Genomic DNA, 144,179 nt, shown 5'->3' on the forward strand with positions numbered 1-144,179 from the left:
AAAGGAAGGAGGAAGAAGAGGAAGGAAAAGAAAGAAGCAAATGAGAGACTGCTAAAAAAGCAGGGCAACATTTAGCCCTGTATAAAATTACCATCTAATATTTCTTACCTTTCTATACACCAGAGTGTAAGCAATTAGGCTTATGTTTTAAAACTGACTGCAAAAAAAAAAAAGCAGAGCCTAATTCCATTTTAAATATATTTTATAAAATCTAATTCTTCATTTAAAGAATAAAAGGATTCATGTCAACATTCAAATGAATTGTATTCCAAAATAAAACCATTAAAACCACAAAAATGTAAATTTCTATAAATTTTGATATTGGATAGATTGATTGATAGATATCCTCCCATAGTTTTATATTTCACCTTTACTGCCTTATTAATATTCCTGCTGATAATACCTCATTTGGGCATAGTAGTTCTGGGATTGGGTAGTCTCACTTGTCAAGTTAAACTGAAAGGGAATGGTTATCATATACCCAGGGAGACTCCTCAGTTCTTTCTTCTTAAACTTCTTCTTAAATTCAGTTCTTTAGCAAGCTGAATTTAAACTTCCTTGCAAACATATATTCAGAAACAATACTTCATTTGTTAGCACATACCATCCTATTAGCTTTGAGAGTTAGTGTTTAGCGTGCTTCCAGGGCCTCAGAGAAATCAAACCCATACTGTGTTAACCTGGTGTAAAAAGAAAAACAGGAAATAATGGGGAAATGAAACAAGATGGCCCAGAAAAATGGAACAAAAATGACAGTAAATTTGTTGTTTTGAAGTTTGACTTTTTAAAAATCTATCTGCAATGTTACTATATGAAAAGAGAGATCAATGGGTAAATGTGCTATATCTGAAAGAATAGTTAGCAAAAAGATGTGTTTTGATTGCCCTGATGAATAAATTACAAAGTCAATATAAATCAGTCATCTCCTAACCTCCCTAATCTCTATGAAATCAAGGAAATCTTGATATACAGACATTCAGAAAAATTATTTGCCACCATTCACAAAATGAGTAAGAAATTGATTATAACAATTACCTAAATAGCTCACTTTCTTATTATTGATTCTATTGTACGTTGTTCTTTAAGATTCTAAGAGCACATAATTTGCAACGTCTTTATTTCCCTACAAGATGTTAAGAGTTTCAGGCTACTTCAGTACCTCTCTGATCTACCAATTCTCAGCCTATTCTTCAAGGTTGAGCAAATCATGGCACTGGGGATGAGCAGTAGTCTTCTCGCCCATTCACAACAAACACCCTTCAAATAACTGCTAAATTTTCAATTATCCCCTGGTGGGTGATTGGGCAATGATCTTAGGCAGTGCTTCTCAGACTATAGTGAGCTCAAGAATCACTAGGGGTGTTCATTAAAAATACAGATTTCTGCCCCTCATTATAATTGTCCTGGGAATGGACATTTTAAGTAAGGACACCAGAGGATTCCTGTTACTAGGCACTTATGGACACAATCTGGGAAATAGTGATGCTGACTTGGGAAGCTCTAGATGTTCTTAACTAGCAGCTTGCTGAGGCTCTTTATAATAAATATAATGCAAAATAATCTGTCTGTAAAAAGAATAATGCATTCAAAGATTTAGTTGGAAGCATTTGACTTAGGAGTCTGAAATAAACTTCACGAATAAAGGAAAAATAACTGAAAAGCAGCAGCAGATGAGAACTGTCATGTGCTCCTTTCCAAGGCCCCTTTCACATCCAGACTTATAGACAGCTAGTACCCCCTTACCTAACACCAGCCACATTAACATACAGTCAGCCTGGACATACACTGAAAATCGTGGTCATATAGATTTAGGGTCAGGGGCATTGGGACCAGATTTAGGTCCATACTGGTAAAGTTGAAAGCATTATAGTCAAGGGATGTGGATAAAAAATGATTTGAAAACAAGAAGAGAAAATGGAATCAAAGAAAAAAAGCCTGAGTCTAGAGTGAGGCCAAGACCTAGACCATGTGAATGGTGGAGGGAGAAATGGGGAACAGGAAGGGAGGCAAAGAAGGCTTTGCTTTGCTGCTGTCAGTTGGACATTCCATTCAACTGCCCCTGGTGGGCATTCCGGCCCACTGAGCATGCCCAGTTTGTGTGACTGACTTTCACCAAGTAGAACAATCAACAAGATCACCATAAAGGCTTTACCAACACCAGGCCAGTAAAGTGACCACTGAAAACCATTCCCAAATTTGTGATCAGTGGACCCAAGTTTAGGGAGAGGAACTCCTTTGGTCTACAAAAATGGTTTGAGTCCCAGTCTCTAATTTCTTCCTTCTCAGATACTCTGGTCTCCACCCAAGGGACAGTGTTCGGTGAGATGCAGTCATTTTGTTGGTCAGCAGGAGCTCAGAAGCAAGAAAATGTCATAGTGGTAGAATACAGCATCATCCTCCTCAATAGCAGCCCATCGCTGGAAGCTTCCAGATCACTGTGCCAATCAAGTAGAGGAGGGAATGTCCTTTAGAGAACCTTATGTGAGCCTTATCTGAGAAACTTGCCAACTTTCTTGTTCAATTTTTTAGCCATACTATTTCTGATACTTAGGTGCTGTCTCTTAGAGAGCCTAAAACAGCCAAGACATGACTCAGGACATGGAAGAATCTGCAGGTGAGCATCACGAAATCCTGAGGAGCTAAGTGTTTTGTGTCTGTACAATCATATCTATATGTGGGGAGGGGGATAGTGTGGGTCATTAAGGAAGATCTTTACACCTTAAAGATGTTATGAAAAGGTACACCAAAGTAAGGTTATTTCTCTTTTACTCTCCTTTTATTCAAAAATAATAAAGCCACATTGATTGTAAAGGGCCATTGATAGACTAGGAGCCTGAGAGATAATCGTGCCCTACCTTTAAAAATATGTAGTCTACCTGAGAAGAAAGTGGCTACAGCACAAAGAAAGTCTTTTGTTTAACCTTAAATACTGGAAGAGTCCTTTGAAATATTTTCCCCTAATTTTCAAGGATGGTTGCCTATCTGCTTTGCCAAAACAGACTGTGGCTTGATTTGGAGGCTCACCTCTAAGAGTTTCTGTCTTGCCAACTTACCATGTGGCCTGAAATTGCTTAATTCCTTGGACTCAATTTTTTTTTCACTTTTCGAATGAGATTTATTCAAATATAAATATGCCTTGAAAGTGCAAGTCAAAATAATTTAGGTCATTATCAGAAAAGAGAAGTTTCAGGCACCTGAGTGGCTCAGGTGGTTAAGCGTCCAACTTCAGCACAGGTCATGACCTCATGGTTCGTGAATTCGAGCGCCATGTTGGGCTTTGTGCTGACAGCTCAGAGCCTGGAGCCTGCTTTGGATTCTGTGTCTCCCAGTCTCTCTCTCTGCCCCCCCCCCCACTCACACACTTGGCCTCTCTCTCTCTGTCTCAAAAATAAATAAACATTAAAAATCTTTTAAAAATAAAAATAAATAAATAAAAGTGAAGTTTCCATGAGCTTGGGACCAGAAAAGGAACCTGGCAGAAGGTTAGACAAAGGGAAAGAGAGGTAGGCGAGAGGTGGCCAAAGTATGGAAAACAACATGGGGGAGGTGCTGAGGGGGAAGTGAAAGTAAACCGTTATACCACACAATTGCCCTCTCACATTTAAGGGTATAAGGGTTTAATCTCATGGCATCTGAGAGCTGAGCCTTAATAGAGAGAATGTATAGGGTGATACCTACATGACAGGTGAGATAATTAGCAATATAGCATCTTTTATCTTCCCCTTCCCCTTTAATTTAGATTTTGAAAAAAATACTAAGTATCCGCTATTAGCAAGAATGTCAAGTATATGAAATATGAATAAGACACAGCTCCTGCCATCAGAGTTGGCAGAGTTGGCAGTCAAGAAGAAGCACCCGGGGGCACCTGGGTGGCTCAGCTGGTTAAGTGGCAACTTCGACTCAGGTCATGATTTTGTGGTTTGTGAGTTCCAGCCCCACTTTGGGCTCTGTGTGGATAACTCAGAGACTGAAGCCTGCTTCAGATTCTGTGTCTCCCTCTCTCTCTACCCTTCCCCCGCGCTCTCTCTCTCTCTCTCTCTCTCTCTGTCTCTCTCTCTTTCTCTCCCTGAAAAATGAATAAACATTAAAAAAAGAAGGGTGATAGGAGGCAAAGGAGAGAGAGAGGGAATGAGAGAGAGAGAGAAGGCAACAGAAAATAATATTTCTATAACTATTGCATTGGAATTAATAGGAGAGCATTTCAGCAGAGACTTAATTCTTTTTCTGTTCATTTTAGATACTTTTGGAGATATTAACCTCACTCTAGGCATGCTGAACATGGAAGATAATACGAGTAAGGTAAGGAAAATAGAGAAAAGTCTCTTTTGCATTTATTTTCTCTAATCTAATTGCAACATTTCATGTACCTCTTTCTTTCCCTTGACTTCCTCTTTTCTCTCTGGCTTCTTATGTGGCATTCAATCATTCAGAAAATACAGTTATAATGGAAATCATTATAATGTTTAAACAATGACATTAGTATTTGAAAAATCAGAGTATTCAATTATGGAAGCTAGCAAAAGAATGCCCCTTTCTATAACCTTATACAGGCAGATGTGGTAAGAGGGGGATGTCAGACTCACAACCATGTGGATGAGTCTCCTCCTGGATAAGCTGAAACTTCCTAGGAAAATCCCAAAAGATCTTCCCTACTCATCTGTGATGCTGTTTCACAATTAGAGATTTATTTCTCTGGGATGTGAAGGCTTTCTTGGCTTCAAAAACCTTTTATAAAATAGTATCTACCTCCAAGGACACTTGTCTGGGAAGCAGCACACTAGATGCCTCCCAAACAATAGTGAATTGTATTATATTCACTCCTCACACCTTTATGAGGTAGGTGTAGCTGTTTCCATTTCACAACTAAGAAGAGTGAGACCCAGAGCAGTTACATGACCAGAACAGCAGGACTGCATCCAAACACAAGCCTGTCTGACTTTAAAAAAAAAAAAAAAAAAAAAAAAGTTGCTCCTAATCATGATTCAATGCAGCCTCCCTGTGAAGGGCAGGGCCTACATATACCTTTATCCGTGGTTCTCAACCCTGAAGTGTATTGGAATCCCTTATTCGAGGGAGTTATTCCACACCTTCAACAGGGGCACAGTACCTCGAAGGCAATAGGCTTGAGGCTGTTGGGCATTTCAGAACACCAGTCTCTCATCTACCAAAGGCCATGTAGCCACCTAAGGGACCTTTCACATAGTGCCTGGCCAAGCCCCATGATTTCTAAAGGTTAAGATCTGTCCAAAAGAATTCACGACTTTCTCTCTACAAGGCAGAACTAAAGCTAAGGGCATAGAAATCTCTCGTAGGATCTAGCTTCATAGCTTATCAGCCTCCTTGGGAATCACAGTGTGCTCCTTATTACCATAGTCACTCCCTAGTGGTAAGAGCAGTAGTTAGGGTAATGGGCATTTCCAGTCCCCTGAGGGCCCTACAACAGTGATTTTCAAGACTTTGATATGTTAGCTAGGGTGCCTCCACCTTCAGTTAGATGTCCTTGAAGTAATGTTGTCAGGTTAAGATAGTTTTCAGAATGAACTTTGCTTTACATATAAGCCTTCACTCCTAAAGTTGCATATTATGTTCAGGAAGCCCCAATTAAGATATGTAAAATCCATTGTAAAGTAGGAATACATTGCTCAGTTTGATGGTGTTATTCACTTGGACTTAATCTGATTCCTTTAGTTGTGTAACTCAAATTTCTGTGTATGTCCACAGGAAGACATTTATAGTCATCTCACTTCCGTCATTCAGAATACCGACATCTTGGATGATGCAATTGTCCAACGGTTGATTTATTATGCTTCTAAGGACATGAGAGACACCAATGTAAGTTTTATTCTTGATGATGAATCAATGTCAGGGCCAGCAACAGGTCTTTAACTGACCCAGCTGCATCCACGTGGACATTTATAAGCTTCTTGTACGTTGCTGTCTGGACCTCAAATCACTTTCATTTGTTCATATATTATTACAATACCTATTATTTATCCCTTCACTGATAAGGAAACTGAGGCAAAGCTAAAAAAGACTTCAGAGATCATATTTACATGTTGATGTACATGTTGATGCTTAGAGACATTTTATTTTTTTTCAAAGTAACACAGCTATTGACAGAACAAGTAACTAGAACCCAGTTTCCTTTTTCTTCCCATATGAATTATGATTTCTTCATGTATCTACTTATCTACATACGCTAGGCATTATATCTGAAAAATTATTTCTAGAAATAACTTGAGTCCTAAGATGTTATTTTCTTCCAGAAAGGATTTTTACTTGTTATCTGTGAAGGGTACTAACAATCCATGATTAATTTCAGGACTTGAGATTTTGGAGCTGGGGTTGGGGGAGGCAGGGCACATCTGTGACTCCAAGTTGGGCTACAGTTCATGGAGGGCCAATTGAACCTTTCATTTAAATGCAGGCTTTTGGGGTCTTAGACCAAAAGATGAGAAGTGGGATGACCAAGGTCTTCCCATTTGTTAGTACTAAATTCTGTTTATTCTTCCCAAAATACTGCAAAGCAATCCCAACTATAGAACTTATCTCTCCGGATTGACAATCTTTTCCAGATCTTAATTTAGTAATTCATTCTACCCTTTGTTGTGATGTTTTTATGAGTATATTTTTTAATATCTTGTCCGGCTCTTTTTATTTTCCTCAGCAGGAGAGTTCATCAAATTTACCTAGTTGAGCATTACCAAAAGCAGAAGTCCCTCCACATAACTCCACTATCAATGATAACTGGATCAGGACAATACTAAAACCTCAAACTCTAGACTCCTGGCCCCATTTCCCTTCCACCATTCCCCTCAGTCTTTCAACCGTAGTGATTCATCACTTAAACACAAAACATAAATCCTAGGTTCATAGTGCCTGGCTAATTAGCAAGAAAACATATATTGACCTCATATTTACAAGAACCTTATTAAAACATGGTTTTAAACATTCATTAAAATTACATCTGGAGGTGCCTGGGTGGCTCAGTTGGTTGAGCTTCTGACTCTTGATTTGGGCTCAGGTCATGATCCCAGGGACATATGGGATCAAGCCCTTCACTGGTCTCCACGCTGAGCATGGAGCCTGCTTAAGATACTCTCTCTCTTTCTTTCTGCCCCTTTTCCGTGCTCGTGCTCCTCTCTTAAAAAAAAAATAAATAACCTCCATTTTGGCAGCTACTGACCCCTACTCTAGAGGCTCCCCCCCCCCACTGCCCCCGCTGGGAGAGTAACAGCCTGTTCTCTCTATCCCAAAGCCAGGGGAACTCATAATATTAGCTAGAGTGTTACCTCTCTGCAAACTCACTCTGCTCTTTCTCTAGTTGTTATCGTTATTTTCCTTTTCTTGCTCAGATCCTCAGAGAAACCAGAATGCTGGCAGGTGAGGTTTTGGTGTCTCTTGCTGCACATGATTTCAACTCTGTGATGTATGAAGTCCAAAGTAACTTCAGGATACTGGAGCTACCAAATGAATTCATTGTGCTTGCTTTGGCTGAACTGGCAACAAGCTATGGTATGGAGGAAATAACCGCCACATTTTCCTGGGAAACAACTACCCTGACTAATTGTCTAAAACCAAATGGGTGCAAACAACAGAAAGGAGAACATACCTCCCTTCTGCTGTGCTAAAGAATATCAATAGCAGGATTTAGGCAGCTGTTTCTGAGCATAGATGAGTCTGCTGACTCACCATGAGTCCATGCTGCCCTGGATTTGGCTGGACTCCCTCCCACCCTCACCATCCCTTTCATCTGGCTCTGTTTTTGCAAAAGCCCTTTTTCTGCGAGGCACGTTCCACAAACCACTGGACATTTACATGAACTAAGGGTTTGTTATGATTTTTTTTCTACACCATTTTACTTGACAGATATTTATTTGTTTGCTTGTTTACTTATTTATTGAGAGCCTATTACCTGTGCTAGGCCCTGGGGATGCAGGAAATTTCTGGTGGGAGAGATGGACATTAATAAAATAATTATCCAAATAAGCAACTGCTACCAAAAAACAGGTACAGGTGACTTTATAGCTAGCACCTTATTTTAAACCGACCACTCCTTGATTCTCTAACTACAGACAGGCATCATGGCAAGAGAGGGATAGAGGCGGATATCTTCCCGCTGCACCTCATCTGTGCCCCCCATGCAGCCTTGAAATGCTGACATGAAGAGTCACAGAACATCCCAGTGTGAGGGGTTAATGCTTTTCTCCTCTTGTGCCCCTCTTGGCAGTGTCCCAGAGTATTCCCTTCATGATGATGACCCTGCTCACCATGCAAACCATGCTCAGGCTGGCCGAAGAGGAAAGGATGAAGGGAGTTTTCTGTATTGGTGGGTATCCCTATGGTTCCCTCTTTGTGAAGACCACACTATAAATTGAGCAAATGCTTTATTTTTCCTTTCACTCTTGTTCTGTTCTTTCTAACAATAATAGCTACCATTTATTGAGTGCCTACCCCATGGAAATTTCTCTCTCAATCCTCACTGCAATTATAATTCTATCTCTCTCCATCCTCAAAGCAAGGTAAGTACTATTACCCCATTTTACAGATGAGGAACTGAGGGTCATAGAAATTAAGGAATCTCCTTAAAGTGGTGACCGTCAATGAGATGGAGAGGTAGCATTCATGTCTATGTGACCGCCCAGTCTATACTCTTTCCACTGCCCTAAAAGGCCTCCATTTCTAGCCTCCTTCTTTAGTTCCATCACACTTTCCCCACAATGGTTCTAGGAGCTCACCAGCTCTTAGCAGCAGGCTAAATTTTGGCATTTCCTTATAACACAATATTGTAGTAATGATAAGTAAGCAAACTAATCAAAAATACAAACAATCATAAAATTAAGGAAAATAGGTAAACAAACTGTGGGTCACAAACCCCCTCTCCCCCCAAAACTAAAATACATCTACAGTAATCAAGAGTCTACAAAGAAGAACACGCCCTGGAATTCCTAGGAAAAAACATTTCCAGCACAGTGAGGGGCTTCTTGGAAGAGTCTGGAGACCTGGACTCTTCTCTCTGATCATCCACTGAACCATCAGGTGACTCTGCCCTCTTTCAATCTCATTTTCACCCGAAACATGTCAAGTAGAGTGATTACTAAGATTCCTCTCACCTCTGACGCCCCCAACACTACTGTTTTGTAATATTTAAAAGCCCATGCTGTCAGGAATGTCATCTTTACCTATCAACCAAGTCTTTTCAGTTGTTTTGTCAATTTCTTCTTGTTTTGTCCTCAATGAAGGCAACATTTGTATCTGATACATACTGAGAATTTACTATGTGCCTGAGTACTGCCTTGGGTATTTTAAGATTATTGTTTCCTTTAACCTTACAACAACTATTAGGTAAGTAACATTTTTCCTCCATTTCACAGATGAGAAAATTGAGACGTAGAAAGGTTAACTGTTTGCCTGCGGTCACAGCTAGTATGCGGCAGAGCCAGGATTTGAATTGTGACAGTCTGGCTCAATGACTTGAGCAATTACACTAGATTAGCCCACTTTTCAATTCCTTTAATTTCCTTACTTACTATCACAGCTAACATTGTGTTCTTGCAAATAAACTTTGGTGTCTGTAATAGCATTTCTACCTACAACATCAACAACCAACAGGGAAAAGGAAATAAAATTAGAAATCATCATGGCATTGAATAAGGGATTCTCTGTCTCTGTGTTATAAAGTTATCTAGAACCCTTTGGTCCTAAAGCAAATTTTGCCTGCCACTACAGAACAGGTATAAAGTTTTGTAGTAATCCATCCACTCATCTAGCTCTTCATTCAACCAGCCAATAAGCAGACATCGTGCTTGTTGTTTCAGATACCATCAATAGATAAGACATCCTTTCTCTCATGTTGTTTATAGGCCAGTGCAACACAAACATACATACACACACACACACACACACACACACACACAAGATTATGACAAAGCATAGCAGGAGATTATCAGTTTGAAGAGAAAGTGAATTAGCCAGTTAATGGCCAGCTCTAAGATACTCAGGATGTTTCCAGAGTATTCTTTGCATGTGAGGTATCGTTAAGGAGTAAACTATGAATTTTCTTTTTCATCTAGTGAAACATGAGGGCTGAAGGAACAAAAACTATTATTTAATGCAGTTGATGTAAGTATGTATAGGTTGGTGGTGCAAATATTTTTGCAGGCCCGACATTTTTTTAATTTTATTGAAGGGAAACAGACACATGGAAAAATACAGAAATCAGAAGTGTACAGGTTGATGAGTTGTCACAAAATGAACTTACTCATTTGACCGCCACTCAGGTTAAGAAGCAGGACATTACTAGTACCCCAGAAACTGCCTCACCTTTTCTCCCAATCATCACCATCTTCATCCTCTCCAAGGGTAACCACAACCCTGACAACCATAGATTAGTTTTGTCTATTTTTGAGATCCTACACGTTGTTGTGTGAAACTATAGTCCGTGTTCATTTCTCTATACTATTACGTGCCTGTACTACAATTTTTCCATCCTACCTGTTGGCAGATATTTAAACTGTTTCCTGTTTGAGGCTATTACTAAAAAAAGTGAATATGAACATTCTTGTATAAGTTTTTTAGTTCCTATATACTTGTGTAGCTAATGACTATATAATTAGGAGTGGAATTTCTGGGTCATGAAGAACACATATTCAACTTTGGTAGATCGCGTAAAACAGCTTTCTAAAATGTTTGTATCAATTCGTGCTCCACGCCCCCCACCCCAGGCAGTATGTGAAAATACCAACTGCACCTTAGTCTTACCAACATTTGAAATTGTCTGAAATTTTAGCAATTCTGGATGGTCTGTTGCAATATCTCATTATGGTTTTAATTTGCATTTTACTAATGTGGCTGAACACTTTTTATGTTCAGTCACTTTTTATGGTACAGTCATAACATTTTACAGAAATTATTACACATTTGCTAATCATCAGTGCACTCTTCTCAAATTATTTTACAGTCCCTCCCATCTTTAAATTTTTCTCAGTCTGTGGTTGTTTTTAAAATGCAGCCCTTGAGAAGTTCAGCAAGGCCATTTACAAGTATGTCAACCACTGGAGAGACTTCCCCTATCCCAGATTGGACGCCAACCGACTATCTGACAAGATCTTCATGCTGTTCCGGTATATAATGGAGAAGTGGGCCCCCGTTACCTCACCCGTGCAAGTGAGTGGTGGCCTCAACGTGTCTCAAGCTAGCTCTCCGTCCCTGCTGGTTGAACTTGCTCCATTCTTTCTGACGTGATAATGAGTCTCAGTTGTTTTGGAATGCTATGAGTTGTGATTTATCAGGTTTATCAAATATTTTGTTTTTCCTGTTTCAAATCACTGTTTATTCATTCCTGAACTAATATTTATTGAGTCCCCATGATATGCCAGACACTGTTCCAAATTCTGGGGATACAGCAGGGATTAAACAGACCAAAATCACCACTCTCATGGAACCAACATTCCAATGTATGGAAAGAACAATAAATAACTGAAAATGAGTAAAATATACATAAAGTTAGTTATTTCATGCCTTATATAACCCATAACCCATATTTGGGATGAGCCATTGACTGAGAAAAACAACAGGCCATAGAAATTTCCTATGTCTATGAAGATGACCATGAAATAAAATAACATCTAAAGAATGTTCATAACTGCTTCAAAATATTGTAATGTCTTGCACAGAATAGGTAACAAAGTGCATTCACATATAATCCCTTGCTTATCTTGCTTAACTGGTATAATTTTTAAATGTAGTATAAATTAAATCCTTTTTAGGTCCTTTATTGCTATATTATAAAAGATGCAACACATAGCCTTCTCTAGTTCAGTTTCTTTTCTATACTTTAAGCTACCAAAGCATTTATTTTTTTAACATGCTGGGGTAGTTAAATCATTAGCAAACATGGAACTTTTAAAATATCCTGTAGAAGTCTTCTCTTTAGGGCACCTGAAAATCAAAATTCAATACAAATTTGCCAAGCACTTTCCTAGCTTCCCACAGAAAGAGTTAGACAAGTGACTAGAAGGTACACAAAAGTAATAAGGGAACACAGAGAGAGAAGCACTTAACTCCTGTGGTGAGTACTGGAAAGGCCATGACATTGAAACTGAGCTTGCAGCCTATAAAGACATTCACTGCAGGCAAGATGCATTCCCTAAAGAGGCAATAAAACCCACTGAAGCATAGGCTGAGATGAGATAACATGCACACTTGAGTGAGCCCAGTGGGAGAAAGAGAAGGGGAGAAGAGAAAAGGGGAATATAAAGGGGCAGAAATAAATGAAACTAGATAGGTGGTCTTGGCCATACAATGAAGGGCCTTGAATGCTACACAGGAGCTTGGACTTTTTTTTAATAGGAAATGAGAGACCTTTGAAAGGGTTCTAAGCAAGGAATAATTTTCAAGAAGCAAAGGGAGATCTATGGAGTATTGTTCCAGTGCTCAAGCAAGAATAATCTTGAAAAGTGTCCATTGCTTGGAAATGTCCAATTCCTTAAAAGAATCGTCCAGCTGACACACAGTTGGGTGAAATAAATGGTTGTTATTATGAGCCACTAAGTTTTGAGATGCTTTGCTGTATGACAAAACTTAGCAGGCAGAAAAAAATTCATCATATAATATTAGGTAGAAAAAGCAGAATGTAGAACTATAAAGAATAACACTAATTTTTTAAAAAATTAAAATGTATGCAGAAAGTATAGAAAAAATTTCAAATAAATAAAAATCATATTAAAATACACCAAACTGTATGGTCATGGGTACTATAGATACTATTAGCAATGTGAATACTGTGTTTTCTTCTTCATCATAACTTTTGTGATTTCTAAACTTTTATAATCAACCTATTACACTTATATTTTATACATGTTCATTTTTGTGTCAATAGAAGCCAGATTATAATGGATTGAGGAATAAATGAGAAGTGAGAAGTGGAGATAGCAAATGTAGACCTCTCTTTCAGAGAGCTTTGCTTTTTTTGTTTGTTTGTTTCAAGTTTTTATTTAAATTCTAGTTAATTAACATATAGTGTACTATTGGTTTCAGGAGTAGAATTTACTGATTCAGCATTTCCACTTTTTTAAGGAAAGAAACAGAATCGGGGTCTAAGTAATACGGAGTCAAAGAATTTTTTTTTTAATTTTTTTTTCCAACGTTTATTTTATTTTTAAGACAGAGAGAGACAGAGCATGAACAGGGGAGGGGCAGAGAGAGAGGGAGACACAGAATCGGAAACAGGCTCCAGGCTCTGAGCCATCAGCCCAGAACCTGACGCGGGGCTCGAACTCCCGGACCGCGAGATCGTGACCTGGCTGAAGTCGGACGCTTAACAAAGAATTTTTTTTAAACATGAGGGAAATTCGGGGCGCCTGGGTGGCTCAGTCGGTTGGGCACCCAACTTCAGCTCAGGTCATGATTTCATAGTTCGTGACTCTGAGCCTCGTGTAAGGCTCTGTGCTGACAGCTCGGAGCCTGGAGCCTGCTTCAGATTCTGTGTTTCCTTCTCTCTCTGCCTCTCCCCTGTTCATGCTCTGTCTCTGTCTGTCTCAAAAATAAATAAAAACATTTAAAAATTTTTTAAAAACTAAATATGAGGGAAATTTTAAATCTGTTAGCATATTGAAAGAAAGTGACCATTAGAGAAAGGTTTAAGAAATCTTTTCTTTTCTTTTTTTTAATGGTTATATTTATTTTTGAGACAGAGAGAGACAGAGCATGAACAGGGAAGGGGCAGAGAGAAAGGGAGACATAGAATCCAAAGCAGGCTCCAGGCTCTGAGCTATCAGCACAGAGCCCCACGCGGGGCTCCAACTCGTCAACCGCGAGATCATGACCTGAGCCGAAGTCCGACGCTCAACCGACTGAGCCAACCAGGCACCCCAAGAACTCTTTTCTTAAGAAAGACATAGGGAGACAGGAAAAATACTAAAATGAGTAATAGTATAGATATAGGTGTAGATATAGCTATAAATACAAATATAAATATAATTGCCTCGTGCAATGATCTTAACCTAACCATTTTTTGAAGGAATCTTTCTTGGTTGAAAACAGTGAGGAAAGTTTTTGGGGGTTGTCTAAAGCCCCTGATATTCTGAGAAATGTACAGAAAACATAGTGAAATATTAGAAATGGTATTTGTTTGCTGCCTCTGCAGACTTTGGCCATTGTTAAGGCGCATGGCCCCACGGTGAGCCTGCTGCTTCATCGGGAAGACCTCTGCGAATATGCCCTGGACCAGGTACCCTGGCTCCTGAACCAGTATAAAGACAAAGAGATTGATTTCCACGTCACTCAGGTAAGAGCCACGCCCTAAAGGAACAGATTCAGAGTCTACTGGCAACCATCCTGAAAGACAGTAAATCCCAAGAGGTCCAAGGGAACTGAAATACTGGTTTGGGCAGCTGAACTTAAATATTTTTTGAGGAATAGGAGGTAGAGAAGAGGTTGGCATAGCTGGGTGATGGAATCTCCAAAAAGAGATTAAGAATTTTCTTTTCAAGCTGCTGAGGCACGAATCACTAAAGAAAACTGGTAACTGCAGGAAGGTGATGGGTTTGCCTCACAAAACATAATTGTCTTCCACATCCTGTGCTGCTGCTTCACAGGCAGCCTCCAACTAACGTTTGAGAGCTTTCATTCTAGAGTCTAAAACAAATATTGACCGCGGTGGTCCTTTATGATGCTGCCCTTCCAAAGGGCTTGAGAAAAACCATCTTTATCAATTTACTCCACCAGGTAAGAAAACCCTGCTGTCAGATCTGATTGTTTCACTTTCACTGGTTTTCTGTTGTTAACATCTCCCTCCTGGTTCTTCTTTCTCATTCAGGTGTGCAGAGTTTCAGAGCCTCCAGTAAAGGAAAATGAAATTGAAGCTTCAAGCTGTTTCCTCATTCTAGGTAGGACCCAGCATCCAGAGGGTTTTCAATAAAAATGTTTCCCAGTGATGATGACAACAATGATGAAGGGTGTGCAAACTATCACATTAGTTATTTCACACACACACACACACACACACACAAAACATTCCTTCAAACTCACAGTATTCTGTGCCTCTCCCTATCCTACCCATTCCCAAGAGAAGCGCAACAGGTAGGGGAATCAATTACTCTGGTTTCCCCAGAAGTCCTTTACTTCTAGTTCTAAAACCAGAAAATTTCCAGACATACTTTGGGGATTAACCCCTTTCCAGATATATGGTTGGCAAATACTTTTCCCATCCCATGTATTGCTTTTTCATTTTGTTAATTTATTTTTTTCTGCTGAGCAGAAGATTTTTGGCTTGGTATAGTTCTGCTTATTTATTTTTGCCTTTGTTGCTTTTGGTGTCAAATCCAAAAAAGATCATTCTAAGACCATTGTCAAGGAGCTTACCACCTATGTTTTCTTCCAGGAGCTTTATGGTTTCAGGTCTTATATTCATGTCGCTTTTTTTTTTAAATTTTTTTTGACATTTATTTATTTTTGAGACAGAGAGAGAGAGAGAGAGAGCATGAACAGGGGAGGGTCAGAGACAGAGGGAGACACAGAATCTGAAACAGGCTCCAGGCTCTGAGCTGTCAGCACAGAGCCCGACGTGGGGCTCGAACTCATGGACCGCGAGAGCATGACCTGAGCCGAAGTCGGACGCTTAACTGACGCAGCCACCCAGGTGCCCCTCATGTCACTTTTTTAAATTTGATCTTTGTATATGGTATAAGGTAAGGATCCAGTTTCATTCTTTGACATGTGGCTGTCCAGTTTTTCCAACACAATTTATTGAAGAGTCTATCCTTTCCCTGATATATTTTTTGGCTCCTTTGTCAAAAATTAATTGACCACATATGCATGAATTTATTTCCAGGCAAACAAGGGTGAATTGGTAATCCTAGGGATACAAAATGCTTTTTTTTCTTGGTATTTGAGTTTATTTGAAACTGTGTCAAACCCAAAGTCATGCTTTTTTCTCCCTGGTTATCTCTTAGTACCTATTCCTTCTCTCTCTCTCTCTCTCTCTCTCTCTCTCTCTCTCTCTCTCTCTCCCTTTACTCTTTCCCTTTCCTTCTTGCTTTCACATCACAATACCACTTGTTGCTTGGTTAGAATAACAGGAACGAGTGGTAGAGGGAGCACAAAGCTCTCAGAGTCAGTATACAAACTCTGTTCTAACATAGACCCTAAGAAGTAAGGACAAGAGCAATCCCATACCTCCCAGACATCCTCCCTCCCCCAAAAAATGTCATTTCTATTACTTCACTACATACCTTTCTATTATATCCTAGGTCTTTCCTAATTGATCCCTCTGTTTTTATTCTTTCCTCTGTTCTATGCTCGATGTAATTAACTGTTTCACCTTATCTCTGATAAGTGTGAACCTAAACTGCTCTACTCACATCAGGCCTTCTCTCTCTTCCCTGCTTCCTGCCTTACTCATGTAGCTCTCTAGTTCCACAAATGGTGAAGCATCACTCCAACCTTTGCCTCCATGTTCATAAGGCATTCTCCCCCTGTCTCCTCTCCTTTCCTCCTCTCATATTGAATTAGGGCCAACCCTAGTAACCTTATCTTGATTCCATTGTAAAAAACCTCATTTCCAAATAAAGTCATATTCACAGGTATGAACCGATGTGGACCTAAGTATATAAATCTCTCTTAGTGACCAAACTGCCTAATTCTGTGTTGCTAAAGATGCACCAATATCATAAAATCTAATTACCAACCAAAGAGTGACAATCTTCATGGAATCCCCCCTTTCCCATTTGCAAGTATTTTACCTAAGGTGAAAATGAGTTCTGTGACCAGCATTTCTTCAACCTTCAGCCCATTCCAACCCTGCAGACCTGATGGAATTTTTTGATGAACAATTGAGAAATAATAATGAAACCTTTCGAACGGGAATCTTGACTTTGTTAAGATCGGCTATCAATGCTGAGGGTAAGCAAAGGGATGAAGTCACAGTGGTTTATTTTGTGCCAAGAAGAAAACTGAAGCCTATGCATTCTCTAACTCTATTCTATGTCTTTGGGGTGTTTATAGAGGATCACATTCAAGTGAAACTCTGTCTTCTCTGTCATCTACAATCTACTAATTTTAAACAGGCATTTTCAATCACCTCTCTTCTTCATGATATTTAGAGATATACCTAGGGGAGAAGGACAAGTAGAATTAGAATTTAAAAGATCTAGTAAGCTGGTTAAGTGGCCCAATAAATAGAGAGTAGGTGGGAGGAATGCACAATATTCCAGAGATTAGTACATTTAGAAAAGAGCAGAATGTAATGAAATATCCTATTTCATTAATGCCAAGAAGCACATACTTTCATGATATTGGAGTGCGTCTCATAATTGATACCATCTTTAATTATAATCTGCCACTATAAGGGGTTTTTTGGTACAATATAAAATAATGATGTCTCATAAAGTTGATGATATCTTGGATTCAATACAATATGAAATATATTACATTATAATATTTTTAAAAATTAAGTTAACCCTGGGATTTACTGAAGAATCAGCAGACAAGAAACATAGTCTCACAAAATTTACAGCTAATCCATTGGGCATGATATATTGAGTCCACTTTGGAACCTAACATTTTAAACAAGATGAAACCAAATACAATAGGGAGCAAAGAGAGCAACTAACATCTTTCAAAAATTGGAAAAGAAGAGAGTAAGAGAAAACTGAATAACATTAAATGTTATGGACAAAAGACTTTGCAGTTATGTGCCATAAGTCTAATAGGTTTTCATCAGTCCTAGAACATACTGTACTCCTACTGAACCCAGTCTCTTAATTTCTCTCCCTGTCTTTCAGAGCCCAAATTGAGGGATTATATCACTTCAATTGAAAGAACAGTCAAAGTTGTCATGGGCGACCTCAGTATAAAAGTAAGAGAATTAATGGGGACTTTGATTTTTGATGATGTTTTAATGAATTAATGAAATGGTTTTGATTCTTTAAAAATCTACTTATGAGATTGCTTTATAAAGAGCTCAGTGATGAATTCTATTTTTAGTAGAATTCCATCTTTCCCTGAAAGATAAACTATATCAAGGTAAATTCTAAAGTACACTCAGTTCAAGGGCTTATTAGTATAAAAAAAGATTTTTGCCTAGAGCATCACAGAGCTATGCTCTTCAAGTAGTTTTAAAATTGTTAATTATAAAAATAACATATCTTCCTCCAAAAAAATAATAACCCCTAAACCTGTTTTTTTTTTTTTAATTTTAGCTTAGATATCCTATTTTCCAACTAGGAAGCACCTACAGCAAGTTTTGAACATAGTAGATTGTGCAGTATTTCCTGATTATTTGATTAAAGCATTCCATATCAGAAAAGATATATAACTTGTACTGAAACAAATATAAGAACTAGAAATTATTGTATTTTTTAAATTAAAACCATATTTTGTTTGGATCAAAGTCCTATACAGAAACCAATGAAAATAAGAAAATTCCCCTAAGAGGCTTTGGTCTACAATGATTATAACAAAAGGTATGCAGTAAATAACAAAAATTATGTTAAGCGAAATAAGTCAGTCAGAGAAAGACAAATGCCATATTATTTCACTCATATATAGAATTTTAGAAACAAAACAGATGAACATAAGGGAAAGAAGGAAACAGGCTGTTAACTATAGAGAACAAATTGAGGGCTGAAGTGGGGGTGGGTGGGGAAATGGGCTAAATGTGTGATGGGGATTAAGGAGGTCACTTGTTGGGATGAGCACTGGGTGTTACATGTAAGTGATGAATCACTAAATTTTATTCCTGAAACCAATATTACACTACATGTTAACTAACTAGAATTTAAATTAAAAATTGAGGAGCACCTGGGTGGCTCAGTCAATTAAGCATCTGACTTCCGCTCAGGTCATGATCTTGCAGTTCATGGGTTCAAGCCTTGTGCTGGGCTCTCTGCTGACAGCTCAGAGCCTGAAGCCTGCTTCATATTATGTGTCTCCCCCTCTCTCTGCCCCTCCCCTGCTTGCACTCTGTCTCTCTCTCTCAAAAATGAATAAACATTAAAAATAATTTTTAATTGAAACAACAAAAAAATAAATAATAAAAAATAGTTAATAACCAGTGGAGTGATTACATATAAAAAACCTTGTCCAGTAAGTGGCCAAGCCAATTGAAAAAGTACTAAAAGAGTTTAGGGTAGAATAAAAGAGGACAGAAACTTTAAGGAAGTCCAGCTCCCCAGGCAAAAATAGAAAATTTGTAACTTTTTTTTCTCACTTAGGTAGACTACTAGTACCTTTATGCTAATTGCTAATTGCTACCATGTGGCCTAAGTCCTTATTCAAAATTATTCTTTTTTTCCAACTCTCCATTAAAACACCCATTCAGTAAAGAATTAGATCTGAGCTTTCATTCCTCAGGGAAGCAATCCAATAAGCAAAACTAATTATTTAAACATTGTAATACAGGTTCATAATCCCTTGTTCTAATCCCTGAGGCCAGATATATTTCAGAATTCACAACCTTCCTGATTTCAGAAAAACATTTCTGTGACAGGAGTCACAAACTCATTAATATCTCTGCAAGAAAACATATGCATATTCACACTACATTGAATAAGTAAAGACTACAGTTTTAAAACAGTTCAGTTGGGTTTTGCCACCAAATGAGTTAGTGCCAAACTCAAGAAACAGAATTCCAGTTTCCAGCGTTATTTGGGTTTTGAAATTGTAGGTAAAAGATTGTAGATCTGTAGTTCAACTTGCTATCTTTCACTGAGGATTTTAAAAGCAAGGCAGTGCTTTTTTTAGCCCACAGTACCAAAATTTCATCATCTATAGTAATAGAGGATATGTTTTGGGAACTAGGGAGAAAGATTTTGGCTGTAGAGAGCTTTCCCCAAACATTAAAAAAAAAAAAAGCAGAAAACAAAAAAGGGGTGCCTGGGTGGCTCAGCCAGCTAAGCATCCATCCCACTCTTGATCTCAGCTCTGGTCACGATCTCATGTTTCATGACATCAAGCCCCAAGTCAGGCTATGTGCTGACAGCACAGAGCCTGCTTGGGATTCTCTCTCTCCCTCTCTCTTTGCCTCTCCCCCGCTCACGCACTCATGCTCTCTTTCTTTCTCCCTGTCTCTCAAAATAAATAAATAAACACTTAAAAAAAGAAAGAGATGCTTTCCTGTAACCCCTTAAATCATAAACTATAGCTTACTTCCTCCTCCATCTATTTATAGTACCATCATTCAATTTATACTCCTTTTTGGAAAGGTTCCCACTAAATAATCCATGAAAGTTAAAGGACAGGAGAAGCTAAATTTATATTCTGCCCAATGTAGAAGAATGTTGCAAATACATTTTTATGATTCTAGGTAAGGAATTCCACTCTCCTCCTTATCCAAACCATGTGTGAAAAATGCTACATCGAAGCCAGGGAAGGATGGCCACTGATTGATTACATCTTCTCCCAGTTTGCCATGTCCAACAAGAATCTGGTATGATGAAGAGGGTGCGGCTTTGAAAGCTACACTGTAACCAGGACAGTTGACTCAACTGGTTTGTTTTTTTTTTTAATGGCTGAGGTTCAATTCAATGACTGATTTAGAAGTTATATTTCAATCTTATCACTTTCATTGAAAGATTTTTCAGCCTTTAGTGTTCTCCTCAGTTTTCTTTCACTGATACCACTTTCAACTTATGGTAAACCCCAGGTAGGTGAAACTATGGTTTTCCCTAAGGAGGAGACAACCTTTCCTCAAAGGCTTGGGACAGGGGTAGAGAAAATGAATTACTTCCGAGAAAACAAGACACATCCACTCTTGCTGCACTGGGGTTGACTTCCTGAAGACCATGTGGGTAAGAGCTCTGTGATCTTAGTAAGACCATGACAGCTGAAATTACAGTCCACTCCACTAGGAAGAAGTGTCTTTGAAAATTTTGCCCCAGAGAAAATGGCAAAGGCCTGAGGGAGAGAGAGAACATCTGCAGTTCAAGGATCCTCACAATTTTTGCTTTTCTGCTTTATCCAGCAGTGTGTTCTAACCCATTCCTCCAAAGAACACTTTAAAACAGAAATTAGACACTGAAGACCAAGATTGCTGGGTTCCTTGAGCCCCTTAATTTAAGTGACTACATCCTCCACCCCAGAGTCTGAGAACGCATCCAAGTAAGGTCAGAGGGGATCAGCAGGAGCGACTATTAACAAGTCACCTGTTTCATCTTTCTTGAAGGAAAAACCAATGAAACCTAATTCCCATGAGGATGAAAAGGGAGAGAAATCTGTTCGGGAGCTAAGCCTTGAGGTCTTAAAAACCCTAGACCCACTGGTCATTGGCATGCCCCAGGTAAGGGGTCTTTTGTCACCACTGACAGTTACTTTGATCATCTTTCTGAAGCTCTGCCCATTTAGGAGTAAAGACAAGAATTTGTCCTTCATGTGTCATCAGCTTTTTGATGCTCTCATTAGAGGAAGTGCATTACCATGCTCAGTGCCCAAAACATGGTAGTTTCTCAAAAACAGGTGTTGAATTAATTCGTGATCTCTTATATCTGGATAGCCAATGAGAGTTTACAAGCACCTTAATATATTGTTTCTCTTCTTCCCCTAACATGTCTAGACATAACAGTAAGTGATGTGTGGAGATATTGATTCAGTGAATGCTAACCTTTTCCTATTCATCTGAGAAGGTGTTGAAAGGACATATTCTCAGACTTCACCTGAGGGTTAAAAATAATCTGCACCTTAAGGGGAATAAGCCTCAGAAGCTGTATTTTCCCTAAGCAAAAATAACCTGAGAAAGGATTAACTGACTAGAAATGCATAGCACAGACAGGAGAAAATCAACAGACCAATTTAAATGGATCAGAGTTTCATCTAGGATGGCATTTTAAGATGTGGTTCTTGGATTATCTAAAATATTTCTTTAAAATGCAGATCTCCATACCCCAGACCTACTGAATCAACGTTCTGAGCAAGGGGCCCATGAATCTGCATGCAAATAAGTACCAATATTTCTGATGCATACTAAAGTTTGAAACATCTCAATCTAAAGATAAATGATGAAAAGAAGTCTCAGACCATACTCTTGTGGGCCTGAAATGCCAAATCCCTACCTTGTGTTGGATAGCCATTCAAAATTTGAAACAAAAGCTAAACATTTAAAATGATAACTTTAGGGGCACCTGGGTGGCTCAGTTGTTTGAGCATCTGACTTCGGCTCAGGTCATAATCTCGTAGTTCGTGGGTTCAAGCCCCACACTGGGCTCTGTGCTGACAGCTCAGAGCCTGGAGCCTTTTTCAGATTCTGTGTCTTCCTGTCCCTCCACTACTCATGCTCTGTCTCCCTGTCTCTCTCTCTCAAAAGTAAATATACATTAACAATTTAAAAAAATTTTTTTTCTTAATGTGTATTTATTTTTGAGACAGAGACAGAGCATGAGTGGGGGAGGGTCAGAGAGAGAGGGAGACACAGAATCTGAAACAGGCTCCAGGCTCTGAGCTGTCCGCACAGAGCCCAATGCGGGGCTCGAACTCACAGACCGCGAGATCATGACCTGAGCCGAAGTCAGACGCTTAACCGACTGAGCCACCCAGGTGCCCCTATATTAAAAATTTTTTAAATGATAACTTTAAGAGATGAGTGTATTTACATAAGAATACATTAAGAGCAAAAAGAGGGAGCTTGAGATCAGCTCCAACTTAACAGGAATAGGAGCAGGGTCATGAGAGAAGGAAAGAGATATGGAGGGGCATGGAAGATCTTATAATGACAAAAGGACAGGGCTTGGTGATTAAGTCTGGGTGACAAGACAAAAGGAAGAGTCCATGTTGACACCTAGGTTTCCATCAGGGCAAGGGAGTTTTCCAGAGAACATGAAACAGACTGACTACAGAAACAGGTGTTCCAGAATTTCAGAGCAAGAAGGTCAGCACCTGGAGCACAAACAGTAGCAGCAGCCCATTCACTGTCTGTGCCCAATCATCCTGTCTCAGAGCAGTCCATTCCAGTCTTTGAGTTTGGGGACGTATACAACTTATTTTGGGTTGTCACATTGATAAGAGGCTTTGTGGCACTTGGTGAGTGGAGCCCAGGGATGCTAGACTTCCTGCATTTTGTAGAACTCATCTTCACGATGAAGGATTGTCCTGCCCCAAATTCCAGCAGCAAACCCATGCAGAAATGCTGAGTAACACTCACTACAACTAGCACCTGAAAACGAATGTGCTGTGCAGAGATTTTATATAATGACTTCATTTTGATTTGGCCTGAAGAAAAAAAAAAAAAAAAAAAAAAAAAATAGCAAGTGAGAGAACCTACTCTAAATCAGAGGGCAACAGAGAGTGAGGACCAAGGAGAAATCATGGAAAAGAACAAGCAATCCTTGTCTTGTGCCTTGTTTCCACAGGTGCTATGGCCAAGAATCCTGACTTTTGTAGTACCTGCAGAATACACAGGAACTTTGGACTACCTGTTTAATATCATCAGAAGCTTGATTATGGCAGAGGAAAGGAAGAAGAATAATGCACAGGAGTCAACAGCACTTGTCATCTCTACAGGAGCTGGTGCGTACATTCAAAAACAGAGCAAAACACTTCTCTTATGAAATGTTCATTTCCAGAAAGGCTACAGTACCTTGACCATACACCCAACTCCAATCTGAATTTTTCTAGTTGCCACAGCAATAATGAAAATCGCTTTCTCTTTGTAGTGAAACTTCCTTCACCACAACAGCTACTGGCCAGGCTTCTGGTGAGTGAGTTACAAATAACTAATGCTGGTTAAATTTAAGCCAATATAGATCATTGAGTTCTTTTTATTTTAACGTTTATTTATTTTTAAGAGACAGAGAGAGACAGAGTGTGGGGGTGGGGAGGGCAGAGAGAGAGGGAGACACAGAATCCAAAGCAGGCTCCAGGCTCTGAGCTGTCAGCACAGAGCCCGATGTGGGGCTTGAACCCACAAACCGTGAGATCATGACCTGAGCTGAAGTCAGACGCTTAATGGACTGAGTCACCCAGACACCGCATAGATCATTCAGTTCTAAACAAATGTTAATAAAAATTACGCAGCAACTCCAAACCAAAAGAAACACTAGAAAGGCATAATAAATGTTCTGCTAATGACACTCATTAAGATTGCTGGCAAGATTATCTTCTCACTCTGAAATGCTTGTTAAACTTAATTTATTATTTTAAAATAAGCATAGACTGAATTTGATCCCTAAGTACCATTCAAACAAATTCCACATCTATTATTTAGATTTCCTTCTTTCCCCCATAGATTGGGGAACTTAAATCTAAATCTATTATTTAGATTTCCTTTTTTCCCCCATATGTATCATTTGCTCAAATACCATTTCTACAGGCCCTTAATTAATAAATATATCTAAGTGTTGGTACCCTCCATTTATTTTTGGTTGATGGTTTCTATATATTTTTTCACCTTTATCCTCAGATAAAAATTGGAGAGTATTGTCTAAGTATTAGCTTTGCTCTAAAATAAGTAAGAACAGACTGATGATTTGTTAAGATTGTCTACCGTAGGAATCAAGGGAATCCAGGATAGTGATAAATAGAAAAGGCAAGTAGGACTTTTAAATATACCTCAATTTGATTTGCCTTTTATCTTCCATTTTTTCAGGTAATATCTATGCTTGCCAGTTTAGGGAAATTATGTGGCGCTGGTGCAATAGGACTTCTGAAGATATTGCCTGAGATAATTCACCCAAAATTGGTAGACCTATGGAAAACACGCTTACCTGAGCTCCTGCAGCCTCTGGAAGGTACAAGCATTGGGATCAGGTCTTTATCCAACGAGGCAAGAACACGAAGAAAAAGGCACCACTTCTCTGCCTAAAACCATTATTGCTCATTCTAGGGAGTTAAAACAATGAACTTGATATGAAAGGTAGACAGCTACATTTTTTCCTTGACTCCTTATGTTCTATTTCTCTACCAAATACTTGTACTACAGGAGGGTCTGGGGGTAACATTCTTAACAGGAACTCTTACTTTCGCTCTGGTCTTTTCCTTATATTTAGAGAAACTCCTTTTTGGTATTGTTCTAAAAAGTTATTACTATTTATGTTAGAATATTAAAATATGGTCACTTCAGTAGTGACTGTTGAAAGTAGCAAAAAGCCTAAATTCTTATCATGGATTGAAGACTTTCTGCCCACCTGACTAGCACTTAAAGTTGGCAACACAGTAAATTACATCTGAAATAACCATCCTGTGTAAAGCTTGAAATGGGGCTCCAGCATCCACTGGGGACCTGGCAAGGGAGAAACAGAGTCCTGACCTTTGTTTTGCAGTTTATTGCATCAATTTCTATTTCTAGGAAAGAACACTAGCATCGTGCTATGGGAAACCATGCTGCTTCAGGTAAGGGTAGCTTCTAGACTAATAGTTCATGATGGGGTGATGAAATCCTCTAGAGTTACCCATCTTCACTACAAAGATCTGGATACCAAAGGACAGCAAACAACATTTCCTTTCCTTAACAAGAGGACTAGAATGTTAGAAGTGATCACTTCAGAAGTACAGTCTTTGTATCACCATAATTTGAACAATAATCTTAAATCTTTAAGAGTTTCAGATAGTTTTTGAAGATGTCACTTACAAATATTTGTGTCTTTCTTAAATCTACTCTAATTTTCAGTTTTTCCTCTCCTTATAATTGCATTCTTTTACTGTTTATATAAAGAAACACAAATCGACATAATTTCCACTTCTATGCTTCTAAATGTAACTGTTTCTTCCTCTTTCTGTTTCTCACCATATTTTTCCTGATTTCTAAAAATCAGAGGGCCACATTACACCATTTTTCCAGAAAAAATCTCTTAGCTATAAATTTGTTGGACCTTTGGAACTGAACAGTGCCACAGACAGTGCCAAATTCCCCAAATGGTAAACTGCAGGTAGGAGTTGGATATTGGCTCTACAGAGAGGATTCTGATTTCAAGAGCCTACAGGAGGTCAAGGGGTTTGTGAGTAGGAAGCTTTTAATCAAGCAGGGTCTCCGTTCATAACCCACCTACATAGAAATTAACTATGGCTTCTTAAAAATGTCAAGTTTTAGTGACCTTTCCACATCACCTCCATGTGCCATCACTGCCCCTTCCAGAATCAGAATCTCTAAAACTGGTTCTTGAGAACTCCATGGTTTAAAGACTCCCACAAGGGATTCTTATCCGGTATGAGATTTGAAAGCAACTACTCTATTCTCCTGGTCCTTAATTCTAGGATCTACCTCTCCTAAATTCATGCTTCTTTTATCTTCCCCCTTCTCTCTCTCAAAATTCCTGCCTTATTTCCCCCCCACTACCATTTTAAAGTAACTTTTCTTACTAGGAGAGAAGGTTCTTTTTCCAGAAGGAAGCCTCAAGAACATTCTTTTCCCTCTTCCAATCTTGGGTGTGCTTCCATTTAGTCTTCTTCTTCCCAAACTGCTTGCATGTGCCTTCTTCTCTTAGACTTCCAAGGCTGTTTAATTTCTTCTCATCAAAGGACCCACTCACTGAATGAGTTCCCATTAAGAAAATACATAGAAATCTTCATTGGTTTTGAAATTAATTGTTCTTTTCTAAGCTTAAAGTAGGGAAAACACGGGAGAAATAATTGACTTTAGAAATTTCAATGGACTTTGTTCTCCAAAAAGGCAAAAACACAATTTTATGTATTGTTCAATGAAGAAGGGCATGGGTTCAGATGACTGATTGAGGCCCTGGCTCAGAACAATTGGTGAAACCAGGAATATTTAGTTATTAGAGTTGAAGTTAGCAAAATGTACTTGTACATTTAATTGGTCCTTCAAGACATTTTAATTCTTTATTCAAAAAATGTCCCTTTCTCTTAGTATATAATAAAACAAACTAACATTGACAAATGGAGTTTTCCAAATCTGATTAAAACTTTAAAATGTTAACTTTAAGTTTCAGAATGGATTAGTTTCTATTTTAATCCTTTCAGCAATTTTTATTAAGAGGAAAAAGGAAGGCATTTACATGGAGTTGCTTCCACATTCTGTGTAACTTGTTCCTAAAGGGAATTCAGAACATAACAGAATATGGCTATTAAAATAAACTAAGAGGGGTGCCTGGGTGGCGCAGTCGGTTAAGCGTCTGACTTCAGCTCAGGTCATGATCTCCCGATCTGTGAGTTAGAGCCTGGCGTCAGGCTCTGTGCTGACAACTCAAAGCCTGGAGCCTGCTTCAGATTCTGTGTCTCCCTCTCTCTCTGCCCCTCCCCCGCTTGTGCTCTGTCTCTCTCTGTCTCTCAGAATTGAATAAACGTAAAAAAAAATTTTTTAATAAATAAATAAATAAATAAATAAATAAATAAATAAGATAAAATAAGAGGGGGGACCTGGCTGGCTCAGTCTGAGGAATGTGCAACTCTTGATCGTGGGGTTCTGAGTTTGAGCCCCACATTGGGTGCAGACATTCCAAAAAAATAATAATAATAAATAAATAAATAATCTTTAATAAAATAAGAGGAAAACTTCCAAAATGACCAACTTTTTGAATGGGAAAATGAATAATCTCATTCAATATGTATCTATTCTTTGAAAAACTAAGGTAACAAAAAGTACCAAGAAAGTACATTAACCAGTTGTGTTCATATCTAACTTCCACTTCCTGCAACAGTTGCTCAAAGAATCTTTATGGAAGATCAGTGACATAGCCTGGACCATTCAATTGAGTCGAGATTTCAACCAGCAAATGAACAGTTACAGCAACACCTCCCTTGAGAAGGTTGGTTTTTCAACTAAGGGACTTTACTTCCTACTTTATAACCTAAAATGGCTGTTTAACTTCCAATTTGTCTGTACTACCACCAAAAAGAGGGATAAATTACTGGAAAAATGCTATCTTCTCTTCACCACAAATTGGACCAAAAATTATTCATAGGACTGCACCTACTGCAAGGAAAACCGAGTAGTACAGTGCCTTTGAGATAAATATGTACCTAGCTGAAATTCAGGTGTTCTGTTTTAAAGAAGGAAGAAAAATAGGCAATGAAGGAAAATAGTAGTCCCTGTCCCAGTACTGATTTAATGTCAGCTTATGTACTGGTGTCCTTTGGGCCAGTTTTGTGAGGCAGGCCACAAGAAACCATCTACTACAATTTAACAAAAACTTAGAACTAAAAGAATGCTCAGAGACTAGATCTTTCCTTCCTCTATTCCCAGATGGCTTCTACCTAACCCTTTGAGTTGGAGTCATCCGTTTCAAAAGGGATTCATTCTAGCTTCTGCTACTTACTACTGGTGTAACTTTAGGTAAATTACTTAACCTCTCTGGAGCCTCAAGATTTTCATCTAAAATGAAAGTTATACCCTGTTCTGAGGGTTGTAGTGTTATAAGGGTTCAGTGAGATAAAGTATATAAAGTCCCTAGTGAAGTGCCAGGCCCAAGACTTGTGCTCCATAAAAAAGTAGATCAAGGTTATCATTATGGTTATATCATTTCTAATGATATTCCTAAGTTATCAGTTCTAGTATTAAGCATCTATTCCAACAAATTATTTATTATCAACTTCCAACTCTCCTATGCAATATTCAAAGTTCCTCTGATTGATTCCTTAATTTGGGAGAGGACTGATTCTCCAAATTGGTCTATCAAGCCTGCAGACAAACTCATCAGGAATATTTGGTGAGCAATGCCTCATCCTCTCATATACGAACTACACTTGTGCATCTCATGTAATACCATTCGTCTGATAGCTTCCAGACTTACAAGATGAGTCCAAGGTAGTGGTGGTATGGGTAGACAGAGTAATTCAAGCAATGCGCTGCTTAAATGGCTCTCAGCCATTATACTTAACAACAAGAAAGTAAGAGTATACCAATTAGCTTTAGCTGCATAGCAAACTACCCCTAGTGGCTTAAAATAATAGTTTCCTACTTAGCTTACAATTTTGCAGATTGACAGCTTGGGCTGAGCTCACGGGAGGGGGCAGAGGGCAATCATCTGATATCAACTAGTCTCACTGGCATATACTGGGCATTGGCTGGTCTGTCATGATCTCAACTAGGACAAGTTTCTGATCCTTGTGGTCTCCCATCCTCCAGCAGGCCAGCCCAGGCTTGCTCTTATCATTGTGGTAATGAAGTATACAAAGTCTCTTGAACAGGCACATTATTACTTCTGCCCCATTCTATTGGTCAAAGCAAGTCACAAGATAGAGGTGGGATGGAAAGGTTCTGGCTGTTTTTGCAATTGAACACATTTTTCCCCAGTTCTGAGATCCTGATTTCTGGGGTTCTTTGCCAAGTCTCAAAGGAAGAATGCACAATACACTGAATCTGACCAACATCAGCAGAGAAGCAATAAGTCAATATTACTGGGAGGCATCAAGGCCAACCCTTTACACATAAGTCCCCTTCATAATATCATTTTTTTTCTGCAGCATAGGACTTTTGCAGACTCCTTCCTGTCCTTCCTCCAAGGTAGAGTTAAATGCACTCTAGCAGCTTTGGCTCTAATTAATATTTGTTCCCCTGTGGTATACAGTTTTTCTCATTATAGTTCTATTATCATGGGGGACTTCTGCCTGGAAATCCAAGAGTGCAAGGGGTGCTGCATCATCGGATTCTTACTCAGGCAGTTGTTCCACCAGTTCTATCACCTCATGTAGCCCTCTCATCCCTAGTTGGACTGATCTGTACAATTTCTCTTGAATGTCCTAATTTAACTCTATTGGTTACTATCAGTTTTTCCTTCCCTCTAGTGCCATAAGTTCCTTTTGATCCATAATGACGCCTCAATCACTACAATCCTTCAAACCCTACAGAGTCCTTAGAATGAACCTGCAACTCACCAGTTTTCTCTACTGTATGTGACAAGATGGAAATTTTAAATAAGGAGATGGCAATCTGATATTATTGTTTATTTTTTTGAAAGAGAGAGAGAGAGCGAGCGCGCGCGTTAGCGGGGGAGGGGCAGAGAGAGAGGGAGACACAGAATCCGAAGCAGGCTCCAGGCTGTCAGCACAGAGCCCGACGCGAGGCTCCAACTCACGGACCATGAGATCATGACCTGAATCAATGTTGGAACATTTTTTATATATATATATATATGAAATTTATTGACAAATTCGTTTCCATACAACACCCAGTGCTCATCCCAAAAGGTGCCCTCCTCAATACCCATCACCCACCCTCCCCTCCCTCCCACCCCCCATCAACCCTCAGTTTGTTCTCAGTTTTTAACAGTCTCTTATGCTTTGGCTTTCTCCCACTCTAACGTCTTTTTTTTTTTTTCCCTTCCCGTCCCCCATGGGTTCCTGTTGAGTTTCTCAGGATCCACATAAGAGTGAAACCATATGGTATCTGTCTTTCTCTGTATGGCTTATTTCACTTAGCATTACACTCTCCAGTTCCATCCACGTTGCTACAAAAGGCCATACTTCATTTTTTCTCAATGTTGGAACCTTAACCAACTGAGCCACCCAGGCAATCCTATGATATTATATAGCTGTAGATAATTTTAATCTTAGAAAACAAATTAAGACTTCATGACTTCATTTTTCTAGCCATATGGCAAGTATCTCCTCTTGTGAATTTTTTCCTTGTATCTTACCTCCACAATAATATAGATCTATCAATATGTGTACACACACACACACACACACACACACGTATACATACATACACATACACATATTTACATTCAGGCATGTGTTGTGGTGTTCAAACAGAAGGCACTCTTGGGCTACCCTCTTCCCTCTGCCATAGTTCTAAATCTTGTATGGCTAAATGAACGAGAACAGAAAGTCATGTCTGTCTTGTCTTTTCTACATCTAGACATTACAGAAGTATCCATGTTAGGGCTAGCATAATGAATCCAACATTCTCATCAACTCAAGGGACGTGGAAGCCACAGAATTATGTCCCACATGCTCTCTTGCTCTCCCAAACTTGCACTGGGAGTTTTCCCTCTCTAATTCACTCAGAATCCCTTACTAAAAGATATACCATGTACGTAAAAGTTCTGTATGTATTTTCTCCTTCACCCTGGACACGTTCTACGGCACCTCTAGACAACTCACCCTACTCCTGAGAGAGATCATAGTAGAGCTTACAAAGTATTATTTTCAAAACTATATAGATTAAATCTCCTAAACTATAAAGTAAGTTAATATACTTTGAAAGTTGAGAATATCTGATGACATCATCTTTAAATAACTCAGTTTTCACTGAACATGTGTATTTTAAAAGCATTTATTGAGCATTTGTTAGCTACCAGGGACTGCACTGAAAGCAATCAATAAAGCCCTCTGTTACCAAGAACTGAAATTCTGAGCACAAAGACAATCAAGAAAATTGAACATTACAGTAGGGAGTAAAAAGGTATTATAATGGCACATCACAAGGCATAGAGGAGTACAAAAGAGCACAGGTAAGGACAGAGCCTGGTGGGGAAGAAAACACTTTCAGGAAGAAATAATACTTGAAGTGCATGTTTAGTAAGTAGTCATTAAGTAACCCAAATTTCTGTCCTTTGGATAACTGTGTAAACTCTTTCCACTTTTCACTGGAGTTTTGCTTTCCGACCGTTAACATTCTGTTCCTTGTTGTCTTTTGTTTTCCAGAAATTTCTTTGGAAAGCTTTGGGAACCACCTTAGCATCCTGCCAAGATACAGATTTTGTAAGCTCACAGATTAAGGAATTTCTTGTTGCTCCCAACCAACTAGGAGATCAGCGGCAGGTAGGACTCCTTTCTCTCAATTTGCTCGTATAATGACGAAAACTAATTCCATTCAGACAACCACTGACAGGTCTTATGACAATGTCTTACTTGCCCAGAATCCATGGACACATTCAAAATAATCCAACAGAATTTTTTCAGAAAATTCTGCTTTTCTGTTTAAATATCAATGTTCCATTATTTTTTAAATTTTAATTCCAGTATACTTAATATACAATGGTATGTTAGTTTCAAGTGTACAGTGTAGTGCTCATCATAAGTGTATTCCTAAACCCCTTCGCTTATGGAACTAAAAAGACCCCAAATAGCCAAAGCAATGTTGAAAAAGGAAAACAAAATTGGAAGCATCAAAATTCTAGACTTCAAGTTATATTACAAATCTGTAGTGATCAAGACAGTATGGTAACTGGCACAAAAAAGACACCTAGAGCAACAGAACAGACTAGAAAACCCAGAAATGAACCAATAATTATATGATCAATTAATCTTCCACAAAGCAGGAAATAATATCCAATAGGAAAAAAAAAGATACTTTTTCAACACATGGTTTTGGGAAAACTGGACAGCAACATGCAAAAGAATGAAACTGGACCACTTTCTTATACCATACACAAAAATAAATTCAAAATGGATTAAAGGGGGAGGAGCCATGATGGCGGAACAGCATGGAAGTTTTTTGTGGGTCTTGTGTCCATGAAATACAGCCAGACCAACACTAAACCATCCTGCACAACTAGAAAACTGATCTGAGTATTAACACAACAATTGGCACAACCTGAACCACAGAATTCAGTAGGTACGCTGTGTGGAGAGGTGAACTTGGGGATAGAGAAGCCGCAGAGGTCAGGAAGCTGCTTTTATGTGTGGAGGGAGGACAGAGACGGGGGGTGGGGGGGTGGTGGAGAATACTGGAAAAGCATCCCTCCCCAAAAGCAGCTGGAGAGAAAGTGGAAAATTCGAAACAGTGCAGGGACTCAACTAAAAAGGGAGAAAGGAGAAAGGAGAGGGTTTAAATTCCATTAAGACTATAAACAGGGAGAGCGCAGAGTCTGAAACTCCGCAGCTCCATACCTGGTGGTGCTCTGGTGGGAAAGGTGAATCCCCAGGAGCTGAGTGGGGTCCAGGAGGTTCTCAGGCCACACAGGGAGAAGAGGTTCCACTGCTGGAAAGACGTTTGGTAGAAGCTGTGAGGCCACCTGGTCCCAGCAGACCCCAGAAGGCAGCCACATTCGCTGGTGCTGGGGCAAGGTTGTTGAGGGTGAAGCCTGGTGCCAGATGTGTGTTGCGATTTTCCATGGTTCCTGAAATGCTGAGGCTACACTGTCTCGCGATTTTTTGTGGGGGAAGGCTGGCACCTGGCCGCAGTCTTGGGGCACCGGCAACAGCAGCATCCAGCAGGCATTCCTGGGTGCAGCCGATATTCGGCCACTGCTCATTCGGCCATTGCTCAGTGAGACCCTCCCGCAGAGGGGCAGAGCGGCTCAAAGCCGCAGTCCTTCGGAAGTAAGGGGCTGGGGAAAACAGCCGCATCTGAGACAAAGCTCGGGAGAGAGTTACTACCTGGGGCCTGGTCGCGGAGAGTGAAAGAGAGCTGAAGACGGAGGACCAGTGCGGGATTGCTGATCCGGGAGAACAGACTGGGTGGCAGGATGGCGCCATTTTTCACCGCCCGCGCATGCGCACTGACGAGCACCGCAACAATCCACCCCAGTAGGCTAGCAGCGCCATCTAGAGGAGAGCAGAGCTGTTACACGGAGCCCCACCCAACTGGGTCAACTTCGCTCTTCAAGAACACAAACCTCACCGCTGGCTTAATCTATGGACTATAAACAGCTACATGGACTGACCTCTAGGGGAAAACGAAGCAATTTCAGTCCGACTTCAATCTGTTAGCAGGTTCATCTATTCCATTTTTTTCTCTCTCTCTTTTTCCTTTTTCTCTTTTACAATTCTTTTTTTTTCTTGAATACAGAAAGAGAAAAAACTCATTTTTATTTTCAATTTTTATTAAAAATATCTGTCTTTAATTTTTATTACCATATTTTTTACTTCTGTGTAAATTTTTTCAAATTCTACTTTACTTCCATCATTTTATTCTAGTCTACTTCAGTGTACTCACCTTTTCAAATTTTCAAACAATTTCCTTTTTTCTTTCTTGTTCTTTTTTTCTCTTTTTCATTTCTTTTCTTTTTCTTCAATGCAGAAAGAGAAAAACTTCATTTTTACTTTCAATTTCTTTTAAAAATATTTTTATTTATTTTTTATTACTGTATTTTTTGCTTTTATGTAATTTTTTTCAAATTCTATCTTACTCCCATCATTTTATTTCAGTCTACTACACTGTATTCACTTTTTCAAATTTTCAAACGATTTCTTTGTCTTTTCTTTTTTTTATCTTTTTTCTCCTTTTTTGTTTCTTTTCTTTTTTCTTAGATACAGAAACTGAAAAAATTCATATTTCTTTTTAATTTTTATTAAAAATATTTTTCTATAATTTTTTCTACCATATTCTCTACTTTTGTGTATTTTAGTCTACTTTAGTGTATTCATTTTTTCAAATTCTCAAACGATTTCCTTATTTTTTTTCTCTCCTCCCCTTTTTTTTTTGTTTGTTTCTCTAGTCTGTCAAACCACTTTCTACACCCAGACCAAAACACACCTAGGATCTAGCATCATCTATTCGATTTTTGTGTGGGTGTGTTTTTAATTTTTAATTTTAATATTTTTTTAATTTTAATTTTTTAATTTCAATTTTCTACTTCATTAATTCATTTTCTCCCTTCAAAATGACAAAACGAAAGAATTCACCCCAAAAGACAGAGCAGGAAGTAACGGCAGCCAGCGATTTAACCAACACACAGACACAAGCAAGATGTCTGAACCAGAATTTAGAATCACGATAATAAGAATACTAGCTGGAGTCGAAAAAAGATTAGAATCCCTTTCTGCAGAGATAAAAGAAGTAAAAAATAGCGAGAATGAAATTAAAAATGCCACAACTGAGCTGCAATCACAGATGGACGCAGTGGTGGCAAGGATGGAAGAGGCGGAACAGAGAATCAGCGATATAGAGGACAAACTTACAGAGAATAATAAAGCAGAAAAAAAGAGTGAGATTAAGGCAAAAGAGCACGATTTAAGAATTAGAGAAATCAGTGACTCATTAAAAAGGAACAACATCAGAATCATAGGGGTCCCAGAGGAGGAAGAGAAAGAAATAGGGCTAGAAGGGTTATGTGAGCAAATCACAGGGGAAATCTTTCCTAACCTGGGGAAAGAGGCAGACATCAAAATCCAGGAAGCACAGAGGACTCCCATTAGATTCAACAAAAACCGACCATCAACAAGGCATATAGTCAAATTCACAAAATACTCAGGCAAGCAGAGAAACATGAAAGCAGCAAGGGAAAAAAAGTCCCTAACCTACAAGGGAAGACAGATCAGGTTTGCAGCAGACCTATCCACAGAAACTTGGCTGGCCAGAAAGGAGTGGCAGGATGTATTCAGTGTGCTGAATCAGAAAAATATTCAGCCAAGAATTCTTTATCCAGCAAGGCTGCCATTCAAAATAGAAGGAGAGATAAAAAGTTTCCCAGACAAACAAAAATTAAAGGAGTTTGTGACCACTAAACCAGCCCTGCAAGAAATTTTAAGGGGGACTCTCTGAGGGGAGAAAAGAGGAAAAAACACAATATTAGAAAGGACCAGAGAACACCAACAGAAATTCCACCTCTACAAGCATCATAATGGTAATAAATTCATATCTTTCAGTACTCACACTAAACGTCAATGGACTCAATGCTCCAATCAAAAGACATAGGGTAACAGAATGGATAAGAAAACAAGACCCATCTATATGCTGTTTACAAGAGACCCACTTTAAACCTAAAGACACCTACAGATTGAAAATAAGGGGATGGAGAACCATCTATCATGCAAATGGTCAACAAGAGAAAGCCAGAGTAGCCATACTTATATCAGACAATCTAGACTTTAAAATGAAGAATATATCAAGAGATGCAGAAGGGTATTATATCATAATCAAGGGGTCTATAAGACCTAACAATTGTAAACATTTATGCACCAAATGTGGGAAAACCCAAATATAAAAATCAATTAATCACAAACATACAGAAACTCATTGATAGTAATACGATAATAGTAGGAGACTTCAACACCCTACTCACAACAGACCATCTAATCAAAAAATCAACAAGGAAACAATGGCTTTGAATGACACATTGGACCAGATGGCCTTAACAGATATATTCAGAAGATTTCATCCTAAGCAATGGAATATGTATTCTTCTCCAGTGCACATGGAATGTTCTCCAGAATTGATCACATACTGGGAAACAAATCAGCCCTCAACAAGTACAAAAAGATAGAGATCATACCGTGCATATTTTCAGACCACAGCACTATGAAACTCGAAATCAACCACAAGAAAAAATTTGGAAAGGTAACAAATACTTGGAGGCTAAAGAACATCCTACTAAAGAAAGAATGGGCTAACCAAGCAGTTAAAGAAGAAATTAAAAAGTATATGGAAGTCAATGAAAATGATAGCACCACAACCCAAAACCTCTGAGATGCAGCAAAGGCAGTCATAAGAGGAAAGTATATAGCAATCCAGGCCTTCCTGAAGAAGGAAGAAAGATCTCAGATACACAACCTAACCTTACGCCTTAAGGAGCTGGAAAAAGAATAGCAAATAAAACCTCAAACCAGCAGAAGATAGAAAATAATAAAGATTAGAGCAGAAATTAATGCTATTGAAACCAAAAAAAAAACCAGTAGAACAGATCAATGAAACCAGAAGCTGGTTCTTTGAAAGAATTAACAAAATTGATAAACCACTAGCCAGTTTGATCAAAAAGAAAGAGGAAAGGACCCAAAGTAAAATCAAGAATGAAAGAGGAGAAATCACAACCAACACAACAGAAATAAGAACAATAACAAGAGAATATTATGAGCAATTATATGCCAATAAAATGGGCAATCTGGAAGAAATGGACAAATTCCTAGATACGTATACACTACCAAAACTGAAACAGGAAGAAATAGAAAATTTGAACAGACCCATAACCAGTAAGGAAATCAAATTAGTAATCAAAAATGTGCCAAAAAATTAGAGTCCAGGGCTAAATGGCTTACCAGGGAAATTCTACCAAACATTTAAAGAAGAATTAACATCTATTCTCTTGAACCTGGCCCAAAAAATAGAAATGGAAGGAAAACTTCCAAACTCTTTCCATGAGGCCAGCATTACCTTGATTCCAAAACCAGACAGAGACTCCACTAAAAAGGAGAACTATAAACCAATTTCCCTGATGAATATGGATGCAAAAATCCTCAACAAGATATTAGCCAAATGGATCCATCCATACATTAAAAAAACTATTCACCACGACCAAGTGGGATTTATACCTGGGATGCAGGGCTGGCTCAATATCTGCAAAACAATTAACGTGATTCATCACATCAATAAAAGAAAGGACAAGAACCATATGATCCTCTCAATAGATGCAGAGAAAGCATTTGACAAAATACAGCATCCTTTCTTGATAAAAACCCTCAAGAAAGTAGGGATAGAAGGATCATACCTCAAGATCATAAAATCCATATATGAACGACCCAACACTAATATCATCCTCAATGGGGAAAAACTGAGAGCTTTCCCTCTAAGGTCAGGAAAAAGACAGGGATGTCCACTCTCACCACTGTTATTCAACTTAGTATTGGAAGTCTTAGCCTCTGCAATCAGACAACACAAAGAAATAAAAGGCAACCAAATCGGCCAGGAGGAGGTCAAACTTTCACTCTTTGCAGGTGACATGATACACTATATGGAAAACCCGAAAGATTCCACCAAAAAACTGCTAGAATTGATTCATGAATTCAGCAAAGTTGCAGGATATAAAATCAATGCACAGAAATCGGCTGTATTCCTATTCACCAACAATGAAGCAACAGAAAGAGAAATCAAGGAATCGATCCCATTTACAATTGCACCAAAAACCATAAAATACCTAGGAATAAATCTAACCAAAGAGGTGAAAAATTTATACACTGAAAACTATAGAAAGCTTATGAAAGAAATGGAAGAAGACACAAAAAAATTGAAAAACATTCCATGCTCCTGGATAGGAAGAACAAATATTGTTAAAATGTCAGTACTACCCAAAGCAATCTACGTATTCAATGCAATCCCTATCAAAATAACACCAGCATTCTTCACAGAGCTAGAACAAATAACCCTAAAATTTGTATGGAAGCAGAAAAGACCCTGAATAGTCAAAGCAATCTTGAAAAAGAAAACCAAAGCAGGAGGCATCACAATCCCAGACTTCAAGCTATACTACAAAGCTGTAATCATCAAGACAGTATGATACTGACACAAGAACAGACACTCAGATCAGTGGAACAGAATAGAGAACCCAGAAATGGACCCACAAACATATGGCCAACTCATCTTTGACAAAGCAGGAATGCATATCCAGTGGAATAAAGATAGTCTCTTCAACAAGTGGTGCTGGAAAAACTGGACAGCGACATGCAGAAGAATGAACCTGGACCACTTTCTTACACCATACACAAAAATAAACTCAAAATGGATGAAAGACCTCAATGTAAGACAGGAAGCCATCAAAATCCTCAAGGAGAATGAAGGCAAAAGCCTCTTTGATCTTGGCTGCAGCAACTTCTTACTCAACATGTCTCCAGAGGCAAGGGAAACAAAAGCAAAAATGAACTACTGGGACCTCATCAAAATAAAAAGCTTCTGCACAACAAAGGAAACCATCAGCAAAACTAAAAGGCAACTGACAGAATGGGAGAAGATATTTGCAAATGACATATCAGATAAAGGGTTAGTATCCAAAATCTATAAAGAACTTATGAAACTCAACACCAAAAAACAAATAATCCAGTGAAGAAATGGGCAAAAGACATGAATAGACACTTCTCCAAGGAAGATATCCAGATGGCCAACAGACACATGAAAAGATGCTCAACATCATTCATCATCAGGGAAATACAAATCAAAACCACAATGAGATACCATCATATACCAGTCAGAATGGCTAACATTAACAACTTAGGCAACAACAGATGTTGGTGAGGATGCAGAGAAAGAAGATCTTTTGCTTTACTGGTGGGAAGGCAAGCTGGTACAGCCACTCTGGAAAACAGTCTGAAGGTTCCTCAAAAAATTAAAAATAGAACTACCCTACAACCCAGCAATTGCACTACTAGGTATTTATCCAAGAGATACAGGTGTACTGTTTAGAAGGGACATATGCACCCCTATGTTTATAGCAGCAATGTCAACAATAGCCAAGGTATGGAAAGAGCCCAAATGTCCATTGATGGATGAATGGATAAAGAAGATGTGGTATATATCTACAATGGAGTATTACTCAGCAATCAAAAAGAATGAAATCTTGCCATTTGCAAGGAAAATGGAAATGGAAATGGAGGATGGAAATGGAGGGTATTATGCTAAGTGAAATTGGTCAATCAGAGAAAGACAAAAATCATATGACTTCACTCATCTGAGGACTTTAAGAGACAAAACAGATGAACATAAGGGAAGGGAAACAAAAATAATATAAAAACAGGACAAAACAGAAGAGACTCTTAAATATGGATAACAAACTGAGGGTTACTGGAGGGGTTGTGGGAGGGGGGATGGGCTAAATGGGTAAGGGGCATTAAGGAATCTACTCCTGAAGTCATTGTTGTACTATATGCTAATCTGGATATAAATTTAAAAAACTAAAATTTAAAAAAATGGATTAAAGACCTAAATATGAGACAGGAAACCATTAAAATCCTAGAAGAGAACACAGGCAGTAACCTCTTTGACATCAGCTGTAACAACTTCTTACTACATGGGTCTCCTGAGGCAAGGGAAATAAAAGCAAAAATGAAACTATTGGGACTACATCAAAATAAAAAGCTTCCGCTTAGCAAAGGAAACAATCAACAAAAGTAAAATACAACCTACAGAATGGGAGAAGATATTCACTAATGACATATCTGATAAAGTGTTTGTATCCAAAATACATAAAGAACTTATAAACTTATAAAACTCAATACCCCCAAAAAACAAATAATTCAGTTCAAAACTGGGCAGAAGACATGAAAAGACATTTCTCCAAAGGAGACATCCAGCTGGCCAACAAACAAATGAAAAGATGCTCAACATCACTCACCAATCATCAAGGAAATACAAATCAAAACTACAATGAGATATCACCTCATGCCTGTAAGAAAGTCTAAAATTAACAACACAGGAAACCACAGGTGTTGGCGAGGATGTGGAGAAAGGGGAACCTTTCTGCACTATTAGTGGGAATGCAAACTGGTGCGGCCACTGTGGAAAACAGTGTGGAGCTTCCTCAAAACGTTAAAAACAGGACTACTCTATGATCCAGTAATTGCATTGGGTGTTTACCCAAAAAATACAAAAATAATAATTAGAAGTGATCCATGCACCCTGATGCTTATAAGCAGCATTATTAACAATAAGCCAAATTATGGAAATAACCCAAATGTCTATCTGATGAATGGATAAAGAAGATTTGGTATATATACATAATGGAACACTACTCAGTCATAAAAAAAAATGAAATCTTGCCATTTGCAGGAAGGTGGATGGAGCTAGAGAGTATAATCTTAAGCAAAATAAGTCAGTCAGAGAAGACAAATACTACTGGGTTTCACTCATATGTGGAATTTAAGAAGCAACAACAGCAATAAAAAACATGGGGGGTGGGGGGAAGAGAAGCAAACCAAGAAATAGACTTAACTCTAAAGAACAAACTGATGGTTACCAGAGAGGAGGTGGGGGGTGGGGATGGGTTAAATAGGTGATGGGGATTAAGAGGGCACTTATAGTAATGAGCACCAGGTGTTGTATGTAAGTTTGAAGCACCAAATTATACACCTGAAACTAATATTACACTGTATGTTAACCAACTGGAATTTAAATAAAAACTTGGGGGGGAAAGTCATATATATATATATATATATGCCCAATATATATATATAATTATTTCGATGTAGTCCTAATAGCTTATTTGTGCTTTTGTTTCCCTTGCCTCAGGAAATAAACCAAGAAAAATGTTGCTATGACCAAAATCAGAGAAGTTACTGTCTATGCTCTACTCTGAGATTTTTATGGTTCCAGGTCTCACATTTAAGTCCTTAATCCATTTTGACTTATTTTTGTATATGGTGTAAGAAGGTGGTCCAGTTTCATTCTTTTGTAGGTAGCTGTCCAGTTTTCACAGCATCATTCTCGCCTCCTTTATCAAAGATTAATTGACCATATAATCATGGGTTCATTTCTGGGCTCTCCGTTCTGTTGATCTATGTGTCTATATTTTGATACTACAGCTTTGTAGTATATCTTGAAATCTAAGATTGTGATACCTCCAGTATTATAACTTCCTTTTCTTTTTTTTTTTAATGTTTGTGTATGCATTTGACAGAGAGCATGAGCAAGTGAGGGGAGGGGCAGAGAGAGAAGAGAGAGAATCCCAAGCAGTCCCAACGTGGGACTCAATCCCACAAACCATGAGATCATGACCTAAACTGAAACCAAGAGTCAGATGCTCAACTGACTGAGCCACCCAAGGGCCCCAGTTTTATACTTCTTTTTCAGGATTGCTTTCGCTATTCAGGGTCTTTTGTAGCTCCATACAATTTTTTTTTGAAGTTTAGTATCTTTTATAGAGAGGGGACAACTGTGAATTAAGCATAGGTTCTTTTAATTTGTTAATGTTTATTTATTTATTTTGACAGAGGGGCAGAGAACATGATGAGTGGGGGAGGGTCAGAGAGAGAGAATCCCAAACATGCTCCGTGCTGTCAGCACAGAGCCTGATGTGGGGCTTGATCTCACAAACCATGAGATCGAGACCAGAGTTGAAATCAAGAGTTGCAGGCTTAACTGACTGAGCCACCCAGGCACTCCTGTAGTTCCAATACAAATGTTAAGGTTATTTGTTCTAGTTCTGTGAAATATGCTGTTGGTATTTTGATAGGGATTTCATTAAGTGTGTAGATTACTTTGGGTAATGTGGACATTTTAACAATATTTGTTCTTCCAATCTATGAGGATGGAATAGCTTCCCATTTGTGCTGTCTTCAATTTCTTTCATCAGTGTTATAGTTTTCAGAGTGCATGTCTTACATGTCCTTAGTTAAGTTTATTCCTAGGTGTTTTATTATTTTTGGTGCAATTGTAAATGAAATTGTTTTCTTAATTTCTCTTTCTGCTACTTCATTATTAGTGTGTAGAAATGCAACAGATTTCTCTATACTGTTTTTGTGTCCTGTGACCTTACTGAATGCATTTACCATTTCTAGTAGTTTTTTGGTAGTCTTGAGGATTTTCTATGCATACCATCATGTTGTCTGCAAATAGTGAAAATTTTATTTCTTCCTTATCAATTTGGATGCCTTTTATTTCTTTCACTTGCCTGATTGCTGTGGCTAGGACTCTCAGTACTATGTTGAATAAAAGTGGTGAGGGTAGACATCCTTGTCTTGTTCCTGGTCTTAAGGGAAAAGCTCTTAAGTTTTTTACCATTGAGTATGATGTTAGCTCTGGGTTTTTCATGTTTAGGTATGTTTAGGTATGTTCCCTCTAAACCTACTTTATTGAGGGTTTTTATCATGAATGGATGTACTTTGTCAAATGCTTTTTCTGCATCTATTGAAAAGGTTTTCACCCTTTCATTGATGTGGTATATCACATTCATTGATTTGTGAATATTGAACCACACTTGCATCCCAGGATCAATGCTTCATTATTTAACCAGGTTTGTGAAAGTATTGAAAAATGAATTTCAATTATTCTTAATAAAAAGTATTTTTAGTATATTTTGGCCTTGATTTTTTAACTTAAATCATAAATATCAAAATCATTGAATTTACAAGCTGAAAATAACCTTAGATGCTATTGATTTTCAACCTAGAGAAAACATAAGCATAACCTAGAGAGCTTTTTCAAAGCACTTTTACCTATTCCCTACCCTGGCCTAAGCTGCAGAGTATATGTGAATGTGGAGGAAGGAGAGTGTGTTAAAAAAAATTAAAAATAAATTTTAAAAATTCCCAGGCTAATAAAGACCACCTAGTATAAAAAAAATTTTGTAGTGTATTTTGTTATACATTGTCCTCAGAAATTTTAAGATGTTTAGGATTCTCTCTTCCATATTAAATGGTCAGAAACCACTAGACTTACTGAACTTTTGAGACTGCTTTTTTATTATTTATCTTCTCCTTGTCAGATGTGATCATTTATTGCTCTTGGAATTATTTCTAACACCATTTCCCCCATCCTGTTTGGAACTCTCCTTCCCACCCAGTCCAATGGCTTGCTCCCTCATTCATTTCAGAACACTACTCAATGTTACCCTGTTAATGAAGACTTCCACCTATTTAAATTGAAAATGCCCCAACCTACAGTGCTATTCTCTTTTCTTGTTTTCCTTCTGTCCATAGCACTTCTCACCATTGAAATACTATATATTTACATATTTAGCAAATTTATGTGCTTATTTAAAGTTATTCCCCTGTCATTTCCCCCTGGTTGTGTGCACTACAAGGAAAGGGAGTTCAGTGTGTTCTGTTCACTGTTGTCTCCCCAGCACCTAGAAGAGTGCCTGACACATAATAGGCGTTCCATAAATATTTGTTGAATAAGTGAATGGTTAAACTCAAAACTCCTATCTTTTCTGACTTTAGGGAATAACATCTATTTTAGGATACTGCGCTGAGAATCACTTGGATACTGTTTTAAAAGTTCTTAAGACATTCCAAGATCGGGAAAAGTTTTTCATGAATCGATGTAAGGTAAAAAGAACAACTTTCTGTCCCAAAGCTTTTGGTCACTGCAAGGGCAAACGACACTGATCCCATCAGTGAACAGCCTCTTCCTGTCCCCAGGTCTGTAGTCCAGGTGAGAATTGCCTGAGCCCAGGCCCTGTAGCATGACCAGCTATCTGACAGATCTACTCCATTTTCTATCACTATTGCTGACTCGAAAGGTCCTAAGGAATTCCGTGTGTGCCTAGGTTTGTCCCTCTACCAACTGTTCAGACCTCCTGGTCAGTTTCCATTGTGTACACTCTGCTTCCCCTGAAGGAAAGAGATGTAATAAGTAAAAATTAACACACGCTTTCCCATAGGGACCTCTTTTAAAGCCTGATAGATCCACAACATAGTTTTGGGTGTTTAAATTTGACCAAGCAAGCATATCAGTTTTAGACTAATTTTCATCATCGCAGTCTCATTTCTTAATCCCTGTAGTGGTCCATAGAATTAGGAAACAACATGGAAGGAAGGCGACACCTTCAATCATAGTTTTTATGTCTCTCTTTCAGGGTATTTTTTCTGGGAAAAAGAGCCTCACCAAGACTGATGTCATGGTAATCTACGGAGCTGTGGCCCTCCATGCTCCTAAGGGTCAACTCCTCACCAGGCTTGATCAAGACATCGTATCCCAAGTCCTATTTCTTTATGGCCAGTGCTCTCAGGTAATGGCTAGCACAGGGCTGCCTGGATTTCTAGGCTGGGGTTCCCAAACCTTGGAGGGGCTCACCTCTTGGGAATATTCATGCTCAAAAGATACAGGCCAAAGGCAAGACAGGACCTGGTATATTTGGAAGATGAGAATGTAAGACAAAAAAAATTTTTTTTTCATAACAAAACAGGGTCAGGTAATTTGTTTCTTTCCAAAACCTTGGGCAGTTCATGTCCCATGATACCTTCCTAGGTAAGTACCCATAGCAGTCTCCCTCGAATCAAACTTAAAATAATTACTCCAGCACCTCATTAGGGCATTACAGATTCATTACTTCCCTGCAATAGTCTCTGAAGTGTTACTAATGGTAGTTGTTCAACCTTTTACGTGGTATAGATAAACCACCTAAAACAGTGCCTCACAAATAGTAAGCGAAATACATGTATCTTTTTAAATTTTTTTAATGTTTATTTATTCTTGAGAGAGAGGGGGACAGAACATGAGCAGGGAAGAGGCAGAGAGAGAGGGAGACAGAGGACCTGAGGCAGGCTCTGTGCTGTCAGTGCAGAGCCCGATGTGGGGCTCAGACTCACAGAACTGAACCGTGAGATCATGACCTGAGCCAAAGTCAGACACTCAACCGACTCAGCCACCCAGGTGCCCCACAATACATGTATCTTTAAGCGAATAAAAATATATCATTAACCAATCTACGCAGTCTACATCATTAGGTACTATTTCACACGCACCCCAACACACACATTCATACCAATCCCCCCGGCTGTCACTGATGCTCTTCAAACGTGCCAGGAATATTCCTGCCTCAGAGCCACACATCTGAGTTGGAATTCATCTGATCACTTCTGTCCCCCATAGTACTTTTTATATCTTTAATAAAGTACTTTATATATATTGTCAATTTAGCCATTTTGCTAACTAGTACCAGGTCAGCCACCTAAAAATCACCTTGGGATCAAGTTTGAAATACGGCTTCCCAGAACCATTTTTCAGGGAGATTGATTCCGTAGATCTGGGGTGGAGGCTGACAGCTGTAATTTTAAAAGGTTTATAAATGATTCTTATCCATAGCCAAGTTTCAGAAGCTTCTGCCGATTACGTGCACATCTGCTCCCACATCAGACTGTCAGCACCTTGATGTTAGGGATGGTACCTTATGCTGTCTTACCTCCTCTTCTGTGCCCTCCACACACCACCTGCTTGATAAATCTGTACTCTTGATATTTATTCATGTGTGTATGTGATAAAAATGGAAACACAGGAAACTGATGATATCACAGATATAAGTATACACCAGTGAAAGGGATCAGGGCAGTGATCCTCACCCTTCAGTTGCATGACAATTACCTGGAGAGCTTGTTAAAAATAGAGATCTCTAATGAATCACAGCCTTTAGGGATGGATCTATGAATCTGTATTTTTGCCGTGCTCCTGAAAAAATCTGTATTTTTGCCGTGCTTCTGATGCACCAAAATTTGAAAAGCAATGATGAAAACCAAAAATATGATTTAAAAAAAGATGTTTTCTGGGGCACCTGGGTGGCTCAGTTGGTTGGGCATCCGACTTCGGCTCAGGTCATGATCTCATGGTTCATGAGTTCAAGCCCCGCATAGGCTTCTGTGCTGACAGCTCAGAGCCTGAAGCCTGCTTCAGGTTCTGTGTCTCTCTCTCTTCTCTCTCCCCACTCATACTCTGTCTCTCTCTCAAAAATAAATAAACATTAAAAAAATTTTTTGAAGATGTTTTCTGTTACATTAATTTTTAGTCAGTCATTGAGGAAAATTAGGATAAAAATAAAAGAGGAAAAGAGATAAAGATGTTTTAGATAATGATGACTGTACATTTTCAAGGTACAGTCAGTTCTGCTGTAACACAGCATATGCACAACATAGTACAAAAAAAAAACCACAGGATTGTGGGGAAAATGGGGTAAGGGGCACAACATTCAAAAACCCCATCAATGACACAGAAAAAAATAGGAACCTAATTTTTAAAACCATTTAAGAAAAAAAAACATTTAAGAAATATCTAAGTACTATAAAAAAATTATGTCACTTTTCCTTGAAAAACACATGAATTCAATTGTGAAAGTTGTGAGTTATTATGAAATGGTGGTATAAAGAAGGGTCATTTGAAATCAGACAGACAGCTAGAATGCCAGATTTGTATGGGAAGCAGCTCTTACCATGGTAAACTGAGGCAGCTGGCGTGTTTGAGGTGTTGTGTGAGTATTCCTATGCAGTTCAATTCAGCTAGTTCACCTTTTGCCGTCATGGACCAAACTGTGCATAAGCAAACACAAAATTCAGAATATACCAGAAGTATTTACTCACATATCAATTTCACTGGAACAAAATTGCATTTTCAATGCAAGCATCATAGCAGAACTGACTATATCTCCTTCCAATTACTTTCTATTCTATTACTTTCATTCTATAGCTTTTCACTGGTCTTTCTGCCAACAGCCTCTATCCTTTTTCTTACCAAAATCTGGTAGAGTCTCTTTAAATTGTGAGACTTGAAACCCAAACGCCTGGTATCTTTATGCTGCGTTCTGTAGATTACACTCACCTGGGGAAAATGTCTGCAAATGTACAGGACCTCACTTTGGAAATAGGGGAGGGAGTGAACAGCACCCACTCCTTGGCAAGACTCCGTGTCCTGCTTCACTCTTGTTTTCAGGTTGGTGGGTGGGCCTTTTTGCTGGTGTAAGGGAACTCTCTAACTGCGGCTCTATATCTGCTTTTGCCTTTGGTTTTCAGGTTCTGGGCATGTCTGTGATGAATAAGGTATGCAATATATTTGATATATGTATTTGATATATGTATATGATGTATTTGATACAAATACATTTGAATACCAAGTATGTTCCCTGGAAATGCAGGAAGCATATATGTCCTCTTGGTTGGATTCCAGAGGAAAGGATCCCAATATATAACTAATTAATCCAATTCTGAAGCCAGGATCCCTGAGCTTAATCTAGGACAGAACATAGAGCTATATTTGGTTACAGGTGGTTTGAAAGTTAGACTGCAAACTAGAACAGTATTTTTAGAACTATGGGCTGTGACCCACCAGTAGACTATGATTTCAATGTAATAGATTTAATAGACCGCACCAGCAAATTTTTTAATGAAATAAAAGAAATAGAAGAGAACATTGTACATAGCAATAATAAATATCATAAAACTTTTATTTCAGTTATTATACATATTATAGATAGATAGATAGATAGATAGATAGAATGTAAGTACAGAATGGAATTGTAAACTGTTTCCTACTGTGTGGTTTATGGTCCAAAAAGTTTAAAAGCCACTGCCTTATAGAACCTCAATCTATGGGGGGTGGGGGGTAGGGGATGGAAGGAGTAGAAATTGACCTTTGTTTTTTTAATTTCCCTGCAACTTTGATCCTACACTGAGGTAGAGAAGGAAAAAGAAACAGATTCGCACTTCTGTCTGGGCACATAGTTCAACCCTAGGTCAAGAACTGGGTTTATAGAACCAGGTGTGGTACCCAAGACTTTGGCTTGCACTGTGAATCCTTTCGTTTTAGGACATGGATCTGCAAATGAGTTTCACAAGAAGTATCACTGAGATTGGCATTGCTGTCCAAGATGCTGAGGATCAAGGGTTCAAGTTCTCCTACAAGGAGGTGCTACTGGGTTACATGCTGGTGAGTGGGCAGAGAGGACATGGGCAAGGCCATGAAAAGTCTGTTACCAAGAGCACAGAGCTGTCTTTTTTTAAGTGGGTAAAACTTGCCAGTCCCAGGGAACAAACAGATCTCTGCCATATTTTGGACCAAAGGCACCCAGTGGTCCAATGGGATTGCAGCTGCATGTGGAAACTCCCCTTTCTAAAATATTTCACCTCCTTGTTTGTGTTACAGGACTTCATCAGGGATGAGCCCCTGGATTCCTTAGCTAGCCCTGTTCGGTGGAAAGCTTTAATCGCCATTAGATACCTCAGGTAGAGAATTTTAGAGAATTTTTCTTGCTCTCATTGAGAAAAATATTTCCTTCCCAATATCCTCCTTCAGATCAACTGACTTCTCAGTCAGTGGATACACCAGTGCACCCTTCCCAAAGTGAACACAGCTCATCGATGGGCTATTTCAAATTGGGGCTTCTCCCTCTTTTCAGACTTACAGAACTGACTAAGAGCCCGACCATTTGATAACCAAGAGGGAGAAAGAGCAACTTAGAGGAGTGAGACTTATTGACACATAAGGATTGAAGTTTTGGTGCAAAAGGAAATTTCTTTTCCTAGACTTTGGTCTGTAGGCAAATTTTAATATTCCAATTAAAAACTTATGAAGCCCTGGGGCACCTGGGTGTCTCAGTCAGTTAAGTGTCTGACTTCAGCTCAGGTCATGATCTCAAGGTTCATGAGTTTGAGTCCCACGTGGGGCTCAGTGCTGACAGCTCAGAGCCTGGAGCCTGCTATGGATTCTGTGTCTCCCTCTCTCTCTGCCCCTCCCCTACTCATGCTCTGTCTCTCTCTTACACAAAAATAAACATTAAAAAAAAAAACTTACGAAAGCCCTAATCATATTTTAGTTGGTTAGTAGAAATAAACCTAAAGAAGAAAATAATTTTAATCAAAATTTTGTTTTATTTTATTTTTAAATTCTTTTTTTAACATTTATTTATTTTTGAGACAGGGAGAGACGGAGCATGAACAGGGGAGGGTCAGAGAGAGGGAGACACAGAATCTGAAACAGGCTCCAGGCTCTGAGCTGTCAGCACAGAGCGCGACGCAGGGTTCGAACTCACGGACCGCGAGATCAGGACCTGAGCCGAGGTCGGCCGCTTAACCGACTGAGCCACCCAGGCGCCCCTTAATCAAAATTTTAAAATAATATTTTCCCCCTGCAGTAAAGAAATACAAATTCGTTGTTAAAACTTAGAAACTATAGAAAGTTTTTAAAAATAATAAAAACTTTTGGCTCCCAGGTGGCTCAGTCAGTTGAGCAGCCGACTTCAGCTCAGGTCATGATCTCATAAGTTTGTGAGTTTGAGCCCCGCATCAAGCTCTCTGGTGTCAGCACAGGGCCCACTTCAGATCCTGGATCCTCTGTCCCCCTCTCTCTCTCTGCCCCTCCTCAGCTTGTGCTCTCTCTCTCTAAAATAAATAAACCTTTAAAAATAATAATAATAATAATTGCCCCCTATTTTCAACATTTTGGTATGTGTCCTTCAATTCATTATACCCTATTCTTCATTTTAAGTAGAGTTGAGATCGTGCTCTACATACGATCGTGCATCCTGTCTTTCTTTATTTCACCTTACATATTCCCATGTTATTACCATTCTTTACAAACATTGTTCTTTTTTCATTGTTTTTAAAAAATATTTTAATTGTGAGGGGTGCCTGGGTGGCTCAGTCAGTTGAGCAACCGATTTCAGCTCGGGTCATGATCTCACAGTTTGTGAGTTCGAGCCCTGCATTGGACTCTGGGCTGTCAGTGCAGAGACCGCTTCAGATCTTCTGTCTCCCTCTCTCTCTGCTCCTCACCACATTGTGTGTGTGTGTGTGTGTGTGTGTCTCTCTCTCTCAAAAATAAGCATATAAAATTTGTTTAAAAAATATTTTAATTGTTGTAAAATACCCAAAAAATGTATCATCTTAACTATTTTTTAAGTGCATAGTGCAGCAGTGTTAAGTATAATCATATTGTTGTGCAATAAACCTCAAGAATTCTTTTCATCTTGCAAAACTGAAGCTCTATACACATTAAACAACTCCCTATTCCCTCCTCCCACCAGAGCTGGCAAACACCATTCTACCTTCTGTCTCTATGAACTATGTATTTTAGGTACCTCATATAATGGGATCATGCAGTATTTGTCTTTTTGTGCCTTTCTTATTTCACTAGAATAATGTCCATCCATATGATAACCTGTGTCAAAATTTCATTCCTTTTTAAGGCTGAATAATATTCCATTTAATATATACACCATATTTTGTTAATCCATTCACCCAATGGATGCTTGGGTTGTGTTCATGGTTTGATTCTTGTGAATAATTCCACTAACAAACATGAGTGCCTAAATACCTTTTCCAGTCCTTGCTTTTAATTCTTTTGCGTATACACATAAAAGTAGGATTGCTGGATCATAAGAGAATTCTATTTTTAATTGTTTAAGGAAGCACCATACTGTTTTCTGTAGCAATGGCACCATTTCACACTCCCATCAACAGTGCATAAGGGTTCTAATTTTTCCATATTTTTGCCAGTACTTGTCATTTTCTGGTTTATTTTTAATAGCAGCCATCCTTAGAATCTCTTTGTGGTTTTGAGTTGCATTTCTCTAATGATTTTGCAACTTTCAGCATCTTTTCATATGCTCATTACCTATCTTTACATCTTCTTTGGAAAAATGTGTACTTCTTTTGTCCATTTTTGTAATTGATTCTTTGTTTTTTGTTGTTGAGTTGTCAGAGTTCTTTGTATATTGTGGTTATAAGCTACTTACCAGATATGTGATTTGTAAGTATTTTCTCCCATTCCATAGATTGTCTTTTTACTGTATTAATTGTGTCCTTTGATGCACAGAAGCTTTAATTTTTATTTGTCTATTGTCTATTTTCCATTTGTCTATTTTCCCTTTTGTTATCTGTGCTTTTAGTGTCATATCCAAGAAATCATTGCCAAATCCAATATCATTAAGCTTTCTCTCAAAGTTTTCTTCCAGGAGTTGAAGAGTTTTAGCTCATACATTTAGATGTTTGGTCCATTTTGCCTTGATTTTTGTGTATGGAATAAGGTAAGGGTCCCAACTTCATTTGTTGTATGTGGATATCCAGTTTTCCCAACACTATTGAAAAGACTTTCCTTTCCCTCACTGAATGGTCTTGGACCCTTGTAACCATGTATCCCAGAGTTTATTCCAGGGCTCTCTATTCCATTAGTCTATATATTTCTGTCTCTTTATGCCAGAACCACACTGTTTTGATTACTGTGGTTTTTGTAATAATCTTTGAAACCAGGAAGTGTGAGAACTCCAACTTTGTCCTTTTTCAAGATTATTTTGACTATTTGGGGTCCCTTGAGATTTCATATGAATTTTAGGATGGATTTTCCATTTCTACAAAAACTGGGATTTTGATGGAGATTACATTAAATCTATAATCTGCTTTGGGTAGTACGGATATCTTAACAAAAGTGCCCAAATCAATGAACATGGGATGTTTTTCCATTTATTTGTGTCTTTTTTAATTTCCTTTAGCAACCTTTTGTGGTTTTCAATGTACAAGTCTTTTGCTCCCTTGGTTAAATATTTTATTCTTTTTGATGCTATTGTAAATGGAATTGTTAATTTCCTTTTTGATTATTTATTGTTAATGTAGTAACACAACTGATTGGTATATATTGATTTTGTATTCTACACCATTGTTGAATTTGTTTTATTCTAATAATTTTTTTGTGAATGTTGGGGTTTTCTAATTTTTTTTTACTGTTTATTTATTTTTGAGAGACAGAGAGAGATAGAGCACAAGCAGGAGAAAGTCAGAGAGAGAGAGGGAGACAGAGAAGCCAAAGCAGGCTCCAGGCTCTGAGCTGTCAGCACAGAGCCCAATGCAGGACTCGAACTCACAAACTGCGAGATCATGACCTGAGCCGAAGTTGGACGCTTAACCAACTAGGGTGCCACCCAGGCACCCTAGGGTTTTCTATATATAAGATCATATCTTCTGCAAACAGAGATAATTTTGCTTCTTCTTTCCAATCTACATGGCTTTTATTTCTTTTTATTGCCTAATAGCTCTGGCTGGCACTTTCAGTATTATGTTAAATAAAAGTGGCAAAAGCAAGCACCCTTATCTTGTCCCTGATCTTAGATTTTCCTCTAAATATCAGAGGAAAAGTTTACAGTCTTTCACCATTAACATGATATTAGCTGTAGCCTTTTCATATATAGCCTTTATTATGTTGAGGTAACAAACAGCATTTTTAATGGCTGTTTAATGACTTATTGTATAGATATATCTCATATTATTTAATCAACCTCCTCTTGCTATAGTTAATTGTCAGTTTTTAAAACTATAAATAGGGGCGCCTGGGTGGCTCAGCTGGTTGAGCATCAGACTTCAGGTCATGATCTCACAGATTGTGAGTTCGACCCCCGCGTTGGGCTCTGTGCTGACAGCTCAGAGCCTGGAGCCTGCTTTGGATTCTATGTCCCTCTCGCACTCTGCCCCTCCCCTGCTCATGCTCTGTCTCTCTCTCTCTCTCTCTCTCCCTCTCTCTCTCTCTCAAGAATAAATAAAACATTAAAAAATAAAAACTATAAATAATATTTTGGTGAACACTTTATGCAAAAAGTGCTCTCTGAACTTTTAATTATAAAAGTTGACAATTTAGTTCAATAAATAGTATTCAATGTCATCCATGTACCAGGCATTGAGCTAGATTCAAAAAAGATAACCATTAACAAAATATGGCCTTGTATACTGGGGAAAATAGATGCAAAAACATACCCACATAATCTCCTAAACTGTAGCAAGAAGCAACTAAGAGAAGGCACAGTTTGCCATGTTTACAAAGATACGTGAAGTTTGAAGAAAGCTCAGATAAATAAATGTGGAAGATAAACTAAAAGTTAGCTAGGCACTAAAATAATGTTGTCAAGTAGAAATATAATGCAAGTCACATATGTCACTTAAAATTTTCTGGTAGCCACTTTTAAAAGAGTGAAAAGAAACATTAATTTTAATAACAATTTTACTTAATCCGATATATTCAGTATATTATCATTTCAATGTGTATTTGATATTTAACAATGTAATGAGATAGTTTACATGATTTTTCATACAAAATCTTCAAAATCCAGTGCGTTTTATTTTTTTTTTATTTTTTTTTTTAATTTTTTTTTCAACGTTTTTTTATTTATTTTTGGGACAGAGAGAGACAGAGCATGAACAGGGGAGGGGCAGAGAGAGAGGGAGACACAGAATCGGAAACAGGCTCCAGGCTCCGAGCCATCAGCCCAGAGCCTGACGCGGAGCTCGAACTCACGGACCGCGAGATCGTGACCTGGCTGAAGTCGGACGCTTAACCGACTGCGCCACCCAGGCGCCCCAAGTGCGTTTTAGAATTACAGCATGTCTTAATTCAGTCTAACCACAACTCAGGTATTGGATAGCTGCCTGTTGCTAGAGACTACCCTCATTTGGACAGCACGCCTATAGAACTGGCAAACCAATCTCTAATGACTGAAAACCAATCGGTTTTCAGGGGCTAGAGTGAAGGAAGAGATGAACTGTAAAGGGGCATAAGAAAAATCTAGGTGTTCTATATTGATTATAGTGGTGGTTTCATGGGTGCAAAACCCATTTAGTTGCACACTTTTAACTGGATGCAGCTTGTTGTGCATACATTTTGCCTCAATAAGTTGATTTTTTTTTAAGTCAGCCAGACAATAAAGATGAAAAGACTGTTCAACATATTTAACACTTTCAATTGACCTGCCCCAGCTGGTACTGACTTTTATTCCCCTGAGAGAGAACCAGTTTCACCCTGCCCCAACCATGTCATCATTTTCAATTTCTTTGCTAATTTGGTAGCTGACAAGTGGCATTTTATTGTCTTGATTTACATTTATTAAATAATAAATGGAGATTTTCATGTTTATCGAACATTTACATTTTTCCACGTTATGTCTAGGCTCATACCTTCATGATGTTTATAGTAAATACCTGAAAGAAAGAAAGAAGGGAATGAAGGAAGGAAAGGAAGGAGAATAGAAAGGAGGGAGGAAGGGAGGGGGAAGGAAGGATGATTACAATGTCATTACTATAGGTACATTCATGAGTACCTATAGTATGTGTGACACCAGTTATAACCTGAGAAGACATATGAAATGGATAAAAATCACTGCTCCAAATTTAGAATTCCCCCCACCCAACACACACACACACACACACACACACACACAACCCATGAGCACTAGAAAAAACGAGGGGGTTAATGTTATCACAGATCAAATAATAAAGGGTTAAATACCACAAAGCTAGGGATGATTTGTTCATCACTCTAATAAATTAGAAATGAGGCATGTTGACTATGCACGCCAGTACAGTCTGATTCCATGTGCCCAACCTCTCCCTGCTTCTGTCACCACCTCCCTCGACATTCCAACACGTCGGCAAACATATCTGACCCCTTCAGGTATGGCTGGCAGTTCTTGGGTACTCTTCCGGGCTATGTTTTGTTTGTCATCCTAACGTCCATCCCTCTACATGGTTCTCGTTTCAGCAAACTGAAGCCTCAGCTCTCACTAAATGACCATCTCAATATTCTTGAAGAGACTATTCGGAGGCTGCTTCCCCTTCCACCTCTGCAAAAACTCAAAGATGAAGGCGAAACAGATAAGGACAAGGAGCACATCCATGTACGTGGGGGTGAGGCCTGAGTAAAATCAAGAACTATAGTGGGACTCTACTCTCCCGCCGGAGCCTGACACTCATGCTCACTTTGGATTTCAGTTTCTCTACGAACGATCCATGGATGCTCTGGGAAGGCTGCTGAGGACCATGATGTGGGATAATGTGAAAGCGGAGGACTGTCAAGAAATGTTCAATGTGAGTAGGGCCACTGCTCAAACTGATTCCCACATCCCCTCATCTGTGCTGCAAGGCGACACTCCAGACTCTACCTCATCCTCTTCCCAGGGAGATGTCCAGCCTGACCCATTTAACCCACCACATAGGGCCAGTCCTCTTAAAATTGTTTGTGGGAGGTGAGCACCGTTACAGAAGAGGCAGAGACAGCAGGAGCCAGAGAATGAGAATGAGTGAATATGAGGAATGCTAAGGAAAGGACATTTATTCTTTGACCAACAGCTTCTCCGAATGTGGCTTGTTTCACAAAAAGACTGGGAAAGAGAAAGAGCCTTCCAGATCACCGCACAAGTGCTGACAAATGATGTGGAGGTAAGTAATCCCCAGCAGTGAATAGATTTCATCCTTTGCTGACAGTAGGGATCAGCTGAGGCCTCTGGAATCCCAAACTTGTGCATGATGGATCTCCAGTCCCAGAATGGAGTGCTTTCCAGAGAAGCACCTGAGAGGTGTCGCCTGACCCCAGAGTGAGGCAAGACACTAGGATTAAACTATCCGGCTGCCTTTACATGCTTGCCGGCTCACTTTTCCACTGCCCTAAAAGGGAAAGTCCAAGATTCAATTTCATTCTAAGGACCTTTAGGGGGAAAATAAGGGACTTCATCTCCAGTGTTGTTGGGAATATCCTGGGATGTCAAGCCTCCCCATCACCTTGCGCCCCATCTCCTCTATCCTCCAGGCTCCAGAACACTTTAAGATCGGCTCACTCCTCGGCCTCCTGGCTCCTCACTCCTGTGACACCCTGCCCACCATCCGTCAAGCAGCTGCCAGCTCCACGATTGGTCTGTTCTGTATAAAAGGTGAGGGAAAGATGAGAAACCCACAAATGAAGAGCAGATACCTGTTTTCTTTTGTTCTCAGTTCTCCTCTTTGTTCATCGATGTCTCTCTGTCCCTCTCTTTCCGCTGTTCAGTCGTTTCTGCATTCTAATGCATTAATTATGTATAGGATTTGTCTCTCCTTTGGATCTTTTTTCCCCAATGGCTCTGTTTTTTGCTATTTTTAGAAATAAAGATAATGACACAGATGCATTATAAAGGTCCATTGGGGTAGGTGAAAATGTTTTGAGAGTGTCCAGTTTAAATCACTGAGCACTTAGGCGTATTAGCAATGCTTCTTCTATCACAAGGTTTTCTTCAGGAAGAAATAGCACTATTACTAAAGTTCTCTAAGAGAGACAACTTTGTGGAGGTTTTTCCAGCTTCCAGAACAGAAACTCTGCTCTCCAAGTACATGTGGAGTGTCAATATCAGGAAACGTAAGGAACTTTAAAACCTCAGTCTCAGGCTGAAACCAACAAGCAGGCCCTCAGGTCCAGGTTCAACCAGCAGTGGCTTCACAGAGGACGGCCTTGCACTGCACATGCACAGTTCTGTACAGCCCAGGCGCGGCCGGGACCATGGATCTAAGTTTTAATTATTTTTTTAAATTTACATCCAAATTAGTTAGCATATAATGCAACAATGATTTCAGGAGTGTGTTCCTTAGTGCCCCTTACCCATTTAGCCCATCCCCCCCCCCACAAAAAATCATATGACAAAAAGATGAACATAAGGGAAGGGAAACAAAAATAATATAAAAACCGGGAGGGGGACAAAACAGAAGAGATTCATAAATATGGAGAACAAACTGAGGGTTACTTGCGGGGTTGTGGGTCTAAGTTTTAATGCCATCTCACACCTGTGTTCCACTCTCTTTCTTTTAAGTACTCAGAAAATGTTTATTAAGCACTTTCCATGTTTCAAGCATTTCCCTGATGCTGGAGACACAGAGATACTACAACTGTAAAATTCACATAAAAAATGTGTTAAAACTAAAAGTTGGGATTTGGCTTGGGGGAGGAGGGGTGGTTAGTCAGTGAAGAAGAAAAAATAATGTTCAACAGAGTCAAACTAGGTATGAAAGTCCCTTGGGGTATGGGAAGATAATTCACTAAGGATATATGCTTGTACCAAGCCACAAAATAAAAAATGAGTTAAGGAGGTAAGAACTAAGAGGCCATCCCAGGAAGAGAAGAAACGTACCAGAGAGGAACCTCGTAGGAAGATAGGAATTTCAACTCTATTATTGTTCTACCTATTCTTCCTTTGGTGTATTTTATTTTCCTGAAACATGCAAAATTCAGGTTCTCAAGTACTCTTTGTTAATAAAAAAAAAAATCCCATACTTCATTATTTACTTTAACTCTTTTCCTCAATGGATCGAATAAGCATGGCAGAGAGAAGGAATATGATTATGAAACACCCGTTGAATACAAGTAACAAGTGTGATGCTAAATTAAATACCCATTTAATAATCAGTTTTGAGATGAAGAGACCTGAAGTTAAGAAACATAGCCATCCGCCGTGCGCCTGGATGGCTCAGTTGGCTAAGTGTATGACTCTTGATTTCGGTTCAGGTTATGATCTCATGGTTCATGGGATCAAGCCCCACATTGGGCTCTGCACTGACAGTGGGGAGCCTGCTTGGGATTCTCTCTCCCTCGCTTTCTGCCCCTCTCATTCTCTCTCTCTCTCAAAATAAATAAACTTCAAAAAACTTTTCAAAAAAAGAAAGAAATGTACCCATTCCAGCAAGTAGTGGAGCTGGGCTGTGAGCTCAGGTCTGTCTGACTCCAAAGTCCATGTGTGTTCTGTTGGGCTGGGATGCCCGCCACAAAATGGTTTAGGTGGTATTTTCCACAATTACTATACATTCAAACAACAAGCAGAAAATTGTTACTGCTTAGGTCTGGGTTTATAAATTGATTCCAACAATCATTTGCAGAGTTGCTGATGTTTTTATTGCAATAGTTACCTTTCCATTTTCCCCAAAGTGGCTCACTGCAAAATGGAACTCCAACAGAGAGAGCAGCATAGCAGAGTAGTCAGAGCCTAGGCACCGATGTCAGACAGACCAGGGTTCAAATTCTGACTCTGCTATTTTTAGTCACTAGATAACCATGGCCAAATGACTTTATACCTTTCTGTCTCATCTTTCTCATCTGCAAAAACAGGAGTGTCTACCTCAGATGATGTTTATGAGTAATAGATGAGATCATTGTATGCAGAGTATTTAGCATGGTACTAAACCACCTGTACGTGTTTGCTTTTACGCCTGCCCTTTCAACATGGCCAACCTCTTCAACCCCATCAGGTCTTTAAACTCTTGCATATGTCCCCCCTTGTGGATTTTAGGCATTCACCCAGAGGTGGAAAGACTGCAGGATTTGCAGGAAGGGCTGCAGTGTGATGATGTACAGGTCCAGATCAAGATTTCTTCCAAAATAGCAAAGGTAATAGATATGGAGGACTGGCCAAGGGATGTAAAGATAGTTCTGGGTTGATTTCCAAATAAGTAAGCTGTGTATGCCCCACCACCAAGGAGAGCAGTGGTCTAGCCATTCTTTTAGGCTATCATGCATTAACCCGGGGTACATGTGCCCAGTCAACACCTGCTGCTTATATTTCATTCTCTGAGAAATATTGTGAACCAAGATTCTTCAGGGTAAGGGAGGCAGTGGAGTGGAGTAGAAGAAACAAGAGCTTTGGAGTCTATTGAACGCATTCTGTGTGCACTGCTTGACACCCATTCTCCTCATCTTAAAAAGAAATGCATAACCTACCTCTCAGAGTTGTTCTGAGAATTGGTCAATGAATTCATTCATTTATTTAATCATTTATGCATTCGCCTACTATGTTCTGTGCACCTATCATATGCCAGACTTTGTTCTAAACTCTAAGAATAGAAAAAGACAAAATGCCTGCCCTGGATGACCTTGTATCCTGGTGGATAGAGTCAGCCAAATAAATATGTCAGGTAGTGATAATTGAGAAAAATATAGTCAAGTAAGGGAATAGAGAGTAAGGGAGGGGAGATTTCCTAGAAAAGGCCACTGTGAAGGGGAGACCATGAAGACTGAGGGAAAAGAACATTCCAGGCAGAGGAGAAAGCAAGTACAGAGGCCCTGAGGTAGAGAAAGAAGGAGGTAGTGAGATCCAAGAGATAGCTCAGGAATGATTCAGTTGCCTTCCAGGTCTTGTTAAAGACTTTGACTTTTTTTTTTAGTTTATTTACTTATTTTGAGAGAGATAGAGACAGCACGAGTTGGGGAGGGGCAGAGAAAGAGAGAGGGAGACAGAGAAACTCAAGCAGACTCTGCACTGACAATGCAGACGTGGGGCTCAAACTCATGAACCTTGAGATCATGACCTGAGCCAAAACCAAGAGTCAGATGCTTAACCGACTGAGCCACCCAGATGCTCCAAAGACTTTGACTTTTACTCCAGTTGGAAATAAAAGCCAGCACAGGGTTTTGAGCATAAGTCGGGGCACTATGTCCAATTGTGCCAGATATGAAATGCACAAGGGCCTCTTCATGTGAGGCAGCATCATTCCTAATGTAAACATTGTAGATATTTATGTATTTTAAGGTAGTTATCCACAGATGGCAGCAAAAGGTCCAACAAAATCAGTCATTATGACCATATACTTACAGAGAGAAGTGAACTGTCTTGAGGACAGGTGTCTTTTCCTAATTTGCACAAGCCCTGTATGGGCTAGGTGTGTTCCTGCAAGGAGGAACATGATCAGACTTCTATTTCAGAGGGTCATCTGGCTGCTGTGTTCATACTACAATACAGGCCAGCAGGAGTGAAATTAATGAGGTCAGTTTGGAGGAAACTACAAGGAGGTGGCTTGGACTAAAGTGACAGCAGCAGAAACAACAAGAAAGTGTCCAGAATAAGGGAGAGAGGCCAGTTGAGGGGCACGGAGGAAACATAGGTCAAATGCCTAAGAAAGTGTCTGATGCATGATAAGTACCCAAAAACATGAGTTCCCCTCCTTCCTTTCTTGTTAAGCCATCATCCATACCAATATGAGGAAAAAACAGATAACCATTGAGTTTGGAGCCCAAGCAGGTATTTGGTGTTACATAGAACAGATGTGGCAGTCTGGTCCCTTGATCTTGGAACAAAAATGACTCAGAAACTGGTTGAGACATCCAACTATTCATGAAAAGGGACTCATTTCCTTTCAAGAACATTACTATTAAATATCAATCATCAGGTCACTTAATGCAGAGGGAAGTCAGTTGTAAAGAGTAATGTTTTCATACCTACAAACCATAATCACAACCATCTTGCTTGGTTAAAGCCCCAGACAATGTTCCTGGAATTCACTCAAACTGCTAACTTTTCACCTGCCTGCCTGCCTTTTCATTAGGACTCATACACACATGCATATGTGTTCACACACACACGCACGCACGCACGCACACTCATACTCACACACTGCTATCACCCATTCTGTATAGTTCTTGTACTTAGAGACCAAATTGCAAAGTTTTTATTTTCTAGAACTTTTGGCTACTCTTAATTTTGAAACATGAAAGAGTAAAAGACAGGAATCATAACAATTCATACTTTTATGGAAACTGTGAGGCACCTGTTATTCAGCATGGCACTTAGTACCTGGTGATAGACTTTCCTAAATTCCCAAGCCTTAGCTATTCTTTGGCATACCCAAGACATATTCTGTGATATATGAACTGTATGCTGAAGTAATTTATATCATATAAATTGTTATACAAAATTTATACATTATTTTTCCCTTGTGGAGTACACTATAAGTTTGGAGAAGAAATCGCCTCAGGAGGCTTGGGATTCAATAAATATAAGATGATAAAAGGGCAACTGTAGGAAAAGTTTACCTAGAGGTTGTAGGGTATTGTCTCTATCTGTTTTAGTAGTTTCTATAGTTCCAATCATGTGCTGTTTGGAAATTCCAGTGGTTTCCAATATCTTAAAACAAACAGTAGCAGCATGTTGTATGAAGTGAGGTGATTGATAACATGAATCTTTCTGGGTACATTCTCAGATTGTCAGTAAACTCATCCCAAATGAAGAAATTCTAATGTTCCTGGAGGAAACCCTGGATGGTCTGGAGACCCTTAACCCCACCTGTACAAAGGCCTGTGGCATATGGATGGTTGCTGCCCTGAAGGAGCAGGGAGCTGCTTTGGAAGAACAGGTGAACTGACAGCCAGTTTGACCATCGAGCAGAATTCTAACACTTCTGAAATGCCAAGTTGATTGCTACTTCCCAGTTTGTCCTCTGTTGGGAAATAAGCAAGAGTATGCATAGCCTCGGGAGGCCTCAGCAGAGACCCAACTTGTGTATTAACAACCAGGCTCATGTTGTCTCAGCCTGTCTCAATTGCCTGTCTAGTCTGTGATCAAAAAGTCTTTCCCAACTGTCACTCTTTGGCCAGAGACAGCAGCTCTGAACCAAGGGCATTTGGATTCTGGAAAACTGGACTGTTAGATCTATAAGGATGAGGGTGACTGTGTGGATCACCTTTGGGATGACCACTGAGGATCAGTAGAGTTTCTAATTCCACTGCCTCTCTTCAGGCTTCTCTTGCACACACCTTGGGGTTTGTTTTCTGGTAAGGAAGGTGTCATTGAAGAACTGATTGAGGGAAAGTCCTTAGTCCTTACTCCCAGCTGGAGAGTTAGGCAGAGTGAAAAGGATTTGAGCTCAGGAAGCTTGGTGAAGAGCTCCAAATGGGGATGCTCTAGCCTTTCTCTTGAGGTTGGACACAAAATTCAGGCAATTCAAAGATTAATAAGGAGGAAGAGAATCTTTAACTCAATGAAGGCACCTCCTATAGGTGAAAGAAGTTATGGTCCCCATGTCCCGGAGTCAACCACCCTAAATTAAAGAATTCTCCAAAGTATGACCTTTAGAAATTATTTCTGTGCTAATTACTCTCCAATCAGTTTTTTAAAAAATTTACTGAGTGTGTACTATGTGGCAGGCATTATACTGGACATGGGAAGATCAAAGGTTCATAAATTTGGAATGTTGTTGTATTTGTGTGTTTGGCATTAAAAGGGAGCAATAGGGACCTAAATCCTCCCCTAATGGGACTCTGTGGTAATCATATTTGCCAGATATTTATGTTTAAAGAATTTTAATTCAGAGCAAATGTCATGTTTAACCTAAAAATATCTATCCAAAATAAACAAGAGAAATATCTACTAGAAGCAAAGCTACTAGCAGATAGATATGCCTTTCTCCACGTCAAAAATCCAAATGTATAATATCATTTCCTGCTGCTCACAGATTCACATCCAAATTTGGAAGGTGACCTTCAGTGTTCTCTAGGATCTGGCTTCATCTTTTCTGTCAAGTTATCTTCTCTTACCCTCATTTTCTCTGTGTTCCAAACTGGACCATTCTCTTGTTCCAGAAATGTTTGCCATATTTGCTTGGGCCCATGCTCTCATGCCAGTGTATATATATATATATATATATATATATATATATATATATATTTTAGAGAAGTTTTAGGCTCACAGCAAAATTGGGCATAGAGCCCTGTACCTCCTCTCCCCACACACATGTATCCTCCCTTACCATCAACATCCTACAACATGGTGGTACATTTGTTACAATCGATGAACCTACATCAACACATTATTATCACTCAAAGTCCACAGTTTCCCTTAAAGTTAACTGTTGGTATTGACAAACATATAATTGCACATATCCACCATTGCAGTAACATACAGAATACTTCCACTGCTATAAAAATCTTTTGTGCTTCATCCATTATCATGCTTTTTTTTTAAATTTTTTTTTAAGTTTATTTTTGAGACAGAGAGAGACAGAGCATGAACGGGGGAGGGTCAGAGAGAGAGGGAGACACAGAATCGGAAGCAGGCTCCAGGCTCTGAGCCATCAGCCCAGAGCCCGACGCGGGGCTCAAACTCACGGACCGTGAGATCGTGACCTGAGCTGAAGTCGGACGCTCAACTGACTGAGCCACCCAGGCGCCCCCATGCTTTTTTATTTTATATCTTTATCTATATTCTTCTTTGGGATGAGGATGACTTTCCCCACCACCCCCACCTTGCCTTTTGAAATTTCTATATATCCTTCAAGACCCACATCAGGTGTCCCTCCAAAGTGACCTCAGTTACTTCTGGGTTCCCTCACAATCTTGTGAACCTCTTGTGTACCATTTGCCATATACTGCCTGGCGCACAGGCCTTTGGATATATGGCTGGTATTCTTTCTTAGAACATTCATTCCTTTTGAGAAAGGGCTACATCGTATTCCTCTTTGGTAAATCCCCCATAATGCCTAGCACAACACTTGGCATAATGCAGTCTTTCACTAAATATTTGCTACATTGACTTAGGAATAAATACCCAATATACCTACAACCCTCGTGAGTAAGAGATAGGCCATGCATAGAATTAACTAGTGTTTCTAACATTATTATAGAATTCATCAACTACCCATGATTAATATGCTGACTATATGTGTCCTAAGCCATATAGTAGAGGGAAAATGGCAATTTAATGTTTGATTTGGACTTTTTTTTTTTTTAGCTGTTGGAGATCTTGAACATGATTTACTATCACATGCCAGTCCTCAGACAAAAGGAGGAAAGTTTTCAGTTTATGCTGGAAGCCATCTCTCAGATAGCCAGCTTTCACATGGATGCAGTTGTTGCTAACCTTTTACAGAAGCCTCTGCCCTTTGACAGGTAGATTCTAACTGAGCTCATTCCTTCTCCCAGGAAATGCTAATCCTCACTGAGGAAGAATTTGTGGTTTGAGAGAAAGAGAGTAAAAAGAAAGGTTGAGAACATCTCACCTAAATAATAAGTTCAAAAATGGTGTTTGAATCATAAATAATGTTTTTCCAAGTGTTTTTCATATACATATCCTCCTAATATGATAAGATTTCTTTTTAAAAAAAATACATCATAGGAATAAGTTAATATTAGAAAATGAGTATTTCTCTTCTTTCTGGTTGCCTTGAATTTCACCTATGTGAGAGGTTTGTGCCTTAAAGGACATTAACAAACCTCAGTAACCCAAGTCCAGAATGCTGGACTGTTAAATAATACATCCTTATCATCTCCGGGCATGTTAGCATCGCCATCTGTCCTTGAAATTTTGATTAGTCATAATGTGGTTTTAGAGGGGAACAGATGAAAAAGCTCATATTCCAAAGAGTTGTTTCTTATCAGCTTCCTGGCTTACCACCCTAGGGACACAAAGACATTGTGGAAGGCTCTGGCTGAGAACACAGCCTCCAGTGGTAAGCTCTTGAGAGCCTTAACAGACAAACTTGAGAATGAATTAGAAGATGACGTAGCTGGGCTGGAGGCGATTTCAGTGAGTTGGACAACCCATCGCATACCTGGAATTGTGCCCACTCCGTGGTCTGTCCCCACCTGGAACTTGGTGATGTAGCATTAATCATACTTCTTCCCCTCTTATACCCTGATTTTAAATCGGCTCCAGTTAATTGGAGTTAGTTGGACAAATATGGCAGCAATTTTGTCTGTGGCTGATCACTTTTAGAAGCAAATGTCTCATCATCCCAAAGAAAATCTGTGGGTCTGTATTTACAAATTAGTCTTAAGATATCGAGAGCACCCCGTTGAAAGACCTCAATGCTGGAAAAGATTTCATTTCACCTGACTGGTGCCCCCTAGAGTTTGGAGTTGCCGAACATAACAGTCCTGAGAGAGAAACACAGTATGAGCTGAGAAGTTTCCAAACAAATACACCCTCTTTCTGGCATTTTTTGTTTGGTTTCGTTTGGTTTCGTTTCATTTCGTTTGGTTTCGTTTGGTTTCGTTTCGTTTCATTTCGTTTCGTTTCGTTTCGTTTTGAGTATGAGTGCGGTCAACTTGGAAAGCAATCCTTTGGGGAGAAAACAACTTGGAGGTCAGGCCAGGGAGATGTCCTTGGAGGAAAGGAGCCTGCTTGACCACGAAGTCCTTTCTCCCCTCAGGTGGCCTGTGCTATGTATGAAGTGGTATCAGCAGGCACCCCTGTCACAAACTTGTACCCGGAGGTGTTCACTCTTCTCCTGAAGTTGGTCAGCTGCACACTGGGCCAGAAAATGCCCACTTCCACCTTCAGCCGCAGGCGGCGGGTGATGCCACAGGGAGAACGGCAGCAGACCGCAGACCCCTGCAGGTAAATGGCCAGGCCAGAGGGCCTGCCAGAGCTGTCTGGACCCCAGACTCTAGAGGAGGGGCTCTGTTAGTCAACGCCTATGCCTCCTGGCGTGGCCTCAACTACCCATGAGGCAACAAGTCTCCACACTGCCCTTGAGCCCTGTTGCTCTTCCTCCCTGAGCAGTACCCAGTACAGTTGCCCAGAATGGTCACATAACAACGAATAGCAGCTCTGTTTGCTTCCATAGAGAGCCTGTCCTGCTCCATTTGTTTTCTCTCAGTGAGACCCTTCAAAGAAAGCTGGAATTCTGGGATAGTCAACGCCACCAAGGAAAGAAGAAAAATAGAAATAAATACCATATTTTATTAAATTTAAGATATCACCAATTGAAGGAAGCAAAATTATTTTGTGCACTATTGAAAAAGAAAGAAAGAATCCTGATTAAGCCATGAATCAATGCTTTGTTATACTTTAAATTTTTTATTGTGTATTTATTCAAAGAGCTCTTTGAGAATTATTAGGTGCACATTTTGATACTACATCACAACGCTCTGTTTCTGTGCCCTTTTGCATAACTTTTCATTCCAATGTCAAATCCACCTTAGTTTTTTTTTAATCTTTTTTTTTTTCACGTTTATTCATTCTGAGGGACAGAGTGTGAGTGGGGAGGGGGAGAGAGAGAGGGAGACACAGAATCCAAAGCAGGCTCCAGACTCTGAGCTGTCAGCACAGAGCCCGACGCGGGGCTCAAACTCACAGACTGTGAGATCATGACCTGAGCTAAAGTCAGACGCTTAACAGACTGAGCTACCCAGGCACCCCTCAAATCCACTTTGTAAAGACATTTTAAACAACGGTTAGACCCAACACATGTAGTTCCAATAACACAATGTTACCAAAATGACAACAGTATAAACAACCGTGCCTAAATCCGTGCATGTTCGTGTGCACGCACTGGTAATAACAACTACACCACAACCACTGTCTGGCCAACTGTCATAACACACTATCCATTGCAAGCCGCATCCTGCTTCTGAAGGGCTGTTTCAGAATCAGTGAAATACAGTATTTGGCACTTTCCATCTTTAGGGCTTTATTTTCTCATGAGAGGTTAACAAAATTTTGTGGCATTATTTACTGGTCCAAATCACCTCAGTGTCCCCTTTGGCCCCAAAACTGAAGTGTGAGATCAGGCTGTCTGGTTTTTTCCCTCACACAACATCCATTAATCCAGGGTGAAGCAGCCTTGTGGGGAACACAAAGAGTGAACTTGGGATTCGCAACTCCCTGTATGGGGTTGACTTACTTTTGTGATGCCCACTGTCTCCTTCAGGCTCTCAATCACAACTCTGAAGTGTGTGCAAGCCCAAGCCATGAAAGAGGGCCTTGCCAAGGAATCTGATGAGGGGGACAACTTATGGACCCTTCTCAGCAGCCCCAGTACCCACCATGTAGGAGTATGTGCACTGGCCAGGTAATGTGTGGACATTCGAGAAGTGGATACAAAGGAGAAAAATTAAAAACAGAGTAAAAACTGCCATGTAGGCAACTTTACTGGAAGCAATGGACTCACCAAGGATCTGTAGTCCAGGAGAAAAAATAGGGAAGAAAGAGCAAAGGCAGATGGGAAGGGATGGTGGGAAGAGCCCAAATCCTTAGTGCTCTTTCATGGAACATTCCTTTTGAGATCATTTATTTCCCTGAGAGAGAAATAGACTAAAATCTCCTCCACTGTTTAGAAAGAAAAAAGTCTCTGCTACAATTGGAGCCTTGCATTTTCTAGGAGCATGGCGCTGTGGCAACATGGAGTCATACTAGACATCATGGAGCAACTGTTTGCATCTCTCACCTCCTCCTCGGAGAACTACCGGATAACCGGCACAGCTTTCTTCTCTGAGGCAAGAGAGAACAGTCATGTCACGGCCCAGCAGGCTCTCTGGGTCCCCTTGGGGGCATTTCTCTTAGGGTCAGCAGTTCAGTGGGAGCTGGAACCACAGAAGAGGGCCCTTCAGGAGAGCCTTGGTAGTACAGAGATTCAGCCGCCGCCAGAAATACAGTACCTGAGAAGGGAACGAGAGAGGAAAAAGAACTCACCCAAACCTCTTCCTTCGCTCCAGTCTGCCAGAACCAACCTCCCAGGACAGAGAAGGGTGGACGATAGATATGACAGGGACAAAACAAAAAGTAACCAAGAACTATATTATTGTCCCCTCACACCCTGCCATAAAGGTTGTCCCAGACAACCCAGAGAAAGAACATTGCCAGTAACTCCCGTTTTCCTGTTTTTCCATTTAGATTAGAGACATCCTACTTAACAGGGTAGTGTGGTTCTCATCACCATGTAACCTTGGCCTGTGGGCTGTTCAAATAGAGAGATTCGTTTCTGCCAGACTTGCTGATTCACCTGAGGGCTTTCTCCCCTGCTCCAAGAGCAGCCGGGTGCTAGTCTTTAACTGTAGTTATGATGCACTTATCATTCTCCTGAAGAGAGGCCACTCCTTTAACTAAAGGGGTGAAGTGGTTGTTTTCAGCTCATGAAGGAGCCGATCCTTTGGAAGCATGGGAATCTACGGGAAGTGCTGATCCTGATGGATCAGAGCGCCTGGGACTCCAACGCCATTTTGAGGCAAATGGCCATCCGAGGGCTTGGTAATACAACTTCTGGAGCCCCTCACAAGGTAAAGGGAGTTGGGGTAGGTGCGGGGGACACTTAACCAGAGTTTAAAATAATTATTTACTAACCCACGCCTCGTGCTTGTATAGCAATTAAGGAAAAATCCAAAAGAAATTGCTACAGTGGTATCTCTCGAGTTGAAGTGTATGTAACCCTAACAGAATTCCAGTTTCCTTGGGAGTCTCCTACCCTATTCTAGAGGCACAGAGAACAATTTTCAAGATTACGAGACCTTATTTCCAAATAGGTGAAGAAGCATAAGCAGATAATACTGGAATCTATCATCAGAGGCCTATATCACCTGGCCCGCACCGAGGTTGTCTGTGAAAGCTTGAAGGCTCTAAAAAAGATCCTGGAGCTGCTCACAGACCGGGATGTGAGCTTCTACTTCAAAGAAATAGTGCTGCAAACTAGAACCTTCTTTGAAGATGTAAGTGAGTCTGTTCAGGATTCTGCCCTCCCAGGAGCGAGTGAACAGAAAGAGATTCAGGTGGTGCTGGTAGCAGGCAATGCTGGTGTCCCATCCATATTCCTTGGCCTTCCCCTGTGGTCACCCGCACACAGGTCACCTGCACAGAGGTCACTTGTACAGTTCTTATGCAGGCTGCTGGCTTCTTGCCTCTCTCTCGGCCTGAGGGTACTCTCTGGCCTGGGAATCAGGATTGCTCTGAGCAGGGCGGGCCAGACAAATGAGAACAAACAGGAAATAAACAATAAGAAACAAAAGTTTGCAAATAAACTTCCCAGCTTCCTCACCCATCACAAGGATTGAGCTCCACTTGCCCATAAGGGCAATACTCTCACGTATATTCCCTTTCACAGCTTTCCTCTCTGTCCTGTGTCATTCCCAAAAATTACCACAGAACTCAACACAGAACAAGGGCCCCAGTAAAGACCTTGTCATCTCCAACACTCTTTTCCACATCCAAGATTCAAAGGTTCAAAATGCTTGTGTGGTTCGCTTCATCGAGTCAGTATAAACTATAGCCAGTGGGCCAAATCCCGCCCCAAGCATCTTTTCATAAATTAGGTTTTATTCGGAGCACAGCCACGCTCACCGGTTACATATTGTCTACGGTTGCTTTCACACTTCATCTGCAGAGTTGATTAGCTGTTACAGAAACCATATGGCCCCCAAAGTCTAAATTAGTTACTGTCTGGCCCTTTACAGAAAGAACTTGCCAACCCCCAATCTAGTCAATAGCCTAGAAATAAATTTCAAAAAAGATCAGTTGGTGACCCTAGAACAGAGGAAAGTCATTTTCCTTTATACCTTCCAGAAAACTAGATTTTATTATTATTTTTGGCTTATTCACCGTCATCAGTGTAAAATCTCTTTCACCTCCAACTTATATCTGTTTTTTATAATCGAAAACTGTTTCCTCATGTTTGTTGTCAGAGGAGATGGAAAACTGCTGGTTTCCTCCTCTTAAACATTAAGGCTTGATTAAATTACCTTTCTACCTTCTAGTCTCCAGACTGAAAAGTCTTCATTTCCTTCATTATTCATAATAAACCTAATTTTTCAGCTCCCTAAATATTTTACAAGCCAGTGACTGTGTCGTATCTCTAGATGTGGCCTGCAGAGTATTGAATACAACCTGAAGAAAAATTACCTCTCAGGTCTGATTTTTTTATTTATCCACTCCATTTTTTTTTTTAACTCTTGCCCTTTCCTCCTGACTCTTTGACAATCCATTAACTGTATAGACTTCTGGATTTTAGTCTGTAATATATACCCACAGTCAATAATTCTCCAGTTTTGTATTTTTTAGTTTCCTTTGACAGCAGCTTTCTGCTTGTTTCCAGCTACCTTCTCCAATGTTATCAACATTACTTTTTAATTCTCATCTTGTCCTCAAAACTGCTTTCTTGGCTCCCACTCAATGCTGTATCTTCCAATGATGTATCTTCTGTAAAATAACAAAGATGTTCTTTTCTCTTTTTTTTCCATTACACAGATCATTGATGACAATCTTCGACAACAAAGAGCTGAAGCAACCCCTTCAGGGCCCCCACCTGTTTCTTAGGTTCCCCAGGCTGTTGTTGGTCCAGTGATGATAATTCTCTTGGATCTGAGCCTCCAATAATCACCTATGAGTTTTGTGGTCAACATAATGTTTCTCAGTCTTATGCAAAAGAAAAAAAAAACAACTAAAGTCTTGCTGGTTGTTAGGTTAGCACTTTCTCATCCTTAATAGGTATTAATTTCATCATATTTGTATAAAAGTGAAGTTTGATAAAACTTAGGTCTTAGTAATGCCATGCTATTTTTTTCTCTGGCAATGCTCTCTTCTCACAAATAAATTTACACTCTATGAAACCTTGCCCATGCAGTTTTAATCTATATATTAAGCATAAAATTCTATAATCTCCAAACTTCTTCCCCCCTCCGTTTCTTTCAATATTTAAGCACTTTCTTGGAATTCTTAAAACATGGTGACACTTCAGTGAAGGGGCAGAACAGAAAATATGGCTGCCATGCCATGCTCCATTCCCTGCTTGTGCCCATCCCCGTCCCTGAGCAGCCACCTTACTCTCTATGACTCCACTCTCTCAACTCGAAACAAGGACACTAAACTCTAGGATCTTTCCCAGCACCTACAACAGGTTCATTGCTTCTTTTCTGCTTTTTCATCATCCAACTGGTTGATCATTCCTTAACCTATCATTAGGTCCTATTATTTGATTTGGGAAAATTTTAAAGATTTTGAAAAAAGTAAATACCTTTTTAGGTATTTTGTTATTGGTTTGCTTTCTTTTTTCTAAAAAGAGACCTTTTAGGGAGCATAGCTGGTTCAGTCAGGAGAGCATGCAACTCTTGATCTCAGGGATATAAGTTCAAGCCCATGTTAAGTGTGGAGATTACTTGAAAATAAAACCTTTAGGGGCACCTGGGTGGCTCAGTCAGTAAAGCGTCCAACTCTTGATTAGGTCATGATCTCACAGTTTGTGAGTTTGAGCCCCGCATCAAGCTGTCATTGCAGAGCCTGCTTGGGATTCTCTGTCTCCCTCTCTCTCTGCCCCTCCCCAACCCTCTCTCTCCCTCTCTCTCTCAGAATAAATAAACTTAAAAAAATTTTTTTTTTCTAGTACATCGAAATTTCTACTTCTTTTTCCATTATACAAGGTCACGTCTCATGTATTCATTTAACTTTTCTGGCCTTGTCCCAACCAGCCGTCTTTCTTTTTTCTGGAAGATCTTTATTAACTTCCTTTTTTCTGTCATTTTTGCTTCTGTGCCCACTTCTGATACATTCCATCTTGCCACCAAAATTAATACTTCTCTATCTTCTCCCCCTCATATTCGTGGGGATGCTTTTCCAAAGTTGGCCCTTGTTTATCGCTAATCCAAAATATAATATTCTGCTACTCAGAACGACTTTTCCCTTCATCACTCTGCCTTTATATGGGTATTTTAAACTACTTTTCTGGACCTGGGAGGAAAAAAAGAAGAACCTCCAGAAAATCCATCAGTGTTTGTTAGAGCTGTGAACAATATCAGCAAGGTTTGGGGGATGATAGAAGACCATCTTTCTCCACCACCTCACCCTTTGGTTCTTAAAATCATTGTCTAACCGTCCTGGACAACAAGCAAGGAAGTTCCAGAACTTCTTATATGCAAGGGTAGGGCTAAGCACTATTTGTTTATTCTCTGTTTCTGAGACCAAGGGTCTTCCGAGTTGCCTTTCATCATATTGGAAAGTATTTGGGACCTTGGAGAAGAGCCTTAGGCCTTGGGCAATTTAGATTTGAAGCCCCATAAGTCTAGGCTAGTGGTGCAGTCAGGCTAATTTGTATAAAATACATAAGCGGGAACCCTCCCTGGCCTGTTTACCGTCCCTGTGGTCATGTTTCCCCAGTAGCTACTCAACTGACAGAAACCAAGTCCCAGACCCATGGTCATTTAAACTCGTGGAGTGTGAGTGCAGAGCTTCTGGAAAAGAAAGAGTGTTCTTGGCACACATGAGGGCAGTGACTGGAGCGCACCAGTGCCCGGGGCACAGCCTCCCTCTGCTGAAGTGGGACAGGGCAGGGTGGGGGGTGGACACCGGCCGGGAATAGCCTGTGATGGGGACTCACCCATGACATGCATCTGTCGTCACAGGAGCAGGATGATGTGAGACTGACTGCCATCTTCTTATTTGAGAATCTGGCATCCCTAACAGGAAGAAGGTGGAAGATTTTTTTTGCGGAAGAAATAAAAAAGAGCATGATTTCATTCCTTCTCCACCTCTGGGATCCCAATCCCAAGATTGGAACTGTAAGTGGTGCTTGCACAGACACCCGCACCTCCACCCCACCCCTTCGACCCCCCACCCCTTGGCCAGAAGTGCCAGGAGAGCTGGTCTAGCTGGACCAGAAGCCAGATCTGAGGCCACCACTCCCAACTAGACCTGAAAACCGCTTCTCCAGCCCTAGGTTCTTTCTTGCCCTCTCTCTCAGATTGTTCTTCCATCCTTGAATCTGGGAAGGTGCCAGCATAGATCGTAAGCCCCTCACATTGCAGGCATCCACTACCACTCTCCCAGCCCTAGACAACACCCCACTCTTCCAGAAGACAATCCAGTATTCTGGACTGTGACTCAAAGAACTCTGTTTCTTAGGCTTGCCGTGATGTCCTGATCATCTGCATCCCTTTTCTGGGCCTTCAGGAACTCTATGGGGTGTTAGATCATCTCCTCGATGGTCAGGATCTACCAAGGGCCAGAGATTTCTACCGGCAACTCTGTGTGAAACTGGTGAGCATGCAGTAAATGCTGCCTGCAAAGCCATAGCCAAGAGTCCAGGCAAATCCCAGACAAGCAAACAACACAGCAAGGATCTCTGGCCAGAGTCAGAACTGTCTTGGAGGGACAGCAATGATTCTTGGTGTCCTGCCACATTACTCTCTGCTCTTTTCCAAGTCCTGACTGGGATCTGTTCTTCAAGATTCCTGAAACCCATCTGTTGATTAGTCCCAAAAGCCCCAGGACTTTTCTTTTTTATAAGTTTATTTATTTATTTATTTATTTATTTTGAGAGAGAGAGAGAGAGAGAGAGAGAGAGCATGCCTGTGGGAGGAGCAGAGAGAGAAGGAGAGAGAGAATCCCAAGTAGACTCTGTATGGGCAGCATGGAGCCTGATGCAGGGCTCGAACTTATGAACCATGAGATCACGACCTGAGCAGAAATCAAGAGTTGGATGCTTAACTGACTGAGCCACCCAGGTGCTCCTACCCCCCCCCCAGTACTTTTCTGATTAAATTCAGGTTTGAAATGGCCAGAAGACATCTTCCAGTAAAATAATGGCTCTGTGAGTGTTCACTGGTCTTTAGATTTCCTTTTGCAGGACCTAGAGGGTGCCAAATTTCACACAGAGTCACTTTCCCTCTTTGTCCTCTTTGTAAAATACATCTCTTTTAGGCAAAGAGAAACCAGGAAATCCTGTGGATCCTCCACACACACTCTTTCACCTTCTTCAGCAGCAACTGGGAGATGATCCGGAGTGCTGCTGTCAAACTCACAGGTGAGGGCACATCTGCACTCCCTACTCAGTTATGTTGCTCCTTCCCATCCACTTTTGCTTTGACTGGAAGCTACTCTAGCATGAACACAAGTATGACTGGTGTGACCAAAAAAGAAATGCCAGAAAGGAATTCATTTTACCTCTTGGAACATCTTCCCTCAAAGGAACCAACTTGTTCTCTTTTGCAAACATCTTCTGACTTCCCAACACCTCCTCTCCTCCTACTAGACCCTCCTCCCTACTGGGCCCTCATGCTTCTCTGGTTCCAAGTCATCACTCTTTCTTTTGCCTGAGTCTTTGCTCCCAGCCGGCTGCCACTGCCTAAATGGTTTCTTTCGCATTGTCCCTTAACATAAGCCATGGTAAACCTTTTAAGCTCGGTTGAAGCTGAGAGTTTTAGCAGCAACATGATACAAGTGGAAAGTGTGTGGGTCAAGAGGCCAGCAGACCTTGGCTCTGCTCTGTGATGCTGGACAATTCACTTAAATTCTCTGTGTTGCTTTTTTGTCTGATCTATAAAATAAAAGAGGAAAGTAAGTGAATCCCTCAGGATCCTTCTATCATGAAATTCTAAAATTTATCATGAAGCCAGTTCCAACTAATCCAGCCCACTGTGAATGGGCCACCTGTAAGACTGAGTTAAAACATAAGGATTCCTTATTGGATCATGTATATGATCCCTCCAGCTACACTGTAAACTTTTTGAAGACAGGGATCATATCTTACACACGTTAGAAACCCTGACAACAACCGGCATGCCCTGCGAGGACACCGGGTGAACTTTCCCAAATGCACATTGGCCGAGGGACCACTTCCACACATGACACTTAACACCCAATAGACATTAGCCCAGCACCATTCTGGGGGCACAAAAGGAGCCATAGAGTTTGCTCATTCACTAGCCAGACCATTTAACTTCTGACCAGGAGCAGAGCCTAACCTGACCAGTTTCTCATGGCCTCTTCCTCTATAACGAAATTAGCACCTGTTTCTCCTGTTGATTTTAGATGCCATTGTTCTCAATCTGACCAACCAATATGTGCAGTTATTAGACAAAGAGCAACTGACCGCACGTGAGTACCAACCCTAGTTTCTGCACAGCCTGTTGTCAGAGAAATATCTGTGAGAAGGAGAAGTTAATTATGCACCAAGTTCCATGTGAGCCCAGAAACTGAAAATCATAGTACCTCATTATTGTCTCTAATGCTCCCTAGATCCTGGGATTTCTCCAGAGTATAAAGCAACCCCCAGCTCCAGCTCTTTGCAGGCATCATTCCCAACAGACCATTATTTTCTGATTGTCTATAAACCTACTGATCACAAGGTCAGGATCTCCTCTTCCCCTATGTCAGTGTTAAAATAGATCCTCAGCTTGCAGATCCAAATCCTACCTGTTGGCATGGAATGTAAGCATGGACCCAGGGCTCTGCATAGAGCTGACCCTGAACAATGGAGCCTCACAGGGAGGCAGAGCTTGAGCCTTGGCTTTCCTCGTTCACTGAACTTTGCTATTCTTTCTGTTTCAGGGCTCCAAGCACTTCGGCAAGACCCCTGTATCAGTGTCCAGAGAGCAGCCGAAGCTGCCTTGCAGACGCTCCTGAGGCGGTGTAGAGAGATAAGCATCCTTCTGTAAACCACCAGGAAATAAACTGCTAGGCTTTTTCTACAACTGACTCCTGTCTTCATCCTCACAACCTACAGACTTGCAGCATTTTGAGGATAGAGATGGCGCCTAGCATAGGAATCTTGGAGTAGTGATATATTTCTTACCCTCCATGGTCTCCCTGCCACCTTCCATTAGTAAAAGTAAACCCCACAAATTCGCTTGAGGGATAACCTGTGATTTCAGTAGTGACAGCCACATAGCTGGAATATTATGTCCCAGCAGATATCAAAAAATGACAGAACTGGAAACAATTCTGCTGCCATTAAGAAAAGGACTACTGTTATTGCCACACATAGCCCTGTTCTGTATTATCTCTGCCAGCCTTGAATTACTACCCACACGCTTTACTTTCTAAAAAGCAGTCTTACAATAAACTTGAACCTGTGCGTTCTTTCTCAGGTTGTAATTTCTGTGTCGAGGCTATGCCTGGTACTTTTCTACAAAAGACCCATTCTGGTATTGTATTAAATCTCATGGTTTTCTTTCTGTCGTTATCCCAGAGCATTCCTTCCTTTGAATGGCATGTGTGTGTGTATGTGTGTGCATGTACGTGTGTGTGTGTGCATGCATGTGTTAATCTTCACAGCATCTGAGTCATAACTCCTTACCCTTTTCCACAATGCCTACATGAAAGGTTACATACATGAAATCATGTACATAACAAGAAGTTTCTAACACAGAGGCTGGTACTCATTGGACACGACCAAACCATCACGATCATTCATTAGCAACATTATTAAATTGATGCATCCCTTTCCAAATTCCTGTTACCTATATTCTAATCTCTTCCTCCTCAACCTCTTTGGGGAAGCATCTTTTGTTCCTACCGATCTTCTAGGGACCCTAGGAATTTTTTAGGTCAGATATTTTAGGCCAGAGTCCACTTATTCATTCATTTAACAAATATTTATTGAGTGCCTAAAATTTACAAGGCATTGTTATAGCTACTAGGGCTACGACTATGAACCAAAAAAATAGAAAAATTCTACCCTCTTGGAACTTATATGCTATGAACTCTGTGTCTAAATTCTAGAAGATGGAGCCAGCCTCCAAGATGGCCCCCAGCGATTCTTGTCTCTGATATTCATATTGTCCCCTCTCACAAAGAATAGAGATGACCTGTGCAATCAATACAATATTTCAGAAATTACAAAGTGTGACTTCCCAGGTGAGATCACACATGGTATTGAACTCTCTTGAATCACTTACTCTGGGGGAATCCAGCTGCCAAGTGAGGGGGATACTCAAGCAGCCCCAAAAGAGTTCCATGTGGCAAAGAACTGAAACCCGCTGCAAACAACCAGAGCTAACTTGCTAGCTATGTTAATGTGCAATCTTGGAAATAGATCCATGAGCCCTCCCCAGGTCTGAAGGTCTTCAGACGATTAAAACCTCAGCTGACACATTGACTGGATTATGAGATAAGATACAGAATGCCCAATTAAATTTGAATTTCAGGTGAACTATGAATATTTTTTAGTAAAGTATGCCCTGATTATTACATGAGACATACTTATACTGAAAAAAATATTTATTGTTTATTTAAAATTAAAATTTAACTGAGCATCTTGTATTTTTATTTACTAAATCTGGCAACCCTACTACAATCTAATAAGAGTCCTGAGCCAGAATCACTAAGCTGAACTCCTCCTGAATTCCTGAACCACAAAACCATATAGTATATCTTTGTTGTTTTAAGCCACTACGTTTTGGGGTCATTGACTAAGCTCCAGGGGGTAAACATTACACAAAGAGTCCATGATACCGCCAATGTTGTATGCAAATTTCTGTGTATAATTGTGTAGGTGCATTTTCAGGGTAATGGCTTTCATTAAATTCTTTTTTTTTTTTTCAACGTTTTTTTTATTTATTTTTGGGACAGACAGAGACAGAGCATGAACGGGGGAGGGGCAGAGAGAGAGGGAGACACAGAATCGGAAACAGGCTCCAGGCTCCGAGCCATCAGCCCAGAGCCTGACGCGGGGCTCGAACTCACAGACCGTGAGATCGTGACCTGGCTGAAGTCGGACGCTTAACCGACTGCGCCACCCAGGCGCCCCTTTCATTAAATTCTTAATGAAGTCAGAAGCTGTTCCCAAGCATAACATATATGAAACAGAGCAAGAAAAAGAAAATAAGAGGTATGGGTTTAGTCGACATCTTTTGGCAGGTTATTTCAAGTCAAAAGACTTTTCAAAAGAGCACCGTCCACTAGAACTTTCTGCAGCGATGGAAACGTTCTATATCCGCACTAATATGGTAGCCACTAGCCACATGTGTCAACTGAGCTCTTGAAATGCAGCTAGTCTATCTGAAGAATTAAATTTTTAATGTTAAGCTTAAGTAGCCATGTGTAGCTAGTAGCCACAGTATCGTACAAGATAGTTTTGAAACGTGGGGCAAAGAGTCAGAATTTGAGCTGGGCCACCTCGGAATTGTAGGATATTCTCAACATGAGTATAAACTCACTGACACAGGACTTTGTCTGATACTAATTTATATATCTCCACCACTATTCTCCATCCCACCTAGCATCCAACAAAGAGCCTTCCTCATCACTGATCGATAGAAATTAGGTAGAACATGGTGCTGTAATAGTGTTGCATGATGACAAATGGTAGCTATGCTTATGGTGAGCAAAGCATAACATACAGACTGATTGAATCACTATGCTGTACACCTGAAACTAATAGAACATTGTGTGTCAACTGTACTTCAATCTAAAAAGAAAAGAAACTAGGTAGAACGGGCACATGAAACACACATTGCCACTGAAACTTTATCTCTCTAAACCCTAATCTTAAGATTCTCTCTTGACAAGAATTCCCAACACATTTTTTCCTCACATCCCAGCAACTCTCCTTACAAGTTGTGTAACTTGGGGGAAAACATCTAACCTCTCTGTACTTCAATTTCCACATCTGTAAAATCAGGGTAATGATATCTACTTCAAGGTGTTATTGTGGGGATGAAGTGTATTAATGTATATGTAAAGCATTTAGAAACCTAGAATAGAATCATTGTTAAGTAAATGTTACCTATACAATATAAATGTTTTTTATTTTTATTTTTATTTTTTGGAGAGAGAGAGAGAGGGCACAAGTGAGTGAGGCGTGGAGAGAGAGAGAGAGAGAGAGAATCAGGGCTTACCAGAAGTGGAGCTCGAGCTCACCCGAAGTGGGACTCAAACTCAGCATTAGGTCATGACTTGAACTGAAGTCAGATGCTTAACGACTGAGCCACCCAGGTGCCCTATACAGTATAAGTATTAACAGTATGAATAAATTTATCATTAGAATTACAAATGTTAATGTAAACTCAGCAACTGTCATATACAACTAACTGATTATACCACCTCCGTGGGGCTGTGTTCCTGATCCTGTGAATGCTGCTGCCCTCCTTGGGGGGCTGAAAAAGAGGCGACCTCTCCGTTCAGAAGATCCCAGCTCAGCAGCTGGTGCTCCTGCTGTGCCTGCCTCACAGTCCCTGCAGTTGAGCCACAGTCAGGTTGTGTGGCAGGAAAAACGTAGATCTCTTTGTTCTCCCCAACAATTATTTCTATTAAGCCCTCCCAACGACTACTATTCCCTCTCAGAATTGCCACCAGCCCCCCCCCCCCCTGGAGACCTCTCTTGACAGTCAGTCCTCCAATGGCCCTCTGTGGTTCATCTTTATGGTTCAAACGCAGGCATATCACCCAAGGGAGAAATACTTGTGGAGCGGTCTCAGGGAAATAGAGTTACAGAGGAAAAGCATGTTCAAGTACTATTGAAGAAATCAACAGATTCCTCACTCCTGTTGCTTGCCTTACTATTATTTGTACATTTAATCATTTCTCAACTCATGTTTACTTTAGGATAGAGTGCTTCAGGGACTAGAACTGCTTTAAAGGGCTCAGGATCACTGTTTTGCAATTCTGTACCCTGCCCTTTGACCCCATAGTGAGAGCCAGGGCTCTGCTGGTAAATCAGGGACATTTAGCTTGGCTGACCCGGCTAAAACAGTTTTACCAGAAAAGAGGAGAACAAAGATCACAGATGGGAAGAAAGAAATAGGCTTCCAGGGAAAGAAGCCAGGAGGATTGCTTAATTGGAATTGTCCCTGCACAGCCCTAGTTTTAAAGCATAAAATACAAGACCAGGCACTTTTTCTGGAACCCTCAAGACACTCTGAGATTGTAACAAATATTTTCTAATAGTGTTTTATTACTACTAGATTTAGTCCCCAATCCCACCATTATCCTTCAGATTACCTAAGTGTGTGACTAGAGAATGCACAGTCAGCTGGATATAGTGGTAACCTGTGAGCTAATCGCGAGCTTTCTTCCAGGCCCCTGACAGAGAACAACTTTCTGATAAGCAATTTTGTATGGCTGCACTCTGGGAATGATCACTTGCTGAATTTCTCTTTCTTACTCATTTTTTACAGGTATCCCTAAAACTGGGACAATAGAAAACATGGATAGAGTCAAGAACAATATGAGAGAAAGACAATGGGATTCATTATGTGTGTGTGTGTGTGTGTGTGTGTGTGTAAACTTGCCAAGTCATGACATGAGAAATGGCATTTGCTTCTTCATTTTACTTTAAGTAAAAGTCAAACTTTATTTTCTCAACAAAACGTCCTTACTTATTTGTATTTCTTCTGGACAAACTGTCCTGGATTTTATTTATTGAATTATGTGGTTATCCTGAAAGCAAGATAAATTTGGAGAACACAATTTTATAAATACATGTGACTCATAGCTTCTTTTTCAATTTGGGAGCCACCAAAAAACATAAGATAAGGAATCCTTCTACATTACCTATCACTTCCTCCAAATAGTCTCAGAGGTAAATCCAGAGGATTAAATTGACCAAAACCCTAACACCTTCCTAAATGCACAGTGGTCAAAAAGAAGCTCTATCTTGGAGCTGGAGAGCCTGGAAAATTGCTTATTATTAGCCTGAAGGATAGGTTAACGAGGACTTGTTTTTCAGAGAGTAGAGGGGCAGTAGGAATTTATCTTTACCCTGATCCCAGTGGAATCATAAGAAAATCATTAATTACCTCACATCCAACGCTCAGAGGTTCTGCACAGGCCTGTGGATGAGGGTAGACAGGCCTATGGCAGGACTTGTGGCCTAGTCAGTTTCCAGTCTATAACATTCTGTAATGTTTTATTCTGTAAAAGAATAAAACCCTATCGGACTATAACAGAAATGTTTTATTAAGAAATAAAGATGGTTATGGGGCGCCTGGGTGGCGCAGTCGGTTAAGCGTCCGACTTCAGCCAGGTCACGATCTCGCGGTCTGTGAGTTCGAGCCCCGCGTCAGGCTCTGGGCTGATGGCTCAGAGCCTGGAGCCTGTTTCCGGTTCTGTGTCTTCCTCTCTCTCTGCCCCTCCCCCGTTCATGCTCTGTCTCTCTCTGTCCCAAAAATAAATAAAAAACGTTGAAAAAAAAAAAAAGAAAAAAGAAATAAAGATGGTTAAATAGCAGAGGGCCAGATGTTGAACGACAAATCAAGTTATACTGTATCTGGAAGATAGTGGGTAGCCAAAAGAAGTTCTTGATCAAGGTAGTAAAATGATAAAAGCTGTACTTTGGCATGCGATTAACAGAGTAGATAAACTGGTATATCAGATAGTAGTGATAGGCTTTTGGACTAAGGAAATATTATGAGAATAAATGACAAGACCAATTACTAGTAAGAAGATTGAATTAGTCATCAAAAACCTGCCAACAAACAAAAGTCCAGGACAAGACAGCTTCACTGGTGAATTATACACAACATTTAAAGAAGAATTAATACCAATCCTTTCAAACTCTTCCAAAAAATAGAGAAAAGAAGGGAACACTTCCAAAATCATTTTATGAAGGCAGAATTACCCTGATACCAAATCCAGAAAGGAAGCCCCAAGAAAAGAAAATTACAGACCAATTTTCCTGATAAACATAGATGTGAAAATCTTCAACAAAGTATTACCAAACCAAATTCAACAGCACATTTAAAGGACCATATACCATGATCAAGTGGAATTTAAGTTGTAATTTAGTTCACCGAGATCTCAATCACCTTTCTCTTCTATATCACACCAACTCATTGCGTTGATGACATTACACTGATTGGACCAAATAAGAAAGAAATAGCAGCTAGTCCAAACCTACTGGCAAGACATTTGCATATCAGAAGGTGGGAAAGAAATCTGAATAAATTCAAGGACCTCAGTGAAATTTTTAGGAGGCCAGTGCTAGAGCATGTCGACATGTCCCATCTAAGGTAAAGGTTAAGTTGTTGCATCTGGCCCCTCCTACAACCATGAAAGGCACAATGCCTACTGGACCTCTTTAGATTTTGGAGGCAACATGTTCCTCAATTGGGGATGTTACTCTAGTACATTTACTGACTAACCCAAAAGCTGCCAGGGCTGAGTGGATCCTAGAACAAGAAAAGATTCTGCAACAGGCCTGGGCTGCTGTGCTACTTGAGCCATATGATCCAGCACATCCAGTGGTGCTTGAAGACTAGCTGCTCTTTCTTTCTTATTTGGTCCAATCAGTATAATGTCATCAATGCCTCTCTGGGATAGCCCTGAAGGACAGTGGTGAAGGGAAATCCTCCCAGAGGGCAGAACTTTGAGCAATGCGCTCAGCTGTTCACTTTGCCTAGAAGCAGAAATGGCCAGATGTGTGATTATATACTGATTCATGGGCTATGTCCAATTATTTGGCTAGAGTCACCTGCCATCTGGCCACTTTGGGCTCCTTATGCCTCTGAGTCAACAGGAAGAGAAGAAATAACTGTGCTGGATGGGGTGATTGATCCTGATTGCCAAAGGAAAATTGGACTACTACTCCACAATGAAGGTAAAGAAGAATATGTCTGGAATACAGGAGCTCCCTTAGTGCATCTCATAGTATTACTATGCCCTGTGATTAAGGTCAATGAAAAACTACAACAACCCAATCCAGGAAGGACTACTAATGGTCCATACCATTCAACAATAAAGATATGGGTCACTCCATCAGGTAAGAAAACCACAACTAGCTGAGGTGCTTGCTGAAGGTGAAGGGAGTACAGATTGGGTAGCAGAAGAAAGAAGTTATAAATGCCAGGTAGAACCACATGACCAGTTACAGAAATGAGGACTGTGACTGCCATGAGTATTTCCTCCTTATTCTGTTACAAGTGTGTGTTGTGTATTTGCAAATATCATTATTTTCTTTGCTATCTCTATATCATGCAACATAAAATTATTTACTTTATATCATAGTATTTAAGTATTATTAATTTCACATCACAGTACTTAAGTTATAGAATATCAGGAAGGAGAGTCAACATCACTCAATTTCTTTGCCTCCTCTCTGAGGAAGGAGTTACTATGTTTTCAGTTATATTACGTTAGGTAGAATTATGACCTTGTTATTATCCTTCTTTGGGACTAAGTACATTTTGGAGATGCCTATAGGTGCCACGTTTACCAGGAGTGGACCTGTGAGTTAATTTTATGTGTCAACTTGACTGGGCCACAGGATGCCCAGGTATCTAGTTAAACATTTGTTCTGGGTGTGTCTGTAAAGGTGATTCAAGAAGACACTGGCATTTGAATCACTGAGTTGAGTAAAGCAGATGGCCCTCCCCAGTGTGGGTGGGCACTGGCTGACTGCTTGAGCTGAGACATTGGTCTTCTCTTGCCCTTGAATGGGGCTTACATCATTGGCGCTCCTGGCTCTCAGGGCTTCAGACTCAGACTGGAATTTATACCAGGGTTTTCTGGATCTACAGCTTGTAGATGGTAGATTGCAGAACTACTTGAGCTCCACAATCACATAAGACAACTCCTCATAATAAATATATAATAAACATATTTTATAGATAGATGATAGATAGATAGATAGATAGATAGATAGATAGATAGATAGATAGATAGAAGTTACATAGATAGAGTCTGTTTCTCTGGAGAGCCCTGATATACTCTACTTATATATATATCACTTATATATGTTACTTCTGTACTAGTCAAAGGAAAACTGGTATAGCTATATGAATCCAAAGTAGACTTCAAAACAAAGGATACATCAGAGATAAAGAGACACTTCATGGCAATAAATGGCTCAATTCATCAAGAGGACATAATGATTCTAAAAGTTTATGTGCCTAATAACAGAGCTTCAAAATACATAAAGCAAATGAATAAATCCACACTTACAGTTGGAGATGTCAACACTCTCAATAACTGATAGAACAAGCAGAAAATCACATTTAATGAATTCTGTGCACCATATCCGTAGTACTTCAGAGGGCTCCTTATTATCATACCAAACTATTTAATCCAGTAGGGCTGTAATCATCCACTTAGTTGGCTTGTCCAGTTTTACATCATGCCTGACCTCAGGAGTTTCTCTTAATACTTAGCATCTGTGCAGAGAAGAGTTTCCAGACTTAGAGTTCTATTGGAGCCATTTATTAAATACTGTCATAATACACTCGTGGATTGTATAATAGTCTAATAACACATCAATGCTGAGCCTTTTGTGTTAATCACTTTGTCTTGAGGATGCCTGGGAAACTTAACCTTTGATGAGAAAAATTCCATTTCACAATTATAGAAAATTCCTTGACCCCTCTGTGTTCCCAGCCGACTTGATCAGCTGATTATTACATAATGGACACTCATTCTGCAGCACATACACTTTATGCCTCAAGTCAATGCATCTCTGTCTTAAACATCACTGATGTGTTGTGTACCTAAAACCCCACCCCTGGAATTCAGTGCAAGTCTCCTCTCCTAAGGACGCGTGCAAATGGCAGCAATAACAGGACAGTTCTTTATGTTTGTCCTTTCACAGGAAATTGTCCTCAGCCTGTAAATCAAAAATAACATTTTATTGTCTTTCTTCTCCTACACATCTAGTCACCATCAGCCCATTTCTTCTCAAACAACGACAGTCTTTCTATACAGTCTTGTTAACCCTTGGCTTGGAAAAGCAAATTTCCTTACATGATTGATGTTTTGAGTGTAAATCTGGAGCTTTGCCTGACAGGAATAAATAAAAAGACAAATTGTAAGTGCTTTGGTTGTCACAGCAGGGATTCCTATCATGCCATCAGCTTTCCTGTCCCCGAATGTGTGAGCTGCCTGAAAGACCAAGGTAATTGAAAGGCATGCATATACCTCTGGTTTCTCAGATATTAACGGAAATTGCCTCCTACTGTGGTTGCTTTCTGGCTCGGTGTTCTGAAAAAGAAACAGGTCATTCCATTTCTAGCACAAGTGTTGAATACACTTTAGTCCATCCAGAAGGAAAAATCTCAGTGGACTGGTAGGTAGCAAGGCAAATGTGGCTGTTCATTTCTGCTAATCCTGTACTAAAAATGATTCTCTCTCTCTCTCTCTCTCTCTTTCATTTCTTTTCTCTTGTCTTGTCCCTTCCCACCCCTCTCCTACCTCAGAAAAAGAACAGGTACACTTGAACACCTACTTCATTTTGTACCCAAAGTACATAGCATTTCAGTTTATCTTCAAGTTTATGATGACCACTTCCACTAGCTATTAGAAATAATCTAAATGCCAGGGCACCTGGCTGGCTCAGTTAACTAAGCATCTGATTTCGGCTCAGGTCATGATCTTGTGGTTCATGATTTCCGGCCCTGTGTCGGACTCTCTCCTGTCATCACCGAGCCAGCTTCAGATCCACTGTCCCCCCCTCTCTCTCTGCCCCTCTCCCCTCATATTCTCTCTCTCTCTCTCTCTCTCTCTCCCCCCCTCCCTCCCTCCCTCTCTCTCTTTCTCCCTCAAAAATGAACATTTTTATTTATTTATTTTTTAATTTTTTTAAATGTTTATTTATTTTTGAGACAGAGAGAGACAGAGCATGAATGGAGGAGGGTCAGAAAGAGGGAGACACAGAATCTGAAACAGGTTCCAGGCTCTGAGCTGTTAGCACAGAGCCTGACGCGGGACTTGAACTCATGGACCGCGAGATCATGACCTGAGCCGAAGTCGGCCGCTTAACCGACTGAGCCACCCAGGCGCCCCAAAAATGAACATTTTTTTACAAAACGAAATAACCCAAATGCTTATGGTGGGTTAGTGAGTGTGTGGGAGTAAGAAATTTTGGTATCCACAGAGAGAAAATATAGAACAGATGATAAGCTATGGGGTTCAAAAGTATTCCTTAATACACATATTTATCTTAACCCAAAGGTAAAGGCACATAACAACCTGTTTTAGGGAATGCTGGGTACACCATCTGCCCAGCACCTGCAGCTCAAAGTGACTACTTCACAACAGAATGGGATCACAGTTCTCACATGAAGCTGAGATTAGTCATGACCTTCCCAGCTGAGAAGGGGAGCCCTCGATCCAATTAACCAGTTAGCTGGCCAGTTGCCAGGTAACTCAGAGGTCCAGGGTGCATTTGTCAGATACTTCTGCTTGCCACCCCACACTCCCAGTACCCCGCACCTGAGTATAAGAACCTTCCTCTGTTTCAGGAGATTACAAGTGTCCCAGATTGTTGGTGGAAGGGAGGGAGGTTATATGCAGAGCAGTCTGGATGAGGCTCACTAAATCTCAGGGCATTGATAAGCAGCACTTCCATTTGGTCAGTTATTAGGAAATGTCACAAGAAGACACTCTCCAATGTGATCAGATCTTCCAAAGCAGCTTCTCTGCCTGGGTGACTTGCTGTGTCCACTTAAATTGTGAGTGATGACATGGAGGATGAGGCTTGGCTCCCATGTACCTCGCTGAGGCTAGGGATGGTTAATGCACCTGCCAATTCTCTCCTCTTCTTCTGTCCCCCACTAGGTCCAGAGGCTTTAATGCCAGCACTTGCTGCCTTCTCCTCCAAGGCTATAGCCCTCTCTAACCCAGATGACCCTCACCTGGTCCGAGGCAGCGGGAAGGGCAAACGGGAGGAATTCTCACACTCCCTCTCTTCTCTTTGCAGTCAATTTTCATGGCATAAACAGTCCTCCTAGCTTTCCCCCGAGCCTTCTATTTAGATGTTCAAGAGCTTATTTTCAAGTTTCAAAACACTTTAAAAGACTTAATGTTGAAAGTTACTTTCTCCTTGCAGATTTACTGCAATGATCCTAATACTCTTATAAGCAATCATGAACATCTCTAACTAGAAGAAAGGTTGAGTGTAAGAATGTTCAGAAAAGAAAGAAAGTACAAAATTTAATACTTCAAGATGGCATCTCTCTACCTCATTCCTGCTCCCTCCTTCTCCACCAACTATTCACTAACCCCTTACTTCTCCTTCACTAAGTCTGTGAAACTTCTTTCTCAAATCTTAGTTGTCAAATCTGCTAATTTCTTTGCTTCAGACCTCATTTGACCTCTCCTATAGCATTCGATAATGTTTACCATATCCTCTGTATCAATTAGGAAGGGAGGGTGGTAGAACACAAGTAGTAGAAATTTAACCCTATACTAGCTTAAGACAAAAGGAGAAGTTATTGAAAGGATACTGATCTCTTCCTCCCAAATAAATTACTTGTTCAACTTGGTTTTTGGATCTGCATCTGGGCCTGCAATTTCAAATCTGTCTCCCGACCCAGGGTAGAAATTAACTCCCTTATAACCTCTAACAAATGCAGTTGGCCTCAATTAAGCATTTCTGGACATTATTGTTTTCAATCTATTTAAACCTGCCTCCTTATAACTTCCATATATTCTATCTGAGTCTTCACTCAAGGGACAATGTGGTATATAAAGCTAGACCTGGATCCTACGTGGATTTCAAGTAGGAACACATTGAGACAGCCATTGTGGAAAACAGTATGGAGGTTCCTCAAAAAGTTATAAATAAAACTACCATGGGATCTAGTAATTCCACTTCCAAGCAAATATCCAGAGGAATTGAAATCAGGATCCCAAAGAGGTAGCTGCACTCCCATGTTCATTGCAGCATTATTCCCAACAGCCAAGATACAGAAACAACCTAAGTGTTCATCCAGGGATGAATGAATAACGAAAATGTGGTACATTTTCCATACACACAATGGAATATTACTCAGCCTTTCAAAAGGAAGGAAATCCTGCCATTTACAACAATGTGGGTGGACAAGAATGTGGACACTATGCTAAATGAAATAAACCAAACAAAGAAATACTAGATGATCTCACGTATAGGTATGATCTAAAATATTCAAGGGATGCCTGGGTAGCTCAGTTGGTTGAGTGTCTGACTCTCGATTTTGGCTCAGACCATGATCCCAAGGTCATGGGATTGAGCCCCACATAGGGCTCTGGACTGAGTGTGGAGACTGTTTAGGATTCTCTCTCTCCGTCTCTCTCTCTCTCTCTCTCGCCTCTCCCTGCTCCTCTCTCTCAAATAAATAAATAATAAAATAAAAGTCAAATTCATAAAGCAGAGTGTAGAATGGTGGCTGCCAGGGGCTGAGGAGAAGGGCATTCGGGGATGTGATGCTTGAAGAGTGCCAAGGTTTAGTTATGCAAGATGAATAAGTTCTGGAGATCCACTACATAGCATTGCTGTAGCTATGTGCTATAGTGCCTATAGCTAACAATCCTTTCACATATACTTAAGATTTTCTAAGAAGAAAGATCTTAGGTGGCATTTTTAATAAAAATAAGTGAGAAATAAGAATAAATAAGAAATAAGAAAGATAATAAGAGAGGTGGGAGAAAACTTTGGGAGGTGATGGATAGGTTTATGGTCTTGATTGGTATATACTTCTCCCCAGACCCATCCAGTTGTACATATTAAATCAGTACAGCTTTTTACATGTCAATCATACCTCAATAAAGTAGTTTAAAGAATAAAAATATATTTAAAAAGAACACATTAGCCATTCTTCATGGGAAGATTCTTTAAAATTAAACACAATACAGATCAAAAAATTCCAAAGGATAGTATCTTTAATGAGATTTTAATCACTGTCATTTTAACTAAGGTTTTGCTGAAATGTCTTTATCAGTATCAGAAAAGTACACAGATATTATTTGTATATAAAAGCATATTTTAAATTCCATTTAAGCCCACTCATGTCATCTCCCACAGCTAGTTTTTTGTTTTGGTGAAAGATGAATAAGGAATAAATAGAAGGCCAATGTCTCACACTGATGTACCTGTATGGCCCTCTGAAAAATCCAAGCATGTATTCACATTAGAGAAAACTATTCTGTCAAATATATGATCACTCAACAGTCCAGGCATGAACTGATGTTTCCTACAGAAGAAAAGGGGAGAAAGTGGGCAAATTACAGTCCTCGTGTTTGACATACACTAAAGAAAAGCCCCAAAGAGAAGACGGGATTGTGTTTGTTGTTCGACAAGAAGGCAGAAGGTACCACAATAAACTCGGTTCTGAAATTTCAGCGGTTCCATTTCCCAGTAAGATTTAAGGATCCTTACATGTGGTACTGGAGTCCACAGGGCCAGGCAAGAGATTACTCCTTGGGATGGATATTTGTATCTGTCTTTTTCCATTTAAGGTCCCGTTTGCATTCAGTTTCACTGAGAGAAGCCAACCTCTCTAATCTTACCGTTTTCCTAATCCTTTTGTACAGTGTTTCCGGCCCATGGGTGGAGTCCATCATACTTAAAAGAATCATAGGGCTGAAGGGAGTATTCCAGGTTCTCCGGTCTAATCCTCTCATTTTCAGATTAAAAAGTCAAGGTCCAGGCGTGTCAGCAATTTGTCCAGGAACACACAGCTCATGCAAAGGTTCGTGCGTACTGTTCATCCTGGCTGGCATTTTAAATAGGAAGAACAGGAACATCTCGGTTCAGGTTTGGCAGAACGCAGGTCGGTGCTTCTACCTGCTGGCAGTTGGGAGAAGTGACCGTATGTACGTTTTACCTCAGCCACGGCAGCTGCGGGATTCGGAACCAGCCAAGGGCCACGGGAGCCTACGGGGTCCCCGCTCCGCAGGGCCGCGTGCTGGTGACCCTGACGCCCTGCCCTTGGCACCTGAGCGCGCCGGCCGCACACTCGGTCATCGTCTGCTCCACACCGTTCACTTCCACGCAGACGCTAAGGCCGCCTTCCTCGCACTCCGATGCTTCTCTGCAGACACATTTGCTGCTCTGGGCTGGAAAGAAGAGCGGCAGAGGCTTAATGGCACATGGAGGAGGTGGGAGAGTGAAGTCACATTACCTCCAAAGTCCCGATGCCCTGCGGAGATCTCTCCAAGCTCCTGCCTGGAGGCATCAACTGACCGCCCTGGGAGAGGGGGAGGGCCAGGGAAGCCCAGCATTGCGCTCCACTCAGCATGAGGAGGGTTCTAGGCTGGCACCAGGCCGCCGGAGGGGGGGGGGGTGCATGGGCCACCCTCTCCAAATCAGGGGCACTCCCTCTCTCTCTTCCTCCTCTGGGCTGCTGGCTAGGGGAGCCAGAAGCTGAGTAAGCCCTCAACCCCTGACCAGATAAGGAGACCTCAACAAAGACCAAGTTGACTCAAGGCTCAAACAGAGACAAAGAAAAGAACTCAACTTACTTTAAGAGAGAGGGCATAAAACACAGAAGACCACATATGGGGTGCGGGGACAGTGGGGGGGAGGGGGGCGGAGAACAAGTCTGGGGCGCCTGGGTGGGGTTAAGTGCCAACTTTGGCTCAGGTCATGATTTCACAGTTCCTGAGTACAAGCCCTGCATTGGGCTCTGTGCTGCCAGCTCAGAGCCTGGAACCTGCTTCAGATTCTGTGTCTCCCTCTCTCTCTGCCCCTCCCTGCTCACAGTCTGTCTGTCTCTGTCTCAAAAATAAACATTAAAAAAAAAAAAAAAGCCAGAAATGAGTTGGGGGAGAATTCACAGTGTGCGCTTAGGTGTCAGGCTGGAATGCACCAGCCAGGTGTCTCCAAAAGGAGTGACAAGCTCACTGGTGACTGGCGATCCTAACCCAACCCAATGGTTTAGAGTTCAGTATGTCATCGTCTGGGTGGCCAACAGTCCAGGAGCGAGAGAGCAGGGGCCCGGCTGGCACAGGCCATGGGGAGGACCTGAGTTGCTGGCAGAGATCTCACAGATCACATAGTCCGGCTCCCAAATTTACAGATGGGGAAACTGAGGCAGTGACTTGGCTGCAGCCAGCCAGCTTTCCCCCTTGATAATATACCTGAAACTGTGGGAGATAGGCCATGCCAGGGGTGCTGTTCAAGATCACTGTAAGTGCTATATGGACACAGTTGACCGGCCAATCTTGAACCACAACTTGAAAGAGTAACTCCTTTTTTTATTCTCTTCAAATTCTTTTTATTACTTCTAGGAGAAAGTGTCACCTTGGCACTGATATGCTTTTAACACCCCCTAACACTTGCTGAACTCCCTTTATCCCAAAGAAGCAGCATCCCTCAAGCTGCCAGCAGCATCTGGCTAGAATCTACAACCTTATTTTGTTTCATATGTATTTTTGTGGTCATCTAATATTTATGGCAAGTGATGCTTCTTTTTAAGAAATGATAAATTTCCTTTTTTAAAAAAGTTATTTTTATGTGAGTCCATTTTTTAAAATGTTTTTAATGTTTACTTATTTTTGAGAGGGGTGGGGAGGGGCAGAGAGAGAGGGAGACACAGAATCTGAAGCAGGATCCAGGTTCTGAGCTGTCTGCAGAGAGCCTGATATGGGGCTCGAACTCACAAACTGTGAGATCATGACCTGAGCTGAAGTCAGACTCTTAACTTGACTGAGCCACCCAGGCACCCCTGTGAGTCTATTTTTTTTTAATGAGTTCATTATATGGATAATAGGAGGACAGAGCAAAAATCATGAAGGTGGAATGAGAATCACCAGTGTTTGGGAGGACATTCAAACCATCAAGAATGTCTCCTTGTCTTCTTAGATACTTGACCTACCCCATTCCCCAAGGAGGACTGTGGATAAGGACAGTTCACTCTCAAACCAGCCTGAGACTTTCATGTCCTCAGGGATCTGCTTGGATCTGCTGCTAAACTAGAAACTACCATTTAAAAGGCCTCAGTACTGGGGCGCCTGGGTGGCTCAGTCGATTGAGCCTCCGACTTCAGCTCAGGTCATGATCTCACAGCTCGTTGAGTTCAAGCCCCGCATTGGGCTCTGTGCTGACAGCTCGGAGCCTGGAGCCTGCTTTGGATTCTTTGTCTCCCTCTCTCTCTGCCCCTAACCCGCTCACAGTCTGTCTCTGTCTCTCTCAAAAATAAATAAACATTTAAAAATAAAATAAAATAAAAGACCTCAGTACTACTACCTTAGCACTGTTATAGTTACAAATACACAATGCCCCTTACCATCGCATTTTCCCCAGAGCGGACAGGCACCACAGGCTTTCTGGGCTGGGACAGGCAGAGTGCAGCTCTCCCTATCAGCAAGAGTGTAATTTCTACCCTGACAGTGGAGAACGTGCAGCTTGCAAACTGTCAGAGGCAGTATCCTTTTGCTTCTCTCATCTCGTGCACATACATCCAAGGAGGATCTGAAACAAATTTTTTAAATTACATTATTTAGAAGACTTTCCTTCTTACAAGTGGAGGATGTGAAGTGAAAGGCGAGGCTGGGAGCTCAGTGCCTCAGATGTCACCACCCACAGGAAAAAGATGGAGCAAACACTCAAATCTCCTTCATCGCTGGGGCTCACCCTCCTCAGATCTTCGAGATGAACAAATTTTGCTCTGTATTTGCTCCCAATTTTTACAAGCTGAGATATCTAGTGTTGATCTTGTTTCATCTAGAGCAGATCAGATACAGCAACTTAGAAGAGAAGGCAAGGTCTGCTGGGGACACGGGTGGGTTGACAAGCAGGAAGGAGACAGAAAATCAGCAAAGATCACACATTCAAAGATGGCAGTCCTGTGGGGCCATTGAAGGCAGGAGAAGTTAGCTCCTCCCAGTCCAGTAGCCTGGAGAGTTCCTGTCCATAACACGGCATTGTGCAACACTTCATGACCGATGCCTCAAGGGAAAATGAAACTGTATTTTTCAATAGGATTTTTAAAAAAATTTTTTTTTCAACGTTTATTTATTTTTGGGACAGAGAGAGACAGAGCATGAACGGGGGAGGGGCAGAGAGAGAGGGAGACACAGAAACAGGCTCCAGGCTCTGAGCCATCAGCCCAGAGCCTGACGCGGGGCTCGAACTCACGGACCGCGAGATCGTGACCTGGCTGAAGTCGGACGCTTAACCGACTGCGCCACCCAGGCGCCCCTCAATAGGATTTTTTAAAGTATCTATGTTTACAAAATAGTTTAGAAATAGTTCTAGAAAAATTATTACTTTTTTTCCTTAAGCATTGGTACTCAAATGGTGAGATTCAGCTTTGTAGAAATGTCACTAATAAAAACAAGGACATTTCTGGATGTTGATGGATAAGGAAAGCATTACTGTAGTGAAACCTTAGACAACAAAGTATTTTTGTATAGTAGACGGAGTCTATATTTATTTTTATTATGTTTAGCTCTAATACTTTCTTCAATGGCCAAGAGCTAAATTTACTTGGAGTTGTTTACATCACAGAAACAAATCCTTATATCTGTCTTTTATCTGTTTATTTAAACCTTAAATCGAACTACTCAGAACAGCTTGAAGGGCAGAGACCTTGTAAAGCCACCTGGTTATCAGTATCTGATAGAAAGCTCACACCAAGTCTCTAAACAGCAGGCTGCAAATAAACTAAATGAATCAGAGAAGTTGGAAAGAGGATGAAAGTGAATCAAAGTCAACAATGATTAATAAAAAATAACACCACAGTCAGAATATTCTGGGCTGACCACCACTGCCATTTACACTATTTAGCTATATTTTTTTCTCACAAGAAGTTACGTCTTATAAGATGCCACCAGAATCACCATTACTCCCTGTGAGTGTTCAAGGAGTTGGATATGTGTTTTGATGACAATAATAATTGAAAGCCAAGTATAGTTGATCCGTGAGCAACATTGGTTTTAACTGCATGCGTGGATCCACTTATACATGGATTTTTTTTAATGTTTATTTATTTATGTAGAGAGCGCACGCACTCGAGCAAGGGAGGAGCAGGGAGAGAGGGAGAGAGAGAATCCCCAGCAGGCTCTCGAAGTAGAACTCAATCCCATGAACTGCAAGATCATGACCTGAGCTGAAACCAAGAATTGAACGCTTAACCTACTGAGCCGCCCAGGTGCCCCTGGGTTTTTTGGATATAGTGTAGTACTATAAATGTATTTTCTCTTCCTTATGATTTTCTTAATACCATTTTCTTCTCTCTAGTTACTTTATTATAATAATACAGTAAATAATACATATAACATAGAAAATATTTATGTTATTGGTAACATAACATATGTTATTGGTAACATAACATATGTTATTGGTAACAGTCAACAGTAGGCTCTCAGTAGTTAAGTTTTGGAGAAGTCAAAAGTTATATGTGGATTTTTGACTATGCGAGGGGATTAGCACCCCTAACCCCCCATGTTGTTCAAGGGCCAACTGTAACTGGTCAGTAAATTTGTGTTTTGATTCTTAGCCTTAAAGATGACCAATAAACATCTTAGCCTAGATATCTCCCATTTGTGTCTCCAGATTGGTTCTCCACTCTTCCCCCCTGCTGCCGGGAAGGCTGAAACTATGAGCTATATCCATAGACTTCCTTGTCCTCTAGCTTCAGGTGAATTTGAGCAATGGCAGGAGATTTAAGGGATGTTTACTGCCCTGGCTCACTCCAGGGCAGTCTCTGAGGTCCCTAAAATGAGGGACTCCACTCTTCCTTGGCTGCCATCTGTACAGAATCTTCCTCTGTCTCCAGCTTTGCATAAAAGCTCTTCCTGTGGAGCACCTCTTCCTGTGAGCCTCTGACTCTTGATCTCAGCTCAGGTCATGGTCTTGCTGTTCCTTGGGTTTGAACCCCACAATGGGCTCTGCAGTATCAGTGCTTGGGATTCTCTCTCTCTCTCTCTGCCCCTCCCTTGCTCACACAGCCTCTCTCTCTCTCTCTCTCTCTCTCTCTCTCTCTCAAAATAAATAAATAAATAAATAAATAAATAAATAAATAAATAAATAAATAAATCTTAAAAAAAAAAAAAAGCTCCTCTTGTCACTCTGCAGGCCTGGGGGCATGGATTTGTACCCTGGTTGTTTGCAGTCTGGGAGTACTGCCTTGTGGGAGTACTGCCAGTTTCTTTCACTCTGCCCACACTTCTGTAAACAGTCCCCCTAGGAAACCTCCTCTTGTCTTAATGCAATCATACAATCTGTCCAACTAGGACCATAACATAGACATCTAGTACCTACTTCAGATATCCACCCACGGTGGAGTGATTTCAAGTTGGGTGGAATTCTCATAATGCACATCTAGAGACACGGACATTTCAGAAACCAGTATCTCTACTGGTACTGCATTAAGAGTGTATCTTTGGACAGCTGGGTGGCTCAGTTGGTTAAGCATGGACTCTTGGTTTCAGCTCAGGTCACGATCTCACAGTTTCATGAGTTCCAGCCCTGCATTGGGCTCTGTGCTGACAGCACGGAGCCTGCTTGGGATTCTCTCTCTGCCTCTCTCTCTGCCCCTCCCCTGCTCGTGCTGTCTCTGTCTCTCTCAAAATAAAGAAATAAACTTTTTTTTAAAAAAGTGTATCTTTCAAGGGAATTTCAATCCTAATCTTTGCAAGCTCTAAATCCTCAAGTTTTCATGTTGCCCCATTTTATGTAGAAAACTAGCAGTGCCCAAGTCCTTCAGCCTTTCTCTAGACAGAGTAGAACACTGCTTAACACCACTGGTGTCAGCCCCAGAGACCCAGGCAAATAACAGACAGCAGATGGGCCAGATTAAAATGCAAGCAAAAATCTTTAACCCTTGGAAGCAACACCCTGGATCAAACAGAGACACTAGCATCTACCAAAACATTTTTTATCTTGAATAAAACAAACCAGAGAGAGGTGAGCAAAGACAGAGCTTACCCACATTCATAAGGCATTTTACAAACACATCTTGAATTCTTCAGTTTCTCCCAGGGCTGACATTCAGGCACTGCCAGGGTTAAAGTGGTTTCTAAAAAAAAAAAAAAAAAGGATAAGGGAGATGCAATCATTAGAAGAGCTTCTTTGTGGTAAACAAACTATTATTTTAATTGTTGAACCAGGTTCTGTAATATTCTCAACTGCTACAAATTTGTACAGTAAAAAAAAAAAAAAAAAAAAAAAAAAAAGCTGTAAAGCATTTTACAAACAATAGTGTTCCTAGGAGAAGCCTACAAAAAATTTCAATGCTACCATATCTTGAGCATTTACTACTGTGGGAACAGTGGCTGTTGTGATATTTAATCCCCCTTAACAAATGCCCACTTCAGAGTTAAAGAAATTAAGGGTCAGAAAAGTGAAGAAACTAGTGCTAGTTCACACATTTAACAAATTGGTCAAGCCAGGATTTAAGTCCATGTTTGTCTGAATTCAAGGCCAGTGGAGCAGGCTCCCTTTCATCAAGCAGTCGGTGCTTATAAACTGTTTGTTGTTTGGACTGCATGTTGCCCCCTCTGTCTATAGTGGGGCAGAAAGCACCGTAATGTGATCTCCACATGGAGAACTCCCTGGTACCCCAAGATCTGTTAACAACCTCTCACATGTACGTGTCTAATTGGTCTCCTTTCAACGGTGAGTAAATATCTAGAGGTACTTACATTAATTATACCTTTTCCATTGCTTTGTGTTTTCTACAAATGGATCAAAAGTCAACCATCATTCCAACTTTCACAGGAAAATACCTTAGGCCAGCTTACAAGAGCTTAATTTAACTGTCGTCTCCTCAGCTATACCTGATTACAAGGTGACTAACCTAAAACATTCTGTTATCCCCACCTCCTTCCTGCTTCATGACAATGGAATTCAATGGTATATATACTTTCCCATCATAAAACTAGTTCTCTGTTGGATATATTTATAAAGGTAGTTTATCTGAAAAGCATATTTTTACGGATGCACAAACTATGCAATACTTCCTCACTTTGGAAAACCTAAGAGCTTTAGATAAGACAGTAAAATCTCGGGGACAATTCGTAACTTGTAAAAATGGTAATAATATGAACTGTAGCCTGCCAGGTTCAGCAATGTGTATAATAAGTACTCATTCTTTAAATACTCCCCTTTATAATAGTAGTATCCTAAATGCAATGTAGTATCCTGAATTGGATCCTAGACCATTAAAACAACATCAGTGAAGGGGTGCCTCAGTGGCTCAGTTGGTTAAGCATCCAACACTTGGTTTTATCTCAGGTCATGATCTCACAGTTTGTGGGTTCAAGTCCCACAGTGGGCTGTGTGCGGACAGCACTGAGTCTGCTTGGGATTCTCTGTCTCTCCTCTTTCTCTCTCTGCCCCTCCCTCACTTGTGCTTTCTCTCTCTCTCAAAATAAATAAACATTAAAAAAAAAAAGACTTTCGTGGAAAAACTGGTGATATATAAATAAAGTCTGTAGTTTAGTCAATAGTACTGCACTAATATTAATGTCTTAGTCAACTCACTAAATTATGTCAAGTTATATAAGATGTTAATATTATGAGAACATGGTAAAGGGCATATAGAAACTCTATTTGCAACTTTTCCGAAATCTAAAATTATTCCAAAATAAAATGTTTTTTAAGGTGGTGTTATCTAGATCAGTGCTTCTCAAGCAGGGGCAATTTGGCAATGTCTAAATATCTTACAATGCACAAGACAGACTCCCACAACAAAGAGCTCCCGGGCCCAAACTTCCAATAGTGTTGGGGTTAAGAAAAGTCTAATCTAAATGTACCAAAACTAAAGTTCTATGATAAAGCCATGCAAATGAGCTCTTCAGTGTGCCTAGACGTTTATTTGATAGAGATGAGGGGAGGGGGAGGGGAATGGAAGAAGGTGGCCGAAGAGTACAAAATTCCAGTTATAAGAGAGATGAGTATTGGGGATGTAATGTGGTTGATGCTGCTCGATGATATACAGGTAGAGTGTTGGAAGAGTGGATCATAAGAGTTTTCATCACAAGGAGAAATTTGCTTTTTTTCTTTTTTTTTTTTTTAACGTTTATTTATTTTTGAGAGACAGAGCATGAGCAGGGGAGGGGCAGAGAGAGAGAGGGAGACACAGACTCTGAAGTAGGCTCCAGGCTCTGAGCTGTCAGCACAAAGCCTAACATGGGGCTCGAACTCATGAACCATGAGATCATGACTTAAGCAAAGTGGGACGCTTAACCGACTGAGCCATTCCGGCACCCCTCTTTTTTTTTTTAATTGTGCTTTTGTGAGATGATGGATGTTAAGCAGACCTACTGTGGTCATCATTTCACAGTAGATGCAAATCAAACCATCATGCTGTATACCTTGAACCTCTACAGTGATGTATGTCAATTATTTCTCAATAAAACTGGAAATGATATTTTTTAAAAGTTTATTTGTTAATCATTCATAAGAATGACAGTTTAGATTTTAAATGTTTTCCAGAAGTTATTACAATTTCTTTATGAAAAATCAAGGGTAGAATCAACTAGACCGAAGACCTTTGCGTTTAAGAACACAGCTTTCTTAACTTCCTATATCTTTATGTCAAAACTACATACTGATGGAGGGAGGGACAAATCAGTGGTTAGTGTTTAATGAGCACAGGGTTTCAGTTGGGAAGATGAGAAAGTCCTGGAGATGGATGGTGATGTTGGTTGCACGATAATGGGAATGCACTTAATGCATTGAACTGTCCATTTAAAAATAGCTAAAATGGTAAATTTTATGTTATGTTTATTTTACCACAATAAAAAAAAAAGACTAAATACCGATACATCAGGTATTGAAAAAGCTCAACCTTGGAGGCTGACAAACCCGGAGTTTGTTATTTGTGATAGACATATTTTAAGGGCAGTTACTATTAATATTCATCATGACTTCTGAAAAAACACACAGGCCTGAAAAATACCCTTAATTAAAACTTTAATAGAATTTGCTACTGTGTAGGAGAAAATACGTACTGAATTGTGCTACAAAACGAATGAAGGAGACATTTTAGAAAGTAAGTATATAATATCTCATTCGGAATAAAAGAGCAACCTCATCAAGTGTACATTGTTCTCTTTAATTTTAGAATTCCTGGTACAGGTCCATTACTTCAAACATGCCTGATAAATTCCTATTTATGCTTCAGCGCAGTAAAAAACAAAGCACTTGTCCCTGCTCTGGACCTCTGACTGCTAACGAGCACGTGGGAACCAGCACAGCAGGCACACCATTGGCCATGCTGCCCTCCTGTTTTCTGTCATCAGCATCTATGTTTCATACCACAGCCCATGCCCACCATCAGCCACAGACGGCTCTGTGCAGCCTGCCCTCTCTTAAGTTGTGACCATCTGATCCATCTGATTGTATCACTCATGAAATCTAGTACTTCGTACTCACTGTAAAAGGCAAACTTCAGCATTGAATTAAATAAAAGTCATACACTGGAGGGGCGCCTGGGTGGCTCAATCGGTTAAGCGTGCAACTTCGGCTCTGGTCATGATCTCACGGTTTGTGAGTTCAAGCCCCACGTCGGGCTCTGTGCTGACAGCTCAGAACCTGGAGCCTGCTTCAGATTCTGTGTCTTCCCCTCTCTGCCCCTCCCATGCTCATGCTCTCTCTCTCAATAATAAATAAACATTAAAAAAACTAATAAAAAATAAAGTCATACACTAGAAAAATAAGAATACCATACAAAATTGAATGCAAGTGAGTTTTCCTTTTTTCCTGTTTTTTAATTGTCACAAACATGTATTTTCCATTTATTTAAAAAAATGTAAGTAAAGAAGAAATAGGAGGTTATTTAAAAAATAAATCCATCCCACCTTAAATATCTCTAAAAAGAAATAGTTTGGCTTTTTAAATCTCTTCTTACCATAGCTTCTTTAAAGACCATTTTAATTTGCCTGATGTTCAAAATACTGGATTTTTGGATTTCCACTCTTAAAAACGGCTTCACAAGCCACAACACTTTGCTTTAAATAACTTCTGCTCTGCAGTGTTAAATGTAAATGCTTTTAAGTTTTCTATTTCAATAATGCCAATAAACCCTCTGAAAACCCAGAAAGGAAACATACAGAATGTTTTTAAACTCGGTACTTAATAAAAGTACATTTAAAAAATCAGGAAAAAAGCCAGAAATCATCCTTTGAAAATCCTTTATTTTCTTGGCACCAAAACAGATACAAAGCTAATCTTTGATAAGGATTTAAGTTAGTTTCAGAACCACAGGGCTCTTCTTGCTTTTCCTTGCTTTCCATGAATCTATCTATGCCACGTGAAACAAAGTCTGTTACCCCATCTATGAGCCGACCTTCTTGTAGGGGGACAAGGACAGAGGGAATAACTCACAGTTATGGCCATCCAGTGCCATAAAGGACCGCCACAAGGACCTTCACTCACCTGAGTGCAGGTGTCCTTGGACAGACCTACAAGCTACTCACCTTTCTGCACACACTGAACATTCTTCATATCAGGACTCCACTTAAGGCTGGATCCACAGAGAAATGTTGAAGGACCTTTTAAGGACATGTCACCAGAACAGGAAATGGTCACTTTCTCACCAATTGCATAGAAAGGTTTGTGGGGATGACTCTGTATGCCATCCATCAAGGCAGGTAGAACACAGGCAATTTCTAAAGATAGAAGAAAACAGAATACAAAGGTCATTGCTTTCCTAAGCCATCTTTTTTTAAAAAAGACAACTGGGGCGCCTGGGTGGCGCAGTCAGTTAAGCGTCCGACTTCAGCCAGGTCACGATCTCGCGGTCCATGGGTTCGAGTCCCGCGTCGGGCTCTGGGCTGATGGCTCAGAGCCTGGAGCCTGTTTCCGATTCTGTGTCTCCCTCTCTCTCTGCCCCTCCCCCGTTCATGCTCTGTCTCTCTCTGTCCCAAAAATAAATAAACGTGGAAAAAAAAAATTAAAAAAAAAAAAAAGACAACTTTGAATAGTGTTAATACACATGCTCTGCTTTTTCACATTAGAGGACAAAGAGGAAGAGGTAAGTTCACTCCTAGGATGCCCTGAAAGACTGTCCCACAGTGCCCGGCATGTAATTGACCAATAAAAGACTGAAGACCAAAACAGTTCCCATCCTCCACTCCTGCCCTCAAAGCAATGTGACAACATAAAATGAATCAGCCTTATAAACAGAGACCTAAAAAGCCCAGGCTGCTGTCAAAACTAAACTTTCCATAGCTGCCACTTATCTCTCTGGTCTGATGAAGTCCCACCAGAATTTTCCCAAGAAAATTTGCATATTGTTTGCATACCATTAGCATATACCCAATTAGATATTTTTATTATTTGAAAGTTTTAAAGAACCACCTTTAACCTTGAAACCATACAAGTATTAAATGTTCTTTGGTTTTCCATCTCTAGTCTTTCTCAGTTACATTCATTACCTCAAATCTTCTGCTTGAGAAAACAGCAAAGAGAAAAAAGAGAAACATGTATACTTATGGGAAGCAAATCAGAATTCATGATTTGAAAAAAAAAAATTGGCAATCTCTCTAATGGACTTCGGACAATATTCTACAAAATACTGCTCTGTTTCTGTACCATTTCCATCAGAAATTCCATTCACTCATTAATTCAAAAACAGCATCTATGGAGTGCCTATATTTAACGAAGTATGTTGTATGCTGCTAGGGATTTAACAAGATACAATTTACATATCCTGCCTTCATAAAGCTAATAATCTAGCATCAGATTTGTTTGTTTCTGGCCATGATGCAATCACTGGCTTCACAATCATGCTCCCACAAAGACAAATAGAAAAGATATACAAAAGTAAAGGAAAAAGTACTTCCAAAAGCATCAGAGAGATACCAAGGTCATGAAAATTTGAAGGTACAAGATTCTAGGGAGAAGTCTAAAGGGGTGATTACAACATTTGGTAATGCCTTTCTCCTTGAGGTATTTGTTAAGTTTGAAAAAAAAATGCTTAAAGGCTGCTAAACTAAGGAGGAACTACAGCTCGTGGCTGAAAAGCTGAGTAGAGTTTTTAGCAGTCTAATAAGGCTAGGGACAAAGAGGTAAAGTCCAGTCCTGTCACAAAGGAGGGACCTAGGAAGATATCTCAGACCTTCCACTGGGATCCCTTAATGGTTATACCCTAGGAATAAAGGTAACCCGGACATAAAACAGCCTTACTGTTTGCAGGAAACAAAATCAAGTATTTTCTAGAGGAAGAGAACGTCATCCAAAACCTCAGACTATTCCATTATTTTTTCACACATAAAGTCTGGCATTTAATCAAAACAGGAATGACATTTAAAAGGAAAAGAATTCACCAAAACCCCAAAAAAGACAATAGAAACAGACCTCCAGTAGGTCCAGAGAATGGGATTAACAGCCATGGACCCTGAAATAACTGTGATTTACATGTTGGGAAAAAATTAAATGACAAGGCACAGAATTTCAATGGAGAAAAGGAAAGTATAGAAAAGTGGACAAATGAAATATCTAGAATTGGAAAATGAAATTAAGAACTCAACAGAGTTCTTAAAAGCAGATTATATACAAGTGTACAGAGAATTAATAAACTGGAAGTTAGATCAATTAAAAAATATTTAGGATGAAACAGAGAGAAGAAAAAAATTATGTAAAACAAAATAATGTAGTAATATATACAATCTAAAAATATATATCATTTGTCTTGTGAGGAAAAATGGGCAAGAATTGGACAGAGGCAATAATTGAGGACAAAATGGCGAAGAAGCTCCTGAGATTGACAAAAGACATAAAAGCACAGATTCAAGAAGTGCTTCAAATATTAACCAGGGTAGAGACAAAGAAAATCACACCTCGGCACATCTCTGTGGAGGTGCTTCTGAAACCCAAAGACCAGAAAAAAAGAGAAATTCTCAAAAGTGTCCAGACATAAGATTTCCAAACCAGAAGTGGTATGACTAAGAGTGAATGTCTCACTAGAATAAAATCTTTAAAGAGCTTAAATAAAATAACTGCTAACCTAGAATTCCTTACCCATAAAAACATCCTTCCAAAATGAAGATAAAACAAAGACATTTTAAGATGAACAAAGACTGGGTCAACTTCTTATCAGCAGATTCACAATAAAGGGAAAAAAATCTCTTCAAGCAAAAGCATCTTATTAAACGTTTCAAAGAACCAACTTTTGGCTTTGTTACTGTAAGCTAGAAAATGTTTATATTCTATTTCAGTAATTTCTGCTCAAGGACTCCAGGCGAGAGAAACAGAGAGACAGATAGAGACAGAAACAAAGAGGAAGAGAGGAGGTCCTACAAATAAGAAAAAGACAAACCAACAGAAAAGGGGAGCTAAAGATTGGACAGTCACTTCACCAAAGAGGATATGCAAATGGCAAATAAACATGAAAACAGGCATCATAACATAGTCACCAGGAAAAATATAAATTGAAAAGTCAAAATTAAAAAATAAGATATTGCTACACACTCATCAGTATAGCTAAAATTTTTTAAAGATTGTTGATATCAAGTGTTGATAAGGATACAGAGCAATCTTGGCTTCTCAGATCCTGGTAGGGATGTAAATTAGTACAACCATTTGGGAGTCTGGCAGAATCTACTAAGTCTAAATGTATGTACATCGTATGACTCAGAGACTTTATTAAGAGGTATATACCCAAGAGGAAAAAGATGTTCACGTGTACACTAGACTTTTCTCCATGGCCTAGACCAACTAATATAGCAAAAAATGTATCTCTACAGCTCTATCCATCTGCTGAACCAACTAATACTGCAGGACAATCAAGGAAGTACACTGATTTGGTCACATCCCTAGAAATTGAACTATATGGGATGTTCTGAAGGTCTTAGCCAGAATGGAGCTCCCTGGCCTATTCGAATTTGCACCAGAAACGTTAAAATTGCAGTGAAATGTGCCTTGCCTAACAGAAGCACTATCAACTAGAGACTGCTGAGGGCTTTTTCAAGACACAGCTGAAATTTGAACAGGAGCATATGAGCTTCTCAGGAAAGGAATGTCAAGACACGGGCCACACAGTGAGAGGTTATTCATCTTGATTCATTCCCTTCCACATTATTCTCTCATCTTAAGTTATATGCTACAACCAAGTCCACTCACTCTGACAATGCATTTCCCCAACAAGCCACTGTAAATCTTCTCCACATCTGGCTACAGGGTCTCCAATAAGAGAGTAACCTTCATTGCAAGTATATACTATGTTTTTCCCAACAGGAAACATGGCACCTTCATCCTAAAGAGAAATAAAAGAGAGAGAGAGAGAGAGTGTGTCTATTTTGCATTAAAAAAAGTTTCTTTAGATATATTTGGGCTATAAATGATGCCTTCTTTTAGTCATCAGGCAAACTAAGTTCAAATAACTAATTTAAAAAATTATCTGTAAAAACAATTTTCCCTGTATGGTCCTAGTCAACAACACTGGTACTACCATTAACTAAAATAAAGCCATTAATGCCACATATAATTTATTAATTGTCCCCAAATACCAAACACTGTACTAAGCATTTTACCAAAATTACTTTTGTGGACACTCCCCAAGTCCCTTCCCCCCCGGCCCCTACATGTTCCAGGAAAAGACAGTTGTTATCAGATCTCGGAAATGTACTTGTTGGTCAGTTCTTCATAGTAAGACGTCATAGGCTGCTCATTGGCCATACCGCCTAATAAAAGCTGGTAGGAACAGACAGAAATGTGCAAATCCTATCAGCATGTTTATGAAAGTTTAAGTTTCTCACTGATGACTTTTAGAGGGAGCGTAATGCTGATCTTCTCCCATCCTAAGCTCCAGCCCCTACCCTGTAAGGGAAGGGCCACTGTGGCTGGGCCAGATTCAAGGACATGCCAGGAGGTGAGCTTTCATGGTGAAGCAAGGAAGAATTTGAAGCTGAAACTTAAAGGGGTAATCATGCACTTTTGGGATCTCTATTAGTTCCTTTCCTCATTCTTGGGGCTCTCTGCCACCCCAGGGGTGGTAAAGAAAATCGGCCTGGGGAAGGGCTGAGAGCTAGGCATTAGCACCTGGCTATTCCAGGCATTAGAACCAAATCCCAAGGTGCCTTCTACTATTCACTGTCAGTCCTGGTCCAGTCTGGCTCCAGTTGGTAGGAAACAAAGGGCCCAGGTTAATACTTAAGTTTGAATACATTGGGAAAGGACAGTTGATTTGCTTTGGTTCTAGCCAATAGGCCGTCTGCCTGACAGAAGGGACTGTTATAACAGTGTCCAAACTTGGTTCTGTATCAGAACCACTAGTAGCAATTAAAAAAAAAAAAAAAAAAAAAAAAAAAAAGCACAACTCTCAGGCTCTATCCTAAACCTACAGAATGAGAAAGAAAAAAAAAAAAGAAAAAAGGAAGGTAAGGGGCAAGCAGCAATCTCTATTCTTAAGTTCTCTGGGTGACTGTGATGTAGCCGATCCATGGGGCAGTGTTCAGAACCCCTGCCCCTTACAGGACACCACATGCACTGGAGTTTGGGACAACAGCTCATGGTTTGCTGAAGTATATGAGTTTGTTTGGCCTTGTTCGCCAAGCCTGTGTTTCCTTCAGGAACTTAGTAGATTGTGGTGACTGTGTTGGGACAGAATGAGTGTTAGAGATGCTGGGCTCATTCCCCTCTCTCCACACACACACACACACACACACACACACACACAGAAGCCCTCTTCCATTTCCCAACAGTATCTACATTTGGGGAAACTTCAGCAAAATGTCAGTGTGTGTGTTTAAAGGCCTAGAATTTCAAAGGCAAACCCTTTGAGAAAGCAAGGCTGGCGGCACTGAGGGGGTCCTGACGAAAGCCTCCTACGGGAGCCAGTAGGAGACTTCATTGGAGCTTGAGGCCAAAGCCTCATCATAACAAGCAGTGAGAAGAGCAGAAATTAATATGGCCGCAAGGCCAAGAAAATTCCCTAGAATGACAAGTGGCAGGTGATTTGTGTTCCTTCCTAAACAAGAAAATCGCTCCAAGTATAATGACCCATATCTCACCAATGCTGGCAAAATGTCTTATTGGCTTCCGGAATAAACCCAATATTTCTTCCCAAACCCAACATTTCTGAAAAAAAAATTTTAAAGACATTTCTCAGGATGCCTGGGTGGCTCAGTCAGTTAAGTGTCTGACTCTTGATTTCAGCTCAGGTCATGATCTCACAGTTCATGGGTTCAAGCCCTGCGTCTGACAGCACAGAGCCTGCTTGGGATTCAATCTCTCCTTCTCTCTCTGCCCCTCCCCTGCTCTCTCTCTCTCAAAAATAAATAAGTAAACATTTAAAAAAAATCTTTAGAAAGACATTTCTCAGTGGCAAGAATAGAGAAAGTCCTCTTTGCTGCAGAACTGGCTTATGGATTCTTATTCTTATTTTAGAATGGAAATGTTTAACAGCCTTCTGGCATGATTACATTTCTAATTTCATTGGGCAGCAGTATTGATTTACCTTACTGCAGAAGATATACTGCCTTCTGCAGAATTCTAATCACCTTGGCCAAAGAAGTAAAGTCACAAACTAAAACCCTTACCACTAAAACTAAAATGCACATATAAACTATTTGTAGCACTATTTCATCATGGAAGAAGGAAACCGATTATGACATTAGGGAGAGAGAGAACTTGGAGCAAAGAGCATATGCAGAGGAAAACAATATATCTTTCATAACCAACTTGAACAAATCCATCTTTCAAGGCAGGAGGTGATGGACAGAATTCTTTTGGAACCAAAGACAAAGGAAAACAATGTGGTTCAAGCAATCTGAAAGGAAAAGGAAACAAAACATAATTAATGTGATGGATTTCCACAGCATAATAAATATTTTGCACCACAGCGAATTTTTCATTAACATCTGAAAGAACTCGATTCCTGTAAACATGCTGGTGTGCTATTTTTGTCATTCTCGGGATCAATATCTGATCATATCCTGTGATAGAAAACTCAAACATAAACTACCAAAAAATAGCTACTAAGTCAGTAGTAAGAAAAACAAAGAGAAAGAAAAGGAAATAAAAGTCTCTGGACAAAACACCTACTTCATGGGATTTCTAGAGGTCACCTGCCTCAGACCTACTTTTTCTTCCGCTGTCTGGTTCTGAAGTGCCTTTAACATGGAATTATTCTGGATTAAAAATAAAGGAATTCCTGTTAGTGACCCTGCAAGAAAGGGAACATCTACTCTGTGTAGGCACCTTGGCAGTTGCTCTATAAATACGCAACATCTCAATGCACCTTCACAGTAACCCTATGAGGTATGCAACGAAAAGAAAGTTTGAATGACTTGTCCAAGGTTATAAGGTAATAAATACCAAGGCAACATTCATGTTGTAGTCGGTTCGGCTCCTAATGTCATGCTCTTTCTACCTCCCGCAAGGCAATCTCTAGAGGAAGCTCATAATAATGGAAATCCCAGTGACATCCATCATTAAACAATAGTTTTATGGCCTCTGAAGCCAACGTGCCACCAGTATTATTACCTCCACTCCAGAGATCTGAAATCTGAGGGAAAGCATTACAGAATAGCCCGTGAATGTCGCCTCCTTCTCAGCTGAGTTCCTTATATGCTTTCCACACTTTGAGGAAACTCAGAAATGTGAAGTATTGATCATGATTTTCCTCTTTGTACTGGGCAGGAGGAGGAGAACATTCTCTCCCTCCAAGCACCAAGAAGAGTGAGAATTCCTTCAGTGCCTCCGTAGGATGCTCCTTTCCTTCCAGCTTCATGTCTAGTGGCTGGGAAAAGAAGCCCAGTCCATAGAGGCCTCCTCTGCTGGAGACCCTCATCCTCCCAGAGATATGTGCCTCGAAGGTAGCTTCTCCTCCTACAGTAATTCCATATGCTCACCAGCTTCCTAGTCAGGAGACTTGATGAATTTGCAAGGTCCCGGCGAATGGGAAGTTGGTGGGCTAATCAGTCAAGATATTAGCCATCTAGAGCATCTGGCTTTATGGTTAATCCTGAATGAATGAGTGAATGAATGCATGAATGAATACATGAATAAATGAATGAATAGGATTGGTATATCTGAAGAGTAATACAACTATTAATCAGTGCTTACTATGTGCTGGGCACTGTGCTAATCACTTTCTATGCTGAATCTCATTTAATTCTGACATTTTACTATTGTTTTACCTTCTATGATTATACTAATTTTAGAGGTGTTACCAAGGTCACACAGCAAAGTGGCAGATCTGCTTGATGCCAAAGCTGCTGCTCAGATCCCCTTGGCCAGATGACCTTCTAGTTACCCAGCCTTTTGTAACATCTGTATCAGAAAAACTTGAAACACACAAGTGCAAGCTGTCCACACATGCCTTCTTCCTTCAACTGACCCCACTGCTAAAGGCAAAGTCACTGATAAAAATCGCCATTTAATTTTTAAATCTTTTAATAGCAGCAATCACATATTCCACGCTTCCTGCAGAGGGCACTCTATTCTATGCAATTGCCAGGAGATCTGGTCACCATTACCGCAAATGCTGGAGTTCCTCCTCCTCGCATTGCCTGCTTTCTGTTGGCTCTCCAATACAGGACTGCCCGCCTCCACTGGGAGGTGGGTTATTGCATTCTCGGCTCCTTGATTTCTTCCCTTGAACGCAGGGGCCCCAAGAGGACCAGCAACTCCAACCTCCATCAACCCCTCCTGTAAGATAAGAGAAAGACTGTTCAGAAAGTACTTGGAGAGAAAGATTTCAGAGTCTAGTATTAAGCTTCATGCTCAGGCAGTTATTGAGGGAGGGGACAGTCTGGGCACATACTACCTTCACTCTGTTCAGGAGGTCTTCTTCAATGACCATAATGTCTCTGCACATTGACTGCGTTTGTTGATATTAAGGCTGCATCAACGAACTTCTTGCAATTATATCTTAAATTTGTTTATTATTTTAGAACTGTTTCAGAGCATTTTGTCATACCTCATGCCATTCATTTACTTCTCACAAGAATGAATCCGGGTGGGCAGGAAGTCTGTTACCATTCTCATTTGATAGGTATGGGACCTAAGGCAAGGGGGTTAAATGTCATGTCCGGTGCTGCAATGGCTGCCAAGAGTCCTGTCCAGACAGCAACATGGTCTTATGGCCGAGTCCAGGTTCCTCTCATTACAGCAGTTCCTACTGTTAACATTTTTATTGGAAAAGCCATGGTTAGGCATGAGAAGAACATAATCTACTGGGTTCCAGACTGCCAACCTCAGAGCTGGCACTGTACAAAATGAGGAAATGCATAAGAAGGAGAAATGCTTTTACCTCCTGTCAACATCCTTCAGTCTGCAGGCACTTCCTCAACCCAGCCTGGCCACCTTCCAACTCAGGGCCGATTCATGACCAGTGGTGCTTTTAGAATTTTCCCCCATCATATACCTTGGGGTAGGCAAGAGAGAACTTGCACTATATTCTAAGAACTTGGCTTTCCTGGTTACAAACAGATCTCAGAGACCATGCTCCTGAAACATTACTTCCAATTGATAGATGGTTTTGTTTACTGCTCCTTACCTATTTCTACCGTGTAGCCTACATCCGTCTCTCCTCCACTCGGCACCCACCCCTCAGTATCATACACACCAAAACTAAACTAATGTGATTATATCTTCCAATGAGTTTCCTTATACTTTCTTCCATAATTAGAAATTGAGTTAATAAAGTAGTCCTCTGAGTATATTAACAGGGGTAACAATAGCTTGATATATTATGATCACTACCCCAATCCTTACCAGCAGGGGGAGCTTCCATTTTATCAAATAATAGGAAATCCAAGCCACAAAGGAATGAAATCAAAGTGGTAGAATTTCAATTTACCAGACAGGCTACTTGGGAAGACATTTGGAGGCAAGGAGGCTTTCCTGACGTTTGTCTACAAGCAATCATAGTTCAGTCATGTATTCATTCATTCATCAAACATTTGTTAAGTGACTTCTATGAATCAAGCCTTGTTGGGCTCTGGGAATAAAAAAAAAGGAATCACAGCCCTGACCTTAAGAAATGAGTTTTCTAGAGGAGAGAGGCATATAAATAAATACAAAACTGTCCCACACTTTGTCTACTCATAAAGTCAAACTTCACGTAGTTCTGTGTGAACTGATGTGCCTCTAAAGCACCAAGCCTTCAGTTGAGCACATTCAGCAAATGTTCAGAAAGTATTTGTGAGTAATTGATTGATAAAACATAATACAAAATAGAAATAGAGATATTTCAAAGAGCTTGCGATTGGAAAGGTTAAGCTATGTGCACACTAGCTGCACAGACCTGTTACGACAAAACCTCAATGAGCTGACTATGGCATAAAAGAGAGACGTGTTTTAGGCATTAATCTATTCTAATGGAGAACAGGGAATGGAGGGCATGGTGGGTCTATTCGTTAAGACAGGAAAACAGAGACAGCAGAGGGCCTTAACCCCCTTGCTAGAACCCAGAAGTGCAATAGGAAGGGAGACACTAAATTAATACACAAAGAAGCATGATCTCAGGGGATCAGCGGGAAAGAGTGATTCCTTTTTCACGGTGTCCAGCATAACTAGCAAAAACTCAGCACACTGACCTGCTTCATTTCCCACGAGGACTCCTTGCTCACAAGCCACACCAAATGTGTATGGTTTGCAATGGCACTGACACTGGGTCCCCTCGACGGTGGCAATGCCGCCATTTTGACAAGGTTGGCAATGGCAGGGGTCAAATTCATCCAGATATTCCTCAAGAGCCCGCTTCAGGTATAGTCTTTTCACAGAGGCACAGGGTACTTCCTTTACCAGCTCATACAGAGGGGTCAGCTATACAGATAAAGACATCATGGTCAGTAAATCGGGGTTTTAGGCAAGAATATTTTTCTCCTGGCATTTAGGCTGAATCTCCATTAAAATAAAAATCAAAAGCCACTCTCATCTTAATTCCAATTATTTCTTGTTCAAATAAAAAGAAAGCAATTACTTTCTTTGCAAGACAAAGGGAAAAATAGGAGTGAACAGGGAAGGAATATTTTTTGTATCTTGCATAAAATTTTTCAAAACCAACAGGACATTCATTTTCTAGTTATTGAAAGATTATTTTGAAGGAAGTACATTTCTACCCTTGCAGAGAGCAGAAGAAAAGGAAATGCACTTAAATTACAGTGAAGAAGCAAGTGCAATTAAATTTAAGATTAAATACCCAGCTCTAAGAGACTTAACATGTCTCTTAGCAGAGACCATGACTCTTTCTTCCTGACAAAATTTAAAACAGACAGACATTACTTCTCTGTGTTGAATATGTCTGATGAAAAGCAGCTTGGAGCCCCTAGATGTGCTGGCTAAGCTTTAACAATCTGCTCTCCTAAGAACAAAAATGCTCTGATTTGTAACATTTGCCAATTTTTGCAGTATAACTACTCTTCCCATGGCCGATTTCAGGTTGCCACTGGGATGCCAGTGACCATGGAGTCGGGAAGAGATAGGCACCTTTGGCTGTTATGAGGGTCCATCTTGAGCTGGCTACAGCATACCACCGGAGTAGAAGGATAACTTACAGACCCAGCCACATCTCCCTCCATCTCTGCCCAAACTCTCTCACGCTGCATTATAAAAGAACTGACTGGATGGCATTGCGTGGACGTATACCTATAATAAGTTAGCACAGCTATGATAGTGACAGTCCTATGTGGAGAAATGCAGAGTTGAGAATGAGAAGGAATGTCTGATCCTCCCTAATCAACAACTTAGAATTTTTTAAGATTTGTAACGGGGCACTGGCATTGAAAATAGGTCATTGTGAATATCGATGGTGGCACATTATGATAAGACCTCCCAGGAAAACTGGCCTCTTCCTTTTACCCTTACTTAGAGGCAAATGGGTGGATATGGTGTTGGGAGGGTGCTAAAGAAGCTTTTGTAATGGGGGGGGGCGGATTATAAAATGTGTCCAAGTCAAGTTTCACCTGAGACATTTCTTGACTCCCATGACAGAGAATAGATCATAGAATCAGTTCTGCCATAGCACTTGTTTTGAAAGGGTAAATTTGTTCCATTGGGATGGATGTGTTAGGGAACACCATGAACATATCACAAATTTCATACAATTTCATCCGTAAGAAAAACCAGGTGAACCCAGAAAAGTGGACACAACTGAACCAACATAGGAATACACAAAACACACACACACACAAACACACACTTCAAGCATCCATGCAGTTCACCGCCTGTGTAATATACTACACCCATCCACATCTGATGCAGGAACCGTCTGTCCTCTGGCAGCTCTCCTCCTACCACTTCCCAATAATTCAAAGGCTCTAACCCACCCAGCAGCCAGCAAGCTTCAAGTCTTTTTCTAAGAATTGTGCTACATTAATATATATGCGTTTCTTAAAAATTTAACACATACAAAGCTATACTATTGTTTTTACTGATGCCTATTTTTTTTAATGAGTGTCATAGATCAAGTTTTTGATTATTGTGTCCTTAATCCATTTTCCCCATAAGCCAGGGGGTCTTCATTGTGCAATTCTGTCTAGCTGTCTGATTTTAGGAACACATACGTAGCATTATGACAGAAGTGACTGTATCAATAAAACATCCTAAAATTCTGCCAGTCAGATTTGCTTTATTTTAATTTACATGTCTCCAAGAGCCTACATGCCATGGCCAGAGGAACAAAGGTGATCTGATGAGACAGTAGACAAGCCTAAATGCCTTCCTCTTGCAAGAATCTATAATTCCTCTGAATTAGAGACCAAGGAAAACATAATCAAATTTAGGTCAAAAGCTTAAAAAGCAAATTTTGTTACTAATTTCTCTTGGGATTTACAAGACATTTAACCTTTACAACTGAAATATGGACATGCAAGATAATGAATCTTCTGTTTCTTATTATTATGTACGCACTCATTTTGCTATACAAAACATAATTGGGATACAAAAATGCTAATCACAGCTGTCTCTGTTTAACCACCTTGATTTAATCTCATTTTCCCAATGCTAATAAACATGTCTGCTTTGTGTGCTTTCAACAGAGCAGGACGTACCTTTTGTTTTATGACTTGGGGAAGACCAGTCACAGATTCTGCCCACGAAGCATAGCGCTCTTTGTTTCCAGCAGGATTGTCCAGCTCCAGGAAACTGAGGCCAGACACGAAGCCCGAACTGCCCCCCCTGACAAATGGGTTCCCTCGCAGAACATTGCTTTGAGTTCCTATACGAGGAGAAATCAAATGAAATAGGTCAGGATGCGCAAAGGAAACAAAGAGAAGAATAAAAAAGTGAAATGTCTCTCAAGTACTAAAACACAACCCATCCTATTCTGGTAAAGGACAAACTATGGACACAATGAAAACATCAGTGATTGCCAGCAGTGGTGGGTGGGAGGAGTAAATAGTTGGAGCATGGAGGATTGTTAGAACAGTGAAATTGCTCTACATCACACTATCATGGTAGACACATGGCATTATACATTTGTCCAAGCCCATAGAATGTACAACACCAAGAAGGAACCCTAACATAAACTATGCACTTTGGGCAATGATGATATGTCAATGTAGATTCATCACTTAGAACAAATGCACCCCCGTGGTGGAGGATGCTGAGAGTGGGGAGGCCTTAGTTTCTGACAGGGGTATATGGAAACTCTCCGTACTTTTTGCACGATTGTGCTGTAAATCTGAAACGACTCTCAAAAATATCTATTAAAAGGAAAAAGAAAAGAAAAACACAATCATTACCTGACAGTAGATGATATTAGGGAATTATTGTTCATATTCTTAATGTTCTTAGTATAATAAGAACATTATGTTATACAGGAGACTATCTTATTTCTTAGGAAATAAATATATATTTTGGGATGAAGCATCATGGAATGTGTTTCTAAATGGTTCAGCTAGGGGCACCTGGGTGGCTCAGTCAGTTAAGCGTCCAACTTTGGCTCTGGTCATGATCTCGCAGTTTGTGATTTCAAGCCCCACATAGGGCTCTGTGCTGACAGCTCAGAGCCTGGAGATTGCTTTGGATTCTGTGTCTCCCTCTCTGACCCCACCCCGCTCACACTCTCTGTCTGTCTCTCTCAAAAATAAAATAAACATTTAAAAAAATGTTTTAATAAAAATAAAAATAAATGGGGGGAGTTCATTGCATTTGGAATATTAACTAAGCAAAAAAAGCTATTAATTAACAGGCATACATTAACACATGAAAAGTGTTCTAAACAGTAAATACCAATTAAATTCTTTTCTGCATTTAAGTGCCTTATAATTTCAGAAGTATTTTTGTCTCCATTTGTAATTGATTTTTATGCTGGTCATGACTGGAAATTCCTAACTTGCAAACCAGATTTGGGGTGATCTTTAGTTCATTTCTTTTAATGAAATTTTGCAATTTCGTAAAATTTTGCAAATTCAAAAACTGTACATTTATCAGAAATTATTAAAGCCTAGGGTGCCTGGGTGCCTCAGTCTGTTAAGCATCTGACTGGCTCAGGTCATGATCTCACAGTTTGTGAGTTGGAGCCCCGAGACGGGCTCTGTGCTGACAGCACAGAGCCTGCTTGGGATTCTCTCTCTTTCCCTCTTTCTCTGCCCCTCCCCTGCTCTCTCTGTTTCTCTCTCAAAATAAATAAATGAACTTTTAAAAAAAGAAACTTTAAAAAAAAGAAATTATTAAAGCCCGGTGTTTTTGACAAATTGCTGGAGTGCGTCCTCATTGTCATTGTTAGCTCCGGTTTTGATATGCACATAGTCACCCTTTTAAGGCAGCTTATCACAACTAAGTTCAGTCCCTCCGCTACCCGGAGCCGAATCATCTGGAGTGACTACACATTTCTGAGCTTCAACACCCGCTAAGAGAACAGCTGGGAGGAGAGCCTTGGAACCAGCATCTTAACAACTTCCCGGGTAATCCCCGCACATAGTAAACTTGGAGAAATCACCGCCTGCCCTGGCACACCTGTTTATGAATTACAGATTCTGAGAAATCCGTTTTAATTTTATTTTTAAGCCTGTAGCCTCTCTCTCCATACCTCAGGGAGCTCTCTGCTCCCTCCGGCCCTCTTCCCCCAGACAAGCAGCATGGTGCGACAATCAGGAGCCCAGACTGTGAAGCCACACATCATGCCTTTGAATCTCATGTGTGACGCTTACCAAACGTGATCGTGGGCAATCTTTCTGTCACTCGGAGTCCCTGTCTGAATAATGAGAATATGAATAATACCTAGCTATGTGTGCTATGTGTGCGTTAAACACAACATCAAATAAAATCAGTGAGCAGCTTCCAGTAGCCAGCCCAGCTGATAACTGATGTCTCTATTTTCCCAAAGCTCCCACTCATCTCTATTTCCAGATCACCATATTTCCATCTCTTTCAAAAGCATGTCCTCCTGGGGCACATGGGTGGCTCAGTCGGCTGGGTGTCCGACTCTTGATTTCGGCTCAGGCCATGACCTAACAGTTTGTGATTTCGAGCCCCACATCAGCGTTGGATTGGGATTCTTTCTCTCTCCCTCTCTCTCTGCCCTTCCTCTGCTCATGAATATTCTCTCTCTCTATCCCCCTCTCTCTCTCAAATAAATAAACTTAAAAAAAATTAAAAAAACAAAAAAAAAAAAAACCATGTCCTCCTCCTCTGTCATGCCAACTCCACGAAGACAGGCATTTTCTCCAGCATGTCACTGCTTGTACCCCAGTGCCTAGAACAAATCCTTGCATGTACCACAGGCTCCATAAACAGCTGATGAATGAAGGAAGTGAATGAGTAAATACACCTGGTTTCACTCCTCTGTCTTCCTCCTTCCTACAGTCATCTGCCAATATCCCAAGAATCCCCAATTCCTCAGGAAGAACTCTGGCATCTGGGTCAGTCTTCACCTTTGCCCCAATTTATGCTGTCACCGAGAATTTAAGCTCTAGTACCTGCTCAGTCCATTGCTACCACACTAAGAAGTTCACTGTAAGGCAAGTTAAGTTGTAATCACCAAATTCAATAAACAGTCTCCAGCCCTTCTCTTACTTAACTTCTGTCTAGAATTTCTCTTTATTGACTTCTCTTTCTCCTTTATTTTTAATGTTACTGATCTTTTCTGGTTCTTCTTTTTTTTTTTTAAAGTAGGCTTTTTGCCCAAACTCATGACCCTGAGATCAAGAGTTGCATGCTCTACCAAACTGAGACAGCCAGGCACCTCTTCGCTGATTCTTATCCTGTCAGATTATCCCTTCTCAGTCCCTCTTCTTTCTCTACAACTTTATCTTTGTAACCTTTCATTTAATCACTTCCTGTACTAAATCCTTTAATGGTACCCCCTTGTTACCAGAATGAAATCCAAATTCCTTAACAGGGCATCTAGACACACTCTAAATCAGTTTTTTTTTTTTTTTTTTCCAGTTCCTTTCTAATCACTCAAAGAATAGCGCACCACCTTCCCCACTCCCTCTGCCATCACCACGACCACCACCACCACCAGCAGCAGCATCTGAGCGTCCATGTCAGAGTGGAACTAAATCTCTCCTGTTGGTGTCCTTTTTCTAGGCTGGATTGCCAACTGTCACTGCAGGTGGAAAAGGTAGTATATGCTGAGGACACATCTACAGTGCACAGGAGATACCCAGTGAACTTTCCATGGCAGTGTCTCACTGTCATGACATATGAAAGAGAGAGCAGAGGCAAAAACAACCAAATACATTTTTAAAAACACAAGATAGAACACCTGCTAAAATTTCAAAGGACCTTGAGGCCAGGAATTAACCACAAGAGAGAGGGATGGAGATTAAGCTTGTAACGCAAATTGCCCCCTTCTTATTTACCTGAATCTGATTTTAAGGCATCTTCCAGCTCCTTGCATTTGCCCTTTGATGACGAATACAAAAATTTGAAACTTGATGAAGTACATGTCTTTATATCTGTTGAACTAAGACCTGAGGGAAAAGTTTTAAAGGTTTTATTTCTGCATTTGTTAAACACGTCTTTTGAGATGCAGCCAGGTGGGAGGATAGGGATACTCTACTATTGTGGCCATCTAATCAAGAGTGATATGATAGGGACATTTTCAAGTGCTGTAGGAGGATCAAGGGTCAAAAAAAGGAATATTTGTTTTTTGTTGTTAAACAAAATAACACATACATGCATACACTTAGGAATGAAGCATCATGTGTCTGAAACTTACTTTCAAATGATTCAGCAATTTTGGCTTCTATTATCTTGGATCAGAGAGAGGAGACTGGGGTGATTTCTACATGAAACAGTGGAAGGAACACCCGGAACAGTGATATCTTTGACCCACATACAGTCAGCTTCTCAAGTATGAAGCAAACAGATAAAAGTAGGCATGTAATGGTCCCAGTCCACCTACTGGAAACCCCAAAAGCTGGGTTCTGATTCTATAGTAATTAATTCCTAAAACCTCAGGTCTACTGCCTCAATCTCTTGATTTTAATATGTTTACTATCTCTAGTTTCTAACAATTCCTTCCCATAACTCATAACCTCAGAATGTAACAATTTCTACTCATTATCAAATGGAGTTTTGCCAATGCATTTTTTAAAGAAGGATAGAAAATAATAAGTGTGGAAATATATATTTCTTATATAATTTTGCTAACTGTATTGTAATAATCTCAATATTTCTTAAGGAATAATTGGGGGGATCTATTACATCTCAGGAGTTTTGATTATATTTCAGTTAGAACTTTTAGGAAGGACAGAAACTTCTCAAGAGTAAAATTTTTACTTAAAAAATATGCTTTGACCAAATTGGAAAGTTTTAATAAAATTCTCCCCCATTTCTTTAAGTGCTAAGGAACAAAGGTTGGGAGGCAGTGAAACTAAGTTTAGATCAAGCCACTTGCTGGATTAATTTTCCAAAGAAATATTGTCCCTGTCATTGCTACAAAAAAACTTGTGCTTATACATCATTTCCAACCAGGGAAGTTAGAAAAGTTCAAATTCTAGTTAAATCTTAACTGGTAACAAAAAAACTAAGCCCATTGGGGGGAAAAAGCCAATGGAAACATAGAAAAATATTGTAATTCACCCCCAAGGGAAGGTTACAAGATTTCCTCTGAATCTCATGTAGTAAGTGTTACTCTCCTCCAAGGTTGTAAGGGAGCCTTGACTGAAGAGAAAGACCCCTAAGAGGTGATTTGGAATGGAGAAGGAAGTGTGGACATCAGCTGAAGGACAAAGTTGGGAAGAAGTAGGTTTGACTTGGAATATTAGTAAACCAGCCAAAAGGTCTTTGGAGAGAAGGAATGGACACTAAGACACCACCCTCTACCCTCCCACATTGGGACACATGGTGAGGACTGTCCTCTTACTATGGGGTCAAAAAAATCATGAACTCCGTGGTGTGCACTGATTCTAACCAAAATCAGGCCATTCTAGCAACAACATAGCATAAGGAAAAAGTTCAGCTGACTTGGGAGCAAGTTAGACCTCCTTACAACCCATATGCCCTTGGGTGAGTCTTATCTAACACTGACTCTCCATGTCTCAGTCTGTGGGACAGGAATTATAGTGGCCATCTCTCTGGGTAGCAGTGAGGATCATTGCTAACATGTAACTTGCCTCTTGTAAGAAAGGCATCCAATAAATTCAAGCCATAAGAATTAGGTAGTAAGCAAACTTGTGATATCCAGAGCAGGTTTTTTTTAAAGGAATGTGAGTGGCAACGAACAGAGGTAAATAAAATACTTCTTTAAAACATTTTGATTTCTGAAATATAATACCTTATTAGCTTTTCCTCAAAGAATATTACTTAAGCTGAGAAATGGAAAACATTAAAAAGTATTCTAAAAATCCAATCAATACCTCCTGGAGACAGCCAGTAATGATGATGGTTATCTCACATTTCAGGGTACTAGCCAAAAGAGTAGGCAGTTTGAAGAGTTTGAGTAGATTATAATGGATTCACACCACTTTGGATTCCTTTGCAATTTAATCTCTATTTGTCATACTTTAAATCTCTAAAAGTTTAGGCTAACTACATGTTATTTCCCCCATTAAAATTCCTGCAATGCTTGTAGTTAATAAATTTTTTTAATACTCTACCGCTTTCTTTGATTTTTTCTGGGTCCACATAAAATAGAATTTTGTACTCTCCTCCTAAGGACCCAGACTGCAGATAATGTGTCCCATACTGGTCGATTAATCTTCGGTAGGCACCGTAGTCATACAGAGAGGGAAGGTAGGAGAGTTCCTTCCAGAAGGGCTCAGCAAGTTGTAAAAATTCTGGATTGTTATTGATAAACTGAGCCACTTCCACAGTGTTCTGGACAACCAACAATTGATGACTCTATGGGAAGAAGAAAGAATAAAAGGAGTTTTAGTTTGAAGATAAAAAGTCAGTGAAATTACTTTCCTGTTCAATGTCTCCATCAACTGCCACCTCCAACCCAAACTATATGAATTTTTATTTTTGATGCATGATGAGGTCTTTTCTGGGCTCACTCACCTGAAGCAATCTAAAGAGTTTTTGGAATGCCAAATAGGAATATCTGAGTGATATGTAATTTCTTACATATATGGCCTTTAAAATCTCAACTAGAAAAAAAGCATCATCTTCATTCCCTACTAAACAAGCTCACAAATCGGTGTATAAAATAATGTGTCCCTAAGGAGTATACATTGACAATGACTTATAGGTAAGGTGAACATATAATTTATATCTCATACTATGGTTCCTCACTTTATAATGAGGCTTTTTTTTAAATTTTAGTGTAATTTACATACTATCTTATATTAGTTGCAGGTGTACAATACAGTGATTCAACAATTCCATATGCCACCTGGTGCTCATCACAAGTGCACTCCTTAATCCCCATCACCTGTTTCACCCAACCCCCCCACCTGCCTCCCTTCTGATAACCATCAGTTTGTTCTCTATATTTAAGAGTCTGGTTTTTTGGTTTGTCTCTTTTCATTGTTGTTTGTTTTCTTCTTTTTTTTTTAATTTTTTTAAATGTTTATTTATTTTTGAGACAGAGAGAGACAGAGCATGAACAGGGGAGGGGCAGAGAGAGAGGGATACACAGAATCTGAAACAGGCTCCAGGCTCTGAGCAGTCAGCACAGAGCCTGACGCGGGGCTCGAACTCATGGACCATGAGATCATGACCTGAGCCGAAGTCGGACGCTTAACCGACCGAGCCACCCAGGCGCCCCTGTTGTTTGTTTTCTTAAATTCCACATGTGAGTAAAATAATATGGTATTTGTCTTTCTCTGAATGACTTATTTCACTAAACATTATACTCTCTTGATCCATCCATGTTGTTGCAAATGGCAAGATTTCATTCTTCCTTATGCCTGAGTAATATTCCATTGTATATATATAATATACCCTCTTTACCCATTCATCTATCAATGGACACTTGGGTTGCTTCCATAATTTGGCTATTGTAAATAATGTTGCAATAAACATAGGTGTGCATCTATCTTTTCGAATTAGTGTTTGTATTCTTTGGGTAAATACCCAGTAGTGGATACGAGGTCTTTGAAACACTTCCTAAGCATCTTTTAATGATGTCCAAGACAGATCTACCTTATATCAAATCCTCATTTCTGTGAACATAATACAAATACAATAAATGTTTATACAATTCTTATTCCCATAGTCAGCTTCTTAGTCATAAAACAAACAAAATCAATATTCCTTTATACCTCCCTGTGATTTATTAATCAAGTTACTGACTTCAAGAATGAGATGAAGTATGCAGATTTTGAATGATGGTCAACGTGAAAATTCATCAGCAGTAGGTATACATCAATTAGTACAAGTCATCTCAACTGTTCAGATTGCCCAAGAAAAAATTTTAGTATCTCAAAACAACAAACTATCTAAAAATAAGTTTTTTAACTTCCTCAGATAAAAATTTTGGTATCTCAGGGCACCTAGGTGGCCCAGTCACTTACGCGTCCAACTCATGATTTCAGCTCAGGTCATGATCTCACAGTTAGAGAGATCAAGCCCCACATCCAGTTTTGTGCTGACAGCACTTACCCTGCTTGAGATTCTCTCTCTCTGCCCCTCCTCTTACCCCCGTGCCCTCACACGCATTCTCTCTCTCTCTCTCTCTCTCAAAATAAATAAATAAATAACATTTTTTAAATGTGGTATCTCAAAAGTAACAAAGTATTTTAAAATCTTTTAGTTCTATGCACCTTCTAAGAAAGATTCTAGCATTACTGTTTAGAAAACATATATTAACAGGATTTTTTCAATTCTATAACACATATAATCATGTATAGTAATCACAAATTAGAAATTTAAGAAAATTTTAACTAGTAGATTTGATAGTAATGCTTTTTTAAGATTTTCAAATAAGAACAAATACTTTAATAAGAAAAACAAAGTATAGGGGCGCCTGGCTGGCTCAGTCAGTGGAGCATGAAACTCTTAACCTTGAGGTCGTGAGTTTCAGCCCCAGGTTAGTCATAGAGGAAAGAAAGAAAGAAAGAAAGAAAGAAAGAAAGAAAGAAAGAAAGAAAGAAAGAAAGAAAGAAAGAAAGAGAGGAAGGAAGGGAGGAAGGAAAAAAGAAAGAAAGAAAAAAGAAAGAAGACAAAGTATTAATAGATATATTATCCAAGAGAATTGACAAGATACAATGTTACCTCTTAAGGAAATATATTACATTGTCTCTTTGAAGAAGATACTACTACCCTAATTTAAAAATGAAAGCTGATCCTTTTGGTAAATACACTTTTGTTAATGTTAGAAATACGTAAGCAGTAAAATATGGAAAAGTTAACTCATGTTTCATACTAACCTTTTGCTTTTGGATTTCATTGTTATGTGAAATATGACTATACGAAGAAGATGCTGAAGATCTAAAAAAGGAGCGTTTCCTACTAGATGATGTATATTCTGCTGAAGTATGTTTCACATAAGACCAGCTACTGTTGTAAAATTCATAATTAAAATCATTATTTATCTTCACCTATAAAGAAAATGAAAAGTTTTGTGGTGACTAAATCAAGGCCTTGGGTATAACCCAAAATCTTTTGCCATGGATCCTTTCACGTGAATACTTTCTTTACACAATCCTCTCCAAAAAAAGAAAGCCCTTCATTGATACAAAACAACTGTGGCTCTCATTGTGACCAGGCCCATATAAATATAAGGAATAGAGTCCATTCTATAATTATTCTTTGTTAAGCAGGAGACATGGTCTCAGTAATGGTAATCCCAAGTGATTCACAGAATACATTTGTGTGCAAACATCTCCCATTTTGTTTAATGTCAACATCTAGGCCAGAAGTCAGAAAATTAACAAAACCATACTAACAGAGAACTGAAAAGCACTTGGCTCTTGATTTTTCATCTAATAAAAGGGAAAAGAAATGTAAATCGGTGATCTGAAGAATGTAGATCTTTTGGACTTTGGGAATGTTCTATGTGATCCAGTAGTAGCTATAACTTTCTAATTAATGCTGAAACTGGATTTTTTTTCTGTGATAGATAGTAGAAGAAAAGGCCATCCCACAAGAATTTTGAAGCAGGCAACAGGATAGTCACATGTGGCTAACAGAGTCATGACAGCTCCAGCACTGATGAAGAAGATAATCATTTATTTATCCCTTACTTTATCCTAGATCAAGTGTCAAAATAAAATGCCTACAGGGGGCTGGCAAGTAATATAAATGTTGGAGGCATCCAGGGGAAGGCAGGGTGATGAAGTGAACACACGCACTGTAGAAAAGGGGTACCAATGCAGGAATCCATCATACAGTTACCACGTGTAACTACAGGTTCTAGCACTGACAGGTGATCTGTTTTCAAGAAAGGAGATAAATCTGAATCTTGACACAAAAATCTTGGAATTTTTAAAAGTCATAGGCAATTAATTTGCTGACAAATGCCAATCACCGCGAGAATAAAACAAGACACACATGAGGACTCCCTCTCACAGTATCTGCTCCATATAAAATAGTCAAATCAGTAACTGTGTTTCCACGAGCATTTGTGTTGTTAGCATATATCCCTACACATCTGTGTTTGAGATCGAAGTATAAAAAAGCACATGGAAAATTAAAATGATGGGTATGATATACTTTAAACACAAACCTAAAAGGAAAGAAAATGACAGACTATTATGCAGTCATTTTAAATGATGCCTATGAAGAGAAATACTCATGTTAAATGAGAAACTGTTATAAATGTGATAATTCCGTTAATTACATCAATGCAAGTATATTCCCCAGTCAAAAAAAAAAAAAAAAAGACTAGAAAGAAATTCATCAGGAAAATGCCAGAAAATATTCTATTACTTTTATCATTGCCCATGTTCAAAATTATGCATGAATGTTAAGAACACACCACAAGATACGAAAAGATAGATTTATTCATATCTTTTATTAGGGCATTATTTTCATTAAATTATGAAATGGATCTATTTCAAAGTCAAATGCATAAGTTTAGGTCAAAGCTGAGATGGAGAATATATGTATTATTATTGACTACAAAGAAGACGTTAATAAGAATGCTATTAGAGATTTCTGCAGCCACTAGATACTGTTTTGGTCCTATTAGGTTTTAGATAGGCACACAATTTAATTTTTTTCTCTCTCTCTCTTAAGAAAGAGAAGTTATCTATCTTCCTTTTGATGTAAAAAAAAAAAAAAAGAAAGAAAGAAAACCTATTTTCCCTCTTCAGATCTACAATTCAAATACTCGATTCATGCAAATAAGCCTCTTAGATGATTTAGTTCAGCACCTCCTCACTCTCGTCTGCTCTACATATGGCTGCCAAGTCATCTTCTTCAAGCTAATGTGATTTTCTTAAATGACCCTGAATTGATACTCTCTTTCCCATCTAATTTTGAATCCTGAATTCTCTCAGACTGATCCTTCCTCTAAAATCACAAACTCAAACATCCTACAGTCTGCCACCTATACTCTTTTGACTCTCATACTATCATCACCAGAGCAATTATTCAACTTCGTAGAAACAAGTTCTTCAACTTAGTTTCCTTTCTCTCTCCCTATCAGCACCTTCATTTTTTTCACTTCTTTCTTTTTCGGATTGCCTTCATGGTTCATGACTTCAACAGTTTCTCATCAATGAACTTAACATCCTCGCCTAGATAGACCCTGGCATCATGCTTGCCAGGCAGAATTCCAACCTGGTTCAATGCTCACAGCCAAGCTACTTAGCACTACAATAGAAAAATCACACAGCTATAGATGGGTACCACTGTAAGTCCATTCATGATTTCTGATCTCAGGGGAACCCTCAATGCAATCCAGCAGCCCTATATTTCTTTAGTCCGTTCTCTTTCTTTCCCATTTTCTACAGTACCTATTTCAAAAGTTCAACCCCTACCTCAATTCCCCAATCTTAGAACCACTTTCCTCACTTTCAGAAAATGACCTTAACCTCTTTCTTTACAAACATTCCCATTACCAGACAGAGGATTCCTAAATTTCTGGCTAACAAATCGACAAACATATTTACATTTCTCCTCTTCCTTTCTTCCACAGGTGTCCCTCCTCCATCTAAAGCTAACTTCTCTGATTGATCCCATTTACAATTGCACAAGAACCATAAAATAGGAATAAACTTAGCCAAAGTTGTTTAAATATCTGTATGCTGAAAGCTATAGAAAACTTATGAAGGAAATTGAAGAAGATATAAAGAAATGGAAAAACATTCCATGCTCATGGATTGGAAGAACAAATATTGCTAAAATGTCACTACTATCCAAAGAAATCTACACATTCCATGCAATCCCAATCGAAATTGCACCAGCATTCTTCCCAAAGCTATAACAAACAGTCCTAAAATTTGTATGGAACCACAAAAGACCCCAAATAGCCAAAGTAATGTTGAAAAAGGAAACCAAAGCAGGAGTAATCACAATTTCAGACTTTAGCCTCTACTACAAAGCTGAAATCATCAAGACAGTAAGGTATTGGCACAAAAACCGATACGTAAACCAACGGAATAGAACAGAGAATCCAGAATTGGACCCACAAATGTATGGCTAACTAATCTTTGACAAAGCAGGAAAGAGTATCCGATAGGAAAAAAAACAGTCTCTTTAGTAAATGGTGCTGGGAGAACGGGACAGCAACATGCAGAAGAATGAAACTGGACCACTTTCTTACACCATACACAAAAATAAACTCAAAATGGATGAAAGACCTAAATGTGAGACAGGAAACCATCAAAACCCTAGAAAAGAAACCAGACAACAACCTCTTTGACCTCAGCTGCGGCAATTTGTTGCTCAACACATCTTCTAAGGCAAGGGAAATAAAAGCAAAAATGAACTATTTGACCTCATCAAGCTAAAAAGCTTCTACACTGTAAAGGAAACAATCAACAAAACTAAAAGGCAACCGACAGAATGGGAAAAGATATTTGCAAATGACATATCAGATAAAGAGTTAGTATCCAAAGTCTATAAAGAACTTCTCAAACTCAACACTCAGAAAATGAATAACCCAGTGAAGAAATGGGCAGAAGACACAAATGGGCACTTTGCCAAAGAAGACATCCAGATGGCAACAGACACATGAAAAAATGCTCAACATCACTCATCATCAGGGAAATACAAATCAAAACCACACTGAGATACCACCTCACACTGGTCAGAACGGCTAAAATTAACAACTCAGGAAACAACAGATGTTGGCAAGGATGTGGAGAAACAGGAACCATCTTGCACTGTTAGTGGGAATGCAAACTGGTGCAGTCACTCTGGAAAACAGTCTGGAGATTCTTCAAAAAAATTTAAAATAGAACTGCCCTACGACCCAACAATAGCACTACTAGGAATTTATTCAAAGGATACAGGAGTGCTGATTCATAGGGCACATTTACCCCAATGTTTATAGCAGCACTTTCAACATTAGCCAAATTATGGAAAGAGTCCAAATGTTCATCAACTGATGAATGGATAAAGAAGATGTGGTTTATATATACAATGGAATACTACTTGCCAATGAGAAAGAATGAAATCCTCCCATTTGCAACAACATGGATGGAACTGGAGGATATTATGCTAAGTGAAATAAGTCAGTCAGAGAAAGACAGATATCATATGTTTTCACTCACATGTGGAACTTGGGAAACTTAACAGAAGACCACGGGAGAAGGGAAGGGGAAAAAATAGTTTCAAACAGAGAGGGAAGCAAACCATAAGAGACTCTTAAATACAGAGAAAAAACTGAGGGTTGATGGCGGAGGGGCAAAGGAGAGGGGAAAATGGGTGATGGACATTGAGGAGGGCACTTGTTGGGATGAGCACTGGGTGTTGTATATAAGTGATAAATCACAGAAACCTACCCCCAAAACCAAGAGCACATTGTATACACTGTATGTTAGCCAACTTGACAATAAATAATATTTTTTTTAAAAAACTGAGTTATCCTCCAAAAACAAACAAACAAACAAAAATAATAAAGCTAACTTCTCTGTCTCTTCTCTGTATTGCATTCCTTCCCACCTCTTCTAAGGACTTATTAAATTCATTATTCATTCCCTCTCCCACAGCTTCCATTTTTCTCTCTCTACGGTTTCATTCCGTATATATCAAACTCACATATATTCCAACCCCACTTATGTATAGTGTGTTACAAGGGTTCTGGAGACACTCTTGGGTTCAGAATCCATGTTTGTTATCTATTACCTCTATGATTGTGGGTAAATCATTCAGCATTGTTTCTTTCAGTTTCCTCAACTGTAAAATAGAGATGATAGTGCCTACTTTTTTTAGGTTATTATAAAGAAAAGAAGATCCATTAAGCACTTGAAACAGTGGACAGTATATAATGTATGTGAGCTATTTTTTGATCATCATTTAAATTATTCCTGGTTTAAAAGGTAGATTTAGAAATCTCCGATATCCAGGGATGCCTCAGTGGCTCAGTCGGCTGAGCATCCAACTCTTGGTTTCAGCTCAAGTCGTGGTCTCGCAGTTTGTGGGATGGAGCCCCACATCGGACTCTGTGCTGACAGCAGGGAACCTGCCTGGGATTCTCTCTCTCCCTTTCTCTGTCCCCTCCCCCATCTGTATCTCTCTATCTCTCTCAAAATAAATAAATAAAATTAAAAACTAAAAAAAAAGAAATCTCAGATATCTAGATTCAGACCAACAGAGGAAGCAGAGGATCAGATCATTAATCATTAGTTAAAATAACGTTAGAATATAATTTTGTGATTCTTATTTGATATACACTAGTATCTCTTTTCCCAAAATATAATGAAGTGCATTCAAAACTAAATACAGGAGGATCCAAGAAGCAATTCATTTTCTCTACCCCAATTTTTACTCCCATCTGTGACTCATTCCAAGTTGACAATGAACAAAAAGTCTTTCGGCAGCCTCCCAGACAACTACAGGAGGGGCACCTTCCAAAGCGACCATGGAGCAGGAATGTGCTTGTGTGTCAAAGGCTTCCTCGTGGGATGAAAAATATGAGGAGATAGAGAAAGTGCATGGCATCAAAGAAAGTGGCTTAGTCAACAAGAGACCAGGTTTGCCCTGGATAAACTACAATGCTCAAAAGTGAAACAGAGATCACAAGAGAAATTAACTGATTCTGTTCTGTGTTTACTTACTAATGTTTATGTTCCGACAAGTCAGAAGTCGTCTTCCACTCAGAGGTAGCTGAACACCCAGTGGCCTCAGGTCTATCTGCCTGTGGAAGACACTTACCACCTGCATATCCACATGGGGTTAGCACTTCAGGGACTGACTCATTGCTTCCATCTCACTTCCCTCAGGCTGGATCCTCAAAACATCTCTATAATTTCCCTCTAACTCTGACAAACTCCTTCAAATTCAGTGACTGGAAAGGCATTTCAGATGTCAATCCAAAAACCAAGCCATGCTGAGGGAAATGAATGTCAGGACTATGCTGTTATTAAATTATTTCTCTTCTTCAGAGACTGCAGACTTCCAGCATGTCTATCCTCCAACTATGTCAGAAATTCTCTCATTATTTTCTCTGCTCTGTAACATTCTAAATTTGATCCAAAAATATATATGCAATTATCCCTCTTATAATTATGAAGAATTATCAACCCATCCTCCTAGGAATAGGAGGCAAAAAATTTCTACATATGCCTATGTCACATTCTTCCTTCTGGCCAATGGTTAAATTACAATACATATTATACACCGTATAGAATTTAGAGTTGAAAAAGCAGTTAAATATAAGATACTGGGAGAGTGAAACATACTAGAAAAACAAAGGGCTGTGAGGTCTGACAGGCTGGATCCAAGCTGTACTACTTACTAATTTGGTGATTTAGAGCAAGTCAGCTGGAGTCCTCTGAGCCTCAATTTCTACATATATACAATAGTAAAATATTACTTACCTTCCAAAGATGTTATGAGGATTAAACCTATACAAATTGCCTAAAACAGTACAGATGCCAGAGTAGGTAATCAAAAATTGGTACCTATCATTATTTTTCAGATCAGTTTCACTTTCCATTTTCATGATACAATAACTCTTAAATATAACTTATTCTGTTGTAAGTCAGAGGATGATGCTGTTTGCTGTTTATAATCAAAATTGCATTCTGAAGGGGGTTTATTTTGGTAAACTAAAAGCCCTTCTAGCTGAACATCCCAATAGTTTTAGTTTACAAATTCGGGACTAAGAGATAAGAAGCACTGAACTGGAAATTTTTAGAATTCTGGGAAGAAGGGAGGAAAGAAATGAGAGAGGAGATCCTGGAAGAAGAGAACAAGATGCCAAAATGAGATGAGACCAGAAATCTTGATCTGTTGAGGTTCTAGAAAGACAGATGTTTTGGATGCCTGAGCAGCTCAGTTAAATGAGCATCCAACTCTTGATTTCGGCTCAGATCATGATCCCAGGGTCATGGGATCGAGCACTGCATTGGGCTCCATGCTGAGCATGGAGCCTGCTTAAGATTCTTTCTCCCTCTGCCCCTCTCCCCTACTGGCACTCTAAGGACAGATGTTTTAAGACAGAGGATGTCCACCATTTTTGTGGAATGTGTTGGCACTACTCCAACAGAATATCCCCTTCCAATGTTCAGGATTCTCCCCCTAAAGCCATAACTGTTTTTTGTGTGAGTGGATTTTGTGTTGAAATCATGGAATAGAATGAGGTTAGGCATGTGTGACAGAAACAGCTTGCAAGAAGCAGAAGCCTGGAAAGAAGACCCTGAGACCTTAAGGAAAATTCAAAAGTCTAGCAATACAGACGTTCACAAGGATATGGAGCACAGGGCACCCTTCCACATTGCAGATCGGGTATTAATTGATGATACATCCATTTTGGAAACTTTACTGAGTAAAGTGTAACCTATGATAACCTGCAAGGCAGCAATCCAAGTACCAGGTGTATGCCCTAGAGAAAATCTAGTTCATTTGCATGGAACTCATGCACAAGAATGTGCAAGGCAATTTCATAAGAAAAAAGTAGAACCAGCAATAAAAACGGCATCTAGATTAACATGAATAAATTTCAAAACTGTGATTTTTGAGGGGGAAAAAAGTCATAGAAGAACATATACTATAAGATTTACTTACATAAATGGCAAAAAATAGATAAAACTAATCACAAATTTTTATGTAGGGACAAATACATATGAGATAAACATATACAGAAAAATGAAGAAGTGGTTAATACAAAACAGAAGATGGTGGTTTGTCAGAGTTGGGAGGATGTGACCAGAGAGGGGTAGATGGGAGCCTTTAAGTCATTGGCAATATTCTATTTCTTAAGGTACGTGGTTGGCATATATGAGTATTCATCTAATTAGTTTTCTTCAAACTGTATGTTTATGTTACTTACACTGTTTTGCATATATGAAATAGTTTACAATTTAACAGTAAAAGCATTTTTAAGTGAGCTGACACTGTGGCAGTGGCAAAGAGATTATCATGACCAGTCATGGCCAGAGCCTTGAGCTTTGACACTGTACAGGAACAGGCCATCCTATTTGGGGCCCATGTGGTCCATGGACTTGAAAATGAGGCAAAAGAATATTTCAGCTTAAATGAGACAAATTAAAGTATCATTTCCCCGTACCCCAGAGTTAAAGAATATGTGTTCTTTCTAAGCCCATATAAATCATTTATAAGAATTGATCAAATATTAGTACACAAATTCTCAACAAATACCAAAAAATCAATATCACATAAATAATGACCTCTGGCAATAATTCACAGATTAAAAATAAATTAAATCAATGAAATTAAGTACCTGGAATGTATAGGAGAGGATATTTCCACTCAGTCTATAAAAATCTCTTCCATCCCCACTAAACACCTTTCTGCATTGACCACCAAAACTTTTAGTATTAATGACTTTGTTCCTAAACTGGCCAGTGAGTTCGTTGTAACTGTTTAAAAAAAAAAAAAAAAAAAAAAGGAGGAAGGAAGGAAGAAAAGATGGTTAGAAATCAGAAATAGCAGTTTCTGAAAAAGAACTTCCAGAAATTTTTGAAATATAGTGAAGTATCTCTTTGAGAGAGCTCAAATAAAAAGAACAATGTCCTAATGCATACCATATATTATCCAACCTCCCCTGGGTGGTATAATAGCTAAAACTAATAACTGGAGAAATCCAACATCCTTCAGCCTAAGAACATGTTTGGAAAACATAGCCCTTTTGTATTTATGGCAACAGCTGGTTTTGAGTTGAATCTATAAATAAAACCAATACAATTAAGATGACTCTTGAGGAGAAAGAAGTTTCTACAACAAATTTCAACTAATTTGCCTCTTAGTATACTGAATGGTATACTCTTTAGAGTAATTTTACCATTTTTCTGTTAATGAATTTTAAACTATGATAGAAAAGCCACTTCTATCACTCTAAAATAGACAGTTTTAAAGTCTTGAAATCTTCAACTTGGATCTGACCCTCAAAATTCCTCAGAATTCTTTTTGGAAAGACAAACATGGGATTGTCCCAACTTCACTTGAAAATGAAAGTTCCCAGCCAGTTCAGACAATTACTTTTCAAGCCTCAATATTCCAATACGTTACTTTCTCTCTTCTTTCTCTGTTCTTACTCTATTGTCTCTTCATTCTCATAAGGAGCCTCACATCACTGTCATTGAATCAATTCTCTCCCTCTGTCTCTCTCTATTTCTACCTCTCTCCCATAGGGTGACCAGCTATCCAGGTTTCCCCAGGTCTGAGGGGTGTCCCTGGACATAGGATCTCCAGCGCTAAAAGCAGGACAGTCTAGGGACAATTGGACACTCTGCATTTACCACATACATTTTCAAGTATACAGGTATGAATGAAAAAATGTTTCAGGATGTGGCAAAGAGCTCTGAGCCAAAGGCTGAGCTATTAGGTGATTTGTTATCAGACTTACCAAACCATAAAATAAAACAAAACAAAATGAAAAGCTACTATCCATCAATATGCACAGAAAACTGGCCAGCACCTTACCCATTTCCAGTAAGTTCTATGTTGGGAGGAGGTTTATCAAGGTCACACGAAGGTCTGCTTTCTAAGTCCTCACATCTGTCTTCATCAGCACTATCCTCTTCACAGTCAGAATCCCCATTGCAAACCAAAGATTTGCTGATGCACTGGCCTGTACACAAGATAAGCACCATAAATGAATGAATGAATGAATGAATGAATGAATGAATAAATAAATAAATAAATAAATAAATAAATAAATAAAAGAGGGAAGAAGGGAACAACTACCTGGGATCAAAAGGGTTTTGCCTTTGATTCCCAAAATTGTATTAATATTCTAATATGAATTTGAGATCAGTCCTCAAGATGTCCAGGAAAAGACTGGTGATTATTTGGGTCCTCATATTACAATACACAAAACTGATTCTGACCTCAGCTGGACACAAAATTGAAAATAGAAGCTGAATTCAAATTCCAGGCTCTCGAGCCAAAGCATAAGAGACTGTTAAAAACTGAGAAAAAACTGAGGGTTGATGGGGGGTGGGAGGGAGGGGAGGGTGGGTGATGGGTATTGAGGAGGGCACCTTTTGGGATGAGCACTGGGTGTTGTACGGAAACCAATTTGACAATAAATTTCATATATTAAAAAAAAAAAAAAAAACAAACAAATTCCAGGCTCTCACCCATAACCAAGCAGTTTGTCTGAATCTTCCAGAATCAAACAGTGCCGACCACTGGGAAGATAGATTGACATTCTGCCCTTCAACTTTCAGTTTATTTTTTGCCATCACTGACCAAGATGTCAAAGCCCTGCTTCTTTTGGTGATTTGATGTGTAAGCTTTTGAGAGCATAGAAACTGGATCAAAAGGTTAACACTCATCACGTCTTTAGCATATACTCTGTGCAAGACACTCTTCCAGGTGTTAGGTACAAATATAAATAAAAATGGTATGCTGGGCTTTTCATATACTTTACAAGCTAACAGAAAGGACTATGAAGACATAGATCATTATAATTCAGCGTAATTGCATAACGTAATTGCTATGATAGACATACATCCCAGGAACCAAGGAAGCACTGGAGGGTGTCAGATGATCTAACCCTTGCCTACCTCCCCAGCATCATCTCCAGCCATTCTCCTACCAGCTTCTGATGCGACAGTCACACCTGCATGAATAAAAGGCCAGGCTTCTGTCATCTCCACTGACCTTGCACTTACGGTTCCCTCAGACTAGAAGGGTTTCTCTACCTGTCACCAACCTGTCCTTCAAGAACCAAATTAAACATCATCTCCTCTTAGAGACCATCCCTCCTCCACAGGCTATAGTGCATGTCCTTCCTCTGTGTCCTCATAGTGTGCATTGCATGCAACTGTCCTGACGGTATAGCATGCATCCCACTATGCTCTCACTCAATCCGATCCAATGTTGTGGACAGTCTACTATGTACCAAGTATTCCAGATGCAAAAATTAAAGCAACAGGGGCACCTGGGTGGCTCAGTCAGTTACGTGTCTGACTTCGGCTCAGGTCATATCTGGTGGTTTGTGAGTTTGAGCCCTGCGTCAGGCTCTGTGCTGACATCTCGGACCCTGGAGCCTGCTTCGGATTCCGTGTTTCCCCCTCTCTCAGCCCCTCCCTGCTCACATTCTGTCTGTCTCTCTCTTCTCAAAAATAAATAAACATTAAAAAATTAAAGCAATATAATCCATATCCTCAAGGAGTTCACTGTCTCCAAGAGAGATAACCAGGCCAGTAAATTCTCCAGATTACAGATAGTACAATGTATGGAGGGAACACAGAGAAGTGATTTGTTAATTATCTGTATCAGTTGGGAAGTTAAGGAATGCTTCTGAAAAGAGGAGTCACCTGATCTGGGTTTTGAAAGTAAAATAGGAGTTTGACAGGTCTTGTTGAGGAGCACTTCTAATACAGAGATTAATTATGAACTATTCTGTGCATAAACTTTAATATTTTTCAGGGAAGAGGCTAAGCATTTCATTTGTATATCCACAATCCTTACCACTGTATCTGGAACATAGTAACAATAATGAATATTTGGTAAACGTTGTTGAATTAACCTCACTGCACAAATGATACATAAACACTAGGTCAAATAATACTCAATGCCAAAACTTGAAATTGTGTTTCAATCACCCTGTGTATAGGAGTGACCTGTATTACTCCTTGATTAGCTAATTAGAGTTGCTTCTCTTGTAAACATAATGATAATTTGGGCAGTAACATTGTTTTTGCCTAATCTCAGTGTACCGGACTCACTCTACATCTCCGCCAACAATGCAATGTCAAGAACTGTTTAGGTCTGGCAACAGCCATATTTCTTTTCAAAGAAGTGAGGAGTATCCTTACCTTTCTTACCAGATGCCTCCTCTTGCATTCTAAGTAATGATAGCTGAGTATGTAATTAATATGCCAATAAAAATCCTACTGATATTGGCCTGAAATTAATTTTAAGGCTGATAACACATTCAGTAAAAGTCAACAAACACATACTGAGCAAGTTAACCAAATAGCATTTGAAATTACACCCTGCCTGCCAAGCCTATGAAAACATACCTGAAAAACACCTGAAACGCTCTCCACATCCCTCTTCCGTTGGACATCCTCGGGTAGGTTCACACGATTGTGTTTCAAATGCATTTCCGACACAGGGATGGCCGCCATACTGTCCGTAAACAGCTATTGACCGCCTGCGAGTCTAAACACAGAACAGGTAGTACTTTCTGATATCTCCTTTCCTTTATCTGAGAAACAAATCTGAGAGAAATTAATGCAATTGAAGAAACAGCGTTCAGGAAATTGTTCTGGTGTTCCACAGATGTAAAACCTCCCAAATCAATAAACCCACAGACCTACTTGTCCTGGAGTGTGTGACAAGTGACACTTGGATTATTATTTGTGACATTCTCCCAGCTATGTATTTATTCTCAGGGTTGAGTATTAAAAAAATAATAGTAATAAAAACAGTGGCTCTTAAAAAAAGCAACTTGAAAGAGTTAGCTGGGTAGACATATAAGCAAATAGGTTACGATATAGAACATTTAATGTTTCTGCTCATGCTGTGTGTCAACTAGAAAGGAGAAATGGATTTTGTCAGAGGGCGGGAAGGATACTGGGAACAATGGTTAAGAAGTAAAGTTAGAAAAACCTTTAGAGGGGTACCTGGGTTCAGGTGGGTTCAGGGGCCGACTCTTGATTTGGGCTCAGGTCATAATCTCAGAGTCGTGAGACTGAGCCCCATGTGGTGCTCTGCACTGGGCAAGGAGCCTGCTTGAGATTCTCTTTCTCTCTCCCTCTGCCCCTCCCTGGCTCATGTGTACCCAGGTGCACTCTCATTCTCTCTCTCAAAAAAATAAAAAATAAAAAATAACTCTTAAAAAAAAGGAAAAAAAAACTTTAGAAAAATGGTGGCAATTGATTTGAGCTGAATGTTAAGCCTTCTTCAAGAAGGCAATGCAAAATAAATCTGGAGAGAAAGATGCTAATATGGAAGTCAAATTTACAGCACAGAAACCTCGGTCATCCAAAGGTGAAGCTACCTCTGCAACGGAATTTTACTAGATAATAAAAATCACTGACCTCTGAAGTGGGAAATATGTCAAAGGAAAATCTCTGGGAGAGAAAGTATGGGAAAATTGAGGAAATCATCAAGCCAACCGAGAAACACCTAAGTCATCCTAAAGTTCATTTTATCAATGTGAACACATATATCTAACACTTAAACAAAAAGAAAGGTCCACAAAATCCTTTTCCTGACAACAGCAATCAAAGATGCATCACTTAAGCCTCTTCCTGTACTCATCTTTTCCCCATTTAAAAAAAAAATAGAATCTGACATTCCAGAGAATTTAAACCTTGAGCAAAGATCAACAGGGAAGACTGGATCTACAAACTGATGTGGGGTCAGAAGCGAATGGTCAAGAAAGAATTCTTGAGCAACTACATGGATGGAACTAGAGGGTATTATGCTAAGTGAAATTAGTCACTCGGAGAAAGACAAAAATCATATGACTTCACTCATATGAGGACTTTAAGAGACAAAACAGATGAGCATAAGGGAAGGGAAACAAAAATAATATAAAAACAGGGAGGGGGACAAAACAGAAGAGACTCATAAATATGGAGAACAAACTGAGGGCTACGGGAGGGCTTGTGGGAGGGGGGATGGGCTAAATGGGTAAGGGGCGCTAAGGAATCTACTTCTGAAATCATTGTCACACTATATGCTAACTAATTTGGATGTAAATTTAAAAAAATAAAAGATAAAACAAAATTAAAAAGAAATTAAAAATTAAAAAAATTAAAAAGGAAAAAGAAAAAAGGAAAAAGTAAAAAAAAAAGAAAGAAAGAAAGAATTCTTGAGACATTTTTGGTGCAAAAAGGTGCTTTTATTATAGCACGGGGACAGGGCCCGTGGGGAGAAAGAGCTGCACTTTTACTGTGTGAAGATGCTGGTTATTATATTAAGTGCTCAAAGGGGAGGGGACGTGCAGGGAATATTAGATCATAAATGTCTTTTTCAAATTTCTACTCTTAAAAGTAGTTTCACAGGATTTCTCCGATGCTTATCATTCAGCTTGATATTAACAAGTGAGATGAACAGTCTTGAGACTCTAAGAATGCAGCAACCAGCACATATTTGATACTTATCGGAACTACGCAGGCTATAGGTCAGCCTTCTGGGCTAAATGCGAAAACATTTTTGCTTCTATCCCTCATCACAAACCAACGTTGAATCTCTTCACCCATCCTAAACTGGGTTAGAAGTGGGGACTCATTGGGACAAAGGGTCACGGTAATGCAGTTTGATCTCTGAGCAGCTGTGTGTCAACCTGGGCCTGGTGCTGGCACCTTCCATTGTATCTGAGCAGAGGAGCCATGGAGGAATATGAGTGGGGAATAGAACTCAGTGCAGTTCCTTCATAAGTTCCTAGTTTCTGTATTTGATTGATGAAGACGCCTCTCATAATGTGTCTTATTAAATTGTCCTTTTCTGAAGTTCTAAAGCACAGATTGTGTTGTTCATCTAAGTAATGCTTCCCTCTCTCCACATACAAGGATGACCTCGACAGCTGCCCACTGTGAGCAGCCATATTCTCACCTGACAACTTCTGATCTTATGACCCAGTTTCCATTTTCACTTGTCTCTCTCTGGATGAAAATGTTGTCGTTACCATCTAGGGATGTAATCATTGCATGATGACCTTCATGCAAAGAAAAAAATTACTAATATGAAAAATACCTCTCATCCCTTTCTATTTAGTGTTCTTTTTTAGCTTGTTTTTAAATTATAAAAATGTTTTCTGTGGTCAGTATTTGATTTTTGCCTTGTTATTCATGGACCCATTTGCCTGTCTGTATTCAGAGTAGTCATCTATTTGCCCAAAGCCAAATTCCACATTCGAGTAACTGGTTTTGTAAATACCACTCATGTAGGTACTAAATGTTTGATGAAAATGATGATTATGATGATGCTTCAAAACAGAAATTATCAGGGCGCCTGGGTGGCTCAGTCGGTTAAGCATCCAACTTCAGCTCAGGTCATGATCTCACAATTTGTGGGTTCGACCCCCTCCTCAGGCTCTGTGCTGACAGCTTGGAGCCTGCCCCTCCCCTGCTTGCGCTCTGTCTCTCTCTCTCTCTCAAAAATAAACATCTAAAAAAATTGTTTTGATAAAATAAAAAAAATAAAACAGAAATTATCTCCTGTAATACAGTTCTGTTATTTTAAGAATTAAAAAGTGATTTTTAAATACACATTTTTATTCAAGCTGAACCACCTTTAAAATATTTTGCAACTATAGAATCATGCTATAGTCCTGAAACTAATATAAATGTTATGTGTTAAGTATATCTCAATAAAAACACTTATTCATTCAAATATTTAGAATCTTTAACATGAACATTATATTTGTGGAAGTTGTCCTAAGAAAATTATCAGAAAAGAGGACAGATTTCTATGTACAAAAATATTCACTCAAGTTTCACTCAAACAAAAATGTAGATAATCTAAATCTCAAACAATATGAAAGTGGATATATAAGATGGGTATATTCATATAACGGCAAATAATACAGCTGTTTAAATTCACGCTGAGAGTATCATGGTAAAATAGTAGAATATAGGGGTACCTGGCTGGCTTAGTCTGTGGAGCATATGACTCTTGATCTCGGGGTCATGAGTTTGAGCCCCACGTGTGGCATGGAGTTTACCTTAAAAGCAATTTTTTTAATAAACAAATAAAGGGGTGTCTACATGTTCAGTCGGTTGAGCATCCTACTCCTGATTTCGGCTCAGGTCATGATCCCAGGCTCGTAGGATTGAGCCCCACATTGGGCTCGGTACTGAGCATGGAACCTGTGTAAGATTCTCTCTCTCCCTCTGTCTCTACCCAGCTTGTGCTCTCTCTCTCTAAAAGTTTTAATAAACAAACAAACAAAAATTTTTAAATAGTAGAATATAAAACTTTAATCAAACAATTGTATTTTTAAAAATTATAAACAGGGGCGCCTGGGTGGCTTGGTTGGTTAAGCATCCGACTTCGGCTCAGGTCATGATCTCACAGTCCGTGAGTTCAAGCCCCACGTCGGGCTCTGTGCTGACAGCTCAGAGCCTGGAGCCTGTTTCAGATTCTGTGTCTCCCTCTCTCTCTGCCCCTCCCCGTTCACTCTCTGTCTCTCTCTGTCTCAAAAATAAATAAATGTTAAAAAAAATTTAAAAAAAATTATAAACATAGAGAAAGAAGATAAATTGAAAGAATAAATACCAAAATGATGGTATATTGGGTTCTTTTAAAAAATTTTTCTTAATGCCTATTCATTTTTGAGAGAGAGAAAAAGAGAGAGAGAGAGAGAGTATAAGTGGGGGAGGATCAGAGAGAGAGACACACACAGAATGTGAAGCAGGCTGCAGGTTCCGAGCTGTCAACACAGACATGTGCCCATTGCGGGGCTCAAACTCATGAACTGTGAGATCATGACCTGAGCTGAAGTCGGACACTTAACCAACTGAGCCACCCAGGCACCTCTAAAATCTCATGCTTTTTTTTTTTTTTTTAAAGTGGGCTTCATACCCAGTGTGGAGCCCAACGCAGGACTTGAACTCAGGACCCTGAGATCATAACCTGAGCTGAGATTAGGAGTCAGGCGCTTAACCAACTGAGCCATCCAGACACCCCGGTTTCTTTTAAATGGTAAAATTGTAAATAGTGTTTTCTTTATTTAGACCTTCCTGTTTCCTCCAATGAATAACTTATAAGGAAAAAAAAAAACACTTTTAGAAGTACTTTATAATCTCCAGATCAAGTCCAGTATTTTATTTGTATTACTCAGAAATTAAAGTTTAAAAAGTTTAAAAATACAGGGACACCTGCCTGGCTCAGTCAGTAGAACAGGTGATTCTTAAATTTTTTTTTTCAACGTTTTATTTTTGGGAAAGAGAGAGACAGAGCATGAACGGGGGAGGGGCAGAGAGAGAGGGAGACACAGAATCGGAAACAGGCTCCAGGCTCTGAGCCATCAGCACAGAACCCGACGCGGGGCTCGAACTCACGGACCGCGAGATCGTGACCTGGCTGAAGTCGGACGCTTAACCGACTGCGCCACCCAGGCGCCCCTAGAACAGGTGATTCTTAATCTTGGGGTTGTGGGTTCGAGCTCCACCTTGGGTATAGAGATTACTTAAATATAAAATATTTTTTAAAAAGGTGCAAATGTTTCATTTTTCATGATCATTCAGCTCATTAGGTAAAACAAAGTTTTGCTACTCGTTAGTGTTCCTTTCAAATAAGAAGAAAAGTTGAACCCAGTAAATATGAAACAGATTTTGAATTACCTACTATCTTCATTTCATGCTACTCTATTCCTCTAATTAAAGAGTTCTCTAGTTAAAGAGTTAGTGAATTGCTATACCCTGTGTATATTTCTAGGCTCAAATGTAAGATTTAGAAAAGTCCTGCAAGAAAAATAGGAAACACAGAAATTACTTTATTACATTATTAATCACTAGAGTCATACTTTTCTCCCTTTAAAACTACCAATTATATTTTCAACATAAAAAATAACGTTCAAAAGCTAATTTCATTTTGTCCATAGGTAAGCTATTTCTGCATAGGAGACAATAAATACAAAGTTTTGTATGGTCCTACCTGAGTCTTGGTACAACCACTGCATTCTGACCACAGGGCATAGGAATCCCACTGGCAATTGACTGGAGAGGAAGCACTGCCAAATTATGATAAATCAGGTAGAAAGATAATGGGGGGGAGGGGCACAAAGAATAGTCAAAAATATTTCAAAAAAAATAATTGCTTTACAATTTTTTAAGAGACATCAAAAGTATCCCAAGATCTATAAAAATACATGTGGAAGGAACCAACTTTTCTCAAGATTAACGTTTATCAAGCATCTATAATGTACCAGGCACTATTTAGATACTAAAGTTGTAGATACAATAACAGAGAGATCACTGACCATTGATAGAGGAGAGGACAAAGACACATATGTAAACAAATAATTATAATATAATAATACAAACATGATCCATAATGCAATGTACCTACTTTGATCAATTTCATAACAAAAATGTATACAGTATAATGTGTTATGGAAATATAGATAAAGGAGTGTTCACAGTTGGAAGGGTTGGAAGGGTAAGTGAGAACTTGTGGCAGGAAGGTATACGGTCTTTGAAAGGATTCTGAATAATGAACTGAAGAGTTATAACAGAAACTCTTAAGTGGAAGACAAAAGGCTCTAAAAAGACCCTATCAGAAGAGAAAAACTAAGAACTGGCAAAGATGAAATGGACAGAAATTGATTTTTAAATATTCCCCCTGTGCATTTAGGCTACTCCTCAAGAACACATCCAAGTAGCGTCCATTTGAGCTTAAACAATTCCGCTCCATTAAAATACATGAAGAATGGAGAATCTGTTGTGTGATGCTTAACTCCAGCTTTGTAGAGAGCATATCATGACTTCATCCTCAGCGATTAAGGAAGTCTAACTTAAAGCATATTTTACAAGGGGTAAAGGAAATCAGAATCCTGATTTCTGGGTTTTGAGCAGATTCCTAGCCTTGGGACACCTTCAGTCAAGGTGATTTGTGCTTATCTTAAGCCTGTGAGGTGATCCTGAAAGTAAGAAGTTTGATCTGAAGTGCATGTGCCTCTCATGCTTTTTTTCAAGCCAAACTTGCTAACTTGTAGTCTTGACATGGCGCCAATGATCCAAATGCCTCACTGTTTTTGACCCTTAAACAATCGGAACTTGCTATTGTTCTATGTTGTGCCCCAGGGACAGGCAGAGACCTTCCCCAAACACTGAGGTTTAGGAAGGGAAGCCAGCTTGGTCTCATCTCTCTGTGCTCCCACAGTATCCCATGCAGCCCTCTCCCAGAGGCCTAGCACATTTATATTGACATCAACTGTTTCAAGATCTGTATCACCCAGTGGACTCTCAGACACTTGGCCCCCTTTGTGTCCCCAGTCACTAGCACAGCCCCTGACACATATTCTGATAGTTTGAAAACGTGAACTGACCTGGTCCTATCCCATCAAACTGACAGTGAAAGCAAGAGAAAGCCATGAGTAAATGATGGTGGCTTTTTTCCAGGTCTCAAGAGTCAGCACACCTATTTTCTTAAAAAAAAAACTCTCGGGGCGCCTGGGTGGCGCAGTCGGTTAAGCATCCGACTTCAGCCAGGTCACGATCTCGCGGTCCGTGAGTTCGAGCCCCGCATCAGGCTCTGGGCTGATGGCTCGGAGCCTGGAGCCTGTTTCCGATTCTGTGTCTCCCTCTCTCTCTGCCCCTCCCCCGTTCATGCTCTGTCTCTCTCTGCCCCCAAAAAAAAACAAAAAAACAAAACAAAACAAAACAAAAAAAAAAACTCTCAACCAGACGGAAGTTACCCTTGTGGGGAACACAGCATAATGTATAGACTTGTCAAATTACTATGTTGTACACCTGAAGTTAATATAACATTGTGTATCAACTGTATTTCAATTAAGAAAAAAAAAACCTCAACCTTTAAAATCCAAAGAATGTTTTGCAATGACTACATTTAAAGATCACATTCTACTCCAAGATGTGTTAATTCTAAGGTCGGTGCAATTCTCTGAATTGCAGGTACAATCATGGTACTGGGACAAGAAGAAAACTTTGAGGTAGTTTTAGTCTTCAAGTTTCTTCCTTATGGGAAATAAAATAAAGTAAAATAAGAATGAGAATAAAACAAGCTTTTGCTATCATTGCCTTTTCTCAAAACGCAGAAAGATAAATGTTGAAGGGAAAAAGATGTTCTGGCTGCAATGTTAAAATCAGGCCATATGATAAAGAACTTCCTAAAAATAAAAAAAAATAATAATTTTTAATGATCTCCAATACAATCCAAAACATTCTCACCTTGAAAAAATTTGGAACTCTCCTGCAAATCCCACCAAGATGAAAAAACTTATTGCCTGGGGGGAGAATAAAGCATTGCTTTAGTTTATATTTCTTTAATGAGTTGAAAGTGAATACATTTGTGCAAGTCAAGATTTGTGAGTTGTGAATATAAAGAAGGAAAGAAGCATGGAGAAGGCTCCCCGACTCTGTTTGTCCTTTAAGTTTCCATTTTAAATAAAAGTTTAATACAATTCTGTTGAGCTCACCTCTTACTATTCATTTCTGTAAAGAAGGCTAGGGACTGGGGAATGTCATAGCCAAGCAAATAGAAAATGTAGCTCATTAGAGCATTTCTTTAAGGACCCATCATCTTTTCATTCCTTTCTCTACCCTCCTTCACTCTAACTTCAACACATATGAAGACACCCAAAGAGGATGAAGCCTGGAAGAAAGACCAGCCAAGAGTGAGAAGTTAGAAGGGAAGTAAGTTTCATAAATGAAGAGTCAACCAAAAGTTGAGGCACATCCCCAGCCAGAGGGCCCATGATCCTCACCCTGCCCCTTAGTTCTATGGGCAGCTCCTCTGGTTTTTAAAACACCTGTGAGGCCTCTTGCAATCATCTGTCCATGACAGCACCAGCCTAAATATTGAAGGTCACAAAATTGTATATAAAACGGGATTACATTTTGTTTGAAAAGTCAAACATGTATTAAAAACAAATCTAGAAAGAAATATAATAAAGCATAATAGTTCATTTCTGGTAATGAAATTATAGGTAATTTCTATTAACTTTTTTTTACTTTTATGTATTTCCCTACTTTGACAACTGAGGGTGTCTGGGAATATCATTCAAATCTTTCCTGGAGATTCTCCAAGGATATCAATTGTATTCAATATATAACCCAGTGTAAAAGTCCTTAAAACCATCTTACTCCATATTTTAACAGGCCAATATTCTTTCTCTTCTCCCTGACCTCCTCAAACCTTTTCTTTCCATGTATTTGTGGAGTGGCCTCCCAACATTTTTTCCAGATCCTTCTCCCTGCCTTCCTAGATCATCTGCCATCTTATTAGGTATCTTCCTTTCAGTTGTAAAGTCCTAGTTGCCCACTTCTGCCTTTTATTGTTCTCAGAAGCTTTTAGCCTATTATTCTGATTAGCATAACCAAACAGCTGTGGGCATCCTGGAAATGAGTGGGGGAGGTATGAATACATATGTGATTTTTTTAATGAGCAGGTAAAGCACGTAATATAAAGCAACACCTTCTACACGTTTTGTTTTTAATCAAAAATTACAAGGATTAAAAACAATTAAAAAAAAACCTACAAGGGTTTGGGTTAATTTTTCTGTTTTTCAACAATATATCTTTACTCCATGCTGTCAACTTCTTTTTCCGTCCCTGGGAAAGCCTATCCCCATAGCTTTATTAGTCACTCATAGGCACTAACAGATAGTCACATTTTTGGAAAACAAAGATTCTGAAACACTCTAACAGTCAAATTTCTTTTTTTTTTTTTTCCTTTATTTATTTTTGAGACAGAGAGAGACAGAGCATGAATGGGGGAGGGGCAGAGAGAGAAGGAGACACAGAATCGGAAGCAGGCTCCAGGCTCTGAGCCATCAGCCCAGAGCCCGACGTGGGGCTCGAACTCACGGACCGCGAGATCGTGACCTGAGCCGAAGTCGGACGCTCAACCGACTGAGCCACCCAGGCGCCCCATCTAACAGTCAAATTTCAATTCAACATCCAATTTCAAGTGTCTCTCCTACTCCTGGGTTCTGGATGCTCATAATGGGAGTGGGGTGGAGTCTGATTCCAAATTCCTCCTCCTTGTTCTGCTTTTCTTCCCCACATCCCCAGACTGCCTCTGTCTTCTTCAAAGTCACAGCAGCAGGAGAGGGACAAGAGCCAAAAAGGGTCTTGTGTGACTAATCCAGCTGGAGTCCATAATGGTGACCCAGGATGTGGTGGATATTTGAATGCCGAGTCTTTATCTCCCACTGTGTTTTTGTGGTTCTTTGGATGGCCCCCATTGGTGATCTACAACCACTATGCTCTTGGCAAAAATGATTCAGCTCTTTGTTTATCACACTTGACTCTCCCCAGTGCTTGCCTCCTGGGACTCCTTTTCCATATGGATGCTGCCTGTTGGAGTTGCTTCATCCTGCAGGCAGTTTCTCAGGCAGAAGCCCTGACAACCCAAGTCTGGCTCCTTTCTAAAGGTCCACATTGTGTCCATGCGATACCTGCACACATCCTTATCCTGTCAGACTCTGGATGTCCAGAATGTAACCAATAATGCTGTGTTGATTAACTCTGTTAAAGGCAGGCTAGGGAACCAGCCTGTGCCTTTAGATTTTCCCAGACATGACTAGAGTATGATTTCCTACATCCCCTGTACTCTAAGGGGCACGATCCTATATATTCTGGAGGATGGGGATAGCCAAAGGTCACTAGACACTATCCTTTTGTAAAACTGCTTTGAATGTCCAGTATCTCACTTTAAAATGTGGGGATGCTGAGCACTTATTCTTCTTGGCCTTTGACTCTCAGCCCAAGCAGGCATCATGAAAAAATTCATTCTTTTTTTTTTTTTAAGTTTTTTTTTTTTTTTATAACGTTTTTATTTATTTTTGGGACAGAGAGAGACAGAGCATGAACGGGGGAGGGGCAGAGAGAGAGGGAGACACAGAATCGGAAACAGGCTCCAGGCTCTGAGCCATCAGCCCAGAGCCCGACGCGGGGCTCGAACTCACGGACCGCGAGATCGTGACCTGGCTGATGTCGGACGCTTAACCGACTGCGCCACCCAGGCGCCCCGAAAAAATTCATTCTTAACAGTCTATTATTACACGTGTTTTAAAAGAATTTCAATCAAGCTTTAGGGAATATACATTTTTTTCAGCAGTGCCTTTGCCAGCACCTTCCCCATATACATACTCCTTATTGTAACTTCTGAAGATCTGCCTAATTACAAGGCAGTTCTGTTCATGAGTTACACAAGCTGAATCTATTAACCAAAAGAATTTCTTGAATTTGCTAGCTAAGTCCCTGAAAACAAGTCATCAAGTTATCATTTCCCACCTTCAGAAAGAGTATCTTAATAAACAGACAAGATAGAACAATCATAAATTAATAATAAATGATACTTGGGGCACCTGGGTGACTCAGTTGGTTAAGCAACTGACTTCGGCTCAAGTCACGACCTCACAGTTCATGGGTTCGAGCCCCGTGTTGGGCTCTGTGCTGACAGCTCAGAGCCTGGAGCTGCTTCAAATTCTGTCTCCCTCTCTCTCTGCCCCTCCACTGTTTGTGCTCTTTCTCAAAAATAAATAAACATTTTAAAAACTTTTTAAAAATGATACAAAAATTGGGACCCCTGCGTGACTCAGTGTGTTGAGTGGCCAACTTCGGCTCGGGTCATGGTCTCATGGTTCATGAGTTCAAGCCCCACATGGGCTCACTACTGTCAGGGCAGTGCCTGTTTAGGTCCTCTGTCCCCGTCTCTCTCTGCCCCTCCCCTGCTTGTGTGCTCTCTCTCTCTGTCTCTGTCTCTCAAAAATAAATAAAACATTTAAAAAATAAATAAGTTGGAGTTGAAGTTGCTGTCTTTGGTCCTGTATTTAGTTGAATAGTAATTTTTCTAACATTTGGCTACATTGCACTGGGCCAACATGTACATTTGGTAAGCCTTTCATTGCATTCCTCTCTCTGTGTCTTCCACTCTCACATTCCTGACCCTTTGGTCCAGGATTCCAAATTCTAAAGTTCCAAGTTTCCGAACTCACTTTTCTATAAAGCTCTTAGATAAGTCAGATCATGGGGACTCATTGCATAGCTGCAAATCAAACAAACAAACAAAATACATGACAGGGTATTTTTCCCTAAAAATAACAATGGCACTATTGTATT

At 39.8% G+C, this 144,179-nt stretch overlaps 2 protein-coding genes across 2 annotated transcripts in view; one reads left to right on the top strand and one right to left on the bottom strand.

The window, feature by feature from the left end:
• The first annotated feature begins 2,586 nt into the window (after positions 1 to 2,586).
• On the top strand, positions 2,587 to 74,634 carry MROH2B (maestro heat like repeat family member 2B). Its single transcript, XM_030306859.1, has 42 exons — positions 2,587 to 2,614; positions 4,238 to 4,299; positions 5,722 to 5,832; positions 7,356 to 7,515; positions 8,231 to 8,329; positions 11,012 to 11,166; positions 14,147 to 14,287; positions 14,635 to 14,727; positions 14,819 to 14,888; positions 16,789 to 16,902; positions 17,784 to 17,857; positions 20,306 to 20,428; positions 21,164 to 21,277; positions 23,340 to 23,496; positions 23,643 to 23,683; positions 24,575 to 24,716; positions 25,274 to 25,317; positions 27,582 to 27,689; positions 31,531 to 31,647; positions 43,411 to 43,518; positions 44,049 to 44,201; positions 46,969 to 46,995; positions 47,762 to 47,881; positions 48,098 to 48,177; positions 54,470 to 54,605; positions 54,700 to 54,795; positions 55,057 to 55,146; positions 55,514 to 55,634; positions 58,011 to 58,108; positions 60,694 to 60,846; positions 63,219 to 63,376; positions 63,887 to 64,013; positions 64,639 to 64,826; positions 66,142 to 66,282; positions 66,592 to 66,706; positions 67,340 to 67,486; positions 67,730 to 67,912; positions 71,591 to 71,746; positions 72,090 to 72,224; positions 72,888 to 72,990; positions 73,998 to 74,063; positions 74,517 to 74,634. Exons 1-42 carry the CDS (start codon positions 2,587 to 2,589, stop codon positions 74,621 to 74,623), a joined length of 4,761 nt encoding a protein of 1,586 aa, XP_030162719.1. The 3' UTR covers positions 74,624 to 74,634.
• A 12,881-nt stretch (positions 74,635 to 87,515) lies between these two features.
• C7 (complement C7) overlaps positions 87,516 to 144,179 on the bottom strand; it is a 56,987-nt gene continuing 323 nt past the window's right edge. Inside the window, exons 2-18 of the mRNA XM_030330679.1 lie at positions 140,283 to 140,338; positions 138,028 to 138,103; positions 132,438 to 132,579; positions 129,886 to 130,033; positions 128,684 to 128,822; positions 120,258 to 120,428; positions 117,543 to 117,786; positions 115,302 to 115,412; positions 111,543 to 111,709; positions 109,089 to 109,317; positions 107,025 to 107,196; positions 105,226 to 105,313; positions 102,667 to 102,799; positions 99,021 to 99,212; positions 94,525 to 94,615; positions 90,881 to 91,065; positions 87,516 to 88,709 (exon numbers count right to left, since the gene is read on the bottom strand). Of these exons, the coding sequence (XP_030186539.1) occupies positions 88,528 to 88,709; positions 90,881 to 91,065; positions 94,525 to 94,615; positions 99,021 to 99,212; positions 102,667 to 102,799; positions 105,226 to 105,313; positions 107,025 to 107,196; positions 109,089 to 109,317; positions 111,543 to 111,709; positions 115,302 to 115,412; positions 117,543 to 117,786; positions 120,258 to 120,428; positions 128,684 to 128,822; positions 129,886 to 130,033; positions 132,438 to 132,579; positions 138,028 to 138,103; positions 140,283 to 140,338 (2,526 nt within the window). The 3' untranslated portion in view covers positions 87,516 to 88,527. The remainder of the gene's footprint in view (positions 88,710 to 90,880; positions 91,066 to 94,524; positions 94,616 to 99,020; positions 99,213 to 102,666; positions 102,800 to 105,225; positions 105,314 to 107,024; positions 107,197 to 109,088; positions 109,318 to 111,542; positions 111,710 to 115,301; positions 115,413 to 117,542; positions 117,787 to 120,257; positions 120,429 to 128,683; positions 128,823 to 129,885; positions 130,034 to 132,437; positions 132,580 to 138,027; positions 138,104 to 140,282; positions 140,339 to 144,179) is intronic.

The sequence above is a fragment of the Lynx canadensis genome, chromosome A1, assembly GCF_007474595.2.
Source record: "Lynx canadensis isolate LIC74 chromosome A1, mLynCan4.pri.v2, whole genome shotgun sequence".
Classification (NCBI taxonomy): Eukaryota; Metazoa; Chordata; class Mammalia; order Carnivora; family Felidae; genus Lynx; species Lynx canadensis.

Excerpts from the sequence above, each read along its gene's own strand:
- MROH2B (XM_030306859.1), top strand. The coding sequence starts at position 2,587 with ATGACTCAGGACATGGAAGAATCTGCAG. Across the intron at positions 63,377-63,886 it reads AAGCCTCTGCCCTTTGACAG|GGACACAAAGACATTGTGGA; the intron begins GTAGATTCTAAC and ends TTACCACCCTAG. Across the intron at positions 66,707-67,339 it reads GCACAGCTTTCTTCTCTGAG|CTCATGAAGGAGCCGATCCT; the intron begins GCAAGAGAGAAC and ends GGTTGTTTTCAG.